This window comes from Lates calcarifer, linkage group LG19, assembly GCF_001640805.2.
Source record: "Lates calcarifer isolate ASB-BC8 linkage group LG19, TLL_Latcal_v3, whole genome shotgun sequence".
Lineage (NCBI taxonomy): Eukaryota > Metazoa > Chordata > Actinopteri > Centropomidae > Lates > Lates calcarifer.
Window position 1 is genome coordinate 6,920,703 of NC_066851.1, and position 140,433 is coordinate 7,061,135.

Sequence of the window (140,433 nt, forward strand, 5' to 3'; positions counted from 1 at the left end):
CCTATGTCAAGAGTGTGACTTTTTTAAGTTTAATTGCTAAGTTATTTAATTCTCTCATGTTCCATGTTTGACTGACCTTCTGGTTTGTATGTCAATAGGCATCTGTTGTTCTAACTGTTTTGATTAAAATTGTTAGTAAATATCATATATTCAACAAGTGGTTCAGTTTTTTGTGTTTCCTGAAAAATCTGAAAAAATGACTTAGGCAATTATTTTAAGAGGGTAACGAATTTTGAGTTTATTCTGTTATTTCACTTATAGCAAGTGAGCAACACTGTCAGCTCACATGGCTAAAGTAAAACTTTTGCTGAAAATGTCTCCCTTTGTTACACCTCAATTCTCTACATTGCACATGGATGAATTAAACCTACATGAACTGGTATATCAGTCTATGCAAGACAAACATTGTATTGCGTCAGTATTATCTCATGTTTTCTCTAGGATTGTTACACAGACTTCCCGGACACTCCAAATATCCAAGTGGCTGAGATAATGGAAGGAAAAAAAGTACTTTTACAAGTCAGTCGACCGAGGTCAAGAGAAACACTGAATCTCTGAGTTACTCCAGTGAGGACTGGTTTATTTAACCTTGGAAATGGTTTATCTGTGTATAAAAGGACAGGTTCAACAGGGCACACAGCACTAGGCTGAGTCTTTATTATTATTATGAAAATCCTCTACTGTAAACTGCCCTCAAAATGTCTTGTTTTTTCAACTTAATTTTCCACGCAGTGTTGCTTTTCATTGTTCTCCCAAGTTTTTCAACTGATGAGGCCAGACATTTCAACTGTAAGTAAACCTTAAATTCTTCTTTCTGAAATCTAATTTCATTTTGAATATGCAGTAATAGTTGAAGAATTGGAGAAATTGATTGAAATGCAGTCATATGATCGAGTGGCAAGAGAGCATATAATTATACTAATAATAAATAACCAATAATAAAATAATAGGTTGGAACTTATTTCCAGTTTAAATATGTAATGAAACTGGATGAATGGATAATCCCATGGAAGTATTAGAAGGATTTTCAGTATTCTTTTGTCTCTTTTGAAATGTTTTAACTGTACATGTTGTATGTGCTCTTGTTTTGTATTGAATTCAAATATCTGTTCTGCTTTACAGCAAGTCAGCAGATTTACTTCAAAGCTGAACACTGACATAAAAGTGAAAATGCTGCATACAAAGCTGGGGAAACCCTCACTTTTATTTTTTGTGTATTGATGATACTTCAAATACATTAAAACAATACTTATGTACTGATATTTTAAATGCTACGTGAATGAAAGTACTAGTATCACAGTGTATAAAGATACTCCTTTACAGGTGATTATCCTTCTTTCAAAATCCTACCAGCAAAATGTACTTTAAGTACCAAATTAATAATACCTATTCTGCAGGTAAAATATCTGTGACACATTATATATGACATCATTGTATTATCATTACTGATGCATTAACCAGTAAGTAGCATTTTACTGTTGTAGCTGGTGGGATTATTTTAACCACTTAATATACAGCAAGGTATACCCAAAGCTGTGTTCATGTCTTTTGTTTTTGGTGAAATATTGAATCATTTTACCTCTTTCAGCCTCACAGTTATTTAAATGAAATCATCTCAGAGGTTTATGTGGAAACCACTGTAGTGGAACTGCTAACAACTTACAGACATCTGCGTCTTTATGTGGCAAGTAGCCTAAAGTAAGGGGTCATGAGCCAAAAAGGTCAGAAACAGCTGCTTTTTATATATACATAGTGGAGTAAAATGTAGAGTGGAGTAAATGTATACAGCTGATATTGTAGTTACAGACTGAGAGTATGTAATACCATTCTAACTGATTTTTGTGCTGTTTTGTTATGTGCTGTATATCTTCCAGCCACATCTATCAGAGAGCTGCTGATCTCGTCTTATCAAGAAAGTCTTCAAATAATAGATGGAGCCTTATTCCACTCTATACAACGGTAATAAACTATCAGCTGAATTAACAAACTGTCTATCTCTATTTTAACTGAAACAAAAAAGGACAGATGAAACCTGTCAATTTCTGTGCACAGACGGAGCGCACCCTCATCCTCCTGCTCACATGTTTACATTCCTTCGGCAAACTGAGCCTGAGACCCTGGAGATTTCCCGAGCTGCAGAGGTTTTTCAAACAACTCTGCAAGTCCTGAAGAACAGAGCGAGACAGAGATATAAGAGGGATGTCACGGCATCAGGTAGAATTGTTTTCTTTTGTTAAATTCAGAGGATTCCACTATGTAATAAAAATTCAGAGACAGTTGGACACCATGGAGTCAGAGCAACTTTAACACAACCAACATTTCTAATTGGTCCACTGCCACTGTTTTGTTTTTTTTTTTTCATTTTAATAGTCCTATTACACTGAATAATTTAAATGGATACAGACTATCACTAAAGTCCTCATAAAGGAAATTTAAAAAAACAAAAAGGGACATTCTATTATTGTTTCTCATTTGATAGTGTGTATCCTTTCAGATTTTATATGCTGAAATGATGAAATATATGATTGACTTCCACTGAATATAGATTGTATTAACTTGACTATCTCACTATGTTAGAGCTGTTGTCATGGGATGATGTGGAGCTGATTGCAGAGCTGTCCAAGTGTCCTCCAGCAACACATCCAGCCATGTGTCATCCCTACTCAAAATACCGCTCCATATCTGGCCTCTGCAATAACAGGTAATGAAAGGAACTGGTGTCTTATCTTTTGATATGTCAAAGATCCAGGACCATGCTGTTTTACAGTAAAGGGTGTTATGATATAAGAACCAATAATGCAGGCAGATTCTTTTTGGAACTAGATCCAAAGTGAATCTCATTTTTTATAAACTACGTACAGTGAATAAAGTGAATAAGCATTACAATAAATAAAAGTAAATTGAGTATAAATAAATAAATAAATAAACAAACAAACAAACAAACAAACAAACTAGGGGTGGGACGAGCGCTCATGCCATGAGATCGCGATATTAGAACGTAACGATATTCGTAACGACGAAAAGCTCGCGAGACAGTATCCAGCTGCAGCTAGCATGACCGACGAAATTAAGGTGCGTTCCAGTTGAACTTGGAAGTCGGAATTTCTGAGTTCCTAGTCGGAAGTTTCAACTGGAGCACCGCCTGAAGTCGGATTTCCAACTCAGAAAGTCGGAGAAACTCCACTAACCCCGACATAAGAATTAAAGATGGTTGCTACTCGCATCAGTAGTAGTGAGTAGTCTGTTAACTTTACTGTTTACAGCAGTTCTGTCATTTGTTTCACATTTAGTCAGTCATGCACATAGTAATGCTCACTTTTTATCCGTGGACATGTTGCTACGCTGTTTGCATGTGCAAAATACCGTGCAAAACGCTGTTATCAGCGGGTATTGCTAACAGTAGCTAGCAATGCCAATGGGTAGACCCGAATACGTTTGAATTAGTTCACGGTCATGGATTAATGTACGTTTCAACAGTAATTTGAGCGGCTGTTTAAGAACGTTCTGAAATGTTTTCGTCAAAATCTGATGTTAATAACTGAGGTGTTGTTCATGTGGGGTGCGGATTTGTTTGGAACGTCTACTCCGAAAGAGCAAAACTATTACAGACTTTCTTGGAAGAGTCCATGCTTTGCCGACTCGTTTTCCCGAGGCCGTCCACTCATAGGTGACGCCACTCGTCACACAAACAAGACACGACCAACATGTAAGTACTTCAAGAGAACAGTGCCGTACACCGTGGCTAACACAGCAGTACGCAATGACACCAGTTCTTTAAGAAGAACATGACCATCTTTGGCTAAATTTAGGATAAGATCATGGTTTTAGTTTAATACTGAAAAACTCAACATCGACTTGAAGCAGAAGATAAGGCATGTTTGATTTATTGACAGTTAACCCAAGTCAGTAGATACTGCATTGTGGGTAATTGCCTGTTTATTTTATTTTTTAATAAGGAAAAGGAATGTGTGGAATAAACAAGACAGTTCTCCTGCATTAATTCTGACCCTTGCCTTTTTTCCTGTCCATTGTCATATATTATTATATGGGCACAATGCTAATGAGTTGTATAAACTTTTGATGCAGACTGTGGCTTCTTCTTTGTCATATTTATTTTGGTGAGCCATTTTGGTTGCTTCCTTAACACTAATTGTTTGCTGTGCTGCACATGGTTTTCCGTGGTTTTGAAAGATGCCCTTATATGGTCTCAACAGCAAAAATAGTGACTACACCTGAATCACTATTGTGTCAATCAGTGATAGAGAGTAGCAAAAATATCTAGCAAATCCCTCAATTTGCTAACCTAGCATAAGTAGTTGATACTGATTTGATGTCGGTAAAAATGCAGTATTTTAAACTCTTGCTGACCATTTGGAGGAAAACAAATACTGTTGCATTCATATACTGTTTTGCAGTGCAGCATTTTTGGACATGCTTCCATGATTCTTTTTGTCAGGCAAAATCCTCTCTGGGGAGCAGCCAACACTCCCTTGGTCAGATGGCTTCCAGCTGAATACGAAGACGGGGAGAGAGAACCCAAGGGTTGGAACCGAGGATGGCTCCATAATGGATTCCAACTTCCCCCGGTAATCTACAAAATGCCGGTCCGACGGACACAAAAGTCTTGGTGGAGAAATTAGAAATGAAACAAGCTCACCCTGCAAACCAGAGTTAATGTTGCAGTCCATTTATTTTTCTAACCTGTTTTACAGCAGATAAAGTCCACTGCAATTTAGGAACAGCAGAAGTGTGTGAGAGATGACATAGATTACAGCTGCATTTGAATATTATGTCCTGCACTTTCAAATACACTATTTCCATAGCTTGAAAGGAGTTGGTTTCCAGTCGTGTGGATAAACATTATTCCTCTCAAACAGCAGATGAAACTGTTATGCTGATATTTGTATTGAATCCCAGTCTTAATTTATGCACTCATTATATAGTGAGAGTGAGGTCTTTTAGTGGAAGAACTCATGAAATATGCATTAGTTGTATCCAGCCTGTAGTTTACCTCTGTATAGAAGAACTATAATTTACTAGTGATTTAGATAATTGATAATCTTTGATCACAACTTTTCTATTTCTTATAAAAAAAGGGGTCAAATTAATCATATCTTGGATGCTTAATGCATTGCATAACTCATTTTTAATCAGTTGCCAAAATCCTTTTTGTTGGATAAATTAGGATATGAAAGAAAAGAAGCTTGCCAGAACACATCACAGCCCCTTGTTTGAGCTTAAGACATCTATCTATTTATAAGTAAATGAATTAAAGAGTAAAGTGGTTCTTGCAAACAAGAAAGCTATTGTTCATCATAACCCCTGACTGGGATATGAAAGTCCTTCCTCAGAATATGTGTTCATTTCTGTTAATGATGAAAACACTGATAAATAGCAAGTGACTGAAGATATGGTTGGGGGGGGGGGTCAAGCAATTGCACACTGTAAAACATAGTACTCATTGTCATCCAAATAACAAATCATACTGTGTCAACAGCCACGAGAAGTCAGCAGGAAAATAATAAGGAGCTCCACCAAAGGTAAAGATGACATCTATTCTCAAATGCTGGTGGAGTGGGGACAGTACATTGACCACGACATAACCCTTACTCCTCAAAGCACTGGCAGCGCTCTTTGGACTGATGTGGACTGTTTGAACACATGTGAAAATGTCCACCCATGCTTTCCCATTGAGGTAAACTGAAAGCACAACACTGGTACAGTTTGCTTACCTGTATCTTAACTGCTCTCTTGTCACAGTCCTGTATCTGAAAGGAATAGTTCTACATTTTGGGGAGTATGCTTATTTTCTGTCTATCCAGTCAATATAAAGCTAGAGCCAGCAAATGGTTACCTTAAGTTAGCATAAAGACTGGTTTCCTGGACTTGCTGACTTCCCACACAACCAGCAGAAACTCCAGGGATTTATTACTCTTGACCAAGAAACAGTCCTGCACTCTCTGCAACTCTGCTTCAGTCTACAAATTGCTTCACATTTAGGTTTGTATGGATTAAACAAATTAGTGAATTTTAGAGTTGGTAGGTGAGTTTTGTTACCATGGCATTTATGTTAAGCTTTAGCTATGGGTGGGAATGTGGGATAGATATAAGAGTGGTTGGTCCTCTCATCTAGCTCTACAAGAAAGCAAAGTGTAATTCTTAAAGTGTTGAACTGTTCCTTAAAAAATGCATGATCATAGATAAATTTGATAGATAACTCAAAAGTAGTTTAAGATTGTATTGAAGCAGTTTGTCATGACTAGCTTTGTCCTCTCTACAGATACATGACATGTTCTCTGGTGCACAAGGATGCATGCCTTTTTTTCGCTCCGTACCAGTCTGCTTCGTCAATATCGGGTCAGATATTGGACAAGCTCTGCAGCGACAGCAAATGAATGCCATTACATCATTCATTGATGCTTCAGTTGTGTATGGCCACACTCCAAAGCTAGAGAGCCTCCTCCGTGACCTCTCTGGCCTTAATGGGAAACTTGTTGTCAACAACCAATTCAGGGATCCAAAAGGGAGGCCCTATCTTCCCTTTGTAACTACTCTGCCATCCAACTGCCAGCAGGATCCACAGGGGGAGAGAGTGGAGTGTTTCAACGCTGGAGACAGTCGGGCCAACGAGGGTATGCCCCTGACCTCTCTGCATACATTATGGCTTAGGGAACACAATCGAATCGCAGAGGCACTGAAATACATCAATGATCACTGGAGCCCCGAGACTATCTACCAAGAGACCCGCAAGATTGTTGGAGCTCTGCACCAGGTATGTGACTAGTTACTAAAATTAAAGCAAGTTTAAACTGACTAACGTGCTGTGCTGACAATCCAGAATATGACGCAGTGCACACCATAGAAAGCTGCGTCTTAGGGCAGCAACTATCATTATTTTCATTATCAGTTTTTGTCATTATCTGCCATTTTGTCTGCAAAACAAATAAGTGTATTTCACAAAATGTCAAACTATTCTTTTACATTGCTTATTTTGTCTGTCCAACAAGTCAAAACTCATAGATTTTACCATTTTTTTTTACCCTTACCTCTCATTTTAACAGTTCAGTGAGTTGTGATAGATATGTTTTTACTGTATGGTAATTTAAAAAGAAACAGTTATCTTTTCTAGCATACAGAGTGGCAACCACTCTGTCTCATGCTCCACACCAAAAACATTTTACATTTTACAGCTGGAGCAAAGTGCTAACATCTGTAACATCCAAAATTCATCCATCTTTGTCAGAATCCCTGAGGTCTCACATGAAGTGTAAAAAAAGGGGGGGTGGGGGGGGTCTGCCATTACTTTATACAAAATGGCCTCTGTACTGTAATTCAGTTGTTCAGGTTTCAGGTGAGTGCCCTTATTGCCTTTTAACAATAAATTAAATAATCACCTAAGGTTATCAGAGACAAAAACACTTTTGTTTGTTTTTCAGCCTGCTTGTAGGGTGGCACATCAATAATAAATAGATCTGGAAATTGCTGCAACCAGCTATAACAATAGGTCAGTAGTTTCTACAGTGTGTAGACACTGTACTACGATGAGTTTAACCATGATCTGGGTTTTGTTTGACTACATACATTAGAACAGCTCATACTTACTATTTACTGCTACACAGAGTCTCCACATACACATTATCCCCCATTAAAACACTTTAAAAATTTAGTAAAATAAATGCTAGATGTGATACAGAGATGATAGTGATTAGAAATTTAATGGAGGTCGTGCTCTGTTTGCTACGTGGTTCAGACTAGCAGAATTTTGAGTGATTCACATAAGGAGGTTGTGGACTTTTTATACCCTACACTCTGTATGTAGGGTACTGTACTAGAGTACAAGTACTGTTTGATGCTATTGGTGAAGGTAGGAGACACAACTGTGTGATGAAAATAAAGCAATTCACAGCCATAAAGTTTCTATTGAGGAACATAAATGATGCCTGAGGGGAAACAAACTAATCTAGCCTTCATGAGTGTGGTTTTAGTTTTACAATCTGCAGATGCCATTTGCAATTACATGTTATTGAAGAAGGGCAAACTGATATGAAGAGTGTAAGGAGTATTGTTGATGTGTTGTTGAGGAGAAAACTTTCTGTTATGGAGCAAATTGTGACTCGGGGTCATTACAGTAAAGAAAAATAAGTCTTGACTGGAGCTTTTACAGAGATGAAAATAACATTTTTGTATGTATTGCTGTGATTCTAAACTGCATAGAAAAATGGTAAAGCATTGCAAAATCAATAAGATTAATTCAATTAGAGTTTTAATACCTGATTTAAAAACCACACTGTGCTGCAATCTATTGAATTCATAAAGCAAAAAGTACTATTCATCTAGTTTTGAATAGGGGTTAGGTGATTAACATATAATGTCACCAAAACATTATATCGACCACTTTTTAAAATTTCCCCTTTTGTACATACATATTTTAACAATAACAGTGCAGCTTAAATTCAAAAGGAAAACACAATGCAGTTCTCATTATAACTTCAGCTTCAGTACATTCATTCAGCACAACTCTTTTGTGTCAGTTTTGTTTCCAGCATTTTGTAAGTGCTTCTGTGTGACAGTTTAGTTTTTTTTCTTTTCTAATTCATAACACATACTTGGGGCCATTTGGAATGAATAATAGTGAATAGTATTGATTTCCACAAATTCAGATGACTGTAGCCACATTTCATTAAATGAGCACAGGATTAATACTTGACAAATGAAAAGAGTCAAAGCACAATGTATCTGAAGACAGGAAAACAATCTCGTCCATAGCTTTCAGTTATATCACAGCATCTTCCCTGCAGTAGAATAGTAGATATGAATCTCATCTTTTGAGCCAACATGGACAAAAAGTACTGAATGTGCTCAAGAAAAATGAAAATTTGAACAGCTACAATTCTATAATAACTGTACAAACTCCATCTGCTGATGAAGATCATGTGATTGAAAGCTCCACAACAGCTTCTAAATATACCTAGTGGTGATTTGATTTTGTTTACTGTCAGCTTACTTAATTAAATATTTGCTGTCTGTGCTAATTAATGTAAAATATATCATCTGGATATAATAGGAGTAGCAAAGATGCACTCACAGTGAACAAACACTGATAAAGATGCTGGTTATAGTGAGTGTGGCATGACTGTTGTTTGAGTGGCATTTATGTGATATGCAATGTAAGCTGAGCAAGGCAAGGTAAAGCTAAATAGTGAAAAAAAATCCTCTACACAGGAAGATTTCTTTTGATTTAAGTGATTCAGAACTTGTTTGACCCTGACAGCTGCTGTTTTAAGTCTGATGACTGTAAGAATCAACCAGCCGTGCAATCCACTACTTTGCTGTCATTGCAAAGTCTCAGCAGAAGGATCTTGTACAAATCACCTCAGTGGTGATGCTGCAGTTTCCAAAATTGGAGGCAAAGTTGGTTTCCAACAGTCCCTCTAAGCCCATGTTCGAAATGACATTCTACATTTTATGTTTTTAACAGTTGATTACATGACTACTGGTATGTTAAAGACTTTAGCATCTTTCAGCTTCTTTCACCCGCAACTTAAATGTTTTGGTTAGTTAGTGTTGTTTTCGAAAGCAGGCAGCTGCTTTCAGTGAAAAATCTCTAAAAATTTACCACCCTACAATGTATGGCAGACACACAATTAGCCTTAGCTAGAGTATCATTTCACAGCTTAAGAGCCAGATATTTCCCTCACATTCAGTGTATCAACTGTCAGTGTTGTATTTACATCTTGTATCTGCTGTACCCAAGTGTCCAGAATATTGCAGGTTTAATGAATATGTGGAGTTTTCCCACAAGCTAGGCAACATTTTATTCCTGCCCTGTAGATTCTTGCCAAGGGGAATAAATAGTGGATTGTACCATCTAGAAATTAACCTTGTTGTTTTTTCCCATGTCTTTTTAAATCAGAAATAACTTCCTCTGTGTTTCAAAGTAGCATCTTTGAACGGCCTCTTCTTCTTCGTTAATATACATCTGAACCAGAACGCTGCTTATGTGGCTTTGCTCAGCATAAATCTCAGACACATTTCTGCTAGTATGACATAAGGCTCTTCACAGCAGGGCAGGCTTCAGAGCCAAGCGGAAAAACTGTGTCAAAGACTGACAAGTCATAATCCTTCATCGTATACACAGTCTACAGAAAACACTCACACTTCATACCAGTTAGCAGACACATGGATTTCTCTGCCCTTTAACTATTATCTATATATATATTTTTTCCATGTACAGAGCAAAGCCTTTTTGCTGCTGTTACCTTTTTCGTAGCTGTTACTGTCTTGGTAGCAATGGATGGCAGGCAGGCTGTGCAGCAGTGACTGACTGGACTGAAAGCAGCTCTTTCTATTACTTGCAGGTTGAGAGCATTATTGATGGTGATCTTGGGTGCATTCATAAAATGTAATGACCAAAATATGTTTTAATGCAAATGATTCATTGCCTCTACTGTAGGGGACCAGTGACCCTGGTGCTAGGCTGTAAAAGTTTCTACAGCATTTTTGAGCAGAGGGAAACAAAATCTGTAATGTTTCAGATTTTTGGAAGGGTGACATTTGACTACAGCAGCGGATTAACAGCTGCTATTTTCAGGTGACTCAGGGACAATACTAGAGGATAGAGATTTACAATATTAAAAGGAGATGGGTCTAAGGTGGGGGTTCTTTAAATAATTTGTGAGAATGAGGCATAAAAGGCAGGTACTGTAGGGAATTTACATACTGTAGCTATAACCATGACCAGCTTGGAAAATCCTTGTATTGGAAGTGGAGTGAAAAGTGAAGGACTATCTGGTCTGACCAGGCTGCAAGCCGGCAGACTGTAACCGTATCTATTTTTTCACAGAAGAAAAATCTCAAATTCTCAAAGATGAAGAATAAAGAAGTACCAAAGCTGTCTGTGTTTCTCAAGAGAAGAGTGTAGAATTCAACAAAAGGTCTGTACTGCATCACACAGTTACCGGAAGATTATTACTACAGACAAGCTCCACTTCAAGCATAGTAAATAATAGCTAGTAGTCAACAAATACACCAGTTACACACACACTAGCACATGCTCAACATGACTTATTGTGACAAAAGAAGACAGATTAGCGGGATAAAGGCTGGTTAAAGGTGTTGTACAAAGATTAATGAAAGCAAAACACTTCCATTGAAGGTACACATTAGAATCTCTGAACCACAACCATAATTTCATTTGTTAGATATCCTTTGATCCTTTGCCATGAAGTTGCCAAGTAAGTTTGTCAGTACGCCATGACAGTAAGCCAGCATACACCCTACCAGGACTCGCACCAAAATGTCTGTTCTGATAAAGGTCTAGTGCAAATCAGGATTCAAAAGCACATGGTTGTCACCCACTAGGCTAAACTACATTTATAATAACCACACAACTAGTATAATCTAATCGCCATTTTCTGGGGTAGACATTACAAATTCCATCATCTATTGAGCTTTACTTGATTAGTTACTTGACTTTACCTCCAAAAAAAACACACTTTGTAGAGCAACGGAGCTAGCTGTTGCAGCTGAGTTTTAAAGCTGTAGCACTTGTTTCAAGTTTAATTTTAAATTCAAGGCTGTAGAGTTAGGCCCTTTGGTCAGAGATAGCTCAATCAGAAACATCTCATATAATCCATAGTAACAACAAATTCTCTACTACTATTAACTCATAAACATGACAAACAAATAGATGGTATAGACATACATTAATGCTACTGTATTTATTTTTAATATTGGCTTTGAAATGTCTGCCTATAATGTGAAAACTTTGCTCTTAATCCAATCCCATTGAGGAAAAAAAGCATCCAACTCCAGAGCCCTTTGCTGCTTTCAGCAGCTTTCAGCTCATTGTTTTGTTTTGTCAGTCCATAAAGTTGACTCCCAACAACTCTCACCAAGCCACCTCCCCCATTTAAATCCTCAGGCAGCTGTTCTCAGCAAACAAGCTCACTCAGGGTGAATGTAATGAAGGATGCTGTTTTCATTCTGCATTATTCTTGACAAGTCACCAAAAAGCACTACTTTAATGCATTAAAATGTGTGCTGTGGCAGTAATTACCAAAAAACTCACTTCCAAGCCAAGGGTAGTGTGCAATTAGCCAGGAAATGAAACATTATTGTTAAAAGTATTTTAAGGCTAGTGCTGTGAGATGGATGCCAGTGGAATCATACCTGTTATGCATGTGTTACTGTGTATGTCAGCTGTAAGTGTCTACATCTGTGGAATATAGCGAGTTGTAGTAATCTAAGCAGGATGTAATAAAGGCATGGATGACCGTTTTTAGACTTATAGACAATTAGAATTGTTGAAATGTTGCAAATGATGGTTAAAGTTAAGCATGTTATCAAATATAACAACTGAGAGTTCTACAATGAGAGTTAATGCAGGAGGAAAAAGAACCTTAAGTGGGGGAGTTGGGGGTGGGGGTGGGGCATGTGATCAGTGGAAGAGTCTGGATCTCATGAGTATCTAATTCAAACATATACAGTGCTTTTAAAAGATTTGACCTAGACATGCTACAGCGTATAAATGGACAATAATCATGGTCCAAGGAAAGAACCCTGAGGCACTCCTTGAGTGAACTGGCTAGTGGAGGATTTACAATCATCTGCGTCCCTTTTAGAGATATAGGGGGGAAAACCATCCAAAACTGTACCCAACATGCATACCCACTAAAATCTAATGGTCAACTCTATTAAAAGACACAGTAAGATCTGAAAGCAATAAAACAGATGTTTGGCTGCAGTCAGCTGCTGAAAGAACTCTTAAGTGCTGTGACCTGATCTAAAAACCCAATGAAAAATTATTAATGCCTTTCATACCATCAGTGAGTAGTTCTGGTACTGTTTTTTTCCCAAGGCTTTAACCAAGAAGGGAAGTGAATATATTGGATGGAAGTTATTTAAAATGGACTGATCTAGAGATGACTTTTTGAGTGGTTATACGATGGCTAATTTAAAACATTCAGGCACTTAACCAGAAGTAAGTGATGAATCGATTATGGCTAGAATAAATGGTCAGATTGACTGAAATAGTACCTGAATATCTGATTAAAGAATGTATTATATGATCTACCCATTCTAAGGTATTCTTGTGATACAAGGTACATTTCAGTGAAAATCTATTCAAAACACATTTAGGATATGATGTGGCTCTGAAATAATGTGGAAAGTGGCCGGGGGAACAGTCGTGTGAAACTATTCATATTTTCTTTCCAACTGACTGCCTCTTGACAGCCACTAGAAAACAAATGGGGGGAGGGACTCTACAAGGCTTCCACAAAACGAATACAAAGGTCAGAAGCTATTTCAATACAGAGAGAAAGCCTGTTATTTGCTGGAAACAGGAAGTAAAAATGATCAACTAACAGCATCTGGATTTCAATCTGACTTGCATCTCAACTGTAGTACACAGTTGACAAGGCTATTGCTTGTTCACTGTGTAGTGTAGAGGGGCATTATAATTATAATTATATTCTATTTAAGTTTTAAGTGGTCAGAACATAGCAGGAGGATTATTGTAAAAAGCCTTAACAGTTTGAAGGGCCAGACCTTTGCTGTTTGGAGTGTTTCAGCCCATTAAGAAAGAGACTCAACTGCTGGGGAGCACTGCATTTATGAGCTCAGCTGTCAGATATTTAAATCCAAAAGGCAAAAAGCAAGCAAAAACATATAGTAAAAAATAGTAATTGTAATTTGCTAATTGCTTGTATTAAAGGAGCATTCCAGCAAATTGGTGTTGGACCCCCATTAAGTTGGGGCCTGTTGTGAAAATTAAAAAGATATCTAAATTTAAACAGAAGGGGCTTAGATAACTTGACATTTAGTATATTCCCCCCAAACCCTGGATCCTGCTTTTTCCATAATGCAACTGGATAGCGTTTTCATCAGACCTTCCCTGCCAGATAAATGCTCACATCTTTCATTTTTAACACAGACTTTCCGTCATACACTTGCTATCAATCCAAAATGGAGATGACCCTGATGACATCATCAGACTTGGGTGTTTTTTTTTTTTTTGTTGTTGTTGTTTTTTCTGAGTAAAATTATTTAGTTACTTTCCATCACTTCTAAACATGTGTCAGTCTAAGAGTGTTCTCCCCTCACAGTTGACATGTTGTGCACCTGTTTCAATTTGTGCAAATTGTTGTTTGCAGATCATTAATACACAACAGACAAATATTAGAATGCTACATTTTAATTCTCTTTGCAGGCTGGTTTTGTTTTTGTAGTGTGAGTCTGCACTCAGATCAGTCAGACTGCAGTCTGAAATTTTGATATTCAGTGAGTTATTTCAACCAATGAAGTGAAGATATCCATTCTTTTCCCTCATTCTTGCTTTAACAAGTTAATCTTAAACAGACTGTCTTTACACTAGATTAGAGGCAGCTCTGTTTCATTTCTTCAAAGGTATCTTCAAAGCAACAGAAAGTGAATTCTGTCAGGTTTTAAATCTTAGTTTTGGAACTTGAAAACTGATGCCAACTAATGTGTGTATAATTGAGTCTGTGCATTTGTGTGATACTGGATATGTTGAGATTCAGGTGGTGAACCGAGGCCTTTATAAATAGTGATGAGGACAGATGAAATTCTCTGCAGTGACCTGTGAGGGAACAAATGTGCATTCATATGTCCAAGCTCAGGTCATTACATGAATACTCATCTCACTGGAAATCCAACAGGAATTCCTCTTAGCTGTATGCATGCACACTTACAAGATATTATTAATCATTTCAGAGCAGGATATGTTGTGGTTATCTGTTAAGTGGTGTTCAGACTAATTAGGTGCTTATTCAGACTGTATGAGGTAAAATATGTGGCTTTATAGCATGCACACTGTCCTTAGTTTTTCCTTTTATGACTATCACAGAGATTCTTTTTGTTTTGTGACTCACAGATCATAACCATGAGAGATTATGTTCCAAAGATTATCGGCCCAGAATCTTTTGAACATTACATTGGACCCTATGGAGGATATGATCCAACTACGGACCCCTCTGCCTCCAATGTGTTTGCCACCGCTGCATTCAGGTTTGGCCACGCTACCATCTCTCCAATCCTCAGGAGACTGAATGAGAGCTTCCAGGAACATGAGTACTTCCCCCGCTTGAGACTGCAGGACACTTTCTTTAGTCCATGGAGAATAGTCAAAGAAGGTCAGTACAATCTTATGAAGCTGCCTGTTGGAACTAATAGCGTATCCTACAAGCACACTAAACACACCATAAAAAGCAGGGATGTGGAGGGAATGAAAAAATACCCTATTTAGGTCAGCTACAGCATTAAAAGCCTGTCTTTGTTGCATATAATTCCATAGACTCACATACGTTAGACCACCGAATAGACATCTTTTTATCTATAGACTATGAAAACCTGCAGCAATATGTCCTATCAAGTACATGACCTATACAGACTACCACTAATTATCAGTACATTACTTATTTATTACTTATTACATATTGATGTATAGGATAATACTTTTTCTATCATATACAAGAGATGCACTGTAAATGCTAACAAATTCTGATGTTTTTCAGCCAGGATTTTATTCTCATTCTTGGGGCCATTCTGATTATGGGACATGCCAACTTTGCACTCATTATGACCTTTGCTGTGTAGATTGTGTTTACACCACATGCAGCAAAACAGTGTACATCATGTCAAATTCCCCTTTTAAGCATGTGTGTTATGGTTATTGTTAGCTCAGTTGGAAGTTTAGCCTTTACTGCACAGAGTGATGGTGTCAACAGCTCAATACTAGGGGGCAGTTTTCACAGTCCTGAAGTTCAAGGTGTCTCTGTGCTTACTTTGAATCTGTAAGTAGTGTACAAACATGATTCTGTGATAGCTGATTCAGACGCCAGTCATAGTCCAGGATGCAGCTAACATAAGTCTGATGTGGAGACCTGTAACCTCCAGGTGACAATTTTTAACATGGTAAAATAACTTAAAATAACCTTTTTTGCAAAATATTATCGAAAGTTCTATATGAATAATTTCAAGTACTTGTCACAGAAATGATCCTTTTGAATTCACTACTGTAGCAAACTGGATAGAGATCTACTTCTGGGGAAACGTATAAGTAACTCAGCTAGCTGCCTTTAAAGCTTTAAAGCTCAATCATAATGTCAAACAGTATGCCTCCTACTGTAGCAGTTCAGCTGTGTAACATTAGAATCTTGAAATGTCTTTTCTTTACTGTTAGACTGCTTTGAAAGTTTGCAAAAACAAACAAAAACAAAAATCAACAACAACAAAAAAGCCAAAATACTGATTGTAAAAAAATATAAATAATTGCAACCAACTGGCACCTTTATTTGACAGCCGACAGTGTAGAACAAGATAGGAAACAAAGGCAGAGAGGGGGATTAACTTGTTAGGAAACAGTTGCTTATTTACACAATCAGCAGTTTCAGAGCAACATTAACTTTCATTTGGAGTCATTTTTCGGCCACCAAGCAGATATAAGAAAAATATTTACTCTCTTTTAACTCTTTTTTTGGTGTTAAGCTGCTAAATGCTCTATAATCTTCACCTGCTAGTCCCTAACTGGTTGTGGACAGTGTTTTTCTTTTTCTTTTTAGCGATTAGACAGGGAACCAAAACAGTGAAGTTGTGAGCCAGACAGTTAAACAATGAGCTGAAACTCCCTATAAAGCTCTTTAAAGCTGAGGGAAGCTGCATTGAGCTGATAATTCTCTGTAGGTTCATCAGTATGAGCGACCGCTTTCACATTAGCACACTGTTATAAAAGCATTAGAAAACTGTACACCACTATTCCTATCAGTCCAAATTAGTGTAATTGGAAAAATAAGAATATCATATCCTCACTAAAACAGAGCCCATGGTGTAGAGACTAACCACTACTAGTAACCATCAGTGCAAAAGGCAGCTGGTTCATCCATAAAGCAAGCCTCAAGTTACTTTTCCCAACTGACGCCATCCCAAATCACTGAGCTCCTCATTCTGTGGGACCAGCCTCCCTGCTGAGAAATGTCATGCCGGCTGATTGTTTCCTTGATCCCATCCCTTTCCCTGCCATAGGTTTATGACCATAGCTGAGGGTTAGAAAAGTCTAGATTTCTCAGCTTCAAAGCTCAGCTCTCACCTCACCACTTCACAGTCCCTCTGCATTATCGCAGTCACTAATTAGCAGTCAGTCGCACATGAAGGAGCTGCCAAACATTTAACCACGCATGGATCAATCAGTGCTATTTACACAAAAAGTACAATATGCTGCTCCATTACATAGCACAGAAACAGCGAGTCTCTTTGTGTGTAAAGTGAGGTTACACAGTTTCAGTAACTCCTGTCATAATGCAGCTATCCTTAAAATTATGAACAGGTGAGATTAAAGCAGGTGTCAGCACGTCCTGCACACAATGATCCTACTATTTTCTATTTTAATTCTCTATCTCTGAATTAAACATTAATTTTTAATGTTATAAGTTTTTTTAATTCCAGTTTTTACTGGCATTTTTAGAGAAATGAAAACAAATAACCAGGTACAAAACACAAGAAATAAAGACAAACTAAACAAAATGACAGCTTCATCTTAGCAATATTGTTTAACTCCATCAGTATCAGTCCATGACTGAGTCACCAGGTAACCCACAAACAACAAACCAGAAAAGAAAAAAAATGTAGAGAGAAATAAATAGTTTTAGGTACAGCCAAAGATACAGGAGCCTGCCCATTCAGCTTATATTCATTCGTACAGAAAGAAATATGAATGAACAATTCAATTAAACAAACCTGAACACCTGAAACCCTAGGTAAACATGATCTGCCCCCTTGGGAGTCACAGTTGAATTGGAGCTGATTCCAATTTTCAGCAATGTTAAGAAACATTTTATAGTAACTGAATGCCTTTTGCTGACCTCCGGCTGAAGATCTTAACTTGCTGCTGTGATCCAATGGTCAGTAGTTTTAAAACGGAGCACAAGTGTATTCCTTTTATGACACTGTGTGTTGTAATGATAAACAGCACATTCATCCTATTTGCCCAAATGAAACTGTTTGGACACCAGAGAGTCCGGGGGAAGCAGCCAATTCAAACTTAGGAGTGATATACAAACCTGTTTTCTGAACAGCATAAAGAAAGGATCTCTCCAGTGAAAACTATGTTTTTCTTGTCTTTTTGGTTTCATTTTTGGTAACACACAGTCAAAATAAGTGTGTGTTTTGCAGTTTGGTCACATCATCAACATCAACAGAAAACATATTTTATTTGCTACGCGCACTAATATTCTTGCATCCCGCAGAAAAAGAACAATGCAGTGTTTTACATTTACTGTGAAACAGCTTAAGTAGCACTGTTTTTGTTCCAAGGTGGAATTGAACCAATCCTGAGAAGTATAATTGGAACTCCAGCATTAGCTGTTAGCGCAAACATGCTGATGGAAGAAGAGTTAACTGAGAGGCTGGTTGTGCCTAAAATACTGCAGCACCTGGACTTGGCATCACTGAATCTGCAGAGAGGACGAGATCACGCTCTCCCAGGTAAGTCCTGGGCTGAGTCAGTGCTGTTCTATGGCAATTGCTTAAGCCTGTCAAATCAGAGTGAGCTTAAATACCATTTCCTTTGTTATTCCCTTTGTCAATATAGTTAAGGGCTTTGTGGTGATAAATTTCCATTAACAAACCATTTCTCTGTCAGACCATTCACACTCAACAGTGACGTTTAAAGCCGTCATTCAGTAACTTGAGTAGACAATGTCTGATCCTGTTAGCAGCTTGTCTCTGAAATTTGCTGCTTCCTGGTTCTTTACAGTGATGACCATGACAAGAAGAATGCAGTACCAACTTTGCTCAGATTTTTGTGGCTCACAGGTCATAAGACACCAAACTAAACTGTGTTACAAAAGGCTTGAGAACTTGATATGATTGGAGGACAAAAAGCCCACAGAAACAGCTCAGCCACACTGAATTGACAGTGATCTTACAGTCACATCATTCATACATGAGTGCTTACGCAGAACTACCAGAAACTGTTTTACTGACTGCAAAGCCATTAACATTTTATATCTTGTTTGTTTAGTCCAGAAATGCTGACAGCCTATGACAATACCAAGGAAGTCACCGAGGCACATAACCCTCCTTGAAATCGCATGTTGTTTTTACACACTAACTTTTTCTTACCTTTTGGACAGATAGCCACTTGTTTCCCTTTATTCTCATCTAAAATAAGCTAATCAACTCTTACATTTATCTTAGAGGCCTGAGATTAGCATCAGTCTTTTCATATAACTCTATAACGAGAAAACAAAATGTGACTAAATATGTTCATTATTAATTTATATTGTGCTGAAATAATTTTTCAGGATACAATGATTGGAGAGAGTTCTGTGGACTGAAGCGCATTAAGACACTGGATGATCTCAAAGAGGTTGTGGGAGACTACAAGGTTGCTGAGAAGATACTAAAAATGTATGGACATCTTGACAATATTGATGTATGGCTTGGAGGGCTTGTTGAAAACTTGTTTCCAGGCGCAAGAACCGGTCCCCTCTTCGCTTGCCTGATTGGAAAGCAGATGAAAGTGCTTCGTGATGGTGATAGGTACATTAATTATGCTTAATTTAAAAATTAAAAGAGATGAAGGCTTGAGTTAAGTGTATTTATTGGATCAACTACTTTTATTTTTCAGTTTTTGGTGGGAGGCTGAGGGTGTGTTCACCCAGCAACAGATGGCTGAGCTTTTAAAAGTTTCTCTGTCTCGGATCATCTGTGACAACACTGACATAGGGGAAGTCCCTTTTGATTCTTTCCGATTTGGGAAATATCCGTCTGATTATGTTCCTTGCAATCATATACCATCAATGAACCTGGAAGCCTGGAGAGAAGAGAGGAGCAGAGGTAGGCTTGAGAGGACTGTTGGCCTAGTCCTAGTCCTATTTTAAAAAAAGCATACACATTTCCTTTGAATTTTATCATTCCACTGCACATTAACATGAAAACTTTTATCACTCAATTCCAGACTTACAGCAGTGTGGCTCTCCAGCAACGATAAAGAACGGGGATTTCATATTGTCCTCTACATCTGGCAAACTGGTTGCTCTGTACTCCTGTTACCATGGTTTCAAATTAGAGGGTGCCGCTGTAATAGTTTGTGAGGGAAATGGTTGGAGTGATCAACCTCCACAATGCACAGGTATGTGAAGTATTTTTGTTTGACAACATCTCTTTGTAGTGATGTCATGCCATCTTTGTGGAGCAGTTAAACATGAAAGGGAGGTTCCACTGTCAGTTGGTTAATAGCTTATCCTTGTTGTAGTAACTGCTGTATAGTTAAATATACTGTATACTATAGATCATCCTTTGTAATACATGGCTCAGCACCACAGATATGCCCGAACATATACAGTATACTGTATATCCTCAGACATGCAGTCCTGTTGTGCTCTTGTCTGGCTGGTGCTTTACTGCTATCTGCTGGTACTAAGCGTGTAAAGGAAATGTTCCAATAGGAAATATACTGGGAATAGGGCCCTTTTGTGCAGCCCTTTCATCTTTGTTATATTTTAATCCCACCTCCATCAAAAAGGACAAAGTTGGATTTTCATGTATACATCAGGTTTTGAATGAGTTTAATCCATCACAAGCAGCCATTTCTGCTGAATGAGTGTAAAAATCACCTTGAAAGACAAGTGCTCCATTGCAGTGAAAGGAATGTCTTCTTAAATTTTGTAAAGTTTGATCCCTTAGTTGTAATGTATTCATTTCTTTTTATTATGATTTATATTTTTTGACCAAGCAACTTCTATTCAAAGAATTGTCCACAATATTCTTTCATATATCCCTTTATAAGGTGTTGTTATGAGATTTAATTTCATATCTTATTTCAGTTATATAATTATTAGAAACACAAAGCCTGATTTAATCAGCCAGTACATCTTCAATGTGGCATTGTCACTAATGATTGATTGGCATGATGTCACTGAGAAATGTAGGTGGGACTATCATTAATATGTCAGAAATTCTCAGGCATTTTATACCATTCAATTTGTTCAGGCACTTACACAAAGCGCCTTGATTTAATTGAGATTTTTATTACAGCTAAACATGTTTAGCAGCAAGTTTATTTCCTGTTTGTCTGTTGGCATGATTTTAACTTGGACCAAAGGGCCTCCCTAGCAACATGAGCCTGTGAAAGGTGTGCAATCAAGAATTTTAATTAATTACTTAATACTCATAATATATAATCTTTTTTTTTTTTTTTTTTACAAGATATATCTCTCTCATAGTTTTAAGTTAGGTTTCTCATAATTATTACATGCTGAGTCATGCTAAGTTAGTCAGGGATTATGGAATTATGGAAAAAGTGCAGCCTGATGTGAAGAGTCAAAAAGGCAAGTGACTAAAAGCAATAGTTAGATTTAACATACAAGATATAATGTGTTAATTTGTGGTAATTTTAGGTTTGGACAGAGCCAGGCTAGCAGTAAGTGTCTAGTGTGTCTTTGTGCTAAGCTAAGCAGCTGCTGGCTGTAGCCTTATATTTATCAGCCAAATAAGAGAGTGCTATCAATCTTCTTACCTAAGTCTCTGCAAGAAAAACAAATATGAATATTTTTCTAAATCTCAAACTATTGCTTTATTTAAAGTAGTTTCAGAGTAGGTCCACTGAAATGAAGAATAGTTTAATTTGGTCTACAATATATATTAGTAGAAAGTATACCCTTTTTGACTGGAACTTAGTTGGTACTTGTACTTTTTATTGTCAGGTTTGAATAAGCCCACAAGTTATTTCTCTGTAACCAATTGCCTGACTTTGGCAATTTGACTTGGTACAACCTAGTATATTTAATTTTGGAAAGTGTCACTGCTATTACTGAATCCCCCCACATAGAGGGTTACGCAATTCAATTCTAAATCAGCAATCATAATCTGTGCAATTTTCTCCCTCTCTACTTTATGTGTGCATATCATCAGTACTTCACAATCCATCAACCCTCTGACATAAAGTTTCACAGTAAGCATATCAAGAAATATGCATTAAAGACACTATGTACTTTTCAGTGTTCTTGTAAACTGGGTGTTAACACTACAACAGCACCTGTCAGTCTTTGCATGTCATATCACAGTGTGCAAGCGGAGACAAGGGAGGTCTTCATGGTATGACATGGTTGACTGCTGTTAGCTGGTTTCATTATTATGACGTGACATTAAAATAACACCACATTCTTTTCTGGTTCCAGGGAATCAACATTAAGTTGTTGACAATGCAGCGGATCCAGAACTGCTTCATAGTTTTATTATTAAACTCAGAGACATGGCGTTCCTAGCTTTATATATGTTTCATGATGTTGTTGATTAGGAGTGTTTTTAGAATCATAAACATGAAATAAAACATGTTTTAAATTTGAAGAAATTTAATGAATTAGAATTTTGTTCAGGAAAAAAATAAACACACTAACCTCTAAATCAAAGCACTTTGTTTTCTTTATATTGCGTAGTTTTACAAGAATTCATTTGAATGTGTTTTTTTTTTTCAGTCCAGCTTTTACTACTCTGAACATGAAAATACTATTATTCACAGTTCACTCCTAAAGGGACCTCTATTACATGACATATCCCTCTCTTTTTCCATGTTTCCTGTCTTCAAAAAAATCTCCAACTACATTTCCAAATAATAAATAACTGTTGTGATATTTCCAACCCTTTCTCTTGGAAATTATATTCATAGACTAAAAAACTTTTCCCAATTATGGTGACAGTGTAATTGCTGGATATATTATTTTCAGAGGCAATGATTTTTTTTTTTAATGACTGAATTGTTACATTTATTATAAGCAGCTGAGTCACAAGGAGGTGGTTAGGGTGGACGGCAGGTGTACAAAGTGCACCTGTCATCACCAGAGACCAGGGGTCAAATACATCTGTGGTTAGGTTTCTGAGGTCACTGTGAACTTTTTTCTGTATTAAATCAGACCACAGTCTTTGTGTTTTCAGCATTTAAACAAAGTAATTTCATCAAACAAAAAAATTGCTTAAATACATAACAAAATCACCAAAGCATATGTAAAATGGGTGTCAAGATGTGCATGAGAGTAGCGATAGTATGTGAGTGTTGAAAACAAAGTCAAGAACTGAAGAGGAACTAAGACAACCCAGCTGCTGCCTGCAGGGAAGGAGAGAGACGTAGAACTTTACAGACTGAGAACATCAGGCTCAGGGGTTCCCAGTTGGCATTAATGATCCCTGATAGTGATTCATCTGAAACACAGGCAGACAGAAACAGATTGGCAGGAAAGGGCATCTATAAAAAAATGTCACAGAGGGATCCCTACAGTACCAGCAATTAACTATACCAAACTCCAAGAAAACTCCAAATTCCAACACTGTCCCACCACCCTACTTACACCTCAGCAACTGGCTCCTGGAAGCACATTGAGAGAGAGCAAAGCAGAAACACAATAGAGAACTGCCAGAAACCCCCAAATTATCATAGAAACTTACTCCACTGGGGCAAAAGTGTCTGCCACAGTATAAGTACTGCCCTTAATGTGTTTAATCTCCAACCTATAGGACTTGAGCAACAGACACCAGTGCATCAGCATCTGATTAGGACAAAGGGTTGTGATCTGCATAGACAACCACTGGTCTACATAATGTGCCAATGTAAACCTCAAAATACCGAGGGCCCAATTCAGAGCCAAAGCCACTCACTGAATAGTTGAGCTGACAGAAATTACAGTACACTTCCTTGAGAAGTTGCAAACAGGCCAATCGATGCCATCCTCAGTTTCTTGCTACAAAACTGTGCCAGGAACCACATTATGAGCTTCCACCTGGAGCTTGAAAGGATCATCTAGACATGGTGCAGTCCAGACAAGCCCCCAATTTTGTCACAACCTGGCTCAGAAAGACATGACAAAAGTGAGATACACAGTGTTTTCAGCATTTAAACAAAGTAATGAGATGAATACCTAACAAAAACACCAAAACATATGGAGGGCGGGGGTCAGTGGAATCTGTAGTGTAGAGTGTACATGAGAGTGGAGACAGTGTGTGAGTATTGTGAGGTGCATGAAAACAAAGTAAAAATAAAGAGCTGAAGAAACACTAAAACAACATAACCTGATGACTACCTGCAGGGAAGAGGAGAGAAAAAGATCAACAGCGGCCTGTGCTTAATAGAATAGAAACACCATGGCCGGGGGTTCCCAGATGGAACTGATGATACCTGCCCTGCCCACCAGGCATCTGAAACACAGGCAGACAGAGAGAGATCGGCAGGAAAGGGCAGGGGTTGTCACATTAAACTTAACCATAAAAAATTTCAATAACACTATTGTCACTTCAAGTGAAAAAACTTATTTTCTGTAGCAAGTTACTCATATAAAAATGTAATTTCTAGGAGACAGAGTTGGGTAGCAACAAGTATTGGGAAATATAACACTTAAAAAAAAGTACTCCTAACAATAGCAACATGAGCTGACCGCTGACCTGTAACAGCCATAAGCTACCTTTACTTTCCTTTTTGAAATCTGGCCAAATGAGTCATATGCACCACCCATGACTGAATACACACTTCAAAGAAATCTACAAGACACTAAGTACATGACTCACTCATCAATCTGACTTGCACTGTTACTTGATGGATGCTTATTCAGATTACACTAGAACATTGAGGAGCCCTGGGAACTAAACTCAACTAACCAAACAACCAAAATGTACATTTGTACATTTGTTTGCATTTCTATCACATCTCTAAAGATTAGGTAAATTAGATTGATAAAAGATTAAAAAGTGATTTGTTTGAGGAGCATTTAAGTTTCATTTCTCTTGCTTGCTCACTCTATAGCGTGAGAAAATGCAATATGATCTAGGAAGTTCAGTTAGTAATTGTTAAATATGTTTAAATAATCAACGGAAAGAAACAGCGCAATGGCAGCAAGTGTGATATCTGTTATCATGTGAGGTGAACAGAGGAAATATAGAATTCAATTTACAGAATAACCACAGGAAATTGCTCAATGACTTCCCTTTTCATTCCAAACATTGAGTCTGGTTCGGCAACCCCCAGCACTCCTGATGTGCCAATGGGATGAAGTTAAAAGTACCACTATGTGATCATGTATTACAGAATCCAAATAAAATTTTGCAGCACAAAGCCTTCAATTTGGGCCATAGGACCCTGATGGACGTTGATCCAATTTTCTGAATCGAGTCAAAAGTTGTAGAAAGTATTACCAGACTTAAAACTTCAAGGTATGTGCAATATATGACAATGACGCTTGTATGCTAAAAAGCCTTAACAAAGTTATGTTAACCAAACCCTATCATTCAGGTTGTTTACTGTTCTTGAGGTAGATTCTCAAGCTCCTTGAAGCTAGCTTTAAATGGCAACACCTCTTCCTAGAAACAATCGCTCTGGATAAACAACAAATTATGCAACGGCAACACCTCTTCCCAGAAACAATCACTCTGGATAAACCACAAATTATGCTATCAACAGTTTTTGTAAGTCTTCAATAAAAACCTAATAAATTGCTGGTTCAACTTGAATTGATGTAACATGTGCCTAATGTCCCAGGCTTGTGTTTTAAACTCATGAAGGGTCAGTTATTAAACCAAGTTAGAGTAAATTAGCTCTACTTTGGCACTGACTGCAAACTCAGCCCTGATAGTTTCCCAGGCAATGGAATAGCCTACCATTTTTGTGGGGTAAGTATTGCCAAGAAATGAAACAAAGAAACACATAAAGTACTGAAGGTGTTAAGAAGATTCCTGGGTTCCTCAAAAAATGCTATGGAAAGTTGCCAGAAGTGTGAACAATCCTGCAAAGAAATGTTGAAGAGAGTGAGAACATCTGTGGGCTCCTCCTACTTTATACATGTGATATTCCCTTTTTGTGCATGTGTTTGTACATGTGCATGTATGGTCTTAAGGTCTGGAATATTGTTTGTGCTGTGACTCTTTGTGTTCACCTATTTTTGGCATTCAAACTGAGAGTTTGAGTCCAGAATTTCTGACTGCAGCAGTTTACTACTCATCTTTATGACACTTTGAGGGGTGGTCTCTTCCATAAAGCATTGGGCAAAAATCAGGGAAACATGCTGGACAGATTATCAGTCTCTTGGTCCCTTGCAGGGCTGACACATAGACAGGCAACTTGTTTTTAGCCCATAGGTTTGCAGGAGGACCAGCATGGTGGTGCAGTGGTTAGCACTGTTGCCTCATAGTACGAAGGTTCTGGTTCAGTTTTCATCATTCAGTTTGCTCTGTGCCAGTGTCAACTGGGATAGGCTCCAGCATTTTACAGTCTTTGGACTGTAATGTGACAATTGACAAGACAATAACAAATATTTTAGCTCCATGTCACTGTTTAGTCACATATATATGTTGCTGCATTTGTTACTTAAAACAGCATTTTAAGGTAATACTATGGTACCCTGTACATGAAAAATAATGACACAGGTGATCAATGTCAGGTTCAGTTTTTCCACAGAGAAATAGAGAGCCAACTTGCCAATCAACAGTGAATTCCTCTGTCAGCATTCCACTACAGCACCACCTTCTCAATGCTGCTAACTGTCATGTATCTGACACACCCCAATGCTAAAACTGCAGTCAGACCAGAAATGTTAAGGTGAAACTGGAGCAAAGTCACTAGGGTGCGGTGACTGCATTTGTGAACATTAACATTTTATTGTCCGTTGCAAATCATAAATAGAAAATAGTTTTCTAGAAGAATGTCAATAATGGATGATTGATTCTGTATGTTTTTGTTTGTTTGTTTGTTTTGTTTTAAATTTTAAAACCAAAACCAATATTTCAAGAGTTTTTAAGGTTGGGAACAAATTGGCATTAAATTGAAGACTAATAAACTATGACTACTAACTAACTAACTTTTTGTCGCAACTCAACCATCTGCAATGTTGAAATTCTACTTACATTAGTAGACCAACAATAATAAGCCAAAAATATAATATGATCAGCCACAATTGACATTCATCTGGATGTTACTTGGACACAATCACCCACCTGAATATTGTTGCAGACCAAGCATATCCTCCCAGGCCAGGTCCAACACCTTGGTCTCTTTGTCATGTTCCTCAATGCTTGGTCTACAACAATGTTTAGAGGGGTGGTACATGTCAAAGACTTTTTAGACTGTTGTTCATAATCAAGCCTGAGAAAAAGATAATATAGCTATGATAGTATGTAGATAAGTGGATTTTTTTTTCTAATGTTTCTAAAGTTTAGTCGATTTTAGAGACACAAACATGACAGTTGCATTGTAGTGTGGGGCCCAGAGATATTCCCTGTAAACAAAGACACTTACTGTATGAATAGGAGATGCAGCAAGGCACTGAAAATGATCACCCTGGTTATACCAATGGCAGGAGGCATGAATACGTCATTAGCTGAGTTACATTTCAATGTATGAATCACTGAATGAATCACAAGAAAAAGCTGAAGCCCAGTGAAAACAGGGCAGGGTAAGTGACAGTCAGTTCAGTTCATTACTTACCTTTCACCGAACAGGTTATTTTTAACATTGACATTTTAATCACATGTAAAAAAAAAACAAAAAACATTAACCTTAATGTGCTGGTTAAGTTATGGACTGGGGTTGAATCGGGAGCTTTAAAACTTTAATGCATTATGCAGTGATACACTGTCACAATCACTGAATTATATTTTTTGTTTTTTTCCTCATTAATACTATATGTATTATATTGTTTCCAATAGTCTATTCTCTTCATATCATTTCCTCTTGGTTATGCTGCTTCCAATACAGTCTGCTTATGTTAGAGCTTTTATCCAATCAGATTTCAGCCTCGTGTTGCCAAGTTAACAGAAATCTGCCTTGGGGCCTTCAGAATCAACAGTCCAGGCCCCGGTAATTTAAAATGCATGGCAATTAAACTGTTGCCTCCTTTAACCAATCAGATTTCGAGTTGGCAAGGCCAGGGGCATCTAGCAGGCCTTCGCTAACGTCAACATTTTCATGTAATTTGATTGGATGGTCAGAGAGCGTACTGGTCAGAGCTAGCAAACCGCATCTATAGCTACTAGCGCAAGCTAAAACACATTAGTATAGATTTAATAGCTGTTTTTTCAACCTACAATGGCTGGACGACGAGGAAAAGTTAAACGGCTCTGTTGTAGAGGTTAACTGTGTGTCTCAGTTCCAACAATCTTTTTCTATCGCTATGGAGGCTAATGCAGAAAGTTGAGCTTGCCCGGTCGACAGAAGCAGGTTTTTTATTTGTCTAGAAATAATCAGCAGTTTCGTGAGTAAAATGCATTTTACGTATATTTTATTGTTTAAGTTTTTGTAATGTTATTAGTTAATATTGATGCTTCTGCTGGATATGATGTGTGTGGAGCAGCTGCAGGCTGCAGTGCTTGGAGACCTATTGAACTCTGTTAATTGGGTCTTTATAGCATTGCTTCAGTAATGGCATTTATTCTGGCTACATGACATGCCTGTGTGATGCAGAGTTCTGTTATACTGCGTCTCTGTATATTGTTAATGCTTTCTATAGCCGTGACATCATAATGACAGTATTAAGAGGTGGGTTAATTCAGGTAGGACAGCAGTGACGGCCTAGGTATGAAATGCACGGCCCGCCACTGGCATTAAGGTATGTAATATCTAATCTGTGCATGTCAGCTTACACATTGTCTCAACTCTGATTCTCTCGAGGCTTCTCCACCTCCTGCCAAAGATACTCTCAGGCCCCAGAGTGGCTGCAAACGCACAGAAAAATCCTGCCGCTCCACTTCCCAAAGGAGACAGTCTCATCTGTCCAGACCTTTGACTTCCCTTATACAACCTGCCACTACTCTGTGCAGATGTCACTGCCGTGTGCAACACCCTGGCTGCTCCCACCCCTCCCGTTGTTCCTGAGGCCTCCATGCACTCCCTGGCTTCTGCTACTCACGCATCTCCCTTAGGTAGGCCTTACATTCCTTCAGGAGCAAACATTTCACCCCAATTAAGGTCAAAAATCCTGCAAGAAAAAGACATGAATCTAGTAAGTCTAATGCTCTCATCTCCAGAGTACGACAGAAAAATTTCCAATACTGGGAATATTTCAGCCGTCATTAAATCCGCAGACCCTCATCTAGCCAGGGACTTATCTATCGGGGAGTTTCTCGTGGCTTACAGGATTTTTAGAAAGGTGATACGTTCCGTTTATCCAGGCAGGAGAAGAACTAGACTCCTATCTGGCACTAATCTGGCATCTCAATCTCAAATATGGGAAAAACATATTCTATCAGTACCATAAAGCCAGCGCTGTACATCACCCATCACCCCAGTCCAACACCCGCCTTAATTGGACTGTTTTGGATATTGAGAGCTTTGTTATGCTCATTGAGGGCTCTCAAGTGGTTTCATGCTTCACCTGCGGTAACCTGGGTCACACAGCCCCCTTCTGCCCTCAGCTGCCATTTCTTCCACCGCAGCCCCCAAATCTAACCTCCCCGCAGCCCAAATACCTCCCTCTGGCCCGTGCTGACTGTAGAGGACGAAAGGTGGAGCTCTTTAATAACACACTGATTTGGAATAACTTTAATGAAAATGTCTCTTCTTACCCCAGCTGCATGTTTCTTCACATCTGCAGTGTATGCAAGGAGGCCCATCCACGATCAGTCCCGGCCCGATTAGCCCACCGCCATCAGGAGAATCGGCCAAACTCAAAAACTTCTTAAGCATTCACCCCCCCCCTCCAATAAATCTTCAAGCACTGGTGACAGAACTGTCTTCACACCCAGATTCTGTTTTCACAGACTACCTGCTCAACTGCCTCTCCCAGGGTTTTGGGTCTGCATTCCCTGCATCAAAGCCACCTGCCTGGGGGTAGGGGTGGGGTGGTGAAATAAGTCAATATGAACAAAAAAGCATACATGATGAAGATGAACACAGGCACATGGGGGGCAAACTTCTTAATGAAAAGACAAAGGAGGAAAACGCCACTATGTGTAGAATTTGAGAATTACAGTCTTCAGCACTCTAGAGTTATAGTATCAGAAAAGACAGCATGGCGTAATTAAGATATGACTGTACCTTAACCTTAAGCAGCACATCACCAGCATATTTGGTTTCTAACCATGATGCAGTCTTTGCCTAACCTTAACTATCACCACAGTCTTTCTGTAACTGAGTCATGGTTGCCTAAACTTAATCAAAGAGGACTGCAGATAAGTAATTGCTCTCATGACTCATCATACTGGTTGTTCTGAAAGGCATAAATGACCTATTTTGTCATTTAGAATTAAAGACATCAATTGACCAGTGCATAGAACATAACATTTGTATTTCCATTAACAATAACAACAGCAATGATCATCTTTAAAAGTAATAGCCCATCATTTTACTATATTGTGTTTTCTTTTCAAGTCAGGTTAAATAGAATTTTATTGTACTGAATTACCTTGTAGTTCAGTACAATATAATAAAAGGTAATAGTGTAATGTTATTTGTTTTCCACATCTACTATAATTATAAAACAGAGTGAGAGATTTTACACAGCTGATTTCATCCAAATGGAATTATCTGCCTTCTTACAGAACATTCAGAGCATCACGCTTTTGTTTCAGACTCATTTCTGAGGTTCAGCTGTTATTGTTTTTATTGCTCCACCCAATGTATACTTGCTTCACCTCCGATTACAATCCTCACTTTTCACTGACAGAGCAAAGGAGACAGACAGGTGAGCTCAACCTGTTGTACATCTTTCTGTGGCTTATGTTACTGTCTTACTCACTCTGGTATTAATGTTAATCTCTAGCCTAAAATCACTTTCTTATTTAAATTAGTCAGTGCAATCTCATGTTTTGTTTTTATTGTTTATGTAAAATAACTTATTCCAGGTAACTTATGAAGAGTGAAAAATAATTTTCACAGTGTACACTTTGTCATTGTATGCCCTGTACTTGATAGGGTCTGGATGGTGCAGTTAGCATTGTTTGTAAAACAAATTGCTTAATATTACTTTAGTAATGCGTAAGCTCAATTATTATTATTATTATAATAATCATTATACATTCAAAAATTTTTCATAGACAAAGGAGATAGATCATGGTATTTCCTTACTTTCATTTTTAGTTTTATACTGATATTCTAGCTACACTGTAAATGTTAAAACTAAGATACATAAAACAGCAAATGAAAATTAGACAAATACTGCAGTTTGGACTTAGATCAAGAGGCTTTCTTTGCAAGTTAGAGTTTTGTTTGTATTGAAACCTACAGTTAAATTAATTGGACTGCATTTATTTTCCAAGAGGTGCACATACTTCTGACTATGATTATCTTCCTTTCTCGTAGTATTCTTCTTCTTCTGACCTGCCAATTAAATAATCTGAAGATCAATACGAACAGAGATACAGTTAACAAATGAGAAGGTGAGACAAACACCGTTCTCACGATGGGTGGCCCCAGAACTTCAGTGCAAGTTCTGCTACTCTTAGCTGTTGGGGTCGGTAAGTGTCCCCCCTTTTTTATTGCACCCTACCAAAATTCAGATGAAAATCACCCACTGCTGTGCTAGTTCACATGATGAATATTTAAATTATGTATGTTTATTTTCTTTTCATTTCCTCAGTATGTCTATCGACACTGGTCTCTGCAGTTGTAAGTTTGTTTGGTTTTATTGCAGCATTAAATGTAATTCTGAATTTCATATGCCTCACTCGTACAACATACTGAATAAACACACTTTGTTAATGTTTTGTATTTCAGCCAAATACTACATCAGGTAAAGGCAAACCTTTCTTTATTTAATCAATTACTTAATTGATTCTTAATTGTTACATTATGTAATCTGAGAATAGTCAGATTGTTAATCTTAAACAATCCTTTATATTTTGATATTTGTAGGGCCAGGTTCACTGACATCTGAATACAGGTTAGTATGCACATTTCTGATCCAACTGTTTGGATCTAACACATTCATACATCACTGTATAACAGGAATATAATTTACTTCAATGAATGAATTTCTTTCACTTTGTTCCCTTTTGTTCTAAAAGCAAAACCAATTGGACCAATGGTTACCAGGAAACTTGCCAAGCAGTAAATCTACGAGATGCCAGTCACAGAGTAAGTCTGTCAGAGTCCACATTAGTACTAAACTCAAAATGTTCCATAAACCCACCAAACTGTGTAACTTTTCAACATTACCACAAAGCAGTGTTGATCACTGACACCCCCTTGTGTTCAGTTACCAAAACTGACATATGTCAGTTACCCTCCCATATTCTTTCTAGATATCTACTGCAGTGGACACACTGGCAGGGGAACTAACCTGTAAAAGGGGAAAAAGTGGAAGCCTGCCCGAAGCCAAGTCCAGGGAGTTGGAACAAAACCTCAGACTGATTGTGGAGTTGACTTTAAAAGTGTTCTTTGACCTGGTAAAAATAAAGAAAGAAAGAAATTTCTCACACATGCATGCAACTTTTATCAGTGTTCATAACTTAAAACTGTTTTACAACAGGGCACCAATGAGTCTGGATTCAATGTTCTGGATGTATTTGGTATCTTGGACAGCCTAAATGTGGGTAACCACAGTGACTCAACATTCGTCAGACAGTGGTTCTCACTAAAGATGGCTCCTTTTTTGCCCTACGTCGACAAAAATTTCCTGCTCCAGCTGAGCAGTCAGAACTTCAGCTGCAGTTCTTTCCAAGAATTGTAAGTGAATTCAACTCAATTTTAGTAATGTATGCAGATCAAGTCTATTGTAAGTATTATATTGTAATTAAATTAACCAAATTGTTGTTAATGTAGCTATATTGCTGATAAACCTGTGCTAAATACATATGCTCACACAGGGCCCTTTATGTCAGTCCTGTTGCAGCTTAACTGAATTTTCTCACATCGGTCACTGTGACAATAGAGAGCATCCAAGCTGCACAGTTAAAAAGAGTGAAATATCAGAGGGGTTTTAAGGGCAATCAACAATCATGGCTGATAAAACGTTAAGTGTCCAGTGATGGTCAGAGTCAAATTCTTCACTTCAGAACACAAATCACACACCCAGATCCCTGTTTGCTGTTAAAGTGATAAAATACCCCACTGCATTTAATCATTGTTCTGTCCTTTCAACCTTATGTGTAAGTAGTCTTGAGAGGTGTAAAATTTTCCATACAAAGTTGATACTGTATAATGCATGACTATAGTGAGTTCAGAGGAACACAATCAGTTTCTGTTAGCAGTCAATCTCCTTCCATTATTTTTAAGACTGTCCCTTAGCCTTAGCCGTAGCCTTAGTCCATCTGGCCCTTACTCTTTTTGTTATAATGTATTATTTTGTAGTTGTTGATGCAAAGCCATGTTTCAGATGTGTGAAATCCATCAGAGAAGGAGATTACACATACAGTTGTTGCACATATTGTAAATAGGATGATTGGCCTGTCTACATGATCACAGATTTCATCATGGTGAGCAATGATGCAACTGAAAAATAAGTCAGCTTGAATCAAAATAACAAAAATGTCACAGAGTTGCTGTGCTGAATCTGTGTGGTGACACAAGAGGGGTGCATGGGAAATTAAAATGCGTCTCTTCTTACATCCATGCATTTTATTATTCCTGTCTGATGGCTCATGATGTACATTTTTGTTGTTGTAAGACAAAATAATAATGAAATACATTTTCAAGGATTGCGGCAATGAGTGATGGGGTGGAGACTTCTCAAAGGATGAAGAAAGAACTGATTTACACACACTTCATTCAAGTCTACCTATCAAGAAAAAATTTACCAGGTAAAAAGAAAAGGATGTAAGCTAAATGTGTTAAAGATGATGAATCAAAAGTTATATGAGGGGAAAAACTAAGATGATTAAAAACTCAACTAAACGAACAATTAGATCAAGAATATTCAAAACAGGAATATCAGCTGACCTTTTTACAGTGTATTTTTTTGGTGTTAATTTGTTTTTCTCTCTCTTTTATTTATTTATTTTTTAACTGTTGACCCTTTTAAATCTATAGAACCTGGATGCACCACAAATGTGAGAGGAAGTGCAGAATGGCTACAGAGATACCTTGGAAAATTTTCAGTCTTTGCACATCTTGAGGATCTGAAAAAAATTAACCCTGATTTCTCTTCAGTAAGTGATTTATTATTCTATTCAATTACAAGATATATATTATTTCTCTGAAAATGGCTCTGTATCACTCAAAAACAAAATAAAATCATTTTGTAAAAAGAAGAGATTTTGAGAGATCACAAAACCAGAAACCTGAGATATAGAGCAGCACAATACTCTGAAGCTGGAAAGTCTTCACACAGAGGTGGCTTTTCCATGTATGTCAAAGAGAAATGCAGTGCGTATATCCTCTGTTGGTTTCATCAGGTGGCAGTTGTGGAAAACCTCTCACCAAAGCAGAAAGCTGAGCTGATCCTGGATCCAGACAGTAACGCTTTGGAGAATGAGAACATCGTAAGAGAGGTGTTCACAAGCTTGACAGAGTCCCCTGATACTGAGCAGCTCAGTCAGTTTTTCCAGACTTACAGTGACATCAACAAGCAGGTGAATGCTTGACCTTAAGATTGCCATATTTTCCCACAAAGTTGCTTGACAAGCAGGTCATGTAAAACTTGTCCTGGGTTAAGAAAGGCAAAAAGTCCTCTTCAGCTGAAACGTGAATCCTTTCATCTCCAGAGAAACATCACCATCGTGGAAAATCCAGCTGTACGAGACATCATCTTGAACCTGACCTTGACAGCCCTTGCTCCTGAATTTGAAGACTTTGGGCCTGAAGACTATAAGCTGTGGTTCCAGGTCTATTTGGTCACTGTGATGGCCAGCCTCCATCCTGGCAGCTTGGCGGTGATCCCCAGTAACATCAGTTGTGCATCCTACGCAGCCATGTACGAAATCATATTTCTCAAGTCCAAAGTCAGACACTTTGGATTTTGCACGATGTCAAAGTGTGGCTTCAGACAAGTCACAAAAATGTGTGTTTTCTTCCCTCAGACTCACTGGCCTCGAGCAAAGTTTGAAAATCCTGCCACTGCTGCTTTCACGGGGTGTGAGATCAAGCAGAGAGTCACTCAAGGAGACATTCGCACGTACGTTGACATCATTTTTCAGATAAGCCAATTACCACTGCTATGATGATAGCTGTATTGATGCCATGCCTTCATTTCATTTTTCTCTCAAACAGATTGCTCGTTTAGAGATTCCTTCAAGGTGAGTTCATTTCCTTGGGAGTATTACGTAGATTAAAAAACAACATTTGATGGAAATTTACTAGGCACAAGTTTGGCACATTGATTTTGTTAAGAAGGCCACGTCAAAATACTCTAAGAGGCTTTTGTCACGAGACTAACACTTACGCTTTGCTTGTCTGCAGTGCAAGGAGACCCTGGTCGATGGTAAGTTTGTAAAGTAGCAGACGTTTCAAGTGTGATGACAAAATCGCATTGTGAAGGTTCAATGTCTGATATTGGAATATTGTCTTTTCACAGAGGACCTCGTCTGTGCTGCGGTCGACGGGTAGGTGAATTCCAGTCTTGTCCAGTGCAGAGTTTGCCTAGGTAAAGTTACTTAAGGACTACCCAAGTTGAGAATGATTTTCTTTTTCCTTTTTCCTCAGATCACAACTCCAACAAACTGTGTCTATGGGCATTTCCTCTGAAGCCCTGTGCAATTTTACCATCACTGCGCACGCCTGTTCCTCGGTAGGACTGTTTTTTGAATAGCTGTGAATCCCAGAGAAAGAAGATTTGGCTTTTGCTACATTGCCATCCTGAGACAAATCTCTGTAAACTCTGAGAGCCTCTGCTTAATTTCCTGTCTGCTTTTTTTTCTAAGGCCACACATCTCACAGCTGACAACTTGGCAACACTGATGAAATGCTCACTGGAGAGCCAGACGACATACCCGGTAGAGGTGTGGACGCTTCTCTTCCAAAAAGCTTCGTCTGCACTAGACCAGGCTCTGGAGTCATTTGCCACCATGGTAAATCCAATCCCACAATTTCACCAAAACTGTGTTTCCCTGTGTGGATTCTGTGTAAAAACCAAAATGACTTTTCCAATCCTAGGCCCCCAACAACAGCAACCCGTCCCTGTCGCATGCTCTCGAGGCTCTTGGACAGGTGAGAATTGCCAGCTTCAGCCAGGCACAGCTGCAGAGCGTTAGCTTTGTCAGCAGCTGGTTCATGACAAACATCCGTCCGTTTTTGGCCTCTTCGTTGCCCAACTTCCTATTCTGCCTGAGCTCCAAGAACTTCAGCTGCGATACCTACCGCACTGTGTAAGCAAATGTGTGATATATTGCTCCACTGTGAACCAGACTGCAGGGGCACCTGCAGTTCTCTACTTGCTGAGATGTTAAAAGCACACTCTCAAATTTCAGCATCAAGGCCTTCAGCAGCCAGGTGCCATTCATGGACAGAGAAAGACAACAAACAGTCTTGACTTATTTCATCAAACCATTCCTCTCAAGAAATGACTCATCAGGTAAAGGCAGGAGCTCAAGCTCAATTTGGTAAAGTCTCGGTGGTATGTAGTGGTAGTACCTTGCCAACGCCTTTGTTTCTATCGTCTTTGCAGATCCTGGCTGTGTCTCATCCGTCAGAGGCAGTAAACAGTGGCTGGAGGCAAACTTTGGCGCCTACTCTGGTTTTGCAACACTCCGCGATTTGCAAGCCCTCAATCCCAACTTTTCAAGTGTGAGTGGCAACTGCAGTTGTAATATTCTTCCCCTCCCAAACTGGAGCCTCTTAGCCATGGTTTTGCAATCACTGCTGTTTGATGTCATATTGATTTCCTTTGGCAGGCGGAAGCATTGTCAGTGCTCACTCCTGCTCAGGTGGCACAGCTGACACTGAGCTCAGGGGCCTTGAATGACACAGACCAAATCGACCACGTGTTTGAGCGACTTGAGGAGGGCAATGCTCTGGAAAATGTGGATGAATTCCTGGAAGAGCTGACAGCAAATGGAAAGGTAGGCTACATTTGACACTGGGGCAAGAAGGACAATCCTGGGCTTTTAGATATGGATCAACGCCTCTACAGCAGTTGTTGGGGACTCATTCGCATCAAACATTTACTTACATCCCATCTAGTCTCCTGTGAGGAGTACTTGCAGCATGTAAACTGTGTGGTGTTTAAGTCTTCCTGTGTTGTCATTTGACAGGACCCTGATTTCCAACCTGCTGTGAGAGATCACCTAATGAACAGGACCTTCAGCATCATCGCTCCCCATTTCCCCAAGTTCAAGACAGACGACTGGTTCGCTTGGTTCCACGTGAAGCTGGTTACTCTGCTCCCAAGTTTCAGCGCAGTGATGCTCAAGAATGCTACCTCAGATATAAACTGCACAAACTACCATGTTGTGTAAGTAACATTTTACAAACAAGCAGGATTGCATCGCACCAAAGTACAAAATGACTAATGAGGAACTGCGTACAAATGTTTTCTCTGGCCCTTTGCAGTGTGAGCGGGATGGCCAAAGCTTTCCCTTCAATATCCTCGCAGGGACAAGAAGAAATCACAGATGTAATGGTGGGCTACCTGAAAAAATCTGTCAGTGTCATCAACACGCCAGGTAAGGCCAACGCAGTAAACTCCGCCATGCGGTTGCTTGTGTGAGAATTTGCTAAAATGGCACTGAGAGGAAAACTGGCGCTTGTCTCATTTTATGTGTATTCATTTCTAAAATAATGCTCGCTAAATGGTATGTTTGCTAACGTCCATCTACGGGCCCTTAGTTTGCAGGCAGGGAATTCAGAGTGATGCCCAGTGGCTTGAGAAAAACTTGGGTCCATTTTCCACACGTGCTAAATACTCTGACCTCAAAGTATTCAACATCTCTGGGGTAAGTCAGACATTTCACTACCAATCTTCCTCGAAAAGAGCAGCACAATACTCTGAAGCTGGAAAGTCTTCACACAGAGGTGGCTTTTCCATGTATGTCAAAGAGAAATGCAGTGCGTATATCCTCTGTTGGTTTCATCAGGTGGCAGTTGTGGAAAACCTCTCACCAAAGCAGAAAGCTGAGCTGATCCTGGATCCAGACAGTAACGCTTTGGAGAATGAGAACATCGTAAGAGAGGTGTTCACAAGCTTGACAGAGTCCCCTGATACTGAGCAGCTCAGTCAGTTTTTCCAGGCTTACAGTGACATCAACAAGCAGGTGAATGCTTGACCTTAAGATTGCCATATTTTCCCACAAAGTTGCTTGACAAGCAGGTCATGTAAAACTTGTCCTGGGTTAAGAAAGGCAAAAAGTCCTCTTCAGCTGAAACGTGAATCCTTTCATCTCCAGAGAAACATCACCATCGTGGAAAATCCAGCTGTACGAGACATCATCTTGAACCTGACCTTGACAGCCCTTGCTCCTGAATTTGAAGACTTTGGGCCTGAAGACTATAAGCTGTGGTTCCAGGTCTATTTGGTCACTGTGATGGCCAGCCTCCATCCTGGCAGCTTGGCGGTGATCCCCAGTAACATCAGTTGTGCATCCTACGCAGCCATGTACGAAATCATATTTCTCAAGTCCAAAGTCAGACACTTTGGATTTTGCACGATGTCAAAGTGTGGCTTCAGACAAGTCACAAAAATGTGTGTTTTCTTCCCTCAGACTCACTGGCCTCGAGCAAAGTTTGAAAATCCTGCCACTGCTGCTTTCACGGGGTGTGAGATCAAGCAGAGAGTCACTCAAGGAGACATTCGCACGTACGTTGACATCATTTTTCAGATAAGCCAATTACCACTGCTATGATGATAGCTGTATTGATGCCATGCCTTCATTTCATTTTTCTCTCAAACAGATTGCTCGTTTAGAGATTCCTTCAAGGTGAGTTCATTTCCTTGGGAGTATTACGTAGATTAAAAAACAACATTTGATGGAAATTTACTAGGCACAAGTTTGGCACATTGATTTTGTTAAGAAGGCCACGTCAAAATACTCTAAGAGGCTTTTGTCACGAGACTAACACTTACGCTTTGCTTGTCTGCAGTGCAAGGAGACCCTGGTCGATGGTAAGTTTGTAAAGTAGCAGACGTTTCAAGTGTGATGACAAAATCGCGTTGTGAAGGTTCAATGTCTGATATTGGAATATTGTCTTTTCACAGAGGACCTCGTCTGTGCTGCGGTCGACGGGTAGGTGAATTCCAGTCTTGTCCAGTGCAGAGTTTGCCTAGGTAAAGTTACCTAAGGACTACCCAAGTTGAGAATGATTTTCTTTTTCCTTTTTCCTCAGATCACAACTCCAACAAACTGTGTCTATGGGCATTTCCTCTGAAGCCCTGTGCAATTTTACCATCACTGCGCACGCCTGTTCCTCGGTAGGACTGTTTTTTGAATAGCTGTGAATCCCAGAGAAAGAAGATTTGGCTTTTGCTACATTGCCATCCTGAGACAAATCTCTGTAAACTCTGAGAGCCTCTGCTTAATTTCCTGTCTGCTTTTTTTTCTAAGGCCACACATCTCACAGCTGACAACTTGGCAACACTGATGAAATGCTCACTGGAGAGCCAGACGACATACCCGGTAGAGGTGTGGACGCTTCTCTTCCAAAAAGCTTCGTCTGCACTAGACCAGGCTCTGGAGTCATTTGCCACCATGGTAAATCCAATCCCACAATTTCACCAAAACTGTGTTTCCCTGTGTGGATTCTGTGTAAAAACCAAAATGACTTTTCCAATCCTAGGCCCCCAACAACAGCAACCCGTCCCTGTCGCATGCTCTCGAGGCTCTTGGACAGGTGAGAATTGCCAGCTTCAGCCAGGCACAGCTGCAGAGCGTTAGCTTTGTCAGCAGCTGGTTCATGACAAACATCCGTCCGTTTTTGGCCTCTTCGTCGCCCAACTTCCTATTCTGCCTGAGCTCCAAGAACTTCAGCTGCGATACCTACCGCACTGTGTAAGCAAATGTGTGATATATTGCTCCACTGTGAACCAGACTGCAGGGGCACCTGCAGTTCTCTACTTGCTGAGATGTTAAAAGCACACTCTCAAATTTCAGCATCAAGGCCTTCAGCAGCCAGGCGCCATTCATGGACAGAGAAAGACAACAAACAGTCTTGACTTATTTCATCAAACCATTCCTCTCAAGAAATGACTCATCAGGTAAAGGCAGGAGCTCAAGCTCAATTTGGTAAAGTCTCGGTGGTATGTAGTGGTAGTACCTTGCCAACGCCTTTGTTTCTATCGTCTTTGCAGATCCTGGCTGTGTCTCATCCGTCAGAGGCAGTAAACAGTGGCTGGAGGCAAACTTTGGCGCCTACTCTGGTTTTGCAACACTCCGCGATTTGCAAGCCCTCAATCCCAACTTTTCAAGTGTGAGTGGCAACTGCAGTTGTAATATTCTTCCCCTCCCAAACTGGAGCCTCTTAGCCATGGTTTTGCAATCACTGCTGTTTGATGTCATATTGATTTCCTTTGGCAGGCGGAAGCGTTGTCAGTGCTCACTCCTGCTCAGGTGGCACAGCTGACACTGAGCTCAGGGGCCTTGAATGACACAGACCAAATCGACCACGTGTTTGAGCGACTTGAGGAGGGCAATGCTCTGGAAAATGTGGATGAATTCCTGGAAGAGCTGACAGCAAATGGAAAGGTAGGCTACATTTGACACTGGGGCAAGAAGGACAATCCTGGGCTTTTAGATATGGATCAACGCCTCTACAGCAGTTGTTGGGGACTCATTCACATCAAACATTTACTTACATCCCATCTAGTCTCCTGTGAGGAGTACTTGCAGCATGTAAACTGTGTGGTGTTTAAGTCTTCCTGTGTTGTCATTTGACAGGACCCTGATTTCCAACCTGCTGTGAGAGATCACCTAATGAACAGGACCTTCAGCATCATCGCTCCCCATTTCCCCAAGTTCAAGACAGACGACTGGTTCGCTTGGTTCCACGTGAAGCTGGTTACTCTGCTCCCAAGTTTCAGCGCAGTGATGCTCAAGAATGCTACCTCAGATATAAACTGCACAAACTACCATGTTGTGTAAGTAACATTTTACAAACAAGCAGGATTGCATCGCACCAAAGTACAAAATGACTAATGAGGAACTGCGTACAAATGTTTTCTCTGGCCCTTTGCAGTGTGAGCGGGATGGCCAAAGCTTTCCCTTCAATATCCTCGCAGGGACAAGAAGAAATCACAGATGTAATGGTGGGCTACCTGAAAAAATCTGTCAGTGTCATCAACACGCCAGGTAAGGCCAACGCAGTAAACTCCGCCATGCGGTTGCTTGTGTGAGAATTTGCTAAAATGGCACTGAGAGGAAAACTGGCGCTTGTCTCATTTTATGTGTATTCATTTCTAAAATAATGCTCGCTAAATGGTATGTTTGCTAACGTCCATCTACGGGCCCTTAGTTTGCAGGCAGGGAATTCAGAGTGATGCCCAGTGGCTTGAGAAAAACTTGGGTCCATTTTCCACACGTGCTAAATACTCTGACCTCAAAGTATTCAACATCTCTGGGGTAAGTCAGACATTTCACTACCAATCTTCCTCGAAAAGAGCAGCACAATACTCTGAAGCTGGAAAGTCTTCACACAGAGGTGGCTTTTCCATGTATGTCAAAGAGAAATGCAGTGCGTATATCCTCTGTTGGTTTCATCAGGTGGCAGTTGTGGAAAACCTCTCACCAAAGCAGAAAGCTGAGCTGATCCTGGATCCAGACAGTAACGCTTTGGAGAATGAGAACATCGTAAGAGAGGTGTTCACAAGCTTGACAGAGTCCCCTGATACTGAGCAGCTCAGTCAGTTTTTCCAGGCTTACAGTGACATCAACAAGCAGGTGAATGCTTGACCTTAAGATTGCCATATTTTCCCACAAAGTTGCTTGACAAGCAGGTCATGTAAAACTTGTCCTGGGTTAAGAAAGGCAAAAAGTCCTCTTCAGCTGAAACGTGAATCCTTTCATCTCCAGAGAAACATCACCATCGTGGAAAATCCAGCTGTACGAGACATCATCTTGAACCTGACCTTGACAGCCCTTGCTCCTGAATTTGAAGACTTTGGGCCTGAAGACTATAAGCTGTGGTTCCAGGTCTATTTGGTCACTGTGATGGCCAGCCTCCATCCTGGCAGCTTGGCGGTGATCCCCAGTAACATCAGTTGTGCATCCTACGCAGCCATGTACGAAATCATATTTCTCAAGTCCAAAGTCAGACACTTTGGATTTTGCACGATGTCAAAGTGTGGCTTCAGACAAGTCACAAAAATGTGTGTTTTCTTCCCTCAGACTCACTGGCCTCGAGCAAAGTTTGAAAATCCTGCCACTGCTGCTTTCACGGGGTGTGAGATCAAGCAGAGAGTCACTCAAGGAGACATTCGCACGTACGTTGACATCATTTTTCAGATAAGCCAATTACCACTGCTATGATGATAGCTGTATTGATGCCATGCCTTCATTTCATTTTTCTCTCAAACAGATTGCTCGTTTAGAGATTCCTTCAAGGTGAGTTCATTTCCTTGGGAGTATTACGTAGATTAAAAAACAACATTTGATGGAAATTTACTAGGCACAAGTTTGGCACATTGATTTTGTTAAGAAGGCCACGTCAAAATACTCTAAGAGGCTTTTGTCACGAGACTAACACTTACGCTTTGCTTGTCTGCAGTGCAAGGAGACCCTGGTCGATGGTAAGTTTGTAAAGTAGCAGACGTTTCAAGTGTGATGACAAAATCGCATTGTGAAGGTTCAATGTCTGATATTGGAATATTGTCTTTTCACAGAGGACCTCGTCTGTGCTGCGGTCGACGGGTAGGTGAATTCCAGTCTTGTCCAGTGCAGAGTTTGCCTAGGTAAAGTTACCTAAGGACTACCCAAGTTGAGAATGATTTTCTTTTTCCTTTTTCCTCAGATCACAACTCCAACAAACTGTGTCTATGGGCATTTCCTCTGAAGCCCTGTGCAATTTTACCATCACTGCGCACGCCTGTTCCTCGGTAGGACTGTTTTTTGAATAGCTGTGAATCCCAGAGAAAGAAGATTTGGCTTTTGCTACATTGCCATCCTGAGACAAATCTCTGTAAACTCTGAGAGCCTCTGCTTAATTTCCTGTCTGCTTTTTTTCTAAGGCCACACATCTCACAGCTGACAACTTGGCAACACTGATGAAATGCTCACTGGAGAGCCAGACGACATACCCGGTAGAGGTGTGGACGCTTCTCTTCCAAAAAGCTTCGTCTGCACTAGACCAGGCTCTGGAGTCATTTGCCACCATGGTAAATCCAATCCCACAATTTCACCAAAACTGTGTTTCCCTGTGTGGATTCTGTGTAAAAACCAAAATGACTTTTCCAATCCTAGGCCCCCAACAACAGCAACCCGTCCCTGTCGCATGCTCTCGAGGCTCTTGGACAGGTGAGAATTGCCAGCTTCAGCCAGGCACAGCTGCAGAGCGTTAGCTTTGTCAGCAGCTGGTTCATGACAAACATCCGTCCGTTTTTGGCCTCTTCGTCGCCCAACTTCCTATTCTGCCTGAGCTCCAAGAACTTCAGCTGCGATACCTACCGCACTGTGTAAGCAAATGTGTGATATATTGCTCCACTGTGAACCAGACTGCAGGGGCACCTGCAGTTCTCTACTTGCTGAGATGTTAAAAGCACACTCTCAAATTTCAGCATCAAGGCCTTCAGCAGCCAGGCGCCATTCATGGACAGAGAAAGACAACAAACAGTCTTGACTTATTTCATCAAACCATTCCTCTCAAGAAATGACTCATCAGGTAAAGGCAGGAGCTCAAGCTCAATTTGGTAAAGTCTCGGTGGTATGTAGTGGTAGTACCTTGCCAACGCCTTTGTTTCTATCGTCTTTGCAGATCCTGGCTGTGTCTCATCCGTCAGAGGCAGTAAACAGTGGCTGGAGGCAAACTTTGGCGCCTACTCTGGTTTTGCAACACTCCGCGATTTGCAAGCCCTCAATCCCAACTTTTCAAGTGTGAGTGGCAACTGCAGTTGTAATATTCTTCCCCTCCCAAACTGGAACCTCTTAGCCATGGTTTTGCAATCACTGCTGTTTGATGTCATATTGATTTCCTTTGGCAGGCGGAAGCGTTGTCAGTGCTCACTCCTGCTCAGGTGGCACAGCTGACACTGAGCTCAGGGGCCTTGAATGACACAGACCAAATCGACCACGTGTTTGAGCGACTTGAGGAGGGCAATGCTCTGGAAAATGTGGATGAATTCCTGGAAGAGCTGACAGCAAATGGAAAGGTAGGCTACATTTGACACTGGGGCAAGAAGGACAATCCTGGGCTTTTAGATATGGATCAACGCCTCTACAGCAGTTGTTGGGGACTCATTCACATCAAACATTTACTTACATCCCATCTAGTCTCCTGTGAGGAGTACTTGCAGCATGTAAACTGTGTGGTGTTTAAGTCTTCCTGTGTTGTCATTTGACAGGACCCTGATTTCCAACCTGCTGTGAGAGATCACCTAATGAACAGGACCTTCAGCATCATCGCTCCCCATTTCCCCAAGTTCAAGACAGACGACTGGTTCGCTTGGTTCCACGTGAAGCTGGTTACTCTGCTCCCAAGTTTCAGCGCAGTGATGCTCAAGAATGCTACCTCAGATATAAACTGCACAAACTACCATGTTGTGTAAGTAACATTTTACAAACAAGCAGGATTGCATCGCACCAAAGTACAAAATGACTAATGAGGAACTGCGTACAAATGTTTTCTCTGGCCCTTTGCAGTGTGAGCGGGATGGCCAAAGCTTTCCCTTCAATATCCTCGCAGGGACAAGAAGAAATCACAGATGTAATGGTGGGCTACCTGAAAAAATCTGTCAGTGTCATCAACACGCCAGGTAAGGCCAACGCAGTAAACTCCGCCATGCGGTTGCTTGTGTGAGAATTTGCTAAAATGGCACTGAGAGGAAAACTGGCGCTTGTCTCATTTTATGTGTATTCATTTCTAAAATAATGCTCGCTAAATGGTATGTTTGCTAACGTCCATCTACGGGCCCTTAGTTTGCAGGCAGGGAATTCAGAGTGATGCCCAGTGGCTTGAGAAAAACTTGGGTCCATTTTCCACACGTGCTAAATACTCTGACCTCAAAGTATTCAACATCTCTGGGGTAAGTCAGACATTTCACTACCAATCTTCCTCGAAAAGAGCAGCACAATACTCTGAAGCTGGAAAGTCTTCACACAGAGGTGGCTTTTCCATGTATGTCAAAGAGAAATGCAGTGCGTATATCCTCTGTTGGTTTCATCAGGTGGCAGTTGTGGAAAACCTCTCACCAAAGCAGAAAGCTGAGCTGATCCTGGATCCAGACAGTAACGCTTTGGAGAATGAGACCATCGTAAGAGAGGTGTTCACAAGCTTGACAGAGTCCCCTGATACTGAGCAGCTCAGTCAGTTTTTCCAGGCTTACAGTGACATCAACAAGCAGGTGAATGCTTGACCTTAAGATTGCCATATTTTCCCACAAAGTTGCTTGACAAGCAGGTCATGTAAAACTTGTCCTGGGTTAAGAAAGGCAAAAAGTCCTCTTCAGCTGAAACGTGAATCCTTTCATCTCCAGAGAAACATCACCATCGTGGAAAATCCAGCTGTACGAGACATCATCTTGAACCTGACCTTGACAGCCCTTGCTCCTGAATTTGAAGACTTTGGGCCTGAAGACTATAAGCTGTGGTTCCAGGTCTATTTGGTCACTGTGATGGCCAGCCTCCATCCTGGCAGCTTGGCGGTGATCCCCAGTAACATCAGTTGTGCATCCTACGCAGCCATGTACGAAATCATATTTCTCAAGTCCAAAGTCAGACACTTTGGATTTTGCACGATGTCAAAGTGTGGCTTCAGACAAGTCACAAAAATGTGTGTTTTCTTCCCTCAGACTCACTGGCCTCGAGCAAAGTTTGAAAATCCTGCCACTGCTGCTTTCACGGGGTGTGAGATCAAGCAGAGAGTCACTCAAGGAGACATTCGCACGTACGTTGACATCATTTTTCAGATAAGCCAATTACCACTGCTATGATGATAGCTGTATTGATGCCATGCCTTCATTTCATTTTTCTCTCAAACAGATTGCTCGTTTAGAGATTCCTTCAAGGTGAGTTCATTTCCTTGGGAGTATTACGTAGATTAAAAAAACAACATTTGATGGAAATTTACTAGGCACAAGTTTGGCACATTGATTTTGTTAAGAAGGCCACGTCAAAATACTCTAAGAGGCTTTTGTCACGAGACTAACACTTACGCTTTGCTTGTCTGCAGTGCAAGGAGACCCTGGTCGATGGTAAGTTTGTAAAGTAGCAGACGTTTCAAGTGTGATGACAAAATCGCATTGTGAAGGTTCAATGTCTGATATTGGAATATTGTCTTTTCACAGAGGACCTCGTCTGTGCTGCGGTCGACGGGTAGGTGAATTCCAGTCTTGTCCAGTGCAGAGTTTGCCTAGGTAAAGTTACCTAAGGACTACCCAAGTTGAGAATGATTTTCTTTTTCCTTTTTCCTCAGATCACAACTCCAACAAACTGTGTCTATGGGCATTTCCTCTGAAGCCCTGTGCAATTTTACCATCACTGCGCACGCCTGTTCCTCGGTAGGACTGTTTTTTGAATAGCTGTGAATCCCAGAGAAAGAAGATTTGGCTTTTGCTACATTGCCATCCTGAGACAAATCTCTGTAAACTCTGAGAGCCTCTGCTTAATTTCCTGTCTGCTTTTTTTCTAAGGCCACACATCTCACAGCTGACAACTTGGCAACACTGATGAAATGCTCACTGGAGAGCCAGACGACATACCCGGTAGAGGTGTGGACGCTTCTCTTCCAAAAAGCTTCGTCTGCACTAGACCAGGCTCTGGAGTCATTTGCCACCATGGTAAATCCAATCCCACAATTTCACCAAAACTGTGTTTCCCTGTGTGGATTCTGTGTAAAAACCAAAATGACTTTTCCAATCCTAGGCCCCAACAACAGCAACCCGTCCCTGTCGCATGCTCTCGAGGCTCTTGGACAGGTGAGAATTGCCAGCTTCAGCCAGGCACAGCTGCAGAGCGTTAGCTTTGTCAGCAGCTGGTTCATGACAAACATCCGTCCGTTTTTGGCCTCTTCGTCGCCCAACTTCCTATTCTGCCTGAGCTCCAAGAACTTCAGCTGCGATACCTACCGCACTGTGTAAGCAAATGTGTGATATATTGCTCCACTGTGAACCAGACTGCAGGGGCACCTGCAGTTCTCTACTTGCTGAGATGTTAAAAGCACACTCTCAAATTTCAGCATCAAGGCCTTCAGCAGCCAGGCGCCATTCATGGACAGAGAAAGACAACAAACAGTCTTGACTTATTTCATCAAACCATTCCTCTCAAGAAATGACTCATCAGGTAAAGGCAGGAGCTCAAGCTCAATTTGGTAAAGTCTCGGTGGTATGTAGTGGTAGTACCTTGCCAACGCCTTTGTTTCTATCGTCTTTGCAGATCCTGGCTGTGTCTCATCCGTCAGAGGCAGTAAACAGTGGCTGGAGGCAAACTTTGGCGCCTACTCTGGTTTTGCAACACTCCGCGATTTGCAAGCCCTCAATCCCAACTTTTCAAGTGTGAGTGGCAACTGCAGTTGTAATATTCTTCCCCTCCCAAACTGGAGCCTCTTAGCCATGGTTTTGCAATCACTGCTGTTTGATTTCATATTGATTTCCTTTGGCAGGCGGAAGCGTTGTCAGTGCTCACTCCTGCTCAGGTGGCACAGCTGACACTGAGCTCAGGGGCCTTGAATGACACAGACCAAATCGACCACGTGTTTGAGCGACTTGAGGAGGGCAATGCTCTGGAAAATGTGGATGAATTCCTGGAAGAGCTGACAGCAAATGGAAAGGTAGGCTACATTTGACACTGGGGCAAGAAGGACAATCCTGGGCTTTTAGATATGGATCAACGCCTCTACAGCAGTTGTTGGGGACTCATTCGACATCAAACATTTACTTACATCCCATCTAGTCTCCTGTGAGGAGTACTTGCAGCATGTAAACTGTGTGGTGTTTAAGTCTTCCTGTGTTGTCATTTGACAGGACCCTGATTTCCAACCTGCTGTGAGAGATCACCTAATGAACAGGACCTTCAGCATCATCGCTCCCCATTTCCCCAAGTTCAAGACAGACGACTGGTTCGCTTGGTTCCACGTGAAGCTGGTTACTCTGCTCCCAAGTTTCAGCGCAGTGATGCTCAAGAATGCTACCTCAGATATAAACTGCACAAACTACCATGTTGTGTAAGTAACATTTTACAAACAAGCAGGATTGCATCGCACCAAAGTACAAAATGACTAATGAGGAACTGCGTACAAATGTTTTCTCTGGCCCTTTGCAGTGTGAGCGGGATGGCCAAAGCTTTCCCTTCAATATCCTCGCAGGGACAAGAAGAAATCACAGATGTAATGGTGGGCTACCTGGAAAAATCTGTCAGTGTCATCAACACGCCAGGTAAGGCCAACGCAGTAAACTCCGCCATGCGGTTGCTTGTGTGAGAATTTGCTAAAATGGCACTGAGAGGAAAACTGGCGCTTGTCTCATTTTATGTGTATTCATTTAAAATAATGATTCTCGCTAAATGGTATGTTTGCTAACGTCCATCTACGGGCCCTTAGTTTGCAGGCAGGGAATTCAGAGTGATGCCCAGTGGCTTGAGAAAAACTTGGGTCCATTTTCCACACGTGCTAAATACTCTGACCTCAAAGTATTCAACATCTCTGGGGTAAGTCAGACATTTCACTACCAATCTTCCTCGAAAAGAGCAGCACAATACTCTGAAAGCTGGAAAGTCTTCACACAGAGGTGGCTTTTCCATGTATGTCAAAGAGAAATGCAGTGCGTATATCCTCTGTTGGTTTCATCAGGTGGCAGTTGTGGAAAACCTCTCACCAAAGCAGAAAGCTGAGCTGATCCTGGATCCAGACAGTAACGCTTTGGAGAATGAGAACATCGTAAGAGAGGTGTTCACAAGCTTGACAGAGTCCCCTGATACTGAGCAGCTCAGTCAGTTTTTCCAGGCTTACAGTGACATCAACAAGCAGGTGAATGCTTGACCTTAAGATTGCCATATTTTCCCACAAAGTTGCTTGACAAGCAGGTCATGTAAAACTTGTCCTGGGTTAAGAAAGGCAAAAAGTCCTCTTCAGCTGAAACGTGAATCCTTTCATCTCCAGAGAAACATCACCATCGTGGAAAATCCAGCTGTACGAGACATCATCTTGAACCTGACCTTGACAGCCCTTGCTCCTGAATTTGAAGACTTTGGGCCTGAAGACTATAAGCTGTGGTTCCAGGTCTATTTGGTCACTGTGATGGCCAGCCTCCATCCTGGCAGCTTGGCGGTGATCCCCAGTAACATCAGTTGTGCATCCTACGCAGCCATGTACGAAATCATATTTCTCAAGTCCAAAGTCAGACACTTTGGATTTTGCACGATGTCAAAGTGTGGCTTCAGACAAGTCACAAAAATGTGTGTTTTCTTCCCTCAGACTCACTGGCCTCGAGCAAAGTTTGAAAATCCTGCCACTGCTGCTTTCACGGGGTGTGAGATCAAGCAGAGAGTCACTCAAGGAGACATTCGCACGTACGTTGACATCATTTTTCAGATAAGCCAATTACCACTGCTATGATGATAGCTGTATTGATGCCATGCCTTCATTTCATTTTTCTCTCAAACAGATTGCTCGTTTAGAGATTCCTTCAAGGTGAGTTCATTTCCTTGGGAGTATTACGTAGATTAAAAAACAACATTTGATGGAAATTTACTAGGCACAAGTTTGGCACATTGATTTTGTTAAGAAGGCCACGTCAAAAATACTCTAAGAGGCTTTTGTCACGAGACTAACACTTACGCTTTGCTTGTCTGCAGTGCAAGGAGACCCTGGTCGATGGTAAGTTTGTAAAGTAGCAGACGTTTCAAGTGTGATGACAAAATCGCATTGTGAAGGTTCAATGTCTGATATTGGAATATTGTCTTTTCACAGAGGACCTCGTCTGTGCTGCGGTCGACGGTAGGTGAATTCCAGTCTTGTCCAGTGCAGAGTTTGCCTAGGTAAAGTTACCTAAGGACTACCCAAGTTGAGAATGATTTTCTTTTTCCTTTTTCCTCAGATCACAACTCCAACAAACTGTGTCTATGGGCATTTCCTCTGAAGCCCTGTGCAATTTTACCATCACTGCGCACGCCTGTTCCTCGGTAGGACTGTTTTTGAATAGCTGTGAATCCCAGAGAAAGAAGATTTGGCTTTTGCTACATTGCCATCCTGAGACAAATCTCTGTAAACTCTGAGAGCCTCTGCTTAATTTCCTGTCTGCTTTTTTCTAAGGCCACACATCTCACAGCTGACAACTTGGCAACACTGATGAAATGCTCACTGGAGAGCCAGACGACATACCCGGTAGAGGTGTGGACGCTTCTCTTTCCAAAAAGCTTCGTCTGCACTAGACCAGGCTCTGGAGTCATTTGCCACCATGGTAAATCCAATCCACAATTTCACCAAAACTGTGTTTCCCTGTGTGGATTCTGTGTAAAAACCAAAATGACTTTTCCAATCCTAGGCCCCAACAACAGCAACCCGTCCCTGTCGCATGCTCTCGAGGCTCTTGGACAGGTGAGAATTGCCAGCTTCAGCCAGCACAGCTGCAGAGCGTTAGCTTTGTCAGCAGCTGGTTCATGACAAACATCCGTCCGTTTTTGGCCTCTTCGTCGCCCAACTTCCTATTCTGCCTGAGCTCCAAGAACTTCAGCTGCGATACCTACCGCACTGTGTAAGCAAATGTGTGATATATTGCTCCACTGTGAACCAGACTGCAGGGCACCTGCAGTTCTCTACTTGCTGAGATGTTAAAAGCACACCTCTCAAATTTCAGCATCAAGGCCTTCAGCAGCCAGGCGCCATTCATGGACAGAGAAAGACAACAAACAGTCTTGACTTATTTCATCAAACCATTCCTCTCAAGAAATGACTCATCAGGTAAAGGCAGGAGCTCAAGCTCAATTTGGTAAAGTCTCGGTGGTATGTAGTGGTAGTACCTTGCCAACGCCTTTGTTTCTATCGTCTTTGCAGATCCTGGCTGTGTCTCATCCGTCAGAGGCAGTAAACAGTGGCTGGAGGCAAACTTTGGCGCCTACTCTGGTTTTGCAACACTCCGCTGATTTGCAAGCCCTCAATCCCAACTTTTCAAGTGTGAGTGGCAACTGCAGTTGTAATATTCTTCCCCTCCCAAACTGGAGCCTCTTAGCCATGGTTTTGCAATCACTGCTGTTTGATTCATATTGATTTCCTTTGGCAGGCGGAAGCGTTGTCAGTGCTCACTCCTGCTCAGGTGGCACAGCTGACACTGAGCTCAGGGGCCTTGAATGACACAGACCAAATCGACCACGTGTTTTGAGCGACTTGAGGAGGGCAATGCTCTGGAAAATGTGGATGAATTCCTGGAAGAGCTGACAGCAAATGGAAAGGTAGGCTACATTTGACACTGGGCAAGAAGGACAATCCTGGGCTTTTAGATATGGATCAAACGCCTCTACAGCAGTTGTTGGGGACTCATTTCACATCAAACATTTACTTACATCCCATCTAGTCTCCTGTGAGGAGTACTTGCAGCATGTAAACTGGTGTGGTGTTTAAGTCTTCCTGTGTTGTCATTTGACAGGACCCTGATTCCAACCTGCTGTGAGAGATCACCTAATGAACAGGACCTTCAGCATCATCGCTCCCCATTTCCCCAAGTTCAAGACAGACGACTGGTTCGCTTGGTTCCACGTGAAGCTGGTTACTCTGCTCCCAAGTTTCAGCGCAGTGGATGCTCAAGAATGCTACCTCAGATATAAACTGCACAAACTACCATGTTGTGTAAGTAACATTTTACAAACAAGCAGGATTGCATCGCACCAAAGTACAAAATGACTAATGAGGAACTGCGTACAAATGTTTTCTCTGGCCCTTTGCAGTGTGAGCGGGATGGCCAAAGCTTTCCTTCAATATCCTCGCAGGGACAAGAAGAAATCACAGATGTAATGGTGGGCTACCTGAAAAAAATCTGTCAGTGTCATCAACACGCCAGGTAAGGGCCAACGCAGTAAACTCCGCCATGCGGTTGCTTGTGTGAGAATTTGCTTAAAATGGCACTGAGAGGAAAAAACTGGCGCTTGTCTCATTTTATGTGTATTCATTTCTAAATAATGACTCGCTAAATGGTATGTTTGCTAACGTCCATCTACGGGCCCTTAGTTTGCAGGCAGGGAATTCAGAGTGATGCCCAGTGCTTGAGAAAAACTTGGCGTCCATTTTTCCACACGTGCTAAATACTCTGACCTCAAAGTATTCAACATCTCTGGGGTAAGTCAGACATTTCACTACCAATCTTCCTCGAAAAGAGCAGCACAATACTCTGAAGCTGGAAAGTCTTCACACAGAGGTCATTTGTTCGAGGTTTGTGGCATCAGGTGGAAGTTGTCTTATATGTATTGTGCTGCTGAAATCAACAGTACAATGTACTTGTGTTCCACGAGTTTCAGAGGTTTGATTTCTCTCAAGTAGACATCAGATGCTTAAGTTTGTCTTTTGCTTAATTAATAAACTTGGAAGTTCTCTGTGCCAGTTTTAAGCTTTCACTTCCGTCAAGCAAAGTTGGCACAAACTAATTTGACTGCAACCTGCATAGTGTACTACAATCTCCCCACCTCTGTAGCAACGTAAAGGGTGAATCTTCATGTTGGTTGTTGAGGCAGGTGCACTGTCCTTTACAAAGACTTCAAATCTCCCTGTGTTTGTTGCCATTTTTTTTCAAGAGCCTAAAATATTTTCTGAATGCCATATGCTTCAGTGTCATGACTGTCCAGTTAGCATGGATCTCCTCACAAGTGTTCTCTTCCATATTTATTGGTTAGCATAATTTACTGGTCAATTGGTAAAGCGGATGGGTGAAGTGTATCATGAACTTAATGAGGGCGGTCACTTCATCACTTCAAATGCCCAGATGTGCTCACAAATTGAATGAATGTTCAGGTTGCTTATTGCCATTGGCCAAACATTTAAGCTTTATTGTCACCTTCCTAATTAGTTTAAGGGATAAGAAAGACAAATAGAGAGAGAATGCATGGGAAAGAACTGAGAGCACAATTAACGACACAAGGGAGAGTCAGTTAAACAGCCAAGCAAATTAACAGGAAAAAGGGAGTGGTGATAAGAGAAAGTTACACTCTAAAGCAGAAATAAATAAACAATTTCCTTTCTTCTCATTTTCCACCTACGCATGTGTCCTTTCTATTTATTAATTACATCCAACTCAAACAAACAGTGACAAAACATTACATAGAATGAAATTCAGTGAAAGACAGGATGACTTTTTTCTCAGTGAATGACAGGAGAATGACAGGATGATTTTTTTTCTCTTGTATGGGTCATTATGGGTCTCATCTTCCTGATCCTTACAGTTCTTTAAATATCATAGAAACTCAAACACAAATGTAAAATTTGGACTTTTCGTTCTTAGTTTAGGTGTTCAGTTTTGTTATTCTGGTTCCATAGTTTGACATTTTTGTTTAGAAGGGCTAATTCCTGATTTGCAGAATGTACATGAACAATTATTTGTATTGTCAATAAGAGGGCTCTGCTTGGGTCTTGTAGCCAGATGAAAGATATTTGTGAAATGTTTTGTTAAAACTGAACATTTGTTAAATATGATTTTTGTCTTATGTCCCTCTTTTAGGTGACTGTACTAGACTCTCTTTCTTCAAAACAGAAAGCTGAACTGCTTCTTGAACCCAACAGCTTGTCAAATGAGACCCTTGTGAGACTTGTGTTCACAGAACTTACTGTGGAAGACCTTGGCTCTTTCTTTGATAAATTTGTTAGTGGTGCTGCTGAGGTGAATATCTTGATCACAATCTAACTTGCAATTTTTTCATTTTTTTTAATTAAGATGAAAAGTATCTCCTGACAAATTTATGTCCTTTTTTTTCCAGCAAAATTTGACAACCATTGAGCCAAGAGTGCGTGACACCATCCTAAATCTGACACTATTGGCACTTGGCCCAAAACTGTCTATGCTAGGTGCTGAAGGATTCAAGTTATGGTTCCAGGTTTACCTGCCTCTGTTCCTCCCAAGCATGGACTCAAGTACATTTGAAATTATTCCAAGAAACATCAGCTGCGGCTCCTATCAGGAGATGTGAGTTCAAACTATTTTTATTCATGTCATGTTGGCCAGAGGATTTAAAAAGAGAGTAGAGAATGGAAATGTTGTCTTTCACATTGCAGTGAATAAAAACATTTTTATTGTCTTCACAGAGTCAAGGGATGCGACAATGTTTTCACTCTTCTCTCCGTGAAGCAGACACAACAAGTTTTCACATTCACAATAGACTATCTCAGGAGACATTCCTGCTCAGGTAACTTGGATGGCATAATGGCGCAATATTGCATTTGCCAATACATATGTGCTGTGCATGTGTATACATTCTCACTGCAATGTTTGGTATGGTTGTTCAAATTAAAATTTCTGTATTTTGATCCCTAGGTCTGTCATGCGTTGAATCTTTAAATGATGACAGACGTTGGCTTGAAGACAACTTTGGTCAGTTCCGTGTGCATGCGTCCTACAATGATTTTGTGACCTTGAAGAACAATTTCAATGGAGTAAGTATTTCCTTTTAGTCCTTGTCAGTTGCATCTTCACACTGGCAATGAATTTGACAGACAAGTAACTTGTTCATCTCACTCATTGGACACTCTTTGTGACTGCCATCCTCTATCATAAGTGCTAGCATGGACCCACTTATTATTATATTCATTATATTACATTTCTGGTATTTCCCAAGAATAACTACAATTAGCTTGTTGCAACCCATTAGAATCAGAATGAGACTTTATTGCCAAGTAAGTTTGCACATACAAGGAATTCGTCTTGGTATATTGGTGCTAAAGGACAGTTATAGTAAAAGAAAAAGAGCGAAAAGCAAGAACTATATTTACAAGGAACATAAATATATACACAAGGAGCATAAATATACATAATTAAGGTGTAAAATGTTGAGTGCAAATGTTTGAAGGTGGCAGTGAGATGAGCATTAGAATGAGCATTAGATGAGCAGTGAGCATTGAGCAATGAGCATTAGATCTCAGTCACGTGTGTATGAGCATGTGAGAGCATGTGTGTGTTGATCAGAAGGATGGACTGAAATTCTGCTGCACAAGACAAGACAAGGATGAAATAATGATAAAAGACTACCAAATAATAATGATAATAGTAACTGCAACAATTACTGCAATCCATGCTTATATACCTTTCTCTCTCTGTGACATGGAAGGGGAGCATACAACTGCATGCCACAATAGGTTAGAGTTCCACTGTTGGTGTTTGCTTACTGAACTGTTGCTTGTTCCTTTTAGGTGGAGGTCGCAGATCTTCTCACTCTCAGTCAACTGGCTGAGCTTGCAGCAACTCCATCACAGCTAAAGACGATGCAACAAGTGACAAAAATCATGGCAGTCACTAGCTCAGTTGACTTTGGTGCTTTCTTTGACATAGTCTCACCAGCCATTGAGGTAAACTTCTACAAATCTGTCACTTCTCTCTTTTTGGCAGTAATACTCACACTCACAGATTATATAAGCTGTAATTTATAATATAAAAAAACTGTACTTGCTAACTTAATTGTCCAGGATAAGTTAAGGTATCTAGGTAGCTGCTGTAGCAGTTAAAACAGCTTAACTGGAAATGCCAAGGTTGCTTATTTTAGGTGCGTGGTGAAGATTGTTTCTTCAAAACACCCATGTTGTCTTTGAGTTGTAAGCCACGTTAGCCCACTCAACTAACACACAACTCAAATGTAACATTACTTTCATGTAAATCATTTACTTTCAGAGTTCAAACTATTTTTAACACTATATGAAAATCCCCTAGGCCCACCCAGCCAACTACACAGAGGAGGTGAAATCTGCCTTCCTCCAGGCAGTATTTGACAGAGGGAATCTGTCCTCTCCAGCCATCAGTGACACAGAGTTCCTGCTGTGGCTCAAGGTTCGACTGAGCCCTCTCCTGGTCAACCTCTCTCCCGGCCTCGTAACACCTTTATATGACATCGCAAAGAGCAGGAGTTGTAACAGCAGCCAAGAGATGTAAGTATTTTTGTGGCGGTGGTCATTATCATTGTATGTATTTTTCGAATCACTACATTATTCGAATCTGAATCTGAATCTGAATCTAGGATCACGTTGCTGGACACACTACGCATAACACTCAGCAACAACACCCAAAGGGAGATCTATAAAAGTACCCTGCTCTTCCTCCAAGGTCTGTATAAGAGAGTTACCATGAAAATTAATGAGGATGCTGTTTTGTTTTTTTTTTGTTTTTTTTGTATGTTTTTTTCATATCTATTGTCTGAGAATATGTGCCCAAAAGTAATAGATTCTGTATCAAAGTACACAATGACTTCATTTGTGTTTAAAACAGGTCCTACGCCACTCAAGTGTTACAATGGTGGAAGCTTCTACGTCTTTCTGAGGAACACTTTCCTAAGCTTTGGCTTTCCAGATTTGTCCACATTCACATCTCTCCTGCCACAGACGCGCAAATCAGAGGTGATACATAAAACTTCTTACTTAAAGCCTTTTCTAAAATTCATGCAGATGCAGAGGTTAAAATATACACTTGTTTTCAAGAGTTGGATTAATACAGTATCACTTAATTTATAAAAGTTGTCACCAAATAAATATTGATGAAGTGCTGTCCCAGTAGTAATATTGTAGTAATATCATAATATTCTTCTAAATATTGTGAAATTTCAAATCTTTTTTCCCCCTATCTCTTCCTCAGCTCCTCGGTACCATCAGCCCCTCAGAGTTGCGTCAGTTCCTCAGTGAACCCAATGTTGTTGATAAGAGCTCTGACATCTGTGTTATCTTCAACAACTACAACAACACTACTACCTTCCTAGAAACTGTATGTCCCTTGTCTGAATGTTGCCATATAACCCACATTATTACTGACAAGACGTAGCACTTGTTTATATTAGTAGCACATTGGAAACTTGTCATGGTTTGACTAAATGTTAGCTAATATAAGTACCACCTCAGTACTCTGCTGGAACTAACATTAAGCTTCATATAGTACATTTTATCACTAGTCTAAAGTGAGTAGTTTTACATTACCACCTCTCATTAAACATACATGTGTATGCCATTAGGAGGATGTTCCAGACAATGTGAAGATGGTGACCCTCCCCTGTGTCTGGCCTTTGGCCCTGAGCAGCAACAGCAAATCAGAGGTTAAATCCTGGTTTGACCTACGGTTGAAGAACTATCTCAGATTCCTCAGCAAGAGTCTCATCAGCTCCACTGAAGTGCAGAATGCCTCATGTCTTGCCTTCCAGAAACTGTAAGCCTCTTTTCACAGTGTCAGAGAGCTCAGTGACAAATGGACAGAGGCAGATTAAATGATACAAACATTTCTGTGGTTTTCCATTTAACTAGGGTCTCTGTAATGGGAAATAACTTCACATACAACAGCTCTGCCTTTGGACGGGGTGATGTATACACCACCATCAGGACCTACTTGAGTACTGGTAAAAGTGAGTGTGTGAACGAGTCTGCAGAATCATTTAATCACGTGACTGGATTTTTATGTGAAATTCTTGCCTAGAGCAGCTTTAAATGTTGTAAAGGACATATCATCAAGAAAAAAACAATATAGTTTTAGTCTCAGCTCCAGTGGTCTTTTATTATTTTGCTAATCATCATAGACAAAACATTAAATTGCTGTTAATACGTTGTTTTATTCAATGGCAATGTTTGTTTTTTCCCTGTTCTCATAGGTTCCAGTGTCAGATGCTACAACACCAGTGATGCAGAACTAAACTCAACCTCGTGGTTTGTCAGTTACATCGGCAATTTTGTGACATTCATCACTCTGGATGATCTTACCACCTTCGTGTCCACCAGTCAAGTATGTGAAGCATGGGTGGCACTATTGAGAGGCTAATCTTGCCCAAAAAATTGATTGATATTTGTATGTGCAAGCTGTCACAGGTTATTTTGGTGAGAGAGAGGATGAACAAGACAGAGAGGCACATTGAAAAGTTATTGATTATAGGTGCTTTGATAGTCTGGTGTTTTAGTGACATTGATATTTGCTTTGCCTATGTGTGTAGTATTTTGATGCCCACAGCATGATGTCCTAACACCACCTCAAGTTCATGCTTATATTTCAACAAAATATGGTTGTTAATTTAGTTAGACTAGCCCAAACTTCAATCGTGATCTCATTTTGTTTAAATCTATTTTCTTTTTTTAATGAAATTGTTTTAGTTTAAACTGAGAAAACGTTTTTTAAAAACAATTTATTGACTTATTTGTTTTTATATTATTTAAGACTAAAGTGTTCTTGGAGGACCCAGCCAACCTGCAGCTCTTTAGCAACACAGCCATCTCAGAAAACGTGACCAACTATTACATCTCACAGCTGTTTGCATTCAACCCAGCGTTCAGCCCTGTGAAGTGAGTATACGCTAATTTAACAATATACACCAAATCATACGTTCACCTTTCTGTATATCAAAATGCTTTATGTGGATATTGACATAAGGTTTAAAGATAACGTCTCTTTCCTTCTAGGCTCCCAGGCTTTTTCTTGTGCTCCTCTGAGGTTCCAATTGCAGCATATTCTTCTGTGAATGAGAATGATACCATACTCCTCTTGAATGAACTGAATAAATTCTGCAATGGAACAGTGGACCCTGAGGTACCAGCTCGTAATGATGACAGAGAGACAGAGTTTGAGTTTAACTTTTTATACATACAACCAGGAGTAAACAAAAAATACACTTACCACTGACATATTCAGTTTTAAATATTGTTGTTAAGAGCACCATTTTATTCCACATCTAATAATTGCACATCTGTACAGCTTTATGAAGTGTTCAGTTTGTTATTATTTTAGTCCTCTGAGTGAGGTTTACAGTGTCTATATTCATTTTTGTAGACTATAAGGAATGCTAAGGTAAGTAATAATGAGATGTGTGTGATAACTTTGGATGGGAATCTTTCATCCAGTGTACTGTAGAATCTTAGCCTGTCATGATCCCGAAAGGGACAGATAAAAAGGTCTGTGCATGGGAGCCTTTACAGAAAAGCATCTTAGAGTTCACCAACAACACAGCTTTATCATTACCATGCTACTGAGCCAGAAACCCTGGAAGGTACCACCATCTCTCAGAGGCTAGGTCATTTAGGCCTTCATGAATGCATTTTATTTTATCAAACTTAATTAAATGATTGAAAACTTAATTTCTTAAGAACATGACAGTGGGGAGATCTTATTGGTTTCAAGATGCTTGACTGTTGTAGAAGCTGCTTGTGAATAAGAATTTACACAATATCTTAGATGTGAAAAGTAATGAAATGCAGGAAATTGTCTTTAATGAGTCTAAATATATGCAAGTTTTCCTCTGTAACCTCTCTCACCCTTTAAACATGTTTGTTGAATTTTATTCTTGCTCTATACCTTTCTTATAATCCTTTAAAATACTGTGTATGATTCTCCTCACATTCTTTCCTGGCATATTAAAACTCTAAAACAGTTCAATGTCTTCATTTGATCCATTAGATTTTTTGGTAACTGATGTATTTTTTTCCACAGGTGTCTGCTGCTCTGGCATCCAACATCAAGACCATCACAGCAGAGACATTCAAGACTCTTGGCAGTGCCAGCGGAGGCCTGACCAGCAGCCAGATCACTTCAGTTTCCGGGTCAGTGCTGATATCCTCTTTATCCACCCTGAGCACAATTAGCACCTGGAACCAAGAGCAAGCCACCACCATCATCCAAATCATGACTTGCATCAGGTTTCCAGGTAAAGGCCTACTGTCCACTTAACACAGTTGATAATCATATGTGCCTATTAAGCATGTGCCTATTATTTTTTTTTATTTGACTGAGTATGGTTTTATTTAATATGCAATGACACTGAAGTAATTTCAAATGCCTCTTTTTTTCATGGTTTTGACAACTGCAAATGTATTGAAACAGATCAACACTGGATCCTCCCTGGCATCCCTTGGCACACTTGTTGCTGGAGTTCCTTCAAAGTCAATTGAAAAAATTCCAGCTTCTCAGCTAGTCACCATCTCCCAGAGCACTGCCTTTGTTTCCAGCATGCTGTCAGCCCCAACAGTTGTCCAACAGACCTTCGTCAAGAAGGTACAAAGTCAGCTTCTGATTCGACCACAACATACAATACAGTCCAGTTATAAGTTGACAGCTCAGCTTTGGCACAGCTTAGGGTGTTATTTAAAAACATCCTTTTGAGGGAAATCAGAGCAAAAACAATACAATATCAAAGCACAAACATTTGACATGAGGGAGACATTGCTTATTTAAGACTTGCAGACACTGATCAGGGCTCACTGTGCCCACTTCTGCATTGTTTCTAAAAAACATTTCAATATATTTTATTTGTATATTCTAATAAAAATACACAAGATATATAAAGATATCTCAAGTCTTTACTATCAATGAACCAATGTTAACTGTGCTTTTCAGTAGCATATGCAGCATTATACATGTTGTTTGACCAATTTTATTGTAAGGTCTTATATCCCAGGTTACTTTAATAGTGTAAATGCTGACAATGACATTCAAGAACCCCAGACCTTCATCAGCACTCTTCTGAAACCAAACCCTCACCCCTTCGAGAGGATACATAAAAACATATTTGTCTCATGCATTTGAATTCTGATCTTGTTTTTAAATGCATTTCATTTCTTGGTAGATCATATCTGTGGACTCAAGTCCAGCCAAAGTGGTGCTGAATGTCCCTGATGCTATGGCAACTGAGATCCCACCATCGCTGCTGCTATTTTCTGAGGAGAATGTGGATGTCAGTGTGATCAACAGAAAGACATGGACCTCAGATCAGGTCAGTATATGGTTTTACACACAAGAAACTTATAAAAATGTGTTTCACAGATGTTTAGGATACATTTAACAATTAGTGTGACTCCACATTGAAATCAAGATAAATGAAATTATTATAGGATTATGAGGTGATTTCAGCCCAGAGTTACATATCAACTTCCAATATACCCTGTGTTACATTGTGCTATAGGGGAGTTTTTTGACTGAAATTGAATTTTTCTTTTTTTTACCTCCTTCTTCTTCTTCTAGGCTGCCATGTTCTTCGGGTCACTAGCTACAACAAACTTTAACATTGAGGAGTAAGTGAACAAGTCCCATAAATAGTTATGTGTTCTTTTTATTATATTCAGAGCCTGTTAACCTTATTTGTGGTTTTCTGTTCTCTCCCACAGGCTTTCTCCTTCTGTGCTACAAGGCTTCACGTGTACATCAGTGCAGAAAATGACAAAAACCAGGATCAGGGGCCTGATCCATGCCTCCAGACTGAGGAGGGGCAGGACCAAGGTGGAGCTGAGGGAATCACAGGTGCAGTCAAATCAAATTCACATGAAACTACACTTAATTAAATAAATAACTATAGCTCTTTATCTGAAGTTTATAATTAAGATAAGTTGGATATACAATAGTGGAGTCATAGATTTAAAAAAACTGTTTACTGACTGCTAACTTGTGTTTTCTCATCATTTTCAACAGCTTACTTGCATGTACAACCTGCTCAATGGAAACATCTCCCAGACCTTCACAGATTATCCTTCAGATATGCTTCTCTACTTAAAGTAAGTCTGTCTCTGACTGACTTCACAAGGTGCCACTGGTTTAAAAATAAATTAAAAATTTTATAATTTTTGTTAGAATATTTGTTAATTGATTTTTCCATCTTTATGTTAATTTATAACAGCAAAAAAGATGTCAAGAGAGAGAACTGCAGGTCATACATTTCTGCAGTGGGTGCTGCAGACTTCTCTGTGGCCTCCAAAATTTTGAATAAGGACTTGCTGCTGCTCAATGAAGCCAGGAGCTGCTTGGTGAGTGTTATTAAAATTATACTACTTTTATTCTTATATTAAAGGTAGAGGAGAATTCTTGCATGTAAAAATATTAAAGCTTCTATGAGGTGTGTATATGTTGAATCACCATTGTATGGGATCAGTGAGCAATGGCATACACTAACCTTTTGCGTATATAATGTATGAAATAGTTAAAGATATTTATTGCTGAGTGAGTAAACTGGAGCAAACTAATCTGAAAACGAGTCTGGGAACGTGATTATCACGATACTGAATGCTACTTTGTGTGTTACACTGTTTTAAATTAAATACTGTATTTTCAACTGTATAGGGCATAAATGGCTTCAGTCTGAGCAAAGACAATGTGGAGGTCATGGGGAATATGGCCTGTACTCTGGACAGCTCTTACATCGAGAACTCTGATCCTCTCATCCTGGAGAAACTCAAAGTCTGCAAGAACTTCTCTGACAGCCAGGTGGTCGCCATGGAGACTCTGCTGATGTCTGGGAAAACACGTTACGGGTACAAGAATTACATAAAATTAAGAGCTGTTCAGGATAAAGCTGACAAGATTCTATATTTTTTCATATTGTCAAAACATCCAATTAAAAGATCAAAACTAACAACAAATTGATCCTATTAACAAGTATTGTGTTGTGTGGTTGGTTATGGTCTTTTGTAAGATTTGACGGTGATAAGAAAAAAGTATTTTCCTTTAACTGTACAAAATACAACATTTTATCATCCACAAATCACCACCTTTTATTTAGAGGTGTTTAGGTTAATTTTTAACATCACTGCTCCAAATATTAAATCCTATTCCATTAAGTGCATAGCAAGGTAGCAAGCCAGATCAAATATATATATCATTTTCTGTTTTCAGAAATGTTGCCACCTGGAACCAGCAAACACTGGAGGACCTTGGGATCCTTCCTCTATATTTCACCAAAAACATCTGGGGACAGTTAAAAACTGTATGTGTTGTGTTTCTTGATACCTTGAAACTCTGTTGGTATTATAGCATTGATTCAATTTGATAATATTAAAGTACGATATAAGAGATACCTTATATCCAGTTTCCACTTTCCACAAGATTTTCAGTAAATTTAATTTATTCATTGTTATTTTTATTTTATTGTATTTTCTATTTTTTTGCAGAAAACAAAAAGAGGCTACCTTAAGAAATGCATGCCCCGCCTGAGGAAATCACAGACAAAGAAGAGGAAGCTCAAGAAGCTGTTTAAAGAGATCAGTACCCTCAGGATAAAACGAGGAGCAGGTAAAGGTTAATTTGTTATGTTCATTTTCACAAAGCAGCTGCTGATACTGGAGCTGAAACAAATAGTACATTAATGGGTTAATCAGTGAGAAAATGAATCGGCAACTATTTGATCATTTAAAGCAAGGCCATGTAACTTTTGCTGAATAGCCCCTCCAGGTTGCTAAGTCATCTGTCAAGTGCAAAATGTGAAACATCTCAGACAAAACAAGCACTTTGAAGACATCACCTCAGACTCTAGGCATAGATTGCAGCCCTAGCTGGCACAGTACGATGTTTTACACTTTTGAGGCTACATTTAATTTTCTTCCCTCATTGGCTCTGTCGTATTTTTTCACAAAAGGCTGCACCGTGGGCAACATCACCCAAGTGACAGTTAGCGATGATTCCTTCCCCTTTGGCTATGACCAGACGCAATTTGACCTCTGTCTGGACGTCCCTGTTCTGAAGGACAATCTCAACTCTATCTGCGAGAAAGTGGATGATGACAACTTCCAGAAGATCATTCTGAAGAAACTCAACCAGGTAAATTTTGTGCATGTGACTGCCTGAAAAATGTCCTGACAGGGAGAGTTACAGAAATGTATCAGAATGTGAGACATGGCTGAATATCATTGTAACTGTGGTAATGTTGATATATATAGAGAGATATTTCTAGACATGAAGAAGGATATATTTCAACACACTACCATATGCTACTCCACATTCTTGGTTCTTCCAGGCATTCCCATCTGGTGTTTCTGATAATGAAGTCCAACTGCTCGGTTCAGTGTCGCGTATGGCATCACTTGACGACATCTCCAGGTGGAACATTACCACAGTTGACACCCTGGCAGCACTCATGAAGGCTGAGGATGGAGAATGGGAGGCAGAAAAGGTACATTATAGAGGGATTATTCAAATCTACAAAACGTCAGAATTTAGAATCTTAAAATAGCCATATATACAGGGTTATAAGAAATCATCCCTTTAAACATTTGCTCATTTAAGGTGTTTTCTTTAATGTTCTCCAGAGCAAGGCAATCATCACCAAGTATCTGAGTACACCTGGGAACACCCTCGGCAGCATTGAGCTCAACAGTATTGGCACCAACCTGTGCTCATTAAACATCAGCACACTGAAGACCATCACACCAGAAAGTATCAAGTGGGTGTCAGCATGTAGCTTAAGGATGCCTAAGCATGGCCAACTGAGAGCGATGATTTAGACCTGACAGTGTATGTTTCTTGACAGGAATGCCAGCCCTCTAAATGTGGCGTCATGTTCATCTGAGCAGAAGAGAGTCTTGTATGAGATCAGTAACTCTTCCTTCAGCTCACTGCGTAACACTTCCACCACCTTCTACAATTTAATTCGGCCCAGTTTAGGTAAGAATTCATATTGCTTGTCTTTCTGGCTGCTGCCCCAATAAATGCTCTGTCTAATTGCCTGTTTTCCTTTCTGCTCCCACAGGTGGAGCACCTCTGTCAGATGTAGAAGCACTGTCAACCCAGAATGTCAACATGGATGTAAATACTTTACGGAGCCTGGACCCTAAAGTGATCAGTGTAAGGATGCTTGTTAAAGAGTTGATTTAAGGAAGTGTTTTGGGCATGAATTGTCTATTTGTTTGTTTTATTGCAAACATGCTGCAACTGGGCCAAGGTGATGTTTCAGGATAACTTAATTGTCAACATTGTGATGTATCTGGGGAGTCTATGGGAAAATAGAATTGAAAGAGTTTATATAAGATTTCTGCATCCAAAAATTAAGTGAAAAAGTTCAACATACTACTCCTATTATTTGCTTTCCTGCCAGGAGTTAGATGTGAGGATTAATGCCAATCTCATTAGAAATAAGGCTACGGCCAGCAGCTGGTTAGCATAGCTTAACATAAAGAGGCATAGCTGTGCTATGTAAATATTGCAAAAATATAGTATAAAAATGGCAAATTGTTGTTTTACAAGGGACTAGCTTATTATTATATTATACACTTTTTTCTTAACTACCTGGCTGCAGCATTACACCTTTTTGAAGAACATGAGGTTAATTTACTTGTCACACGTTATCTTGGCCTCTGTAGTTAGATCTTTGAAATGACCACAGGCTGCAGGGTGGTGGGGTTATATTAGTAACGCTAAGTACAGTGTGTGAGTCTCTGTAATGTGTCTTTCTTTCTTTCTTTCTGCAGGGGTTACATTTAATAACCATTTCTAAATCCATAGTGGATTTTGAAAATATTTTGAATGGTTCTTACTAAAAGTGTCCGAGAAAAGACATGAAACAACTTTCTTTTACATCATTACATAATTTTCATTGTTGCTTATTGTCCAGTGTGTAAAAACTGCATATCAATCATCTTCTCTGTTTCATTTGAAATGCACAGGACTTGACTGTGACCAATATCAAAAACCTCATGGGTAGCCAGCTACAAGACTTGGAGGTGTTTAAAGAGGACCCTGTGATTCAGTCCTGGGTGAACAGGCAGCTGCAGGCAGACCTGGACAAACTGGGTCTGAACCTAACCACCAACAGAACCAACCCAACCACTGCACCACTCAACTCCAACAACAGCACAAATGCTACAACAACACAGGGTAAAATACATATCTTCTATATTTATTAAGTGAGAGTAGGCTTGTGCTTACCCTTAAGCATACAGTATTTCTACTGTATTATCTGCTACTTGCATTATCTTGAGTGAAAAAATAAGATTGTGTCAGCTGCACAGCTAAATGATACAAAATTGTTAAAGGCCAGAGGAGAAACATTTGAAAACGGCAAAAAATCCTTTAAAGATATATTTCGTATACTGTATAGTATACTGACCTATGGAGAAAATTACAAGAAGAACAAATGTATAGATTCTATAACCAAATAGCGCACACTGATCTCCTAGCTAGCACTTTAGACAAGAAATACCCCAGTTTTTGGAGTGATTGTGTCATTGTCTGTGGAGTTTCCTCAGGCTGCACTATGGTTTTCAGCCACAAGAGGATGTAAGTGCACCACAACCACCAACATTTCAGTGACACTAAGAACATTCATGACAATGTCATGATTAAACACCACCGATTTATTTACCAGGCCACCATAACAGGCCAATATATCATAAGACTCGGTTTCTTAATGCATGATTTGAATTCAGATCCAGTCAATGAAGTAACACTGCTTGGTACTGTCTGTTATATATTAAAGTGAACAATCTGACTAGATTCAATCTCACCCGCAGGAACCACAACCAGCTCAAATGCAAGCCAGACCACTGCTGCAACAACACAAGGTGAGCAACTACAACTTGCTTTTCATTCAAAGTACCAGTTTACCCACCCTACACTTAAATAATGTGGTAATACAAATATAATGTTTGATCTGTTGTGAATAATCACAAGTGAACAATGACAAGAACTGTTCCAAAATAATGACAACTCACCTTCTGTGATGAGTGTAATTTCACTCTAATTATATGTTTTTGGCTTCTTTTAGCTGCAACCGCAAGTGGGGGAACAGAGGTTGCAAAACACACAACATCCATGTTCCTGGCTGTTGTGCTGGCAACTGTGCTGCAAATAATACAACAACCAACCTAATTACATGTCTGAGTTTAGCATCCTAATCAGTAATCATTATTTAATCAGTTTTTCAGCAATGCTCACATATTAATTGTGACACATTAACATTATTAATAGTATTTATTCACGCCTAAAGAAAAATGTTTTATTTAAACTGCTTTATTTCTGCTTCTCTTTGTCTTCATGTTATAAAACTATGTAACAGAACAATCACAGAAATTTAAGTATATTTAAGTAGTGGTAATAAGTGGTAATCTTTATTTTACTCTACATACTGGGATTTTGAAATTACGTACTGCCAATAATATCTATGTTCAATCATTATTAAAAGTGAATGACAAATATATTCTTCAAATTTACTGCAATATCTATTATAATTTAAACTGTATTTCTATTCCAGAGATTAATAAATGCATACCAACAAATATCTGTCACTTGTGATTCTGTCTCAGATCATATATTGCCGGACTTTTATCACTTCATAGCTGTAACATCGTCTTCCTTGCTAAGTTCGGACTCAAAGTTAAAAAACACATCTTTAAGCCATTATTTGTGTGTTGAGTAAGCTAATTTCTCAAAGAAAATGTCACATTTATAAGGGATTTTAAAAATATTGATATGCACAAAAACGATTTGGATAATGTCTTTATTTTGTGAGGTACAATGTGAATAAAAAAATAAGAATAAAAAGCCTATTCCCATCTAAAACAGAAAATGTATTAACCCACTCAATACATGCTAATGTGTTTACATTGTTAATGCTGATATTTATTGGTATGCTAACATTTGCAAAATAGAAAGAAAAGCAAGAGAAAGTACTGGAAAATTCCACTGCAACCAGTTGAATAGTTGTCATCAAATTACACTCAAAACCATCACTTTCAACCACATTAAAGCCCCCATTAAAGGCGTTACCATCTGGGCACCTGTGATGTGTGTACAATTTCACGTTAACTGTATTTCACATTAACTAGGTGTCTAATAATATACGGTGTTAATGATTTGATACAAATTTTGCATTCCTGATCCAATTTGGTTTTTGATACAGTTCCCGTTCAACTTAGTTTATTCCAAAAAAAAAAAAAAAAAGATAAGAGTCCTAAACCATGAAAAATTTACACATGCCACATACCTGTCTGGACTGTAACAGGTAAACAAAGTTGCCAATTGCCATTGCTGTTGTGATTAGAAAAATGAGCAGCCTATGTCTGCTACGCTCTGTGTGTCTGTCCACTTTGTTCCCCCACCCAGTGGAATAAAGTAAATGCTCTGTAGATCCATGTAATCCATGTAATACCTGGAAGAATACCATATTTTCTATTTACTTTTCTTTCACGTCATCTGCAGCTCATCCTCTCTGCAAGGTTAAGTATACATCGAAACGTACATCCACTGTAAATAAAGACGGGATAGATTATTCATGTGCTTCAACATACCTGTAGCACTGGTATGTCATATCATCACAAAAACTAATGTTGTACAAGCACACCATATTTTCTGGGACAGCACAGCACTTTGTTTTTGCATAAAAGTACAATTTCCAGTAAGATATTCATAACTCTGAAGAGATTTCATTACCTCTGACTCGCGAAGAGTCATGACCAGCCCATCAGACAACTGGCTGAAGATTTCTATTGAGAAACACACAAATTCTTACTATTCCAGAAACTCTGAAGGCAAGGAGTGGGAATCAGATATAACTGTCACATGCAATAACAGAAATTCAAAATGTTAGTCTCATCAACACGCCCACTTTATCTTTGCCTGTTGTTGCTGCACTGACTCGTGAATCTGATGCAACAGCCTTGCAACTGCTACTGTAAGTGTGGAATTAGTACATGTCTAATCTCGTGCCACACTTTAATCCTTAGTAGTTTAATGGAACATCTATTGTGCAACACTGAATGCACACATAAAAACAAACAATAATGTTAGAGCCTCAGCTGCTTTTCAGCCAAAACAAAAATTACAGTATCCTCCCCCTTTTCTCAGCAACGTAAAACTGAGGCTGATGAGAATGTACGTGTATTCTGTCATAAATCAAAGTATTGGACAAAGTTAAATTTCTTTTTATTGAAAACTAGTAATGTGAGTGCTAGAGGAAATGTCAGTGGACAGACACTATCCGCATGTTTTGTCCAGGAGATGAGTGAATGAACGAGTTATTGTCTGGATCCACAGGCGCAACTCAGACAGTTTTATTACTAATTCACATTCACAGTTGCAGCTCCATTCCTTCCTCCTCTACAGCCAGAACTTCACAGTTTTATACACTAAACTGTCCTGTCCTCTGCTGGTCTTTCCCTGCCCACTGGCAAAATGTGAAGAAATGATAAACTACAGAGTCCATCAATTCTATTTCTGGGTTCAATTTAAATTAAAGTACTTACGGTACATGCAGTCATAGCGAAGGACCAGACTGATGAAGCTCTCCAGTGTTATGTGTCCAGAGGCGGCACCGTAGCGCAGAGCCATCAGATTCAGCATGTCATCGCTGATCCTCTTTCCTGATCAGGACACATGCAACATGAGTTCATGTTTTATTTTAGTGACTAACTATTATTTTCATTTTTGATTCACCTGCAGATAATTTTTAATCTCTGTAAGCCATGACACTGTCAGACCTCACTGGGATATTAAAATAGAACAGAGCCATTGTTAATGTACTGAGAAACACCTGGGCTTTTCCTACATGCTCAATCTTGTGTACCACAGCATGCATCAGTGATACTGGGGGACCAGGTACATTTCACTCTTTGTGGTCAAGATTAAAAGCCTGTGTAAAATGTATAAAGACACACTATCATTGTTGCATACACCAATCCTATATACATGTGGAAACCCTATTTGTGCTTCACTTGAGGTCATCTCCCAAGTGTAGTATTATTGTATGTAGGTTTTAGTGGAATACTTGCATAGCTGAAATGAATATTTCTAAATTGGATTAACACAGCCTGTTCTTTTTCAAACATAAAGCAGCTAACCTGTTTTTGTGGTTTATGCATTTGATGAGACATGATCAGAGTAAAGAAACTGTTAAATGTTTTTGTTCATGTAACCCCTTCTTGAGGTATTACTCAGCATAGATAAACATGAAACTCATACACAGAATAAAAATCAAGCTTGTAGAAATTATTCAGCCTGGATTCCTAGCCATTTTAGCCCATACAACAAAGTCTTTTTTGGGCCCCTCAACACATTTCAGGTCGTGAGTTTATTTTGAAATATCTTATTTTATTTTTCAAGTAAAATTACCCAATATTTTGAAGACTTTTGGACCATAGTGTCCCTAGTAGACAAAAAGAAATTGCTGATGGTTTACCTGTAGCCATGACTGCATTCCTGAGCTCACTCAGAGACAGTGTTCCTGTTTGTGAAACATCAGAACGGAAGAAAATGTCCTGGGTAAAGAGAGGATATTTAGTTATGTTAGACACTGAGCTCAACGCAGCAAGAACACACAAACCATAATCAGGAAAATCTAAATTGAGATGCATCTTAAACCTTGATTAAAGTCTGTGATTAATAGGAAACAATCAGTAGGCATGTACTGTGTTAAGAAATTTATAACTTTCACTTGGTTGTTTTTACCTTGTACGTGACGATCTTGTTCCACAGACGCACAAATTCCTCACCATTCAGTTTGCCTGTAATAGATGTCTTTAACCCAACATTAAGGTATTAAATCATCACATGCTGTTTCATGTCTCTGCCTGACCTTTAAATCTGTTCCCGATAGATTAACAAAAGGGTAGGCAGGTTTAGGCACGTACACTACTTGTGTGTTTTACCTTTTTACATTTACTGTGGCCAAATTTGCTGCTGACACAGAGAGAAAAGGAGGAAAAAACAATAGTTTTCTGGTACAGCAGTTCACAATGAATATCACATGACAGGATACATCCATCAGAGCAACCATGCTGCGACAGGCATCAATGCTGAAGCCTCCAGATTTCAAGTCTCCTAGAAAAACATTGCAGGACACTCAGTTTGGTCTAAATCCAGCAACACAGCAGTGAATAATATGCAGTTGTTTATAATAATTTAAATATATTTTTTAGCTGAAATTCTGTTGAACCATTAAGAGTTTTATGGTCCAAACCTTTCAGGATTTGATCATTTAGAATTGTCTGGAGCTGCTCAGCATTCACTTCTTCATACTAGAAATGAAATGAAAACAACGAGAGACTTATATTTGGCTCATATGTTGGTTGTAACTCACGCTTACAATTATATGGAGGGGAAATAATAACATGCTACACTTCATAGGTGTTGCTAAAAGATTATAAATATATTTCTATGACAACATTATAAAATAGTGTCCTCTCAAAAAAGGAAGCAAATAATCACATTCCACAAGATAATGAGCTACTGCTTTAAGACACACAAATTACCTTGTCAGAGAACTGACGGAAAAAGTTTCTCTTATTTTCGTCATCCACTCCATTTTTGACTGGTGCAGGCTGCAAAAGAGTGAGTGCTTTCAGCTCCAGGTGAATTAATGCACTGAGCAATATGTATGTCACATACTATCAATGTGATCAGTATAATAAATAACAATAATATGAACATCAACAATATTTTTAAATCTTGCACACCTCTTCTACTTCCATGTGGTCATGGCCACCAGAATTCTCACTGAAGGGAAAGACAAGAGACATCAGTACATTACTCGGGGCCAGTCTTGGGAAGTGACACATTACTTAAAAATGAGTTATAGTAATGTGATTCTGTTTTTCAATAACAAGTAGTGTTAGAGGTTACAATTTTAGATTCAGTAATTACACAACATTCATTAATCCCAATAACACTGGGACTTAGATGGAGGGTTTGGTCTGTGTGTGTACAGTGGACAGATGGGTCCAGTACCTGCTGAGGTTAGCCTGTCACATGGGATGAAGTTGCAGGAAAGCTGTGTGGGTATAGAAGCTTTGGACCTTTGACAAAGCTGTGCTGGGTGATGAAAGTATATGCAATGAATGTGTTTTGCTGCTGAGTAATTACTAAAGTAATGTAATTGCTTTTCAAATGTGTAATGAGTTGATTACAGTTTTACATACATAGCCTTTTTATCAATTAAAAGTCCTGTAATATGTGGTGTGTGGCATGCAGCAACTGTACATCTAAAAAATTTGAAAAGCGATTTAGTGAGCAGCGTGTGACTTACTGGACGTGGGTCTCTGCTTTGGACAGGATGGTCAGGATGAAGGAGGCTGTCTCGTTGGGACTGAAGGTGGAAGGCACAATCAGGTATTCACCAGGCTTTAGCATGAAGAACTCCATCACCTCACGTGCATTCAGGTAGGTTTTGGTTTGGGCAACAGGTCTGTTTCTGCTGAAGAAAGATGCTGGGAACTTCCCCCTGTTTGCCTTGTACTGCAATGCCAGGAAGTAGATGTTTAATTTCAATGCAGCTCATGTCTCCAATGCATGCTGTGTATGTATACTGGGCTAAAAATGTTACTTACTTCGTCCGTCACCTTGAATGAAGTCAGAGAAAAATTTGTTTACATTGGGAACAAAATAAAAAAACAGTTAGTTCAGGTGTAACAGTGACATTATGAAGGGATTTAAATAATGAAAATTCAAATCATGGAATATCACTTTCTTCAAGAACAAATATGTTTTGTAAAAGTGGGTGAGACTTGGAGTATGCTGTATTCAAATTTACTTCAAGCACTCACAGATGTTACAGATGTTTTATATTGTTTTGTTGATGAGCCACAAAACTTGAAAAAAATCATATGCATTTCATCTGATTATTTTCAACAGCTGTGTCCCACATCTAGGCCAGATATATTTACAACAGTCTGCCTAATGTGACAGAGAAAAACAAAAGTGAGCAATATTTACCTCAAACACTGAGAATCCAATGTGGAGATTTTGGACCAGGCGTCTGTTCCTCTTGTCAGGAATTTGCATGAGAGACACCAGCATGTTTTTTTCAACCTGTTTCTCAGAACATTCACTGAGTAATTTGTCAATCTTGATCCGATACTGTGGGTTAGTCCAGAAGCTGTCTGGAGGACAAAAAGGAAAACAATTTTTCATGTTACGGTTTTGTCAGGAATAGGCTGAATCAGCTCATTAATATAAAGAAGGTAAAAACTAATTCTTCTACTTGTGTAGTAATGACATGAAGAACTGAGCAGAAAGCCAGGCTAACCAAAGAGACATCACATTAATGTGACTGCAAGGAACTTTAAATACTTAATATTTATACTTAAAAATCTGCTTTCTCTGTAACTGCTGTCTGCCACTAGAATATTTATAGATTTTAGAGGAGATTAATAATCATCAGTTTAAAAAGTGACTCACAAATTATTTACCCCAATTCCTCATTCAGTCTGTGTCTGTGTATCATATTCCATCTCACATTTCTTTGTTGCCTTCATGTTTACAATTTCCATTTTGTGATTGCCTTTTAGCTGTGGGGCTTTTTTTGTTTTGTTTTTTTTGCCTTTTTTAGATACCAGCTTAAGTAGACAGTTTTGCAGAGTGCAGATATTCTGAAAGTACCAAGATTATTCATGCATCCTCCAGCAGTGGTTCCTGCAACCCATCTGCCCTCATAGAAAGAGGTCTTCCAGTGGCAGGAAGCGCTTCCATCAAGGAAGTCAGGACACAGGCAGCAGATGTCGAGATCCGAGTAGAACTTACAGAAGTTTTCCAGGGTCATCCTGTCAAAACAATTATTATTGTTGCCCTAAATGTGATGCTGACAAGTACTGAACCATTAATTCACTTGATCCTTGAAAGAAAATATTTATTATGTATCAGTCAGTGGAGATAGGGTGTTCAAATGTAATCTGCATAAATACATAACTGTGTTATAGATCTTAGGGGAATGATAATCAAGTCACATTATAATTTGAAATAATGCTTGTAGTGTAAATTGTAAGTACATTAGAATGACTCTCTTGGTATCTTTAATGAAAAATATTTGTAGATAGTGCTTAGTGATTATATATATGCATAGTACCTGATATACTGTATTTTTTTTGGGGGGGGGGGACAACTGCCAATTTCTTTTAATGAAATAAAATTTTGAGCTTACCAAAACTCCCCATCATCACCCACTGCAAGGCACATCTCACGATCCTGAGGACTCACAGTTTGCCACAAAGGTGACCTTTACAGACAGTTTGTCAAAGAGGGAAAAAGAGAGGAAGAAATATTGTTATAAAGTGTTCAAAACATCAAGAGGCAATTCACAACACATGGAAAAAACATGGTTTAAAAAATTACTTCTTAAGATTAGTTGTCACTAAATGCCAGGTGTTGCTTTTACATAGCTAATTGAACCAATGCTAGCTTGCTAATATATACCCATTTACAGTAAGAGGTATGTGGTATATCACTATAGTCAACATGTCTAATAATGATGTAACTGAGAATATATGGCAGATGGATCTGTGTATGCTTTAAATGACTACAGTTTATGTGGCTTGGCATAAAGCTGAAAAAACCTTAGGCTATGGTATTGAGATATTCTGTTAACAACATGTCAACAAGCTGCATTTACTGTCCAACAAAACAGGCCTGGCCTAGACTGAAAACTGCCAAAACCAATTCTCATGGCTAAGACACTTTGGGTATTGTTGATTTAGCTAAGAGAAAAACAATGTGATTCCCTTGGCATATATATACATTCACTGACATAAAATAAATGAAATTACTTTTCATTACAACTGTTACAAGTGTCTCCAAGATATTAATCACTGAGATTTATGTGAACAGTTGACATTTAAGACCTATAAAAACTTGCCTTCCCTGCTTGTGTTTCTCTTTTAACTGGCACATCCAGTTTAGAATAGTGAGAAGGTGAGTATTATAAGACTATAGGGAGACATCTCACTGATCTGATCCTGACTAACAAAATCATTATTAATATGTCATTTGAATTATCATCAAGAAGCTGACACAAATTGTTGACAAAGCATTCTTTAAAAATTGCCTGTGTGATAGTGAATGTCCTGCAATGTGCTATTTTGCCATGGGAAAATAATCTTAATAATATTAATAACAACATTTCCTGTTTGACTCATTCTTACTCATCACTCCAGTCTCCATTCCACTCTTTTTGGCCCCAGGGGTTCCACAAACGCACCAGGTTCACGAGCTGCCCTCGGCTCATCACCTGACCAGCAATAATCACCAGAGAAAGAACCGGTGTTATTTGTATAAATTACAGAATTCTGTACATTGCAATGCCATTTAAACAAATGCAATTCCTCACCTGTTTCACACCTGTGACAGCATAGGCGTGGCCTTGGACCAGACCATTTGGTAGCACAGTGTTGGCAGATGTCTCCTACAAGACAGAGACATATGTAATCACAGCATGGAGTATTGGTGTTGTGCAACACAAAATACACACAATTTAATAAATTAAATGAGCTGAAAGTCAAATGTGATTTTGTCTTCATTCTTGATCACTGAATTGTCAACAGTAGACGTCATACAGAGGTAAAATTCTAAAATACGATATGTTGAAAAAATTACCGCTTCTTCCCAAGTGTCACCAAATGCTCCCATTTTTGTGCATTAGCCCCAAAATAATGTACCCAAAATAAAAAGGAATCGTGTCAGCAGCTGTTTTGCATTTGATAGAATCAGGAGACTCAAAAATATGTATCATTTGTCAAGGTAGTGTGACGACTGAGTCAGGCACAGACCAAAACACATCTAATTATTAGAACACATCTTATTATTATTGTCTTTGCCAGTATTATTATGGGAAATTATATGAAAACCAAATGTCACAGCTCCACCCCTCCATTAACCGCATTCACATGTCATTAGAGGGCACCCATTCAAAACCCTGACCCCACCCTCTCTTTCTACCACATTATTATAGCTCTTACATGTCTCTAGCCTCAGAGAAAAGCTCACTATTCATGAAAGGAGCATGTGCTATCATTAAATTTCATGAAATAAGAACATGCATGAATGTGCATTTTGAGAGACCAGACTTAGAACCAGAGATTTTACTGAGATTAAGATCAATGAACTGCATACTGATCAAATTACAGTACAGCACCATTTGTTTTCTTTCTTGCCTTACTATTTGCTTTCTATCCCTGAGGGGCTCAAAAAGAGTAAGCTATTGCTCAATCCTGGGGCCTCATGTGTCCTGCCTGTAAAGCCCCTGAGATAATAGTAGTTCACAAAGACTGGAATCCTGTTCCTACAGTTTTTCATTCCACATATGAATGGGAAAGTTATCAACAAATTTGCTGAAAATGGTACCATGCTCTTATTTTGTTTTTTGTTTTCTGCTATGACAAGTCAAAATGGTGGCAGCTAGAAAGGTCAATTATTACACCCAACATCCATCACAGATAATACACTAAGACAACCCTTACAACTATGAGATTATCTTAGCCTTAAGATGGTTTTATGAAATGGGCCCCCAGTATTTTGGACAGACACCTTGAATAATTTTAGCATAGTATACAAAGGCAAAAAGAACCAGCACTGTGGTTTTATGTGGTGAATATGTGCTTACCCCCTGAGGTGTGCCACATCCCATCAGGGACCTGGATTGGCCAGCCCTGTACATCAGCTCCCACAGGTCTGCAGGAGGGTCTGACAGCTGGATGCACATGTGGACACCACCAGTGAAGTCCACCAACGCCTCAGAAGGAGTTCCAGCATTCATGTCTGAGTAGGAACCACACACCCTGACAGTGGATGTGAAATTACTATAACAGACTTTCTGAAAATAAGGTCAATCTCACTCTGACAAAAACATTCAGTATCTTAGAAATAATGGACTGTTTTTTTCCATACTTGGCATAGGCCTTCTCCAACAAAGCAGGCCAGAATTCAGTTGGATCTTTGGAGTGGACGAAAATTAGTCTGCCATCGATTGTTGGTAGCTTGTCATCAATGACAACATCCACCCATCTTCCAAACCTCCAGAACTGAATAGTTGAAAAAGAAGAGCATGTGAAGAGGTTTATTGCAGAATAAAATATTTTTGAACAGAACCTACTTTTGGACAATTAGTGCTGGCAATGATTGCTTTTTACCCTGAAGTGGAACATCCCACAATAGTCCTTTTCAAAGCTTTGATCAAAAGGAACGACTTGCTCAAGGATGTAATTCTGGAATGTCAGAGCTCCAATAGATGCAAGAAACCAGCAGTCTCCTGAGTAAAGAAAAGTGTCATTGAGTTGTCAGTGCAGTGTGCTATACAAGCATATAAAATTTGTATAGATAGTTTTACAGTTAAGCAACAATCACGAACGCTAACAGCCAGGAGGCAGACAATACATTAGTACAACAGCTATCATACCTTGTCTCTGGGAATTATGCTCAAATTGAAATTCACATTCACAAAAATCTACAAGATCTCCTGGATATTTCTTGGCAAAAGTTGCACAGGGAGTGGTTAAGTGAAATTTATCATCATGTGCAGTTTACTGCAGAGCTGCTCTTTATGGTACACAATTCTAAGCCCTACGTTTGTTTGTTTTCTGCCCATTGTCTGCATTGGCATCTCCTAATGTCATTGCTGGAGAAGCAGTTTATGTATTATAATGAATGAAGAAATTTCCCTACCAACCACGCCTTGACCAAAGTCAAATCTGGAGACCCCGTCAACAACAAAAGATGGATTGGGAACAATTTTCTGAAACAGAGGAAATGATGACAACACAAAACTTGTTTAAGGTTTAATATTACAACGGTCAGAAAACAATACAGCAATACACTATAACTACGACCTGCACTGTTAGTGTTTTTTTTTTCTCCTAATGCTATATTTTATATATTATTACATTTCCGTGATGGTCGGGTGAAAGAATTGCTATTGCTACTAATGTGGCTCTGTCCAACTTCAGCAAAAATCTCACTTTGTAAGAACCTTTTGGGAGCAGCTGCTTGCACAGAAGCTAACACATGCTAACAATATCTCCATCCCCAGCATTAACAGATCTAAAACACTATGGATTTACATTTACTGTGTTGCCAGAGGGAGAAATTTAAATGGGTGAACATGTTGACTTGTTTCTGCTTGATGTGTGAGCTATTGTAAGCCCACACACACTTCGAAAATAAAATAGATGATTGATGCTCTGTTTGTGTAAACAGGCTTTTTGACCCATGGTCAAAAACTGCTTAATAAAGCTTTAAACAAAATCCACACTATAGCTCTGACCAGCAGATAGTATAAGCCACTCACTTATACATTTCAAAACCATAGATTTTGTGAGCATGGCTGCTGTGTCACCTTGAGTTTAGTTTGATTTATAAAACATAAAAGTGCACCACAAAACAACTACTCAATCAGTTGAGATCTCCAAGTTCAGGCTATGACATGTTTCATTAACTTTTAATCTAAACGTGAGATCCCAAATTTCCAGCTACCAAAACACCCACAGTTGGTCTTTTCTTAGTTGAATCAGATGATTTAACATTAACATTTAGTGTGATATAGGTTTTCCTCTGCAACCTGTCAAAACACTCACCGATGGTCTCAGCCACACAACTCGGGCCAGGTCAGAGGGGCTCAGTATTCCTTGGCCAATGGAGTTCCTGTCAGGGGGGAACATGTCATCGATGTACCTTACCCGTCGGATGAGACAGTACTCTTTCAACTGCTGGAAGTCTTGGTTGAGGAACTTCATGGGGTTGGTGACGGTCCCATAACCATCTTTCATATGACGTGCATTGATAATGTTCATACATACACCCGGGGGAGCCATTACTGCAGTGGTTGACTTCTGTTAAAAAAAAACAAAAAAAAAACCAATACATTTAAGGCAGAGTAAGGCATCCTGGAGACAGACTTGATAATCAAACTCAGCAGCTAAACAAACACACCACTCCCCCTCAGTACATCTTCGGGAGCTCGTCCCCCCCAAACTTGCAGACGCACATCACCATTGAAACCACTAACAATTGGCGAGGAGGTGTCAGTGCCCGATCCAAACCCGAAAGCCCGATCCGTTCTGCACTTGGACAGAACTATGTTAACAGAAACATTCCTGCCTGATTTGTATCACACGTATGAACAAAACGCTTGACAACAGACTTGCACTCATCTTCTCTGTCTCTGAGAACCAAAAACCATGTTGGAACCATCTGAATTCTGTCATCTTAAAAACAGGCAAGAATCAGAGGAATCAAGTCGACACAGGACTAATACAGACTAATCGCATGCTTTTATTTCAAGCAAGTTAAATTACTTTTCTCAGGTCTCAGCCCAAAGACTTTCAGACAACTTCAGCTCAATCAGAAAGCCGCTGCCAGAATCCTAGCAAAGACCAAGAAAAGTGAACACGTCACACCGGTTCTCGGGTCTCAACACTGGCTTCCAGTGAACGGAAACAAGGCAGGTAATTGACTATAAAATGCTGTTGCTTGTCTATAAAAGTCAGTTGCTTAGGATCAACCTTGCTAGAAATTACAGTAAACAGTGATAGCAAATGCATTGTTGGTTGGATTAGGTTTGCAGTCAATTCGCAAAGAAAGTTTGTGGTCGTGACAAATATGATCTCTGAAATTTGTGTGTGAACATTTCACTAATATGTTTCAATGTCAACTTATTTGTAACTCACCAAATATATAAATTAATAGCATATCCATATCATATTTATAGAACACAAAATGCTCATAGTTACATTTCGTACAAAACATATTTGCTATTGCAGTTTAGTGCAAACAAATCATGGAGAAGCAGCATTTAGTTTCTGAGCACCACAGAGCTGGAACAAAATCCCAGAAGATATTAGACTTATACCAACTTTGACCACCTTTAAATCCAGGTGCAAAAACTTGTATGTTGCGTACTGCCTTGACTGAAACATATATACTTACCTTGAGCCATCTTGCCCTTCTATCCTGTATTCATGTCTCTATTTTCCCTGCTCTTTAAAATTTACTTTCAATGTTTTTATGTTGTTTTTCTTCCTTTTGTCAAGTTGTTAATGCATCATGGGAAGTATGTCAGCAAGTCATTGTGTATGCTGGTTCTATATAACAACAATAGTATGTTATGCAATCATCTATTGTTTATGGACAGGTATTATCTTTCTTCAACGTACCTGTTCGCTTTCCTCCACATGAGGGATTTCCAAAGCTTGATACTGTAGACTTCCCCCAGACAAAGCTTGGAAAAAGACACCCCCTAACCTTACCCCACCACATTAGTTTTCTTGCTTAGTTTCAGTCAATCTCTGAATGTCTAACATGATTATGTTATTTGATCCCATAGACCAGGGGTGTCAAACTCATTTCATCCTGGGCCACATCAGTATTGTGTTTGACCTCAAAGGGCCAGTTGTAACTGTAAGACTTTATAAATGTATCTACTTTCTCATATTACATAATTGCCTCTGTATTCAATTATTATTGCCTTTAATAATAATTTAAAACTAGCATTGAAAGATAAGTTATCAGGAGTTTTGCTTTTTTCTTTTTCACCAGTCCAACCAAGCAAATTCTCTCACCACACATGGCGGGCACGCCATCGATAATAAGCCTCACTAACTTCTCCAAGGGTAATTTCATTTTACTTGGAGACTTCTCCTCACTGAAGATGTCTTCTTCAGCCAGATTTTCCGCTAGTTCCCTGACTCTGTCTACCAGTGTTTCTTGACAAGCTAACGTTGTTGAAAGCCTTTCTCTGGTCACACAGCTTCAGGATACACTGCTTTAAAAATGCACCTTCCGAAAAACACTTTCAAGCTCGGGCGATTTCTTCAGCCACAATAAGCCGGCTTTCACCGCTGCATCGTTTTTGCTGTAACTTTAGCAACATATTCTGCTGAGGCTTCAGGCTGCTTTTTAAATTCTCGGGTCTTCTGTTGCCTTTCTTGGTGGCTAAGGTTAGCATACTTAGCTCCGTGCTTGTTGTCTTAAGTGTCGACGTAAATTGTTTTCCTTGGGCACTGCCGCTGCCTCGTTGCAAAGAAGACATACCGATTTGTCTCCATTAAGCACAAACATGTATTCGCTTTCCCATCTCTCATTAAACTACCTTCCCTCTACATTAACATTTTTCTCATTGACATTTTGGGACTATTTACGTCCCCCCCCCGCCCCCAACTCCATCACTGACTAAAAAAACCGCTGTAGGAAATGGTTGATATTGAGACACTGCCATCCAGTGGCTAGAAGCTTTCATTGCACAGGTAACAAAATCGAGATGCATTCATTATCCTTCTGTAAAGCGGGATAGCAATGTATTTTACAATAATCACAGTCTTTGAAAGCTCTGGCGGGCCACATAAAATGAAGTGGGCTGCCTGATTTGCAGATAGCAGAGTTTGCAGAACTTATGCAATAACTTATGTAAGAGTTTTCAGCTTCCACTCACCAAACAGTTTGGAGCCCGCTGGGGAAGGCTCGCCTCCCGCTTTGAAAAGTGTGCATGACTGTCAGGTTGCATAGAGACTGTTCAGAACAGTTAACTGGGCAAAACTGCCAGTTTAATTTGTCAGCTTCCTGATTTTACCTGTAGCTGCATATCTACAATATGAAACATTTCATCTCAAGCTAATGTTTCATAGCTTCATGGAACACAGGCTGAAAACATAACACTACCACTGGCAGCCAAAATGAATGTTTACATTTACTAATGACTATTAGTGGCTAGAATTTGATAATTCTTCTATAACATATAATTTTTTCTGGATGGTGAAGTTAACATAGCATGTCACTGTCTATATTTGCTGATCACAGTGCTGGTCTGGAATATATTTAGAGATCATTCATACATCAACTTTATATTATGAAATGATAGTTTAAACACTTAGGTTTATGAACATCAAGAGATGAATTGTTGTTTAGGAAACAGATACAACTCAAAATGACAACACCAAAATGATAAGTGGGCCAACCATAAGTGAAAGTGTAAATCGACCCGTTTAAAATGTTACTGGCATGTGAAGATCTTAATCTTACCTCACCAGCCACAGAGAGAAAGTATGTGAAAGCTGAGTCTGAGTGGATCAGCAGAGTGCGAGTGAAGACTCTCCAGACCTTTTATAATGCCTGCAAACGCCGGAGGCCACAGCTGTCAGCGTATGATGTGTATTTATGAAACTACCTGAGTTTTTAACTGGTGCAGACAGGAACAGAGAAATAGACCAATAGATGAAGAGGTGAACCCTCCTAAATAGAACACTCCAATTAGTTTTCAGTGACAGATCCTGTACAGTACTGTATGTGCAGATTGATAGATCATGCTGTCCTGGCTTGTTCAAATGTTCAGAACATTTACCCTCAGGATTTTCATACTTAAGATACACTAGCTACTTGAAATGTAAATCTACTGTCTGTTTTGTGACACTAAATTCATCTCTTGGGCTCCTGGCTGCTTTACAGTGGCAGGCTGTTATTTCATTAAGCTTTCAGTGACTTTTTTTTTTTAATTCAAGGACGTTCTAAAATGTCATAAAGATTCAGCCATTATTTGTACCTTATCCTGTTGTTGGTGATGGGTGTGGTGGATGGAATGTGTCCATGCATGCATCAGATGGGGGGCAGGGTACAACTGTCAGACATGTCTGTCATTTGTCACAGGGCTAATATACACTGACAGACAGACTTTCGTGTACATTCACGCCAACGTCATTGTAGAGTTTCCAGTTCCCCTACTCTGCATGTCTTTGAAGGATAAAACACTTGCACACATACTGTATATTATCATAAATCATATCACATAATAATGCATGAGAAATCTTGGATGAGTGATATACAGTAAACAAACAAAAAACATATGATAAAAAATATGACTGTTCATTTCTGATCCAAAGCTTGCACTGCAGCATATGACAATAGTTTTTCAGTGTTTCTGATTTTCAAGGCTGGTAGATCTCGAACTAAAATCTAATGGGGAGCCAAAGGTTATGCATCCAAACTGTATTGTACACATGTAAACTTAAACACAACTAATTTGAATGTTTGAAATCCCACATTCAACTTTAGTTTGAACGATGAACTTCCCAAAAAAAATTGTAAAAATGTAGTCTTGTTTTACACTGTAGAACTATATGCTTGAACATGACATTCATTCAGCACTGTCACATTTAATTATTTCACCTATCACAGTCAAATCAAACACTACAGCCTTGGATCTGCAGGGTTTTCATGATTAGTTATTTAGACTTTAGGTGCACTTCAAAAGAGAGATCTTTCGAGATCATTGCGTTTATAAGTTTCGATATAGGTAATACATTAGAGGTCAGAATATTCCTCTGTGATCGATTGTTAATAATTTACTATCAGTAATAATAATAACGAGTGATAAGTAATTGAACATTGCAGGAAACATATTAAGAAAGAGAAGGACAACATATGATAAAGGTACCCAGCCTGGATCAAACCCTACACACATCCTCACATTGGTGTTGTTATTTATTTAAGAAAGTGAAAAGGTTTCTAGACTGAAACTGAGCTTACACCATGCATTGAAATATGAATGTGTTTGTGTAGTGTTGCCATTGTGTAAAGCACAGAGTGATAACATCCTGATACAACAGATAATTACAAAAAATGTAGTAACTGAGTCTGTCATTTTAACATATAGACATGTAATACGATTCCATCTCCAGTCTAACATGTCAAGTCATGTGTTATGGAACTGGTTATGTTATTTTTTCACATTAATGCTGGGTAGAGTAGGTAAACAAAGATACAAAAGACAACAACTAAGTTGCAGTTCATATTGTGTTATGGCTCATTTGCAGAGGGATACATGTTTTACTCATATTGTAGCTTGGCAAAAGAAAAGAAATCATGCTGCTGAAATATCTACCCCTGTAATTCCAGTTGATTTGAGCAGGCTGTCGGCTTAAGTGTACATTGAAATGTACATCCACTAGAAATAAAGATAGAGACAGGTTATCAGTGCTGTGAAATATATAACTATGTTCATTTGTGTCATCCTATATAAGACCATTTTAATTTTTCAATAGCAAGAAGGTTATATGATCAATTGCTGACAAGAAGAATATGTTTTATTACCTCTGACTCTCTGAGATTCATGCCGTTTCCATTAGACAGCTGTTTGAAGATTTCTGTTGAGCAAAAAAAAAGAAAAAAAATGTATCACCCAATATTGTTGAAGTATATCAAAAATCAAGAGTAGCTCACAGTTACTTCTTATACAGTGTTATCTATTGTCATCATTTGTCCCACTTGACTTACTGTGCATACAGTCCAAACGAAGCATGAGACTGATGAAGCTCTCCAGTGTCATGTGCCCAGAGGAGGCACCGTAGCGCAGAGCCATCAAATTCAGCATGTCATCGCTAACCCTCATTCCTGACAAAACATACATCAGACAAAAGTATAGAAGTTGTTTGGGAATGTATTTTAATCCTGTAATATATTGGCATAATATCTTATCATTATATTATATAGCGTTCACAAGACAAATTAGAGTGCATAAATATAATTGAATTGAGAATCTCTTTTCCAAGACAAAGTCAAATACAAAAAAGCTTCAGTCTCCTAAAAGAAACATCATGGTAACAACAGTGGGAAGGACTTTGTTTCCCTGGTACTTATCTGTTTGTAATTCTTTGTTTGTAATCAAATACCCATAACTAACCAACTGACTTTGTTGGCAGTGCTTACATGGCATGCTGAGAAGTGAAAAACAAACTCCTCTTTTTCTCTTCTCTGGAACTTGTTAGATATTATGATCAGTAAGTTCTTTAAAGATGCAATAACCAAGGAAACAAGCTGCGAACCCATTGCCAGTATATTATTTTTACCTTTAAAGTTGAAATGGTGAACTTGTTAGCTTTATTAAGGATGTAACAATCCTGAAACCCAGACTGAAATCGCAAGAACAATCATTCACAAGCTTATATTGTGATACAGGAAGACAGAACCACTGCCTCTGTTCTTTAAACTCATCAGACAAGAGATCGTTTTTTTAGGTAAGCTGCTGCAAATTAAGTATCTCGGAATGCTGAATGATGTTATGCTCTTCAGTTAAGTTAGAATCAAGGGAAGGAATGAATCCAAAGCTGGTCTACCTGAAGCTACGAATGCATTCCTCAGTTCACCCAGTGACAGAGTCCCTGTTCGTGAGACATCAGTGCTGAAGAAAATGTCCTGATAAAATAAGAAGACACCAATAATGATCAGGAAAATCTGACAGTTGTGTATCTACATGCACCTTAATGGCAGAATGAACAGGCTGCTATATTATAATGTATGTATGTATACATAGTTAAAAACTAAGGATCTTTCAGTGATGAAATGATCCATATACCTTGTATGTGACGACCTTTCTCCACAGACGGACAAATTCCTCTCCATTGAGTCTGCCAGTGATGGATGTCTTTTTGAATTCAACATTAAGGTAACAAAGCCACTCATGTCTTAGCCTGACCTTGGTGCAGTTATTTGTGTTATATCAACAAAAGGACAAGTGGGTTTGCTACTGTTTATGTACACTACTCAAATGTTTAATGTAAAAACAACCACTGTGTGAGATTTTCCTTTCACATGTAAGAAGCATCAGTATGGGAAAATGAAAAAAAATAAATAAATAAAAATCTATTATTCAAATGGTGTATGCTGTACCAAAGAGTAATGACTTTCTTATGCATCACAGCAGGATACATCCATCAGGGCAACCATGCTGCGACAGGCATCAAGGCTGAAGCCTCCAGATTTCAAATCTCCTAAATTAAACAGAATACTTGGGGTCAGCAATGCAGAAAAACAAAAAATGACAGTGTATTTGAATGTTCATTGAGCTCTTATGCTATTGTTAAGAGTTGAGTCCAAACCTTTCAGGATGTTTTCATTTAGAAGCCTCTGGAGCTGCTCCGCATCCACTTCTTCATACTGGAAACAAAAGAAAAATAATATATCATATATTTAAAAAAACATACAACGCACTGTCACTGTATTTAGCTAACTTGCTTTCTAACCTTTTATGTCAAGAAACAACCTCAGTGCATGCTACACAACACCAGCAGAACTCGCACTGAACATCATGTTTGACTTAATATAAACTTGACCTGTTGCATAAAGAGCAACATTAGCATTCACTTTCAATCATGTTTCTTTCCACCTGATGAATGTAAAACCAATATACCATCTACCTTTGGTTCTTTGTGGTCTCACCATCCCCTGAGGGAAATATCTGTCTCTTTAGCAGCTAAATGCTCCACTGTGTTTGATAATTAGCTGCTATCATTATGTGCTCTTCACTGACAGGCAGGTAGACTACATTGCATTGGCTTTTCTGATTCTAAAAGGACAGAAGAATGTGTTGATGAGAGCAGTGAGAGTGAACTAAAACAGTAAAGTTGAAGGCTGTAAAACCAAAACAACATGTGCTGAAAGTTTGCTAAAATGCATGGTAAAGCTGAGGGGAAATAATATAGAATATGATATGACCATTCTCTGTGGATTTACCAATGACCCCTTTTACATCGTAGATAATGTTCATATATATATATATATATATATATATATATAATATATATATATATATATATATAGTGCAGCTCTAAACTATTGGTAAATCAGACCAAATGACGGGAAGTCGTAAGTATGATTAAACTTGATAGGTACAGTTATGTAAGTGGGACACATTAGTGAAATATTACCTTGTCTGAGTTCTGGCGGAAGAAGGTTTTCCTGTTTTCCTCATCGTGTGCATTTTTGGTCTGCTTGATCTGGAAAGAAGAAGTAAAAACAAATGTAAGAAAGTCATTTTTACCCTAAATGAAAGCAACTGGCAAAACCTATTTCACATAATGGTGGCAAAAAAATATAATTAAGAACATATAACACAATATAATAATTATAAAAACACTAACATTACTGTGATACTGTTAAATCTTTTCTCACCATTTGAACTGGCTCATGTTTATGGTCACCAGAATTCTCACTGCGGGGAAAGATCAAAGATATTCCACATGGGATTAGTGTTATGTGTGACATACGCCATGAAGACTCATTTTTGGATAATTTTACACCAGGCAAAGACTGAGACAAGCAGTGGGCTGAGAATGTGCACTTACTAGCCCTGGGTCTCCTCTTTGGAGTGGATGGTCAAGATGAAGGAGGCTGTCTCATTGGGTCTGAAGGTGGATGGTACAATCAGGTATTCACCAGGCTTTAGCATTAGGAACTCCATCACCTCACGTGCATTCATGTAGGTTTTAGTTTGGGCAACAGGTGCATGGGTGTGGAAGAAAGAGGCTGGGAACTTCCCCCTCTGTTCACTGTACTGTAATAATGAATATATATTCCAGTTGTCTTCATGTTGTGTCATTTAAAAGAGCTGCACTGTGTGAATGGAGAATGTGTACTGTGAACGTGTCTGAGATAAAATTGTCTCTTACTTGTTTGGTCACCTTGAGGGAAGTCAGCATCAGGTAAGTTCATGTTGGGGAGAAAAGACAATAAATTAAATTAATAACTGTCAAATCTTCCCTGAAGATAATAAAGATAATGACATAATTAATACATGCATATATTTTCACAGCAAACTCTGGCCAAAGGTTCACTTGCCTTGTTAGCAGCTGTTTGTCTAACCTATAAAGACTTTGGACCACTATTTACTATGTTTATTATTTTATTGCAACCATCCTTCAGCTTAAAGAACCTGAGATGTTTTTGGATCTGTCACTGTAGCCTTCCAAAGCTGATTCATTCACTTGTTATTTATAATCTTCTGAGATTTTTACAACAATTACTCTTGACTAAGCCACACATCTGAAATCGTAAGTGAAACTGCCACTTTGTGCCAGGCACAAATTTTAGTCAATAAATTGTTTTCTCATTGTTTAAAAAAAGTAGAATTTCCACTGATCAAACCCCATTTTTCACACTATTTATGGCCAACATTTTTTTCAGCAAGAGACTTCAGCGTACTTACATTATGTAATTACCTCTCTATATAGTAGTTTTCATTGTTAGTGATGTGCTCCACTATTTCTGTGCTTGTCTTGATTGTCACGTGCATGTACAGTATGTAATCTGTCTTACTGTCTGAACTTTTATCAGCCTCCTGTTTCTGACAGCGTAGCTGCTCAATAAGTTTTCATTAAACTGTACTTGCATTGAATATGAGGGCAAAACTGTGGTCTGCAGGGTTTCATATCTAATAAATCTGTGTAACATCCATAACACTGTGACAGAAACAAGCAGTCTTTACTTCAAATACAGAGAATCCAATGTGCAGATTCTGGACCAGGCGTCGGTTCCTCTTGTCAGGCTTTTGCATGAGAGACACCAACATGTTTTTTTCACCATCTTTGTGCGTATATTGGTTGTTAATCTTGACCCGATACTGTGGATTAGTCCAGAAACTGTCTGAAATACAAAAAGAGAAACAAGGTTTATTTGTCATTTGGGATTAAATCAAATGTTCTTGTGTAGAAATATGAAGTTGAAAGCAAGGCTGGATATCAAGATGAAACGGTTTTTAAACAGTCAGTTAATCTAATACTGAATCTATCATGGCTTATAAACTATAGAGCATTTGTGAAATGTTTATAATAAGCTAAGTCAAGTAGGAGTTGCTTATTACATTGCACTGTGACAGAATTCTTTTTATAGCAACTTTTACCTCTCCTTTTTTTCTGCCTGATGTTAACCACTAGTTTAAGCTCTCAGTGCAAAAGAAGGCACTTTGTAGCAACCATGTTAGAGTGAAGCCATATCTTATCTTATCTCAGCTCAACCACTTTACACTCTGTGGTGTTTTCCTCTCACAGTTGTCACTCAGACCTCACCCAGCAACAAGGAGGAGCTCTGCTACAATATTTTGCCTTTGGACCTCCTGACTAAGCTGTGTGAACTTGTAATGTTGTGCTTGGCTGTTGCTTGAGACCATCTAGCGCCTGTATTTTAGGAAATCTTTTACTAAATTTATGGGAAATGGTAAATGGACTGCACCTATAAAGCACTTTTCTAGTCTTAATGACCACTCAAAGATTTACAGTGCATGTCCCATTAACCCATTCATACACACCATACACTGTAACATATGTATAGCATCAAGGACTGCCATAGCTGCAAAAGAAAAAAAAAAATATGACAACAAAATATATGATATGTTCTATAAGTTCTATACTCTGCAAACACACACTAACCTTCTTATTATGTTAGGGTTAAATTTGACCAATTTTATGTGGAATTATTTAATGAACATTAACTTTTTTTATTGGAACAGTAACCCTAAACCCTGACTCCTGACCCTAGAGTTCCCACAATAACTGATGTCATATTAAGCAAATACAGGGCTGGGGAACGTCTTTTTCAGATACCAATAATGTACTACATAGATCTGGGAAACATTATGTGTGATATAAATCTGAGCAACATAGGATACTGGAAATATAGTGATGACCCTGGGAGCATTAGCTTAGCATTAGACTAGCTTATCCCCACAACAATAAACATGTCATATTATTACAATAGGAAGTTAAGGTTTTTTCAATCAGTCAAATTAGTTTCAATAAATTATATGCATACATATGAACAAGATAATTTGTGTAACATGCTCATTATTCCAAATTATATTATATAGTTTGGTGAAGCCTATTATCTTCAGGCTTAAATTTAAGTCTAGAAACCTCTGTTATTCATGCATCCTCCAGCAGTGGTTCCTGCAACCCATCTGCCCTCATACATGGAGCTTTTCCAGCGACAAGAGTTTCCATCAAGGAAGTCTGGACAAAGGGAGCAGACGTCAAGATCTGTGTAGAACTCACAGAAGTCCTGTATGGTCATCCTGTCAAAACAAAAGATTAAATTACATACCACACATTATTTCTGGATGTGGAAAAATATGAAATACTGTACATGATTCACAAAGGATGTGATATATGCAAGAGGTCTCTTGAAAATAGAAATGTAATATGTCTTATTTTATATACCTCATTAGTAGTATTTTTCTATCTGTTGCCATTGCTAAAGTATAGGTGTTTATATTTCATGTTTTAAATACACCATACTGGAAAATATCCACTGATTTGCAGTTGTTGCTGCATACTCAGGAGTGGTGCTGAACACATTTTGCTTAGAGAAGTGTGCCACATTGTGACTACATTTACTTACCAAAACTCTCCATCATCATTCACTGACAGGCACATCTCACGATCATCAGCGCTCACGGTTTGCCACAGAGGTGACCTTGAAGAGAGAGACATTATCTTACAATAAGCATTTTTCAGCCATAATGTCAGAGGTTAGTAGCTCTCAACTTTCTTCTGAACATGTATGCAAATCCATGTCTGTGCAGGTGGGACCATCTGTTTTTAAGAGGCCAATGTTTTAAGTTGCCTCAAAGGCAAGGCTTTACAGAGGATTACTTTACTGTGACTGGAAAAACCAGTTTAAAATAACCAGAGGGAGGTTTTCAAAAGGACAGGCTGAAAGGTGTCTTCATACATTTATGTATTACCTACAGGAATATAGAGTACATACAACTGACTGAGATTGAACTTTTAAAAAGCAGAGATGTGTGTTTGTGACAATAAATACATTTTCACCTATTTTGTCACTGGCAAGTAATCCCAATATTTATGCAACAGCTAATCAGAGCTGTAGTATTTATTTGGGAAACAGTCACTGAATGGGAATTTTTCTTACCGATCGCTCCAGTTTCCATTCCACTCTCCTTTGCCCCAGGGGTTCCATAAACGCACCAGGTTTACAAGTTTCCCCTGGCTCATCAACTGACAATCAATCATCACAGAGGGAGGGACCATAATCATACACCATACATGTAAAAATGCAGTGAATAAAATTTAAAAACATGATTGCTGAAGTAGCTGTTGTCAACATAACTCTTATGATCACTATCAGAGAAGTGATATTAGATCTACTTCCATTTCCAAGTGCATGTTCCAAGTGTTAACCTTCACCTGTTTGACACCTGTGACAGTGTAGGCGTGGCCTTGGACCAATCCATTGGGTAATACAGTGTTGGCTGAGGTCTCCTACAAGCCAAAGACATTCATTATTACTGAAAGTTGGTAGATCCAGAAAGTTCTCTGTTCTCTATTACAAAAACAAAGCTGTAAACAGAGATAAGTCCTCTTCATTCATCAGATATTTTTCCATTGCAGTTGGAGGTTTTTTACTGGGCAACAGACCCACATTAAAGAACCTTCCTCCACTACATGTTAACAAGCTACCAAGGGTACAGAAAATTTGCCTTTGGACGCATTCACGTGTTTCTCAAAGCTACTCCTCTAAATAAGAAGAAATTTGAACAAGGGTAATATGGGTATAGTAAGTTACAGTTTGTCCATGATTCATTAAGAGAAGCTTTTTCAAACAAGAAAAAATATTGAAAGATTTTTGAGAAAACTTCTCTAATGCACCCATCCTCCAATCTGATGTTACCATTTCTTTCCATCTGCTATTCATTCATTTTAATGAAACCTCATTCTTTAATAATTTCCCATCATTATTTCATTACATTTCATAGACTTGGCTTTTTCTGCCTATTTGGATGCACTGAATCTAAAATATTAACTACAGTACATTTTGCCTTCTGAGCAGCTCAGAAAAGTACCTTAAATTTCAACCTATCTTTTTGTCCAAGTTGAAGTTTAGTTTATTGTTCAGCATATAAATAGTCTACTGTATGTGTATTTTGCAAAAAAAAAAAAAAAGAAAGAAAAGAAAGAAAAAAAGAAAGAAAAGAAAAAGAAAAAGGGGCAGTGTTGGTTTTGCATGATATAGTACTTACTCCCTGAGGAGTACCACAGCCCATCAGTGCACCATATTTGCCAGCTCTGAACATCAGCTCCCACAGGTTTGGAGGGGGGTCTGACATCTGGATGCACATGTGGACACCACCAGTGAAGTCCATCATAGCCTCTTCAGGTGTTCCAGCGCTCATGTCCGTATAGGAACCACATACCCTGACACAAGCATAACATCACTTATACTCAAGGAATAAGGCAAAGCTAATTTATGTCTGAGAAATAATGTACTTTTCTTTCCATACTTGGCGTAGGCTTTCTCAAGCAAAGCAGGCCAGAACTCATTTGGGTCTTTGGAGTGGACAAAGATTAGTCTGCCATCGATTGTTGGTAGCTTGTCATCAATGACGACATCCACCCATCTTCCAAACCTCCAGAACTGAATAGTTGAAAAAGGAAGAGAATATACATACAAAAAATAAAATCTATTTACTGCAAAATGACTAAAATTAAAACAGAAGCAGTGTTTTTCTTCTTGTAAACAGACACAGTTACATTTACATTCAGTATTCTACCTCTTACCTTCCAATAAAACAATAGCAAATATTTTGAAGCCTGTACCTTTATCTGTATGCTAGCTAGTACATGCTGGTAAAGTATTAAATACAAACTAAACTATAACCTCATTACTGCAGATCCTGCTATTATATATAATATGGTTTCAAGTATTCTGGAGTAAGTGACTGGCTACAACTCATTAACATAAGCAGACACTTGCAGTGATGCACTGAATATAAATAGAACACATCGTATAAGCGGCGTGTCTATCTACCCTGAAGTGAAACAGCCCACAGTAGTTCTCGTCAAATGTTTGCTCAAGAGGGACAACTTGCCCCAGGACATCATTCTGGAATGTCAGAGCTCCGATGGACGCAAGAAACCAGCAGTTTCCTGAATAAAAACATGTTTATTGAGGTGTCAGGAATTTGTTTTCACAACACTGAAACATTCTGAATGAAGAAATCTCCTTACCAAGTACTCCTTGACCAAAGTCAAACCTGGAGACCCCATCAAGTACAAAGGATGGATTAGGAGAAATTTTCTGAGGATAAAAATTCATAAAAATGTATTATAATATTGCATATTAGTGTATCTTAGTACAACACTTGCATCACTGGTCATTGTAATCATTTCTCCTGATCAAACGGGCAGCCAAGAAGAAATCCCCTCCTGAGACAACTCTAATGTAAGAGTTTGGGGACAAAATTCCAGCTAAATTCAGCTCAGCAGACTAAGTTTAGTCTCAACCAGCATCTACTGCAGTATGTCAGTCATTCAACTGATGCAAATTTATGGCCCTTGTGCTGTGACACACATAACCAGACACTTAACCTGCACACAGTATTTTGACTGTGGGAGGCAAAGTATTTAAGCACAAGGAGAAAATGCAGACTTGTCAGCCAGGCTGAGTTAGGTCTTTGTTGTGAGTTGAAAGTGGAAAACACTCGATCTCTAAAAGATGGTGGAATATCAGTTGATTAAACATTAACATTTAATGTGATATGGGATCTCTTCTGCAAACTTTCAAAACTCTCACCGCTGGTCTCAGCCACTCCACACGGGCCAGATCAGAGGAGTTCAGTAAGTCTTGGCCAATGGAGTTCCTGTCAGGGGGGAACATGTCGTCGATGTACCTTACTCCCCGGATGAGACAGTACTGTTTCAGCTGCTGGTAGTCTTGGTTGAGGAAATTCTCAGGTTTGGTAGCACTCCCATACCCATCTTGCTTGTTACGAGCTTCCAGGATGTTAAGGCATACACCGGGAGGAGGCATGGCTGCAGTGTTTGGGCTCTGTGAAGGAAAGAAGATCCAGAACTAGAATTTCGCATTTAAGTTTGAGAGATAAACATAAGTGAGAAATTAAAAGAAAAACCATTGTGATGTGTTTTTGTTAAGTGTTGGGTTGAGATCAGGGCCCGAATTTACCAGCTTCCAGAATTACACTTAGAAAGAATCAAGTCAGGAATAAAACCCTAGAGATGCATCATTATTACATTTAATGACTTACTCCTACTTACAGCTTAGTTTAAGAATAACTAGTCAAGTCAACACACGACTAATTACATGTATGCTCAGAACAGGCATAACCAGTTACATCATTCTCCAGAAAATAATTTGACTTTTAAAAAGTTTGTTTTGTTTGTGTGAAATCCCTAACATCTCCAATATCAACTGATACAATATCAACATCAAACATGTCTTCATATTATAGGGATGACAAAATAGAAAAGAAACCTGAATTAGAGAAAAAAAAAAAGTATATTCAGCTGCAGCTGGTAGACAAAGAACCAAATTGCAAATTGAATAAGTGACAGCTTATTGATAAAAAATAAAAAGTGCTGTAATATGTAATCTTTAAGTCTAATGTTAATGAGATAGTATTAATCACTTACAGTATAATTTATGTACAATAATATTTTGTATAATCAATAAAGAACATTTCTTAGCAGGTGTGTGATTACCTCTGTTTTCTTTTTCTTCATCAATTTAACTTCAGTTAAGTTTAAGTTCTTTTAAATCTAACAACATTTTCATCAGTCATAAGAAATTTGATTTAAAAAAAAAAGCTTTAAAAGTAAAAGTAAGTGATTTTCTTTCTTCTTTTTTTTCTAAAGCTATCTTTCACTTAAAGATTTTCAAAGACCATCACAATGAGTCATATTATTTTACATGCCTCATACCAATTAGTGACGCTTCGTGCCCTGAATGGAGGCATCTGAAATTGTTCTGTTTCTCTACTCATTTTTCTGGTTCATCCTTTAACTTGTCACCTGTCTGTATCAGATACATTATAAAACTATAATAAATAAATAAATAAATAAATGCTACAAACACCACAGTCCAAAATACAGTGTATTCTTCCTGTAATTAGTAATAGAAAATATAACTATATAGATAATAAAAAAAATATCTTCACAACATACTACTATTCAGTATGAAATATAAAAGTACAAAATGTACTCTAAAGACAACCTTTTCAATAGTGACTACATACACACTTCAGTCATTTAAAATGTAAACTAAAACATCAGGTGCCTTCTTTGACTGCACTGTGCTTGGCTATGTGTCAATGTTCAGCAAGCTGCTAAATAATCAGCTCCTTTAAGATGTTATTGGCTTTTGAAGATCTTACCTCACTGGCTCAATAGAGAAAATGTATGGTGTAGTGAGGAGGGTAGGTGGCTCTGCAAGTAAGAGGGGAAAGTCTTTGTCACTTATATAATACCTGTAAACGCCTGAAGGTAGTGGGGCTGTCCATGTGAGTCTGACTGAGATATGCAAATTTCCCTTGAGCAAACCCTGCCTGTGGTCACCTGCAGTGTAATCTTGTCTTGACTGACAGAGGTTTCACTTTCAATGACAAGACCCTGCAACCTTCAGAAGTTCATATTTGTTGCTTGACCTGGTTTCTTTATGCGTTTATCATATGTACATTTACCTTCCCAGCACCAGGATGGTTGTCAATGATTAGACATAAAACATAAAACCATCACATTAAGTCAAGACAAGTTAGTCAGACATTGACTAAAACAGAAAGCAGTAAACAGCATAATCATTAACTAAACTTTAACAGTATTTGTCAAAGATTATTTAATATTGGCACATAGCCACTTAGCTCAATAAATATAGGAAAAAAAACTTCCATTCAAGAAATTAGAATTGCAATTGAAAAATGTACTGTATATGATATGAATCAGACTTTATTTTGAAAAGCATGTGTGCTTAAGATGAAGGAAAATAAGTTATTGTGCTGCAGCAGTCTGTGTGATTACATCTCGCTTTCTTACTTGTATGAAAAGCATGTAGTGTCTCAGTCTTTTATCTTCATCTCATCTTGCCGTTACATTGCTTGATGTTTGTTTTTCATTTTTGTGCAAATCAAAATGGTTCATTTATCATACAGCTTTACTCTGCTGCTTATATAATATCCTCTTCATATCTCTCCATATCACAGACAGAAATCTTCCATCTTAAACTCTGTTCATTGTGCAAACACTTGAGGAAACACTCAATATTTATTACTAAGTATATTCAGCAAACAACACACAAGGGGTTAAAGGGATTAAGTCATGTGAAACCAGAGAACTGGGATTACAGCAGCACTTCTCAAGAAGAAGTGCCAGAAGAAATATTGGCACTGTAGCTCCATTTCTTGAGAAGAAGGTGGCTCTTTGGGCATGTTGGGCATGCACAACAAAAAAAAGGCTGCAACCTTTCCCTTTTCGCAACCAGGTGTTGTGAGTGCAAAAACATAAGCACAAGATCTGATATTTGGGCAGAAGACAAATTCATATGTTCAGTATCATTGCATTTGCAATACACAATTATGTTTCCTTCAAAACATATTTGGCCTTCTTTTCTTCACCTGACTCTGAACAGTCACTGAGATAGGTTTATCTGGCAGAGGCCAGATACTAGATAGGCTAGATAGGCTTCTGTGCCCCTAGTATTTCAAATACAGGTTATACCAAGGTGTTGTGTCTAATGTCTATTTTCTACTGTATACAAATCAGGCCTGTTATATATTACATCATATTCTGACTAAAAATAAATAAATCCCATCGGGACAAGTGCGTAATTGAATGGTACAATCCTGCAACCAGATTTTTGTCCATTCCTCTCCTCAAGGCATGGAGGTTATACATATTCTGAGATCACTGAGATTGGCTTCAACCCAAATACACAGGAGAGGAATGTACTTTAATTTCTTGCTGTTTGCCAAAGCACAAACAAAAGCTATAAAAAGTATTCATGGGAAAGACTTTCTGCTGAAGAAGAACATGATTACAAAGATATTATCATGTCTGTGCAATACCTTCTACGTGGTTTTCTGCCATGCGGTTTGGCGCACATCATAGCACAACACTTCTCGAGAAGTGAAGTGTAAGTGATTGATCTCTAGATAGTTTTTCTATCCATGTGCAATAATCTGTTATCTATCCTGTACATAATCAATTTGTAATTCACTGTAAGTGGCATGTAAATATCAACTGTGTACATATTGTTTATTGCTGATGGGGTGTATTTTTTTATAGATTTTTTTATACTTTGAAGATGGAAGGTTATATTATTCTTATTATTATTTTGTTATTATTTTACTTTTATTTGTATACGTGAAATGGATCACTGCAACACAACAATTTCCCGTAAGGAATTTAAAAAGTATTCTGATTCTTACTCTGATAATTAATTGAAATCAGACCTGAATGTTGATGTCACATGGGATGACTTCACCTGTCTATACACTTGGACTTGTGTAGGCAAGCCACTGATAGGCAGTCACTGTCATGGTCTCCATCCTCTTCCCCAGTTCATGTCCAGTTTCTGTATCTTTCCTGTCTTTCCCTCTTCCTCTGTGTTTGTGTGTGTGTGCTTTTCCTACAGGGGCGTGGCGTGGCACCGGCACAGCTGCAATCTATTACTCATCCTCAACCGCTTATCATCTCTGGCCTGATCCTTACTCAACGCTTTTTCGCTGTGGCAATAACTCACTTCTGTCCCTGCATTCCTGGAGTTCGAGGCACTCACACATGTCCAGCTGTGTTTGTTGGAGATAAGTCAGAGATATTGCTACTAAGAATCAAACCCAGAAGCCCGTTTGACATGTGGTTGTTGATGGCTCAAAACTATTGTAGTGACACATCCACAATACATCAGGGACTGATAATTTTTTTTCTTTCCTCTTACTTTAAACAAGTCCTCAAACCTAAATGACCATATATGCCCCATAGGAGCACACCGGTAGCAAGTGTACTGGAACTTTGTTGTCATGGTTACAAAAATATAAACACGGTTCAGGTTAAGGGAATGGTTATGTTGTAGTCTGTTGAGGTGTAGATAGCTCTAACAAATTAATTTATTTTACTATTTCCAAACATAAGGATGAGCCCCCTACAATGGACCACATGATGCATATAATTGTGGGTAGGTCAATAAAGCTCTGCTAAATGTTTTGTTCTCCCTAATCTTTGCTTTTTTGTGAAATACTGGATTATTTAACCTGTTTGTGCCTGAAACAGTTAAATGAAAGCAGGGATAAGGAGTTGGTTGAGTAGCTAACAACTCAGAGACATCTGAGACATGGCCAGGGGCCCCAGCCACATATGGGCCACACAAAGCTCTATTATTACATGTGATTTTCTGACAGCGTAACCATGGAGAGTTGAGACAAAGACCAGAAAACTCCCTTGAGGGGTAAATTCTTCCATTTAATTTGAACTATTTGAGTTTGTAGTGGAGCTCAAGATGATATAACAGAAAATATATAGTTTATCCAAGTTGCAAACACAGAGATAACTGTGTTAATACTCTTCCTAAACATTAAACACAATAAAGTAAGGTGACTCCTTCATTTCTTCTCTGTGAATCTAATCCCTCATGTAACTAGGATTTTTTCTCCCCAAGATTATCTTACATCTCGTTTTGCTTCTGAAACATTCTCTGCAGCCAGTGGTGACTGACAAATGAAAGGGTACAGTATAATTAACTGGAATTACATTTAAAGGTTAGACCTGTTGGTATACGTTCATGTGAACTGCTGAGTGAACAGGATGCAGAGGACTAAATGCACACATTCTCAGTGTGAGATACCACGTTATGCAAATCAGGGAGAGCTGTACGTGCTTGTCTCAAGTGAAAAGAAACATCATGAGGGTCAGGAATGGTATGTCAAAAGCATTTTCACTCAGCATAGGATGGCTGAATACGACAAGAAAACAAGCTCATCTGAAGATTGACCAAAGCATATGTAATCCCAACTGTTGTCTTGTGTGGTAATCAGCTGTAATACGTAGACATGAGGCAATGTCTGCTGAATATAGTGGTTGATGAAAGGTCATTATATCATAAACTAGAAGTTAACTAAAGTGTTGACGACTGTTGATAACCACATACTCATATCAGCCCCTATGAGAATATAGGCATATTATAATATATATCAATTTAAAATCAAAGTACAAAATTACTCTCTGTATGGCCTCTATATCTTTCTCTGCACAACAGACTATGGTTCAAACATTTAAAGTTTCTCCAGGGGATACTTGTTTTTCTAGTCAAGTCAAGATTATTTGCACAGCCTTTACAGCCTTTAGGCCTGCTGCAACATTTGTCAACCCATCCTAAGCTCTCTAAGAAGGTAAGTAGACAAATAAAAAACAAGACAGGGTGTCTATTGCTAGCGGCTCTGTGAGGCTATACAGTGTTGCTTTGACATAACTGCTTGCATGCCTGCATGCTGATGTTGAGTAGGTACAATGTTTAATATGTTTACCATTTTAGTCTACTGTGTTAGCATGCTAACAATTGCTAATTAGCACTGCTGATAGCGATGGGAATATCTTTAATTTTGCTAGTTATAAACCAAAGTATTGGACATATTGAAACTTTTACCCAATGGTCAAAGGTCTAGATGAAATCTCAGGAAGAATGTCACCAAAATCATTAGGATACATTTTCTGGGAGGGATGAATGTGACAAACTGTCAAGTAGATGTTGAAATATTTCACTGGATAAGACACTGTGACCTGTGACCTTGAAGTGATCCTTCAAGTTCAGTTGACTGCAACAACTCAAAAACAAAACCTGGTCATTGCGTGACACAGGTGAGGGTGAGAAGTACTTGTCTGATGATAAATCCCCCAGATCTGTGTATATAAAATGCACCAGCAAACATTATGTGAAATCATATTTCTTAATGTATCGTCTCTTCTTTGGCTTGAAATGGATTTTTGTTTTTGAGTTCTATCAACAAATCATTTGTGTCAGTATGTATCATTGGTTTATCACAGATATAACAAATATTGTCTTGTTTTTTTTTTTTTATAAGTACAAGTTATATAAGTAATTAGAATTTGCATTAGGAATGTTTTGGTTGGCTGATCTGTTGATCAGTCCATTTCTGCTACTGCCACAATAAGGTTGGCATTTTGGGTTTTTAGTGAAATGTCAGGAAAAGGATGATGGATTGCCATTAAATAAGGTAGAGACATTCATGGTCTCTAGAGGATAAATCCTGATGATTTTGGGGATTTCTTAATTTTTCATCTGCTGCAACCAACGGGTCAAAATCTCTACCAGTGCCTCTGCCTTAACTATTCTGTGCAAAATGTACTTTACATAGGGTTTTTGTTTGTTTTTTAATTTACCACAATCTATTTAAATTTAGAGTTTGCATACAGAACATATGAAAGGTTTATAAAATATCTGGGTAACTGTGATGGGCATTTCTCTCAATTGATAAGGAGGCTTATCCACAGGAAAAATAATCACAGCCTTACATAAAATTGTTAAAAATGAGCTCCACCTCAGCAGTAAAATGTTGTTTACACATAAATGTGCGAGTAATAATAATCTAATGATTTTTACAGGTAAATGTATGTATAATGTTGATATGCTTAGTGAAATGAAATGGTAACAGTTGTAAACACTGATGAAAACAATGGTGATGATAAGCTGATGTGAACACAGCAATCACAGCCAGTGCATATGTATGATAAACAGCATGTGCCTAAATGTTCAGAAAAAAATAAAGGCTGCTATTCTTATATCTCCTTAACTCAGTTTTTCACATCTCTGCTCATCTAATGCTACATATGATATCATAAAGTCTCATGATGCTCTTTCTGTTTATACAGTGCTATCTTTTCTACCATCGCATTACAGTTTCATGCTCACAACATAATAACATAATAAATTTTTACTCTGACACCACCTTCTGGACATTTGTCACATCTACCTGTTTCCCTTTTCTCATTTGACAACAGTTACTAGTGTTTAAAGCAGTATGCTGTATGATCCAGAAATGATACATTCACATGTGAGGAACTGATTATAATCCAGCGAGGGACTTACACATCACTCAAGTCTCTAAAATTAACACATGAATGTAAATCATACCACAAACAATTTATGATCCATTTTAAGGGTGTAATTAGCATTTGAGGCTCTGTTGATGTCCAGGCACTGCAGTACTGATATTCACTTTTATTTATGTTAGGAAGGAATGTGTCTCATGTGTCTATAGAGATTTCTTTGAGAGAGAGAGTGTGTGTGAGTGTGTGAGTCTGGTGGGGTGTGTTACTACTGCTACTTCCTGTGATTGAAGTTGTGGTACATCCTGCCTTTAAACAAACACAGGAAATGTTGTGTGCATGATGTACTTCACAATGACACATTCAGGCTACTTAAACATACAGCTCTCTGGTGGCACATGCTTGTATGGAAAATTAATTTCACTGTGTGTGAAGTATGCCCAACACTACTGTACTCAGTGTCATGGCTGTAACCAGTTGAATATGATTTTTCTCAATTTTTCCTTATCTGAATGGTAGACATGGACATCTGCTCATGCCTAGGAAAAGGCACAATAAAGAAGTGATCAGTATAAACCGCCAAACATGCATGCTCTCAATGCTGTATGGGTGGACCCTCTCAAAATAGTGGAAGTATTTCTTTAATTCACATTTTGTGACCATAAAATTATAGTTTTATTGACATAGATATTTAACAAGGCTGACTTCTCAAAGAAAAATCTCTATTTTTGTGATTCTACCTTGTTAGAAATCAAATAATACTGACAATGTCAAAAAAGACAGATGTATTTTACTCATCTTTCATTATTTTTTTCATAATGAACACACTGTACTGCTGTTTAAATCTGGTCAACACCACTATCATCTTGTTCATACAAAATACCTGTCACTTCAAAGGCACAGTGCAGGTGTGTGCATGTTACTGTGGCTGATTAGACCTCAGGTTAGAGTCATACTGAGAGTCAGGTCATCAAAGTTCATATACTACTAAAATAATAAAAGTACAAATTGTGATGCAAAGTGCTGACAGTGCAACATAAGAGTGAAGAGAACTGTCAATCACATGCCAGCATGTACAGGCTCACGCAGGTCTGAGAAGAGGTGTAATAACACAACATACTGTATGTGTGTATGAAGCAAATGTCTAGGGGCACAATGGAAGCATAAGGCCTTAAAAATACTGAAGGTGGAACAAGACTCTAATGCAGCTGCAGTCTCTCCTTTCTGTTCATGCATGGCCCATATACAGTTTACAGTGATGACAGCTGCAGGTTTAACATTCAAATTCCTTAGTAAGTCAAGTCAAGTCAATTTTATTTATATAGCGCCAATTCACAACAGAAGTTATCTCGAGGCACTGTATGTATAGAGCAGGTCTAGACCGTACCCTTTATCTTAAAAAAAATTACAGAGAGAGACCCAACAGATCCCACCATGAGCAAGCACTAGGCGACAGTGGCAAGGAAATACTTCCTTTTAAGAGGCAGAAACCTCGAGCAGAACCGGACTCAGGGTGGGCGGCCATCTGCCTCGACCGGTTGGGTTTAGACAGAAAGAGAGGGGGGTGGGGGAATGGGGTAGGAGAAAGACAATCTTGCAAATACACAGACTAAGTCAAAATGTAAGTTGTAATAATAATAATAATTATAGCTAAAGGAATAATTGTTTTGACACAATTGATCCTTGATTTCAGATGGAAGCTGACAAAGTAGGTTTCTCATTTCTAGTCAACAACAATAAGTCATACTAATTATTTTTGTATGATAAGCAGAAATGTGACATCAGACTGTTATTTCGTTCAAACATAATGGTTGATATTGTTGCATACTTGTTCATTTTTTCAATTTTTTGACTGTAACATTGAGAGAAAGACTTGAAGACACGTGTCAGCAACATGAGTCTAAACTTCCAAGAGCAGAACAAAGCTGTTAACATTAACGTATCGAAATAATGTGGAAATAGGCTACCATACAGTGGCTGTGTTATTTTTGAACACAGCTCCTTTAATGTCACATTAAACCTCACATTTAATGTAAGTAATTTATGTAGTTAACAGTTAGTTAGTGATACACTAACTCTTGGCCTTGAAGGTAATGGTTTTAGGGATTTGACTATATTAGGAATACATTTACACATTCAGTGTTTGGAACGCTCAAAATATACGATGAACAGAAAATATAGTTCACTGTAGTAAATAGGGAGTGATTTCAGACACAGCCAAAGTTACTATTGTCAGTAGTAAGCCTGTTAGCTAGACATGCTAACCTACATGAGAGCAGTTTTTAAAACTGTTTTATCAAAATTTTAATACTTTTGTGCTTGTGTTTTTGATTTTGGAAAGTCAAGCTAAAAAAGTCAAACACCTCAACCCTCAAAACACTTAAACGTAGAGTACTGCTCTCACGACAGCCCCATGAATGGTGCTTCGGCATGGAGAAATCCAAAGCTGGACAGACCTACTGGTGCCTAGTTATAGTTGAAACACTATGTCTGAACAGTCATTGTTTGGAGGAGGGGTTTAGTGAAAGGTCATTTGGCTTTCCACTCTTTTATGTCCACATATCATTAGTTATGTTCCATTGTGTTGGTCTTGACTGGTGTTTCTTGTTAGATAGCTAGAGCTGACATCCATCTTGCTTATTACTGTTGTATGTTGTAGCTCCACTTTGAGTGTGATGTAGGATATTATATGATTATTATATGACTTTGTCTGGAAATTCCTTAAAAATGGACACTGTGGACATGGACTCATCCCAGATAGACATGGAGGAATCTGTCTGCAGAGATTTTTTTAAAAATAGATTTCTATTTAACTGCCTGTATGATCTCAGTGGGTGGAGGAGTGTCTTACTCTCTTTCCTGTGATTGTAGTTGGGGCACTTCCTGTGTTAAACAAATACAGGAAGTGTTGTTTGGATTCGCATGAATGTCCTTGGCATTTGTTGCCATCCAAAACACAATATGTTAGTGAACGATCATACATTCTTCTTTTTTTACTGAGTGAATATAGACACCATCTCCCAAAACTCCAATAAGGCAAGTCATGTTCCACTCCTTATAAAATACACTCATGTGTTAGCTCCTTCTTTAGAAGAGTCTGAATTTGAACACCCACAGGACAATTAAAAAAAACTTTTATCTTTACTCATGATCACAGTTATTACCACAATAAATAAAAATACACATTAAAGTATTACACACCTGTATGCACATAGTATGGCAAATAAAGTAATGAACACTTTTAATTCCCATATTGATACATAATAAAGTTCAGCTTTACTTTTGGCAACAGTTGTAGGTTCATTCCTTGCAACAGTTTTGGTGCTTCCATCCAGGCCGTCCATTTGAGTGTTCCAGAGGCTCTGACCCCTGCATGTTCATGTATTGTAAGGCACCACAATTAAGGGACTCAGCTTAACTGCCCAAAGCTTACAGGGGCCGGAGACATCTGGAGAACCAGCCAAAACACTGCTGAGCCTGCCATTGTTGTCTGTTCTAAAACGGAACTGGTCTGCAGGGTAGAAAGAAGGAGCCTGTAAATGCTGCTAAACACAATTTCCGTCTTTAGTTTGTGTCCCAAACAGGATACAGGAGCATGACTGCTAGTTTGGGACCCACACCACTTGTTTTCTGGCTACGAATGGACAACTACATGTTGGTCACATTTTACCCTAAAACTACCAGGAAGCCTCTGGATATCAGTTGATTTGTTAATCTGTTGAGAGCAATTATGTTGTGGATTTTTCTACTGCAGCTCATCAACAACATTGAGGGTTTATCTGGAACTGAACATGAGACTCTGTGCACGTCTAACGCCTGCTTCACCCTAAACATGGTCAGGGTGAGCTTTACAGAGGCCTATCAGAACTGTTTCAACTATGGAGGTTATCTGATGACAGTCAGAGACAGAGAAGAGGAGGATATGCTGCGCTTGCTTCTCTCACAGGTTCAAAGACAACGTCAAGACAGGGCACTGAAGTTTTGGATTGGGTTAAAACTAAACAAAGGGAACTGTGTGCTCAGGGACAAGACTCTCCGGGGGTTTAAGTGGTTGTCTGGGGAGGAGGATTCCCACTACTCCAACTGGAGAGAAGAACCTGTCCCCACCTGCACGGAGGAGAGATGTGTAAAGGTTCATTACAACTCACTGGGTCAGAATCAACTGAAATGGGCCGCTGAACCTTGCAAAAGACCTGCTTTTTATGCATGTAAGTTTTATTTTAAGGGAATGTGCAAACCTCTGGCACTCCTGGGGCCTGGACAAATAACCTACACAGTGCCCTTCTCAGAGAATCCACAAAGAAGTGATATGAAATTATTCCCGCTGGGAACATTTGCTGATATTTTATGCAGCGATCAGCAGCTTCGCGACGCTTGGTGCACAGACGCGGACGGCATCTACCGGTGGACAGTCCCTGGTCCGTTTTGCAAAACAGGAAAGCAAATTTGCGCGATCAGCAACGGCGGATGCGAACATGTGTGCCGTCAGGATAGCAGATGAAGTTCGATGTTCTTGCAGGGACGGTTACGACCTGGGTGAGGATGGTCTCTCTTGCAGGATAAAAGACTTGTGCGGGGCTGACACCTGTGAGCATCAGTGCGTAATGGGAGAGTCAGGATATTCCTGCAAGTGTCCACATGGGTTCACGCTGGATGAAAACCAGCGCAACTGCTCCGATATTGATGAGTGCCAGTCACAAGCCTGTGAGGATCACTTGTGCGTAAATACGCACGGCAGTTACAGGTGTGCGTGTAAAGACGGCTTCAAAATGGTTCATGGTAAATGCAGTGACGTGGATGAGTGCGCGCAACAGCGATGTGATCACAAATGCATAAACAATATCGGATCCTTTTCCTGTTACTGCAACGAGGGCTTCGTTTTATCCGTGGATGCCCATTCGTGTGTAGACATAGACGAATGCGTCAGTAATCCCTGTCATGTCACGTGTATCAATACTGAGGGCAGTTTTTCGTGCACGTGCCCGCGGGGCTTCCATCTGGAGGTTGATGGATCGACTTGCGCTCCAGATGTGACAGAATCATCAGCCGCTTCATCAGATGAGCCAGCTGACGAGAAGACACAAGAGACCTTCACCGAGTCCTTAACCAGAACCACAGTCGAGCTCCAACACCAGTCCCCTCACACTGACGCACCACTTCTGGACTTGGAGAACGTTACGCGCAGTGGTCAGAGGGAGAGCAACACATCCCTGTCGACGGGTTTTGACAAGACTATTAACACCAGGGTGCTGATCTGCGTCCTCGGTTCAGTCATTCCTCTGCTCGTGCTGATCGCAGTGACTTTGGCCATTGCGATTTTTCGATGCAGTCGCTCCAAGAAAGAAGCCAAGAAAAACACGACTACAGACGGCTACTGCTGGGTGTCCTCTGGCCTGGATCCACGTTTAGAGAAACTTTACGAGTCCATCTTGACTGATGACCTATGATCTAATATGCCAGACACAAGATCATTCCACATGGATTATTACGTTCTATTTATCTAATTTATGTTTTTGCAACATCTGTAAAGTAGCCCATATCAAATTGTTATCAAATGATATCATATCAAATCACAGATGGAAAAAAAAATGTATTGTCCAGCAGACGGTGATTTGTCTTTGACGTGGTTCACAAATATGAAGCTTGTTGGGTAAAAGAAAAAAGTAAAGAGGCAAAAGGAGAGGAAGTTGTATCAGGATGTGTTGTTAAATGTTAAGATGAGACAGCTCCTGCTGTAATTTGACCTTTCATATCTGGTCTTATTTTCTGCTACTGTCTGTGTACTCCTGTTCAATAAACCTGTGATCACCTGCTGGCCCAGGAACATGTTATCTTTACTGCATTATTCAGATGAAGGATACAGTATGTTCCATTTTTTAATATCATAAAGCATAAAAGCAACAACTATGGACTATTCATCCATCCATCCATTATCTACCACTTGTCTCTTCAGGGATGCAGGGGGGTTGGAGCCAATCCCAGCTGACACTGGGCGAGAGGTGGGGTCAACAACAACAGCAACTATATCACTGTTATATTATTATACAACTGGACCATTATCATTGATGCATTCACATGTAAGAGGTACTTTAATGCTGTAGCTGGTTGAGGCAAAGAGTAGTTTAATCTAGGCTGTAACAAAGTGTATGGAAAATCCTCATCTGAAAGGTTATTTTAAAAAGTACAATATTTGCATCTGAGAAGAAGTGAAGAATGAGTGAAGACTAAAAAAAAGAATGAAATAGAAATACTTAAGTACCTCAGAACCTAAGTAAATGCACTGGGTTACTCTCCACCACTGCCACAGAGGTTATTTGAACACATCCAACTAAACAGATTTTTACCTGCTGAAAGGAGTTTGCACATCTGTACGCCACAGTATCAAACCAATGTTGTATAGAATAAAGCCATTCTATAAAATGACAATGAAATAAATTGTTTGTTCTGAAATATTTAATGATCATTGCCTTTGTGGAAGATTTTTTTCATGTTATATGGTCCCTCTTATGAGAAATTAAGAGGTCATAGACTCAACGTTTTATGAGTTTTATTTAAGATAAGTCCAACATAGTAACAACAACACTATTCAGCTGAGTAGAGACAGAGTTCATACACCAAAGCTGGTTCAGAAGTCTGACAGCCTGTCTGAGTTATGCAGAGCCTCTCATACATGAGCTCTTGGTGTAAGCTGTCACCTTGCAGGCAAATATAAGTGACCCCTCCCCTGGGCGAGGTTGGGGTTGTTTAACACTGATATACTCAGCGAAATGTACACAGTACATTATCATTAACGAGCATTTCTGCTATCTGTTTCCTCACCCGCTGTTCAGCAGCAGTATTTACTTGTGTGGCAGTCAGACAGAATATTTTCAGTTTTCCATCACAGCTTGGAAAGAAACAGCAGCCTCAGTAGCTTTAACTCATTTCCTTCCTATCTTTAACTTTGTCCTTGTCCTGAGGGGTGTTGCTTCCGGAGTAAGTAGCCACAGACTTTAAACTGTCCATAAATGTAGCCAGCCAGCATTATAAGATGATCTACTGCACAAGACCATGGCCTTCTTGAAGCTGAAAATGACACTGATAATTTTGATGTCAGTTCTTTTTTTAATGTCTATTAAAGCAGGATTTAGCATGGAAGCAGACTGGCACTTGTAGGCCTGTTTGTACTGGAAATGACTGCATAACTGTTAACCAAGACAGAGTGGACTTTAAAACAGCTGAGGAAGCGTGCCATGAAAGGAATGGACATCTAATGACACTTCAGCCTGACACAGATGAGAGTATCCTTAACAGTGTAAGTCAAGAATTGTTTGGAAACGTCTGGATTGGACTGCGTTTACCAGCTGGCGCCTGCAGCAACCTTTCAGCTCCACTCAGAGGCTATGAGTGGACCTCTGGTAGCACACAGAGGAACTTTATTCCATCCATCAGCACCTGGAAAGACAGCATTACAGTCTGCTCTCCGCACTGCGTGTCAGCTTTCAAACGATCTAAAGTGGACAGAGAGACAGTGCTCGGACAAAACTGATGGATATCTGTGCAGAACAAAGCACAAAGATGCCTGCCCGGTTCAAGAATTATCAGATCTGCGTGTTTTTCAGAGCTCTATAGGCTGTTCAACATTCCCTTGTGAGCATGAATGCAAAGATGTACAAGGAGGATATACATGCTCTTGTAGGAAAGGATATATCCCAGACAGCAAAGACCCCAGGCAGTGCAAATTGCACTGTGGAGAACAGAGATGCCCAGTAATATGTGACGGAAACGATCGTACTACATGCCATGCGATATGTCCTGATGGCTTTTTGAGGGTTGATAATTTCTGTGTGGACATTAATGAATGTGAGCATGCACCAATGTGACCAGGACTGTAAGAACACTTTTGGAAGTTTTGTGTGCTCCTGTCAAAAGGGATTTGTTCTTAAAGACCAAGTCAAGTGCAGGAAAGCAGATGGCACTGAGGGTTTTGTCATCACAACTCCTGCCAACAGTAATACCATGAAGCCTTCCTCTGCATCTGCTGGGGGTTTTCTCTGGGTATGGATTGTTGTTACTGTGGCTGTGGTAGTGTTGATATTTGCTGTAAGGTTTTATGTTGTTAGGCGTCAGAAGCGCAGAGAACAAAACTCCATTCAACAGTCTACTGCTACTGCTCCTATGGTCAACATTTAGTGTTAACACTGATTCCACTGGCCCTTTAACATTTGTAGTTCGGGAGACTTGCATATTGTGTACTGTTTTAAGTTTATCTGAATGTAGATAAAGCATGGTAAAATGATTTGTGGGCTGTTGTGAATGGACTAGGTCTCTCATTTTCTCATACCCATAACTAAAAGCAGCAATAAAGAGATAGCAAAAGTCAGTTCATAGTTTTATTTGGATAAGGAGCATGTATATGAATATAGGAAAAATATATGTAAGTGTAATATATAGTAAATATGTTGATGTTGTTCCAAGTGGAGCTGGGACTTAACCGTGTGGTAGTTACAAAATCTTAACTGTTCTCTGTTCATGCCCTCAGCATGTGCATTTGTAGGTAATGTATTCATCTGCAAAGCAACCATAAAGTAAAACAGATAAATGATCACCACCTGAGTAAAATGTAGTCATTCTAATGTGAAATGGAGCTGAATAAAGAAAAAAAATCATAAAGTGGAGATCCTTTATAGTAGAGTATCCAATGTGTTTTGAAGGACATCGAGTGAAATGGTTTTATGGAAGTCCAGAGAGTGATTTCATGTGTCATTTCTGTGACATGTTATGCAATATCAGGATTTATTCACTCACATCAAGGCTCCATTCTTGTCTTTACTCCTGCTCTTACAGCACCATCTACTGGTCTGTTGAACAAACTGCAGTAACAGTTAGAGTCTCCATATTTATCATTTATAGGCAGTACATAGACATGTAATAAATGTGTTTTAACAAACTATAATCAAATCAAAAATAGATATAAGTGTTTAAACTTTATGATACATTTCCAAAGGAGAAACAAGCCCCTGAGAAGATGTTTTGATATACCACAGTAGGAAAATTACAGAAAATGAACACAACCATTATTTAGATTTGTAATTAATTAATTATCGTTATTTTTAAAAATAGACGCATTCAAAATATGGCTGCATGGTTATTAATCGTCAGACTGTCGTGGTATTGTTAAAGTTATTTGTAAAAAAAAAGTACCTGTGGCTCAGAAGGTGGTGTGTTACAGGTAGTGTAATCAGGAGGTCAGTGGTTCAATCACCAACTCCTCCTATATATATATATATATATATGTGTGTGTGTGTGTGTGTGTGTGTGTGTGTGTGTGTGTATGTGTGTGTGTGTGTGTGTGTGTGTGAAGAGAGAGAGAGAGCAGTCCATGTTTCATTTAATGGTTTTAAATCTCCTTTCTCAACAGCTTTTTCCCCCAAAATACTGAAAGACAACCATACCACCATAAGACTGAAAACTTATTCCAATTATTAATCTATCTACTTCACTGAAAATGCACTGTTAGATACAAAATGTTTTTCAGTTTTTATTTCATGGTAGTACATGCTGCAGTATGACACAAAAGGTTTGACAGATTGCACCATTTGCCTGAGATTTCGGTTTTCGCTGTTGACTTAACTGTACTTACTTCCTGTTTTGTACCCTAAAGCATTCCTCCTGTTTTATGAACAAAACAGGCCCAGTTGCACATCATAAAAAATTTGAAAAAAAAAATTCCAGAAATAGTGATGGACTTGGTGATGGTCTCAAGAATATGGGATAATATGACCTCTTTGTTTTACAGATTCAATTCACTAGTTGCAGAGAATCAAATCTATACTTATGAGCTTTGCATTCTGGGATTTCTTTTACTATATTAAGAATAGTAGAGTATAGCGACAGATCTGAAACTGTGTGTCTCAGTTTCTCTTCCTGTAGATTGTCCGCAGTTAGAAGCTGATTTCAGACAGTTTTACTCATCATCATCTCTCTGGCATCTAGTCTGACACCCTGAACCAGTCCTCACTTTGTCCAGATCACAAATCACAAGTCTGCACACACATAAAATCATCAAGTATTAAATCTTTTTTTTGTTTCTGTGTATATCTTCTTATAGTTTCATATTGCAGTCACTAGATGTTACTATAGAGGTCAAATTTACTGCCTGACCAACCATCAATAATCAATTACTCCCTGTGACCTACAGCAGAGCAGCCACTCCCCATTGTGACAGAAACACAGAGATCACTACAGATAGTTTGCCTATTGATATGGCATTTTACATAAGTTAAATTGTTGATCAAATTAGCTCTGACATGAGCAAAAAAAATTCCATTTGTAAACTCCAAGTAATCTATGCAACCAGGAAGAGAGACTTCATCAATGAGTGCTGTGGTCTGTTTCCACCTCTCTCTCAAGATAAGAGTGTTGTTAAACAGAGGTTCCAACCTGTAATCAGTGAGAAAACACCAAGGCTGTTAATGAAGAAACACCACAATAAAACACGTTGGTGAAGACCAGTGGTGACAGAAATTTCACAATGAGAAATAAACCGGTATGATGCTACAACTAATGAAACCAGTGACTCTATGTGGATGGACAGGGGGTCAGAAGGTCATCAGGGGTTCAGATCAATAGCGAATGAATGTCAAGTACATTTCATAGGGTATCTGAGTCATGATAAAAACAATAAAACACATGAATAAATATAACAACAGCATACACTTAAAACTCTGTGACACCAACTCATTGAACTCGTCTGGTTCAGTCTGCAAATAAGATGCATGCTCAGTTTGACTGAGGTTGACAAAATAAGTCATATTCTTCTTTCTTTTGTTTTTAAGGCAATATGGCTGTGGTATGTTACAACATTTTTGTTTGAGTGCGTCCGCTTATGCACATATTTTTGCACACACATATACAGTAAGCATGTGTTCCTAGTTGATCATGTTATAAACAGCAGAGGAGCTGGAGGTGGAAAACTGCTTCAAATTAGATCAGTGATTGTCTTTAAAACGATTACTGGACTTTCTTCTGTTTGGCCTATTTCTGCCTCGGTTGATGATCTCTTGAAAATAACTGTGTGTGTGTGTGTGTGTGTGTGTGTGTGTGTGTGTGTGTGTGTGTGGCTAAAACAAGCATATTGTAAAGTAGGAGTGTAGTGCTGATAAGACTGGGTGGTACAAACCTAACCTGGCTAGCACCGGCTGTGGCTGACATAACCTCACCTGTGCCAGTAAATCTGTGGTCCTGAACATTATCAGCCAATCACAACAAGAGGAGTTCACTTTTTGGGAGGGAACAGTGTCAATGTGACTATTCTATTTGCTATAATTATTTTTCAGGATTACTTGAATCATGATATATGCACTATGTACTTAGGCAAGTGAAGTGCAACAGCAACAGAGCACAAACCCTCTGTAGGTTTTTAAAGCGCTTTTTAAATAAAGATGAATTGGATTGGATTATTGTTGTTTTGTATAAAACTGCAAACAAATGATTACAATCATACAACATCAATCATATTTTACATCAGTGACGTGTCTACGGTGCATGATGAAATGATAAATGATGAAATGTTATTTGTAGGTTTACTCCCTGAGTATAGACTCACAGGCAACGCCTTCTTTGTAGGCTGAGTATAACTTTTTCTTGTTGAGCAGTCTGTCGGACTTCTAACAGGAAACATTTCACTAAACTTAACCCAAACTATCACCTATTACATATCTATCTATCCATCTGATTGAAAGTCTTTATTTTATACTGTACTATATAACACAGTGTACTAAGAAAATTACCCTGTGAGACAAATTTAAGGTAAAAAAAGAAAAACAAACAATCTTACATTGTCCGGTACGTCTGCTAACGTGAACACGACGCTTCGCCCAATCAGAAAGTAGGCGTCAGGCCACAGCACAGTGTCATTGGGTTAAAGTTTCTCCTCCTGCTTTGCTCGTATAAATAATAACAACCTAAGTCTGAGCTAGCATGTGGAGACGGTATCTGCCAGACAAGTAGCACGTTTTACACACATTTAAAACAGTCCGTTTGCTGAATACATTATTGGCTTGCTGTATAAGCAAAGAGAAAACACAGGTACAAGCAGCAGTATGTCGGTCGACAGCGTGTTTAGGACCCGCTCTCTCGGTGTTGCCGCCGAGGGTCTCCCTGATCAATATGCCGACGGCAAAGCAGCGAAAGTCTGGGAGCTGTACATCGGAGACACGCAGAGTAGGACGCAGGAGTACAAAAGCTGGGTGGTGTCCTTGCTGAGAGAGCAAGGGGTGCGAAGAGTGCTGGATGTAGCCTGCGGAACAGGGTAATGTCAGGCCGACTCAGCACTTTTACACTAGCACGTTGTCGAGGGGTTTGGCTGCTGCGGCAGTGAGCGTCTCACCAAACTCCATTTAAAGTCACCTCATTTTAGTATATGACCGTCTGCAGGAGCAAATGTAACACACTTGGTTTAAACTTTAATATATTTTCTTAATCTATAGCGTCTAGTCTTTAACTCGGTATTGGTTCTTACCTTCAAGTTTACACTGTTTAAATAAAATGTCACCTTTGTTTCGCACATTTGAGTAATCGTAAATGTAGTCTAACAGATGATCCCGTTGTAAACGTTAACACTTAATGAGTTGTCTACGGAGTCTACCAAAATCAAGACCGATAACCAGTCGTTATAAAAGGTATGCATTTTCATTCATGGAGTTGTTTATTATAATTTGGTTCTCATAATTCCACCCTAGGTTTGTGAATGGGTGTGACCTGCCTGAAACACACAGTATGATTATGGATCTCGTTTTGCAAGATGTGAATTTTGCCACGTATGGAACAAGAAAACATAAAAAGCTGACAGGAGACTTAAGACAGCAGTACTGATTTCATTTCATTTAGCCAAGTTGTGATAATTCAGTGTTTGTAAATATGTAAAAAAAACAAACAAAAAAATATATACATTTTGTAAGAGAGGCATCTTAATAGACAAATAGGTTGGTTTGACTTCCCTGGAATTTCAACTCACTGACCCTGTTACTTCTGAACAAAATCCGGATTAAGCCACAGAATAATGAAAGAAAATGCAGAGTTGCACAAGCCACTGTACCAGCTTCCGCCTCCAGCAGCAGTCTGTGGCTGGGACCATGATGAGTTTACACGTGTTTATTAAACGTGATTTCATTTTTTAAGAAGGCACATGTAGCTCAAACAAAAGCTTCAAGGTACAAGTGTTGTTATGGAGCTCCCTGTGCATTTTCTGCCATTTGAATGTATATCAGTTACCTACATTTGAGGAATGTCCTGATCTTTTTGGGGCTGCTGAAAGGGGAATGTAGTGTATTGTTTGTAAAGCTGGAAACTAGCTGCAGTATGTCACTTGTGCAGGATTGCAGATGCAGGGATCAGTGGTGATGAGCTGGTGCTGGGTTGCTGAAGTGAGTTTTGACTGGTTCCCTGAAGTCTGTTTACTTCCACTGATAGTGAATCTGGGCCACGGGCCAAACTCAGACAAGAAGACATCATACTTTAACCTGTCTGCCAAGCCCCTCAGTTAACCTCAGCTGCTGTTTTTAAACATTATCATTTACTACAGGATTTTACTGTCAACAAGTGCTGACCTTTTGGCTGATAAATACTACAGAGCTAATCATCTTTTCCATAACCGCCTCTGCTTATGGCCAAGAGTGATATACATCTCGAAGCATACATTGTAAAGCTTATTATCTCACAGAGCACAGGCGGTGTGGACTTGTTCATCCAATATGGAGAAAATTAGCACACTGACTTTGACCCCATTCCATAGTAGTAGTGTGTCTCAGTAGTACGACCATCTGGGGCGATGTAAACACGCTCATAGAGGAATGAGGTTACAAATGGCCCTGCTATTTTTGGCTGTCTAAGTGTGCGTGTGATGCCAGATCTTCCAGTTGTTCAGTCATCAAAGTTAAAGACAACTTATACAAGAGAAGAAAAAACTGCAGACTGATATTTGCAATTTATGTAATAATCACCATGACTTGCAGCCTAAGTACTTTGGTCTGAACCAGAGAGGATTTTTTTTTTGTCTACTTTTGTTTTGCCTTGAGATTTATGTTGCGCAACTGCAAGTGAATCAGAGCTTGTGGGAAATGCTGCCTTAACCACAAGTATGTGGTTTATCCTGGCCTAAAATTGTACAATGCATTAGTCCCTTTTCATCTTACTGTATACTGTTTATTTGCAGTTACTCATTTGCTGTTAACGATTGTAGTATACTACATTTGTTTTAGATCATTGTCCATTGAATCTCCCTCCTGTGTTGCTTATTTTTTGATTTGGACTCAATTCAGTTCCATTGTTTGAATTTGTCTGTAGTTCTTGAATATTGTTTAACATTAACTTACAACTAGTTAGTGTGTGGAAAGCGTGTTTAAAATTTGTCATTTCTCCACTTCAAGAGAGTTCCAGACAAAACCCACCAGCTTCAGGGGTTCACACTGAATTCTGCCAGGCTCTCTAAACAAAAGGAGCTACTGGCTATTAAATATCAACTCAACACTCATAATACCTGTGAAACATTAAAGTAATTGCCTGACACCAGTCAGTGAGCAAACAGTGTAGAATAAACCACCTTAAGTACACTCACTGTGAAAATTTTTATTCACATGTGGTCAAACTGGTTAGACATGGAAAAACAATCCCAGCAGGAAATATATTTTTCATCTTAATGTAGGAAATCACTTATTCTCTTGATGCCAGATTAAATCCTAAAAGTCATGTCTTCATCTAAAAGAATCAATAAAACCAACAGTGGATAAAGTTACCATTGGTAAACATTTCAGAAATACTCTCACTTTTCTGTAGTATAATTTTTTATTAGCTGAGTTTGTGAGGTTAGGCTGTTTTTTTTACACAACTTTTTTATTGTGTTTTGTAGGGTTGACTCTATTATGTTGGTGGAGGAGGGGTTTAATATGATGAGCGTGGATGCCAGTGACAAAATGCTCAAGTATGCACTGAAATCAAGATGGGAGAGAAGAAAAGAGCCAGCTTTTGATCAGTGGGGTATGAAATCTTTCATTTTGTTAGGATTGAATCGTCGTGTTTGACTGTCCAAAACATTTGAAAGTTACATTCACTGTTGTCTTGGATAAACTGAGAATGATATTTTACGTCTGTGTATTCTCATTCCTCAGATGACATCTTTATGTTTTCATTTTCTCTTTGCCCTTTTGTTTCTTTCTTCTCTGCAGTTATTGAAGAGGCCAACTGGCTGACGTTACCAGAAGATATTCAGAAACCAGGGGATGGCTTTGATGCTGTCATCTGCCTTGGCAACTCATTCGCCCATTTACCAGACTTTAAAGGTACATAATAAGGGGATAAGAGATCCATTTTTCTTAAATTAGCTTTTTTTTTAAAGTCACCTTCTCTCTTGTTGTTGGTCGATTTGGTTGGTAAGATACAGATGTATTCTCTGGATTATTGATTTAACGGTTTGTAATTTAAATTTAGCTGACAACTAGACGTGTCAGCAAGTTTAAAGTCTGCTATACCTTTTACCACATCCAGTGATGTCACAATGTGCTGACACACCCTGGTGTACACTCCTACGTCACTGCAATTAAGTAAAAGGTTAGAAAAGCATTTTTTTTTCCCCCTGGTTTTTCAGGTTTCCCCCTAGTGTTCCACTTACTCCTCGCTTCACGTTAAGAATCAAAGACATCTGGGATTCATTCCACACCATCTCAAACAAACTGAATCTATCTTTGAACTGATGCATATGGTATTTTCTTGACTTGACTTTACTCCAAACACTCACGTCAAGCTGCCAATGTAATTTCCAACTACAAGGATGTAATTTGAAGACCATTCTCTTAATTTGTAATTGATCATGTTGCTGGTGTCGTATTGCTCCCAGGGGACCAGAGCGACCAAAAGTTGGCCCTTCAGAACATTGCCAGTATGGTCAGACCAGGTGGGATCCTCATCATTGACCACCGTAACTACGACTACATCCTGGAGACTGGGCGAGCGCCACAAGGCAAAAACATCTACTACAAGGTACTACAGCCGACCGTTACCATACTTATTGGTCAACATAAACACTGATAATGATATACAGTATCTGAAATGAGCTGTGATCTGTACTTAACTTAGTAAAGCACAGTTTTTCTTAGAGGCTGCAATTTGACATGTCATTTTATAACCCAGCGACTGTCCTTCCCTGTACCAAAATTTCTAAATGATCATTTCCAGTATGTTACAATTAAGATCATAATCCATATAATGTGAGCTGACTGTTTAAGATCTTCTGTTGTGTTGTATATCCTGGTTTCTGGATTTTGACAAGACCTGTCAGTCTCCCACTTAGCGTGAAGCCTCTATATCGTCAACATGGCTTCAATCACTGATTCCAATCTTGCACTGAAGTAAACTGTGAATGTGTGTGGTTCAGTCCCTGGTGGCTGTATCCCTGGCCATCCACAAACCTGTTTGACATTTCCCATCCCCAGTGCCTTTTATGTAAAGAATGTATTTATTGTATGGCTTTTACCTTGTTTTTGACTGTGTCTTGGTATCTCAACAGTCTGGGAAATGCCAAGAATCTAATTGCACAGTGTTGCCAAAAGGGTAACTTTACTTTACCTAGATATTAAACAGACTCTAGAATGACATGGACATTTTGGAATGATTCCTTAAGAAAAGTGAAATGCTAGCAAGAGACTATTCAGAGACATCAAAGACGACCAAAACCATCAACCTGAAGGGCACAAGAAAAGCCTCTTTTTTAATCTAAAGTTTCTGCACTATCTGCCTCTTCATTTCTTTGTGAAAAAGAGTTGGACAGACAGTATTGTTTATGAATGGTTTACTTACACCATCCCTAGCAGCAGCTGAGTTTAAGACCTAAATCTCCAGTCAGAGCCTGCCGGATATTGTGAGATTTTCAGTGAAACTGGCAGCGCAGAAACAGAGGGAAATGTGCATGAAATTGTGGAGTCTTAAGACCATTTTTGCAAATAGGGACAAAAACAGATAATGTCAGGAGTACTGGGAAGGGAAAGACCACTTGGGAAGATGGGAAAAACAAGTGTGGACATATGCTGTCAAAATGATGTGTAGCATCTAGTTTGCTGGTGAAATGCACATTTATCTGCATGAAACATAGCACCATCAGGAAGAGTTCATCACTCAGAGATTTATCTTTTTTGTTCTTTTTTTCTGTCACAGCAGAACTTTAGATTTGGACATCTGAAATTTTAATAAACAACCAGTCCTGCAGTTTTATAGCTCATATACAATCTAGAGAAAGGACAAAGACATAACAGAAGGTACCAACAGTAATGAGCCATATTTGACTTACGGTATTTTCCTCAAAACAAGTACCATATTCTTTAATCCAGCCAATGTAGAAACTATCCAGCTGGAAGGCCTAGATATAAATACTAAGTCAACAGTCGCATGCTAGAGCGAAATCCACTCCTGATACTCCCATAATCCCAGAGTCTGCACTCATGGTCCAATTTTTTCCTACATAACACTAAGAGCAACTTCCTGGTGTTGTTGAGTCACTTCTAATCACACTTCAGTTACTTTACTGACAAGAAAGTGAAAAACTGTGTGTGAAAAATCATCTTGTGCTCGCCTGCGTGCTGTACATGTAAACATGTATGTGTTGTTGTGTTGCAGAGTGATCTAACTCAGGACATCTCCACCTCTGTGCTGTGGGTCAACAGTAAACCTCATATGATTACTCTGGACTACACTATCCACGTGCCCCAGGCCGCCCTGCAGAACCTTCCTGAAGTCAGGTAGGCCAGTTTACAGCAACAAGTCAGATTTTGAACACCCAGGGCTGCAACTAAGTTAAGCTAACTGTGAGCTGTCCTCACAGTGAACAGACAGGACAATGGTATTGATCTTCTCATTTACAATAGTTCTCAGCAATAAAGCAAATAAGTTTATTTCAAAATGTCAAACTATTCCTTTAAGATGCAAAAATACCCCTGTTTCTCCCTCATACTGAGAGATGACAAAGATGGATTCATGTTAAATGGTAGATATTAACATTGTAACCATAACTCACTGCTGCATTACATGAGCCAGTTTAGCAGAGCTCATGCAGCTGTCCCTTTTTTCATTTGGCACATTTCTAGTTTTGTTCATAACCTCTGCTTGCTATCGTCAGCTACAGTAAATAGAATAGAAGTCTCTGCTCTGACCAGTTCACAAAGCCTGTTATACATTTCTCAGAGTTGGCAACATAGATGCTCATTTTAAGGGAGGTTAAGTTAATAGACAAAATGACAGAGGCTGTGTTCGAAACTGCATACTAATGTACTGCCTACTACATACTCAAACAGAATATACTGTATACTGCCTACTAAATGAGCATTTAAGTAGGTGGCCGTTCACACTGAAGCATACTACCAGTATCCCAGAATGCATTTCACACCACCGGCAGCAACAGCGACAACTGGTGGCGTTTTAAAGCAGATTTTTCACGTTTATTGATCGTTTCTCTGTCCTTTTAGTACATTGATTTTTTTTATTTTAGGCGACAATATTGCCATATAGATTTTAAATTTGTATTTAGTTTGTGTTATAAACACCTTTTTATAAATCTGCTCCGAAGTCTTCGGAGATTTGGGGAGGGCCGCTGGCCGGTCTACCTTGTTTACCGGCGTTCCTGGGTCTGAGGCCTCAGTTATGCCTCTTTCCAGCCACCTGCTGTCACTCACAGCAGGTAGCAGCGATCGGCTCGTCGTCTGTGGTACATTATCCAGATGTACATCAATTCTGGATTTCCCTCAGAAGTAAGTATTAACACACAATCAAGTTTCAATCAGATTGCTAGCTCCCAGTAAATTAATGTGATGTGAACTGCTAAGACTGGGGGAAAGTAAGAAAAAAGAAAGAAAAAAAAAAAAGGTCTCTTTCATTAAAATCAGTTATTATTATTACTATTATTATTATGATTCTTATATATTGCTTATTAGAAGGTCCGCAATTGTACGCAGTCTGACGAAACACAATGCATTGTGGGGCGATTGAGTATATCCAGTAAGCTCACGGTGCGTACTCCGAAATTTTTGCTGATTTGGTGTACATCCAGGCATTTCTCACGTACACAAACTTCGCATACTGTGCAGTGAGAACACACTACATAATAACTTTGACGTCAGACTTAGTATGAATAGTACGTTAGTATGCGGTTTCAAACACAGCCATAGTCCTTACTGCTACACTGGGCCATACAAATACATTTAAAATGTCAATCCCTGTGTTTTACTGTGAATTACAGTATCATGTTGCACAGAAGATACATTGACACTGGCCTACTAGATTTCAGCCTTGGCTACCTTATTTGAAAACTGCAAGACAAACTAGAGACAGAGTAAAAACACATCATGATATCTTTTACTTTTTTCAATTTCCTCGCTTTGCCTTTGTACTTAAGATAAGGAGGAAGATTCATGAAGCGGTAGTAACTATCTTTTAAATGTCACTGGCAAAGTCAGCCACTTGCGATTGTATCAGGTCGTCTTGCAACCAAATTACATTTGATAATGAAACCGACAGTATTTGTGACAGATTTGCGATTGTGATTGTGATTTTTGGTTAATGTCATATTTTGCATGTCAAAGAACTGACTGACTCATCAGCCCATCATAGGCAGGCATATCATGTACCCTATAAAAGGATATAATAATGACAGTGTTGTGCCAGCCTTTGAGCGCCCTTAAAGGTGTTGGAACAAATTAGATAATATTTGTCTCACAGTGTGGGGTGGTTGTTTCACTGTGAAGACACTTGGATGTTTTTCTCTGAAATCTCACACAGTCAAGGTCAATGGACTCCTCTCCCAGGCATATTAGACACAATAAAAAAGTACATTTATTGACTGGCTGTGAGAATAATGACGTGAGCGTGCTGTGTTTGTGCTTCCTAGTAAATTCCGTCTGTCTTACTACCCTCACCGTCTGGAGAGCTTCAAAGGGCTGCTGAACGAGGCGTTCAATGGCAAAATGGAGCACAACGTCTTTGGAGATTTCAAGACGTACATCCCAGGCCAGAGCCAGCCTCCCTGCTACTTCATCCACGTCTGTAAGAAGACAGCCTAAGAGCCCTGCCAACCAACTCACAGCACACACACACACACACACACACACACACACACACACACACACACTGCTAGGAAAATAACGCTTTCTTCCTTCTTTAAGACCTAACGTGCTCTTACAGTTGTTGAGATTTGGGCAAAATTATATTTGAAGATTTCATCCTAGATATTTAGAAAAATTAACTAACAGTTTTTTTTGTCTTGGTGACTTTACCTCTTAAGTGATGAGAACATAGAGACAAATGTCATCCACATGTCTCTGATTGACTGTGACTGCATTATTACTGTATGAATAATAAGACAGGCCTTTTAAGGAAATGTATTGTCTTATGGCCTGCAAAGGAATGTTTTCATTTTAACTCATTTTAAAATTACGTTGCTAAAATGTCAAAGTGACAGAGCCTCTGTGCTTTAGCAGGAACAACTGGTTGATTTTGATTTCAGTATCTTTTCATAGCTTAACTGGTAACAATCTAAAATAGGTCAAACCCAGTTTAAAAAATATATACAAAATGTATCGGACCACTGCTTTGTCCATATCTGGTTCCTTATGTGTTGTGTGCCGCTTTTCCTCATTTCAGTTTCCTTCCAGCTTTCTGCTTTTCAAAGCCTTGATATCCACAATGAACATACTTCTAAATGGTGCTGTACATTAGTGATATTCCTGATGATGGAATACTTGCTGTTCTTTGCCAGTAATGTACAAAGTGCTGAGATATATTCTAGATATAGTCAAGATATATATTAATAGACAGTTGTATTTTGTAAGTTTACCACAAGGGTCTTAAAAACACAGATTAAGCATTTGTGTTTCGTGAATATACTAGCCTTTATTTTTCATGTATTTCCAAACTGGAAAGGAAAAAAGAGCTGATTTTATTCTGTCCTACTGCCTTTCTTTAAGTTTGAATATTTTAAGTGAATGGCCTTACTTTTATGGAAGTCCCCACAACATTCAGTTCATTTGCACAATGCATGATCACTGACGTCAATTTAATGAGAACAGGGTATAGCTAATGAGGCTTGTGAATCACATTAGTGTTAGTTTAACCTGCCTGGGCAGAATTGGAAGCACTTACTTGACAGTCAAGTCAGATCAAGAATTATCCACCCTGAAGTATCCTTGAGCTCCTGACTAAATCCCTAATAGCTCCAGAGCTAATTGACCTCTGACCTCTCTGAAGCTAGGGAAAAAAATAAGAGATTTTTCAGTAAAGCTTTCTCTTGAAAGAATGGGTTGTGGCATTTCAAAACTGAATAGAAATTGCACTTATTATAGCAGTTCAGGTTTTGTTTCACTGCTCTCTTATTTTGTGGCACTATTAAGTGTACTTTCTTTGAACCAAACAGCCTTTACATCTCGTGGTAATTACATCTAATTACCAGCAGCGTGTTTCATCTATTTTAGGTGAAAAAGTCCTATTGACGAGTCATCTGAAAGAACTAACAGAATCATTTTAGGAAAACTCAACTGGGTTTAGAAAATTGGTTAAAAGTGCAAACAGTTGCATTACAGTAATAACATAAAATACCCTGCACCATTTAAAATGTGTTAAAAACCAAAGATGTTTGAAAATTTTTTCTTTGCTCAATTTTGCAATTGTTTTGTTTCAAAACAAAGAAAAACTTGAATGTAATTCAATTTTGCTGCACAAATGTATTGTGCAGTGTCTCAAATAATTAATATTGCCCAAATAATGAAGGGGAACATGATGGAAGAGTAATTTATTTTGCTGTATTATCCAGGTCCAAATACGTTTTGCTTTGGTACCAAATTAAAAATGTGTTTTTTCTTGGAATGAGAAAGGAGCTCTACCACAGAGAAATCAAATATTATCACTACCCCTGCTGTTTGCCTAAACAAGACCACATGGTGCATTCAGATGTTGTGCCAGTGCCTCTTGTAGAACAAAATGTACGGTACGCGGTAGTTTGTGATTCAGCTGAGATCTACAGTAGGTTCAGAATGTGGTGAGAATGGAGTGTTTGAGTGGGTTAGGGTGTTTATGTAGAGATAAAACAATCTCAGAACAGTCTTATTATGTTGACAGAAGAAGAAAAAGTGTAAAAAATTTTATAAAGTTTATTGCTTATATGATCATCAGAATTCTTTTGCATGAAATAAAAAATGTGAAAATTCGAAAAAAAAAATAATCTCATTTTGTGTGTTGTTTGACACAGATTTATAAATGCAGTAGACAAATTGATTGATACTGTTAAGAGACATACAGATTCATACAGCAAAATCTGTTTTTCACATAGTAAAAGAAGAAAAGAATAACACCAGTTGTTAGAAAGAGAAAATGAGACCGTTTGAAAACTGAAAAAAATAATCTGAATGTTGTTAGACAATATTTTTACCCACAGTAGGTTATTTGGTGGACTCAACCAAGACAGACTGGCTACACCCAACAACATCATGCATCATAGTCTCATACATATAGATGTCCAGTACGTTGCCACCAGTAGTAATTGTGGTGCTGTCTTGTGGACTTTGACCACTTCAATCTGATACCTGAGGTGGGTGATGAGATTTAAGTGTAGAAAATACTTGTATTCTTGTATTTGAAAAATTCTTCAATGGTTGGTAGAAAACAGTATGCATATGTAAAATGATTTATTGCTCAAGTTGTACTTTCTGCTGTCGTCCTTAAAAAAGCATGTGTCTAAAACAATAGAGAAAAATGTATGCAGATTGTTGAAAGTGCACTTTTACTGTTGCTTTTTACCCATGTTGTAAAGAGTTAAACATTCAACAACTCTTAAGCTACTTATCATTAGCAGGTTACATAGTAAAAAATATTAATTCAACTAGTACAGTAAATGTTAGTATGTTAGTATGACATGTTAACACAACTTTTTCAGAGTACCTCAGATAAAACAGTTCTCAAGAATGTTGTATGAGTTCTGTATTTAGAAGAACTAGAACAAGCTCAACAAGTGGACAAACTAAAGGTATCATGAAAGCATTAAATGCAGAGACACCTTCTGAACAACTTCTATACATTATTTGAAGAAAATGGGCATGTTATTCCATCAAAATTAGATACTAATACCCAAGTAAAAAGCATCAGTTTAATTTGCTTTGACTGCAGAATACAGGTCTGACACAAGAGGGCGATATTGCATTACATGTACTTGTCTGATACCACAGATGAAGGCCAAACTGCATTAGTAAACTGCTGCTTTCTTTCTTTCTGCATGATAAATTTTTATCACTATCAAGTGTAATTCTTTAACTTAAAAAACACTGAAATCTATGTAAATGTCTCATTTGATTTTAATGACACTGGTTTGGTCTCAATTATGTTTATTGTGATTGCTAAACAGTTTAATATCTTGCTTTAAAGACCCCAGGCCTACAAGTTTAGTTTACTTTGTGTTTCTTTACTTTTTTGTGGAAGATTGCATTCTACAGGCGCTTAGATGTTTAACCTTTAGCTCTCTTTCTAGTCACAGCAGCAACACATTATAAGCCCCAATGAAACACACAGGTGTTTTACTGTCTAATATTTTATCAGAGTGACATTTCCTGCTTCGTCTATCTGACCTCTGAACATGAACTCGCTCACCATCACCCAGCACATTCCCCCTGGAGTGTCTGGAGCTCATCTCATCTCATGTCTCCAAGGTATGCTATCAGACTGTGTGGTAGACGGCCGTGCAAGGAGCTGATACACAAACCAGATGTGAGAACCATTTGCCAGATGTGGCTGCTCTGCTTTGCTTTGCTCTAGTTAGGGGAGTCAAAGTGGTCAACCATGACTGGCTTTACTGGGGAGGATCGCTCTCACAGCACTGTCATTGGCCAAATCAAACAAAAACAGAGGGAGCTGAGAGACGCATTGGCTGGAAAGGAGGAGATGAGTAATTATGATGAATAATGATTATACTCGAGTGCCTTTAAAGGAGAGAAGAATTAACTATTTATACCGTATGTTCTTGTTAAAAATTTATTTATTTAGCTTGTATTTGAAGAGAAAATAATCTTTCCCAGGATTTTCTTGGAGCCACCATCAAGCAGGAGAGTATCTGAAGGAACTTAAACATTAAATTCACTATTTAAATTTATATTTCTGATCCCAGAAACCCAGAAAGGGTTGTAATACTCCAGTATTCAATACTTCTCTTCCCTTCAGAAACCTGTTCCTGCGTGTACTGTCATGTATTCTCTCAGCTGTTAAATATTTTGTCTCTCTCCACATATGGTCAGTCATTCCCAAAAAACAAGAAAGAAAAATGAAGAAAGAAATAAAAACTCTGTACAGAAAGTAAAGTAACAGCAATGTGTTTGGAGTTAATCTTCTGTAACCAGACTTGCATCTTGTAAAGCTCACAGATGTCTGGAGAAATTTGAGCATATTTTTGGTTAGAGAGACACAATGAGCTGTTGTTATAGCTCAAAGCCATGAAATTATGGAGAACTTGTTTGTACCTAACAAGACATAAAGCAATGTGTGCAATTTCTAGCGAGTATTGTCAAACTTATAGCCAATCAAACCTCTAAGTGAGGATTTTGAACATCATTCAGATTTTTTTTGACAAGCCTCTTTCCCTGTGTGCTTACCTAGTAAGATAAAGATGATTCTACTTTGACTATTTCTAATAGTATAGTATAATATACCAACAAACCCACCATATGTCCTTTAAATGTTGTGATTCACATGTTATTTATGTATTTTTCCAAATCTTGTTTTAACTCCCCTCCCTTTCACCATCTCATGAGAACGACAATGTTAATGTACAGTTTAAGTAATGGTTTAAAGCTGCACGATTCTATATTCTTATATAAACAGTGGATCAAATGATTATATGTAATATGAAAAGAGCTGCTTGTAGTGACAAAATCACTCAGAATCATCACTATACTCATGCTATTCCTAGGAGCCCTGCTGAGTTTTTAGTGTCTTTTAGCTTTTGGTTTTGGTTTTACAGCCCTCAACTTTACTGTTTTGATTCACTGTCACTGCTTTCATCAGCTTCATTTATGGCAAAAAAGCTCTGATAACCTTTACACAACCTGCGCAACACCATACAGCAGACAGACAAAAACTAGCAACTAGTTGGTGCGCATAGTGGAGCACTGAGCAGCTAAATAACTAAATTGGACCTGGTGGGAACCAAAACAGCGCTAAAAGCAGAATGAATACTGGCTTTATATTTCTTTATATTTGTTAGGTGGACAAAAACACAGTTCCTTAATGCTAATGTCACTCCATGTCTGCCCAATGGGTAAACAGGTCTCTGTGAAGTTGCTGTAAAGCTGTTATGTCAGTGTTCCGCTTTTGCTATCAATAAAATCAACTATTCATGTTTCAATGGTAAAGTTTGACGCTTAAAGTAAAAAGCGTAATCTTTTTTGCCGTGTTTGATGAGAGGATGATCGACACCACTATCATGTCTATAACTTAAATATTACAGCTACAGCCAGCAGCCAGCTAGCTTAGCTTAGCACAAAGAAATGGGAACAGGGGGAAACTGCTGGCTTAAAGCTGTCCAAAGTTTAGAAATTTGCCAACCTGTGCCTCTAAAGTTCACTAATTAACAAGTTACATGTTTGTTTGATCTGTGCAAAAACCAAGGTGTAAAAAAAAAAACATGTTGTGGTTAAGGGTTATGTGCCAAACTATTTCCGCTCTAGCTTCCTGGAGTCTCAGCTGGTTGCCAGGCAACCTCACGTACTCAGCCAAGAAATAGTTTGGCACATAACCTCCTGTGAAACCATGACATGTTGTTTATGCGTTATCCTTGGTGGCCTAATATTTAGTGTTGATCGTCTCATCTAACTTTCGGCAAGAATGTATGTATTTCCCACAGTGTCAGGTATGTTAAAGTTACTGTTCTCTTCTAGAAACATATCTCTGTAAAGGTTTTTTACTGTTAGACAGTAAAAAGTGTTTTTATTTTTAATTATTAAAAGCACAAAATGTAAAAGACAAAATACACCAAGCTGGTTTAGATAGAAGAGAGTAGAAAAATAAAGGTATGTGATGACTTTCTTAAAATAGAAAAGGACACTGGAAGAAAAGAGTAGAAGGTGAGAAACAAGAAGCAATAAAACTTTTAACATCTTTGCCAACACAATCATCCAAGAAAAACTTCAACAGAAAAGCGAGGAGGAGAAAGAAAACATGTAAAGAGGTGAAACTGCCTAAGTGAAAGTGGAAAAAGATACAGGAGGAATCCAGAGGTGCTGAAAGAGAAAAAAAGCTGAGGAGGGAGAGAAAAGTCAGACAGTATCTAAACTGGCTTCAGCTGCTTCCACTGTGAGCTGCCAGATGATGATTTTCCAGATGTAAGAGGTAGGGGAAGAAAAGGGAGGGGATGTGGAGGAGGGGAAAAAACTGATTTTTCACTTCTCTTTTTATTTGTCTTGCTGTGAGTTTCCAGAGGCTAGTCAGACCACGAGTTAAGTGGCTTGAAACACTGCAACAAGGTGAGGGTCTCTGAGTGCTTTGATGGCCTCTATTAGCCTCACAGTGCTCACCTGAGACGATAGATGCAGAAAAAAAATTCTGTCAAGCTTGATGTCTCCCTATAAACCCACTGAACTGCTTTCTTTCTCCGCCACCTCTCCCCTCTTTTCACTTCTTCCTCCCACATCACTGATCGTTTTCTTTCCAGGGCGCATGAGAAATGATGTTTTTATGTGTGTGTGTGTCATGTGATTCCTTAGTACTAAGGCGCTCATTTTTCAATCCCCCTGTGTGTTCATGTGCGTGCGTGTGTGTGTGGTTAGAGGCAGAGGAGCAAGACTAAGGAGTCCCAGCTGTCTCTTTCCCAGCTGCCACTGCTTGACTCCTGAAGAGGAAAGTGGACACAGTGAAATAACAGATAGTTTGTGTTTTCTTGCATCTTCACCTCTTTAAGCGGGTTTGTTTGAGTATGTATGTGCACTTACTTAATGTGTACATAATGTCTGTGTGTGTTTGTGTAACGGGTCTTTCTTGAAATCCCTTCTCGGGACAGGCCAAGTTGAGGGTCTGTAAGCATTTATAGAGTCGTTATAATAAAAGAGTGGGTCACACCAAAAACTCAACAGCAGCTCTGGGATTTTCCAGCCCTCCACTCAGCCTGTGCCAAGATACTGTTTGGACAGAGAAAGCTGGAGATATTGAATGCCTTGTCTAGTGTTACGCAGGGGAATAGCCTAATCCAGACTGGGCCCATTCTTTCCCACATGAATGGTGTGTATTTGTCTGTACTCCATGTGTATGTTTGCTTGGATGTGTGTGTGTGTGTGTGTCGAGAGGGGCCAGTAAGAGAATCAAGAAACAGACAACATCCTCTTGCTGTGGAGAGAGAGCCTGAAGAACAATAACGCCTGGTGAGTGAAGGAAGCACTCTGGCTGGAGGCCCATGACTGGACAACGCTTAGCTTGTTTTTGGGTCCTAAACAAATAAATGACAAAGTTCCTCTCGCTTTTCACAAGCTCACACTTACACACACAGATGAACACATACGGAAATCAATATGGTTTATTTATGACAGAAGGATTGCATGAGGACAAAACAAATTCAAGCTGCAATCAATCTGCATGGCAAGATTTGAGAGAACGCAGAGACAGATTTGAAAGTGCAGTAAAATCTGCCCTCATATTTTTCTCTGTTTAAACAGGAACACGCATCTCTCTCATATATATATATCTTACCATCAGATTCAGACATGCTTTCTTATTTCTTATTACTCAGTAATGTCTGCGGACAAATGACCACACTAGGAAACAGCCCAGTGTTCAGGCAGGCTCCAACAAGGTGACTCATCACCTCCAGGTCAAATCCAGTATTTTATTAAAACATGGCAAAAACTGAAAACAATGTGTGCTGTGTTTGCATATGTTTGTGATGTTAATAAAAAACACACAAATGTGCACTTACATCAGGATATGTGTAGCAGTACTGGAAATTCCTTAAGGCTGCCATTAACAAATACAACACACAGAATAAAGATGTACCTGTACATAGGAAGAGATTAAAGGATAGGTTCATGCTTTTTTAAGTTTTTAAGTTTAAGTTCTCAAAATAATTCTCACATATCCATATGTATGCATTATTGGTAATAGTAATTATTCCATCAGCCCTTGATTGAGCAAAAAACACATCTGAAGAGTTTTCTTCCCTGAGTTGCAGTGGTTTTAATATGAAATTCTGTCTTTGCACTGCAGTGGTGGGATAAGTCGGCAGATAAGAGGGAGTGAGGATTGTGGATTTGTCCCTGATTGCTTACACTGGAAATCACTTTAGGAAGGGATCGCCTGGTGGACCTGTACTATGGACAGTTAGTCATTACAGAACTTTAACCTCATCACTGATAGAGATGAATGGAGAAAGAGATCATTTTGTGTAATTCTGAATTCCAAGGATTTTGTAAGAATGGTAGCTGCCTGAAACATGAATTCATAAATCTACTGTAGTAAGTATGATTCTGAAAATTGTTCATCATCAAGTTTATCCAAATGATATTAAAGAAAGTTTAGATAGATAAAGTTGAGGTAATGAAAAAGTGCAGCTGTTGTTAACATTAACATTCTTCACTGCTGTATGAAAAACAGTAGGATTTCAGTGAAGTTGTGACAAACCACTTGTTATCTACAGAGAAGATTTTCTGTTACTGTATAAACTCCAACTTGTAATTCTACCTGATGAAACATTTGTGCAACTCAAGTGCAGCTTTAGTGATTTAGTGTTTCCATGGGTCCTTAGCATCACCAGAGTACCAATTAAACTATTTGTGTGTGTGTGTGTGTGAGAGAGAGAGAGAGAGCCAAACCTCCCTACTGTAACTTGTCTGACAAGATCTCCAGTTATAGCTCAATAAACTGGGCCTCACTGTACATGTAGCTTCAGCACTGTATACTCATTAACACATGCACGCACACTGCGTTTGTGTACACACATTTGCACACTCACACAGATACACACCCATGGAAACACACTATACACACACAGAGAGGTGCAGTCATGACAGCCATTACTCTGAGGCCTCTTTACAACACCCTGTTTGGTTTGTTTTTCTTCAGTTAGAATCTAAAAAGCTTTGGTGTGTGAGGTCTCCCTCTCTTTCTGTCTGTGTCTATCTCCCCGCCCAGCTTCCCATTCATGCCCTACACTTGGTTTTCCTCCCAGTGGTCCTCCAGGTTCATTTCAGAGTGTGTTGCCAGCTCGCCACAGGTTAGACAGAAATAACAGTCAGGCTCTCCAAGTTAAACAGCGACCTCGTCATACCATCTGAAAGCCCCTCTGCTTCCTCTGGGCCGCCCACCACTCAAAGAATATGTCTTCAGTTCTCTGAGAAATGACACCGTCTGCACACACAAAACCGAACAAACCAGCAAGCATGTAGAAATGAACATATAGATGTCATTTTCGCACACAAGCATGCATGTGGAAGGTGTAACTCCTGTGTGCACAGAGCAGACAGACACACAGGCAAGCTCTCACAGCAGTGATTTCACTGACAGTCCGGAGTACACTGCGTCTGTTGTTCAGAGGCTTTGTGGTTCCTAAAGAGAGCGGTAAAGTGTTTGCCCAAAGAGATGGTGGGGGGGGTGTCAGGTTGAATATCCATTTCTACACACCAGTGAAACTGCATTTATTCTCCTAACTGCAGCCATATGGTGAGTGTTCCTAATGGTATACAGCATAGTACAACTGGCCCTGCTGCACCACATATACACACACACGCATACACACGCTCGCCCACATGCATGGGCATCATCACATAAAATTTTCATAGAAAGAAGTTTTTCCTCCTGACAGGTCTACATCTGCAGATGCTCAGGGGTTCCACAGGTTTTAAATGGTGAGGAAGGAATTAGGTAAAGCCCGCACTCTAAGCCATTAAACATTATAGAGTGAGCCAAGTAGTGAACTCCCCATGATGTAAAGTAATACTTTAATATAAGTGCTTAATATTATTGTTTTCTGTTAGAATTTAATATTTCACATGTATCAAGCCAATTTGACCTTTTAGTGGAAAATGAGGAAAGATCATCAAGTGTCTAAAATGGAAATGGTTCATCCTTAGAGGATTGGATAGGAGATTTTGTTTTCTTTACCTGATGCCATGAATCACCACTCAAATGTAATTGTTTTTATCATACAGTAGCACATTGTGCATGTCTAGGAAATACAAAGGTGATTGAAGGCACTACAAAGGTCAAGGAGTCACAAAATCAACTAGGATTGGCTGTGAATGTCATTAGTAAATTCACGACAGTTCATAGGTGTACTCATTTTAGGGTAGTTAATTAAGAAGATTTAATGGTATTTTCACACAGCTTAGAGTTACTGCTTGACTTTGTGCCATAATCAGGTCAAACTTCTTCTTGCTGTTAGATGAAATACTGAGGAATCTCCAGAATGTTTATATTTCATCCTCTGGGGATAAAGAATGTGTGTGCAAAATTTCAGAGCAATCAATTCCATAATTGTTGAGATATTTCAGTATAAGGTGGCAGTAGAGAAAAGAGGCAAGGAATCACCAAAGTCATTCGAATCCAGCCTCTGGGGGCCATGAATGCTATCAGTTCTGTGACATGTAGATTTAACAGGAAATGTTAGAACTTTGATGTGCTGGTAGAGCTAGAGGAAAAGTCAGAGGATCACCAAAGTTATTAGGATTCATTATTTGGGGACAATGAATGTCTATATTCTATATTATTCTAAAGGAATAAATAATTTTTGTTTTTTCTATGCAGTATTCTCCAAACAATGATATGTGCATAGTTTTGTCTTTTCTCCCAATTTGTCCTTAACTAGCTCATTATTTATCAGTGTAGTTTAATGTTTGTTAGCTGAGGTGACATTTAAAATGTGTTACACATCATCTCCTATCTGCAGTGTGAAAGTTAAGCTCAACAAAGTGGATGTTTTCATCTAATTGTGTGGTTGCTAAGCAGTTATGCTACCAGAGGAAAGTTTTGTAGTGGGATTTTTGATGTTCTTTCAACTACCATTGTCCATAAATTTAGTTTTGTGGTTAAAACGTGGTCTTCTTTTGTCATAAAATTGGCCAATTTCTGTTTGTTTGGACTGTGGGAAGTTATTCTGTTTGACTCTCCTTGCCAACACTTGTTTTATTGGAAATTAAAAGCATGATTTGTGTTCCAAGAAAGCCCAGAAATTTAGTTTTGATTTAACTGCATTTGTATTGAATTTGCAGAGGATGTTGTCAACAAAGCCCCCTTTTTGCTGTAGAACAGTTTGTTGGTGCGTTTTGTAAAGCCACTGGAAAATCACATTAGAGCTGTTTTTAATCTTGTTCCTCTTTTCTTTAGGTAACATTGATTTTTAAATGCTTTTTCTGTGGTACATTAATACGTAGGAGGTGTTTTTCTCTACAACTCAAATTCAAAGTTGTGAGTGGGAGTGATAGCAGTGATAACACTAAATTGCACATATTTCCTGCCCTTTAGTTCGAATTAATGCAAAGGCAGGGGTAGAACTGAAATCAGATGAAAGAAAATAAAAACTGGAGGAAGCTGCTGTGAAAAGGAGTTTGGACATCATTATTCTCAATCGTTCTGTTTGTTCATATGACATTTTTTATGAATAAAGGGAAAGAGAGTGCCCACACAACATCTCAGTAAACAGTTTCTCTAGTAGTAGTGTTCAAGACTGGAATGAGAGCTCTACGTTATTGAGTTTCTCTTTACATTCACTATAAAACTATTGTATATGGATTAACATTGTACTTTTGACCCATCTTGATGCAAGCTGTCTTGTTTGTCTGTACTTTAACTGGTTACACTGGGAAACATAACTTTAACTTAACCGCAAAAACACACAGGAGACAAAGAGACTAGCTAATAAGAATTTAGCTTTTGTGCCAATTAGAGTCTGGAGTTTCAGGTTATTTGAGGCTAAGAGGAGCAGTTGAGATGACTCAGAGGGTGATCTGAGTCATAGTTTTAATGTGATGAATGCTGGCAGACTGAGAGATCTGACTGAGCCTTTATTTACACTTATCTGGATACGGTGGGTTGGTGACTTGGTTGAAGTGGTGTGAAATTTTTTAATCACATGTGAAAAACAGACATTTCAGCTGTAAACAAAAGTGAAAACCAAGCTGTGGGTTAAGATGTGTTCATGTTGGTTTCATTGTTGTCTGAATAGCTCTAGCTTGGGAATTGTTGGCACCCTTATTCCTGGTCAAGACAGAACTTAAGGCCCTTCCAAGGTGCAGGGTAGCTTTGTGGTTGACTTCACAGTTTTGTCCACATAGCTAAAAAGCTACATGCTAAAAAGAAATGGCAAACTCTGACAAATATATTGTACACATATTAAAGTGGTATCAATCTTCTCATTTATCTCTTATCAAAAAAGAGAATAAGCCTATTTCCAAAGGTATCAAACTATAACTCTCTTAGCTTCATGAACTACCTACTACCTCTAGCTGCCAGAGAATAAAGAAACGTGAAAAGGTCTCGACTCTACAAAAAGTAGTTTGACCAAAAAGACAAATGAAAAATCTTGAGTCAAGGCCCAGTTACAAGCTTTTTCCAGAGCTCACCATCTTCATCGACTGATTTTCTCAATGTTTTTGCTTTTAGGTTTGCTCAGTTATCATGGAGATTCCTCAGCTGTCATCATAATATAACAGGGATGATAACAGGGAAAATTGCAGCTCCTTTTTTTTTTGTTCAAACACTGTGCTCAAAGGTCTAAAAATCATCAGCCAATTTGATAGCCCTTCAAAATGTGTGGTCAGATGTAATAATTTTTCTGCAATAATTTATACAAACTTGTATTTGCGTTTATGCAACTTTGTGGAATTTGTGAATGCTGTGGTTCTTGTTGCAATGGGGGTAAAATCAGTTGTTTACTGTTGATTTGACCATCCTGTATCACTTGCAAATGTTGTTTAATATACAGTTACAGTTGTAAGTTGCTGAAATCTTTCTGTCTGCAGCATCTTTCAGCTCGGTTGCACCACTCATATGCGCTTCAAAACACAATCACTGCATTTCATGTCAAGCTTTGGTTCGGAGACAGCGAGCCGAGAGACCAGGAGAGTGGCATTAATCAGGCACAGATGACCTGGCTTGCCTCATATGATAAATGCAGCCAAGACAGAAAAAAAAAAGAAAAAAGGGGGTTGACATTTGAAAGTCAGAAGTGAAGAGTGAAAATGGTTGGTACAAGTAGGGGAAGACTTAAAGGGTTAGATCAAAGCTAACAACCTTGCATTGAGGGTTGCTAGGTCTTCCTCTATCACCCGTTTTTCATACTTCTGTCACTTCATCCCATCCTTCCCGATTTCCTATGTATTTTTCAGTCGGTTCAAAGAGACCATGGTGCAGTGCAGGAAAGGACATGACTTGAGGAAATGGGACAGTGGGCCAGGGGTGGAGAGATGTGTAGCTTATCAGCTGATCCCAGGGGTTGTACAGTTGGTGTGGAGGGAAAACGGGGATGCGGCAGGACAGATATAGAACAAGGTTAAAGGAGGACATGTTGTGGATGCTCTCAGGCCGTTCTCTCCCCTCCTCCAATGTTTAACCTCATTTTTTCTCTCAGGTCTGTCAGGCCTCATTGCCACTAGAAGCTGAAACAAGGAGAGTGATTCAGACCCTCGACAGGAAACTTGTGAATTGTTGCCAAAGATATCAGTCTTCAGACAGGGTGTGGCCTTTTACTCTGCCTGCTTCCCGTCACACTGCAACTTAAAGTCACAAACCTCTCACCTGGATCCTTTACTGCTCACTCTGCTTCACAGTATATTCTACTCAGTCTTACACCCTACCTGAGAGAAGTTGCTTTGAACATAGCTGAAAGACTAATGAAAGGAGAAAATAAATGTCACAGGTTTGTCTTGTTATTTTCTGCAGTGATTTTCATGCAGCATAAAGACTATTAATGAACCTGTGTTAAAGTTTAATTAATCTTTCATCTGATAACATCTGTGACCTTGAGCATGAGCTTAGAAGACAGTCATGTTCTGTATAAAACACAGGATAACAACTTATTCAGCAAACAACAGACACATTCAAGGTGTCCTGCTGTTCATGCATCCATCTTTTTTTTTTTCAGGATTCAAGTAGGAAATGTTATTTACTGGCAATTATTTTTTTTAATCATCAGGCTTGTATGATGATCATCATAAGCATAAAAACAAAGGAAAACCCAGTTAAAACTAACTAGTAGACAAATTTTGTAGACCTGACACGCCATTTGGGAAATAGCTGCAACTGTGAATAAATCTACATCTCTTGATTTGCTTTGTAATTTTTTTAGTCCTATTTCCTTTTAAAGTAGATATGGCTAACATGTTAGCAAACATTTGCCTTTTATATATCAATCAGACATGGAGCAACATTAGTGTTCAGAGATGTGTTGCTAGCCATCAAAAAGTAAGTCCAATATTCATTCTCCTTTAAGCTCCTTTTTGGTATCCACCAAGTCCTGAGGGAAATCTGTAGCTCTTTAGCTGCTAAATGCTGCGCTATGTTCAAAATTTTCTCCATGTACTGTTTGGCACTGAGCAGGTGTTTTTTTTTTCTATGGGTTCATCAGGGCTTGTCCACTAAAAACAGCTACCAGCTCCGGGTGGAAACAGGCTTGATGAGCTGTGAGAGTGAATCAAAACATTAAAGCTGCAGACTGAAAACCAAAACAATGAGCTGAAAAACATGTAGAACAGAGGGGAACTGCAGAGTCAGATGATATGTCCATGTGGGTTTGTGACCACAAGTGACCCCTGTCACATTACACATAGTCATTTAATCCATTATTCATATGTAATTATTGATTAGTGCAGCTTTAAGAAGACAGACTTGGTAATTTGGGTGTTTGAGACTGAATAAGGCATCCCCTGAAATGGGGCTCAGCTTAGTGAAAAAAAACCTGAAAGGTTATTATCTAATGTTCAGTTTTTGGAAGTAAACACTTAAGCGTGGTCGTCATGGTAAAACCCCTAAATCATTTTATAACATACCAGAGCAATGAAAACTCACCATGAAGTTTAATCAAAGTAAAGCAATTCTGTTGATCTAGAAATCTACAAATTCAGGTGTCAAAGCCAATAAAATGCATCTCTTTCATCTCCAGTCACAATTTATGGGCAACTTTGTCTTGGTACCATGAAATATTTACTGGTGGGGAAAGGGAGTGTGCTTCACAGTCAAGGATTGAGGACATCCTACACATTGCAAATGTTTATCAAATACCAACAGCCTCTTTCTGCACGGAAAATACAAGCGCATTATGCTGGCGGGAGAGACCCAGAAACATCAACAACAGCCAGAGAACTGTGGTTGTTATGTAAGCTGAATCAAATTGATCCTATGGGGATCGACTTGTTGGGCTTCAGTTGCAGTGACATGGGTGAAAATTCAGGCATAATAATGTCTAAGTGCTTGCAGAGGGCAAATCATTGCTGCAGTGCTTGTTATTTAATGTGACTGTGCACTCTGATTGCATGTACCAAAACCTCTTTGATATCATTAGAGATCTCTGTAATAATGCCTGTGATCTTTAGTTCCAGTCATTTGGCTTGTAATTATAATAACAGGTTAGTTGTCACTTGTTTTAACACATCATCAAAGCAGTCATCAACAAAGCAGCTTGTTCCAAACAGTCCACAACATTTTTACATACCATGTCCTCAAAATACTGAGGCAACTGACAGACCTGAATCCAAGTAAATACGAATAAAGATCCAAAAGTCACAGACTCTACTATTATCATCAAAGCAAGTAATGTATTATTATGTATAGTTGAGATCCTTTTGTCATGATTTATGATGTAAATATATCATTTATAGGCCGCTGAATACATTTTTACTACCACTGAATCAATTGCCAAACTTAATGTAATGACCTGGCCACCTTTAGATTCTACTTTTCCTGATGGTCCTATGCTTTATTGTTACTGCAATATTAACATGCGCAATACGCATATCACAGTTCATATCGCAAAGACTGCTTGAACTGTTTAAATGGTATATTTCCATGTGCTCTGCATTCACGCTCTACTTGTCAATATGTTTGGCCAATCAGATGGAGCCGTTCTGCTGTAGACACCCGCCCCCTGTGTAGATGCTATAAACTGAGGTAGAAGCCCATGGAGAGTTAAGTAGTGAGCAGATTACGCTTGACTTTTTTCAGTCAACGTGTCTGTTCATATTGAGGAATTCCAGCCATATGGAACAACTACTGGACATAAGTGTTAAACAGCCATATAACAGCCTACATTTAGACAACAATAAAGCATAAATGTTATGATCCAACAAATGTAATTTATTTAAAATAGTCAGCACAACTGAACTCCCCCAGGAATGTCTGCTTGGACATGTCAGAGTGGTCCTAAATGTTTATATGCAAGTTGAGCCAAGTCACATGGTCACACTGAGTGAAACAGCGAAGGTAAAACCAAACGTTTGCATGATATATTATGTATATAAACGGATAACTCTCTTATTTTTTAACTTGGTAATGTTTTTGGGTGTTAATAACTCATAGGGACAAGCATCTTTGGAACTGGTGCAGTACTGATCAACTGTGAACCCAGACACCATCAATAGCTGCTGCAACGAAAACGGTGCACTTGTCTGCATCAGAGTAAGTCCAAAATAAGTTATCCTTTCAGTTGTCAATATATTTTATACATCATACAACAGACTATTAATGTGTCAGATTTTCCACCAGACAGTTTGGCCAGTAAATGTTTTCACCTGCTGATCAATAATGCATGCTACCGGCCAAAACCTGGCATATATTGGCTAACGTGTAGTGAGGTGTCACAGCAAAATGCTCACACAGTGTAGGAATGGCATGTTATCTTTTCTGATGTGTACATCATTCAGGAGATCTGCTATTGTAGCTACAATCACTATGCTGGGCTGGCTAAACATACTGTCTGCTGACAAAGGTAGGCAAGCAAAAAGTGCATAATAATTATTCTCATAAGCATTTGTTTATTGTTGAGATTCTCCACTCCTCAAGGGTCAGATGACAGAGTGTTGCGTAGGCTTTGACCCCCATGAGAACAGCGCCTCACAAGTTGTGTGTGAAGAGCAGAGAGCAGCAAAAGAACAATTTTCTTCATTAAAAGTGCACATTTTTTATTGTTATTTGCCAAATTAAAAGTAATGTTCCTGGGCCAGTGGTTACAGTGGTGGGGCCAGTGATCTTGAAAGGATGTAACTTAAAGTCATCCCCTGTAATGCTTTTCATTTTTTCAGTGTCAGCAAAGAATACTCACTGTTAAATTCAAAGCAGAAAGACACCAACACTGTATACTGAAGTATTTGTTAATTCATATCGTTACTGCAATATTCAACAGTGATCTCACATATGGCATGCTTTCCTAATATCATGCAGCGCTAGTTAAAAGCATTAGTCAACTTATCAATTAGCTGAAACAAAACTAGACATATGATGTCACCATGGGCACTCAAACTATGATAGGCATTTTTGTCATGTTCTGAGATTTAATAATAAATAACATCAAATTACCGAAAGAACAATCTATAGATTCATCATTGATTGTACCTCTACTCAGATTATTATTTACTAAACTTTGCTAATAACACATTACTGAATTCAAATGCAGTACTGCTAATATCCTATAATAATCAATGCCCCCAGATGACCACTAGTGACAGAAAACAGAGTGAATAGTCATAATATAAATCATCTATCTATCTCTTATGTAGTAGTTGTACATCAAACAGCAGATACAAATTCCCCTGCTAATATGAAAACCTGAATGGGGAATGAAAAAAGGAAATTCTGTCTCTGAGGTGGAAGACAGCAGAACAGGGAAAAAAAGAAAAAAGAAAAATCTGACAATATGTTTGAGGCAGCGAGAGACGGAGGTGAGCCGGGTGGAGGAGGGGTGGGACCTCCGAGGCTTTGGAGCCAATTTGAGGACCTTGTGATGCAAAACCAGTCCTCAGCAACAGACAGTTCCCATGGCAACGGTGAGCTGCCAAAGTTCCTTGTTGACAAATGACAGCTCCCCTCTCCTCAGCACTCGCCTGGCGATGTCTCTCTCTCTCTCTCTCTGTGCATATGTGTGTGTTTGTGTGTGTGTGTGTGTTGGGGGGGGGGTTATTTGGCAAGTCCCCATCTTTGCCTTAGGTACAGGGGGAAGAAGGAGTGAAAGGACAGGGACAAACAGAGAGAGAAAGCATTGTTTTTTGTATGCACACATGCATACAGTATCTGCGCCGCACACACACACACACACACACACACACCACAGTAGTTGCTTTAATATCTTACATGCCCTTACTGGCTACTGAATAATAAGCTACACTTGGTGCTCTTAATGATGTACTTTTATAACTGTTCATTTTGTACTGCTGTATGGTACATGTTTATGCACTACTTAATTATGATAGGTACTGGTAATTATGTACCATTGTGTACATGAGCACAGTGATTGCCAAGTCCAGGCACTTGTGCCTCAGAGGGTACTTCTGCAGTTTCCAGGGGGTGGAGACACTGTTGAATTACTCAACTAATTTGAAGAAGTTGTGAAAAAACAAAAACAACAACAACAACAACAACAACCACACATTCAAAGTAAATTGTACACCTGAACACCTGGCGTTGCAATTGAGAGTGCGGTGTGAAAAGGAGCAAGTGTGTATTGTTACGGTGCTAAGCTAACCTAGGCCCGACGACATAACTAATCCGTCTTAGGCTAGCCCAACATGTAACAAAGGCCCGTCTGTCCTTGCGTGTTGTACAGACGTGAACGTGTTGGCCTGTTCTTACCTGGGAGAGTGTGTGACTTTCCTACCTGGAGGGGGTTGTGTGTTTGGACTCACCCGGTGCGGCGGTTTGTGCTCCTCAGGGACGGCGGAATCGACCCGACGGTACCTTCCGACGTCCGTCCTGGTTCCAGTGACCAGCCAGTTCTCTAATCCAGGTGGCTCAGTTTAATTTGAGCGTGACTTAATGAAAAGTGGTGGGGTGAGCTGAATGTCCGTTTTCAGTCCCTTTTCCCTCTTGTGCCCTGGCGTCCGCTTCTTCCCGGTGGCGTCTTGCCAACCACACTTTCTCCCTCACCTGCCGCCAATCTGGGTTGATGAGCCCCAAAACACCACGCCCCCCCGCTCACGTGTGTATCAGTAGGTCACTACCACTTAACCCAAACCACACCTGCAGACCCCAGAGAAAGACTGAATCATAACAGTATACATCCATCCAAAAAACAGTTACATTAAAAATCTAAATTGTATAAAATTGCTAGGTTAATTTAATGAATGCTTAACTTAATTAATTTAATGTAATAATAGTTGAAATGATTAGCTAAAAGTATTGGATAAATGTTTAGAAAAAGATAGGTAAAAGGAATGAATAAAATGTGAAATAGCTAAAACTTGAAATAGCTAAAAAAAAAATGGATAAATGGCAAAAGAGTTGAAAGGAATGGTAAAAATCGTTAGCTAATAGTGTAATTCAAATGGGTCAATGTAATGGCTAGATATTTTGGAAAGGTTGGCTAAAAGGATATAAAAATGTTTGTGTGATCATGTATGCTGCTTTTGCAATTGTGTATCTGTTAAAAGGTCAGTCCAGTAATAGTAAGAGTAATGAGATGAGAGATAGTGATACTGAGGGATCTGAAGCAGAAAGCAGAGAAGGATGGGGGCAGGCTGAACGGCAGGATACACACACCCCTGCGGTAGAGGTGTCGTGAAAAGATGATCTTCCATCCTCACCTCGCAACAGAGCTGTCAAGATGTTCAGACCTGTGATTTAACCTCCCCACTTCACACTGTTACATCCTACCAATGCAGAGGCACACACACACACACATACACACACACACACCCTACAGTATGTACTACAATGGCTTAACTGCTTTCAAGCAATCCAGAGCAATGTCACACAAAACCTGTGCAGTATTAGAAATAATCCAGTAATTAGGGCACACATAGTGCAGCGCTATTACTGGATCAAAAGAACACTTAACTTAAAGCCCAGTAATACCAGTGGATGACAGTACTGTGTAAACACTGACTGCATTATGCTCGTAGATAGAATATGGAAGAATATATTTTCAAATTGTCTCTAACTTATCTCTAGGTTGTGTGGGACACAGGTAGAAGGGTCTGTTTTATGTTACAACAAATAAGAATATTGCAGGGACAATAGATATGACGGGGAGTGCAGGGAGGAGTGTGGAGGTGACT

At 39.1% G+C, this 140,433-nt stretch overlaps 9 protein-coding genes across 13 annotated transcripts; 7 read left to right on the top strand and 2 right to left on the bottom strand.

Annotated features, from left to right (window-relative positions):
• The first annotated feature begins 1,708 nt into the window (after positions 1-1,708).
• On the top strand, positions 1,709-29,093 carry tpo (thyroid peroxidase). The gene is given in 14 exon segments (XM_051078340.1): positions 1,709-1,721; positions 1,875-1,959; positions 2,053-2,079; positions 2,081-2,214; positions 2,578-2,701; positions 4,457-4,586; positions 5,498-5,695; positions 6,281-6,772; positions 14,897-15,155; positions 18,331-18,501; positions 19,323-19,560; positions 19,649-19,857; positions 19,979-20,152; positions 28,664-29,093. Coding segments are annotated over 14 exon segments (2,505 nt in total). The 3' UTR covers positions 28,915-29,093.
• Positions 29,094-33,635: 4,542 nt separating this feature from the next.
• LOC108897941 (uncharacterized) lies at positions 33,636-40,262 on the top strand. The gene is made up of 25 exons (XM_051078341.1): positions 33,636-33,729; positions 33,959-34,077; positions 34,324-34,500; positions 34,633-35,046; positions 35,327-35,348; positions 35,442-35,469; positions 35,570-35,654; positions 35,788-35,934; positions 36,020-36,231; positions 36,334-36,437; positions 36,531-36,649; positions 36,757-36,924; positions 37,117-37,316; positions 37,415-37,527; positions 37,691-37,797; positions 37,939-38,115; positions 38,248-38,456; positions 38,563-38,661; positions 38,766-38,778; positions 38,942-38,963; positions 39,057-39,084; positions 39,185-39,269; positions 39,403-39,549; positions 39,635-39,846; positions 39,949-40,262. Exons 1-25 carry the CDS (start codon positions 33,636-33,638, stop codon positions 40,082-40,084), a joined length of 3,237 nt encoding a protein of 1,078 aa, XP_050934298.1. The 3' UTR covers positions 40,085-40,262.
• A 46-nt stretch (positions 40,263-40,308) lies between these two features.
• LOC108897942 (uncharacterized) lies at positions 40,309-43,956 on the top strand. Its single transcript, XM_051078342.1, has 14 exons — positions 40,309-40,539; positions 40,732-40,931; positions 41,030-41,142; positions 41,306-41,412; positions 41,554-41,730; positions 41,863-42,071; positions 42,178-42,272; positions 42,368-42,393; positions 42,557-42,578; positions 42,672-42,699; positions 42,800-42,884; positions 43,017-43,163; positions 43,249-43,460; positions 43,563-43,956. Exons 2-14 carry the CDS (start codon positions 40,768-40,770, stop codon positions 43,696-43,698), a joined length of 1,521 nt encoding a protein of 506 aa, XP_050934299.1. The 5' UTR covers positions 40,309-40,539; positions 40,732-40,767; the 3' UTR covers positions 43,699-43,956.
• Positions 43,957-43,990: 34 nt separating this feature from the next.
• LOC108897954 (uncharacterized) lies at positions 43,991-61,227 on the top strand. The gene is made up of 21 exons (XM_051078075.1): positions 43,991-44,153; positions 47,961-48,160; positions 48,259-48,371; positions 48,536-48,642; positions 53,634-53,792; positions 53,890-54,095; positions 54,215-54,315; positions 54,444-54,562; positions 55,316-55,471; positions 55,830-56,044; positions 56,134-56,219; positions 56,382-56,509; positions 56,745-56,870; positions 57,115-57,305; positions 57,401-57,498; positions 57,742-57,872; positions 58,299-58,423; positions 58,541-58,667; positions 59,565-59,778; positions 59,955-60,125; positions 60,697-61,227. Exons 2-20 carry the CDS (start codon positions 47,997-47,999, stop codon positions 60,020-60,022), a joined length of 2,634 nt encoding a protein of 877 aa, XP_050934032.1. The 5' UTR covers positions 43,991-44,153; positions 47,961-47,996; the 3' UTR covers positions 60,023-60,125; positions 60,697-61,227.
• Positions 59,969-81,754, bottom strand: LOC108897989 (calpain-A). 5 transcript variants are annotated; one of them, XM_051078078.1, is made up of 23 exons: positions 81,597-81,754; positions 78,158-78,412; positions 77,250-77,319; positions 76,718-76,836; positions 76,476-76,609; positions 76,192-76,366; positions 74,920-74,994; positions 74,735-74,820; positions 73,738-73,812; positions 73,200-73,360; positions 72,534-72,700; positions 72,149-72,160; positions 71,848-72,056; positions 71,279-71,318; positions 71,075-71,143; positions 70,783-70,840; positions 70,582-70,643; positions 70,272-70,340; positions 70,003-70,081; positions 69,071-69,187; positions 63,818-63,976; positions 62,259-62,352; positions 59,969-60,112 (listed from the first exon to the last, which is right to left on the bottom strand). In XM_051078078.1, exons 2-23 carry the CDS (start codon positions 78,392-78,394, stop codon positions 60,046-60,048), a joined length of 2,334 nt encoding a protein of 777 aa, XP_050934035.1. In that variant the 5' UTR covers positions 78,395-78,412; positions 81,597-81,754; the 3' UTR covers positions 59,969-60,045. The 5 variants fall into 5 exon arrangements, with proteins under 5 accessions (XP_050934035.1, XP_050934033.1, XP_050934034.1 ...); XM_051078076.1 differs by lacking the exon at positions 59,969-60,112 and adding an exon at positions 61,187-61,352; XM_051078077.1 differs by lacking the exons at positions 59,969-60,112; positions 81,597-81,754 and adding exons at positions 61,187-61,352; positions 79,736-80,728.
• Positions 81,755-83,033: 1,279 nt separating this feature from the next.
• Positions 83,034-94,580, bottom strand: LOC108897956 (calpain-2 catalytic subunit). The gene is made up of 22 exons (XM_018697765.2): positions 94,528-94,580; positions 92,931-93,185; positions 92,366-92,435; positions 92,166-92,284; positions 91,639-91,772; positions 91,378-91,552; positions 90,545-90,619; positions 90,270-90,355; positions 89,736-89,810; positions 89,252-89,409; positions 87,829-87,986; positions 87,014-87,025; positions 86,690-86,898; positions 86,517-86,556; positions 86,273-86,341; positions 85,445-85,502; positions 85,275-85,336; positions 84,922-84,990; positions 84,683-84,761; positions 83,844-83,960; positions 83,661-83,713; positions 83,034-83,514 (listed from the first exon to the last, which is right to left on the bottom strand). The coding sequence occupies exons 2-22, from the start codon at positions 93,165-93,167 to the stop codon at positions 83,488-83,490; spliced, it is 2,082 nt and encodes a 693-aa protein (XP_018553281.1). The 5' UTR covers positions 93,168-93,185; positions 94,528-94,580; the 3' UTR covers positions 83,034-83,487.
• A 9,019-nt stretch (positions 94,581-103,599) lies between these two features.
• LOC108898029 (complement component C1q receptor) lies at positions 103,600-106,661 on the top strand. The gene is given in 2 exon segments (XM_018697876.2): positions 103,600-104,696; positions 104,698-106,661. Coding segments are annotated over 2 exon segments (1,716 nt in total). The 5' UTR covers positions 103,600-103,934; the 3' UTR covers positions 105,652-106,661.
• Positions 106,662-107,008: 347 nt separating this feature from the next.
• On the top strand, positions 107,009-108,861 carry LOC108897946 (complement component C1q receptor). Its single transcript, XM_018697752.2, is given in 3 exon segments — positions 107,009-107,683; positions 107,685-108,051; positions 108,053-108,861. Coding segments are annotated over 3 exon segments (918 nt in total). The 5' UTR covers positions 107,009-107,456; the 3' UTR covers positions 108,377-108,861.
• A 3,255-nt stretch (positions 108,862-112,116) lies between these two features.
• On the top strand, positions 112,117-120,350 carry gnmt (glycine N-methyltransferase). The gene is made up of 6 exons (XM_018697836.2): positions 112,117-112,496; positions 115,092-115,219; positions 115,408-115,521; positions 116,076-116,218; positions 117,848-117,969; positions 120,111-120,350. Exons 1-6 carry the CDS (start codon positions 112,288-112,290, stop codon positions 120,280-120,282), a joined length of 888 nt encoding a protein of 295 aa, XP_018553352.1. The 5' UTR covers positions 112,117-112,287; the 3' UTR covers positions 120,283-120,350.
• Positions 120,351-140,433: the final 20,083 nt, after the last annotated feature.

Excerpts from the sequence above, each read along its gene's own strand:
- LOC108897941 (XM_051078341.1), top strand. The coding sequence starts at position 33,636 with ATGAGTGATGGGGTGGAGACTTCTCAAAGGATGAAGAAAGAACTGATT. Across the intron at positions 36,438-36,530 it reads CTCAAGAAATGACTCATCAG|ATCCTGGCTGTGTCTCATCC; the intron begins GTAAAGGCAGGA and ends TCGTCTTTGCAG. Across the intron at positions 38,964-39,056 it reads CAAGGAGACCCTGGTCGATG|AGGACCTCGTCTGTGCTGCG; the intron begins GTAAGTTTGTAA and ends GTCTTTTCACAG.
- LOC108897942 (XM_051078342.1), top strand. The coding sequence starts at position 40,768 with ATGAACAGGACCTTCAGCATCATCGCTCCCCATTTCCCCAAGTTCAAG. Across the intron at positions 41,413-41,553 it reads AAGTATTCAACATCTCTGGG|GTGGCAGTTGTGGAAAACCT; the intron begins GTAAGTCAGACA and ends TGGTTTCATCAG. Across the intron at positions 42,072-42,177 it reads TGTGCATCCTACGCAGCCAT|ACTCACTGGCCTCGAGCAAA; the intron begins GTACGAAATCAT and ends TTCTTCCCTCAG.
- LOC108897954 (XM_051078075.1), top strand. The coding sequence starts at position 47,997 with ATGAACAGGACCTTCAGCATCATCGCTCCCCATTTCCCCAAGTTCAAG. Across the intron at positions 54,316-54,443 it reads CAGGAGACATTCCTGCTCAG|GTCTGTCATGCGTTGAATCT; the intron begins GTAACTTGGATG and ends TTTGATCCCTAG. Across the intron at positions 55,472-55,829 it reads TAGTCTCACCAGCCATTGAG|GCCCACCCAGCCAACTACAC; the intron begins GTAAACTTCTAC and ends AAAATCCCCTAG.
- LOC108897989 (XM_051078076.1), bottom strand. The coding sequence starts at position 78,394 with ATGGCTCCCCCGGGTGTATGTATGAACATTATCAATGCACGTCATATG. Across the intron at positions 74,995-76,191 it reads GATGTGGCACACCTCAGGGG|GAGACATCTGCCAACACTGT; the intron begins GTAAGCACATAT and ends TCTGTCTTGTAG. Across the intron at positions 61,353-62,258 it reads AGAGGATCAGAGTTCTCGAT|CTCCACCTTGGTCCTGCCCC; the intron begins GTAAGAGCTGTC and ends TGATTCCCTCAG.
- LOC108897956 (XM_018697765.2), bottom strand. The coding sequence starts at position 93,167 with ATGCCTCCTCCCGGTGTATGCCTTAACATCCTGGAAGCTCGTAACAAG. Across the intron at positions 92,285-92,365 it reads CTTTGGTCAAGGAGTACTTG|GAAACTGCTGGTTTCTTGCG; the intron begins GTAAGGAGATTT and ends GTTTTTATTCAG. Across the intron at positions 87,987-89,251 it reads AGGATGCATGAATAACAGAG|ACAGTTTCTGGACTAATCCA; the intron begins GTTTCTAGACTT and ends TTTGTATTTCAG.
- gnmt (XM_018697836.2), top strand. The coding sequence starts at position 112,288 with ATGTCGGTCGACAGCGTGTTTAGGACCCGCTCTCTCGGTGTTGCCGCC. Across the intron at positions 116,219-117,847 it reads GCAAAAACATCTACTACAAG|AGTGATCTAACTCAGGACAT; the intron begins GTACTACAGCCG and ends GTTGTGTTGCAG. Across the intron at positions 117,970-120,110 it reads CAGAACCTTCCTGAAGTCAG|TAAATTCCGTCTGTCTTACT; the intron begins GTAGGCCAGTTT and ends TGTGCTTCCTAG.